This window comes from Amblyraja radiata, chromosome 29 (assembly GCF_010909765.2).
Source record: "Amblyraja radiata isolate CabotCenter1 chromosome 29, sAmbRad1.1.pri, whole genome shotgun sequence".
Classification (NCBI taxonomy): Eukaryota; Metazoa; Chordata; class Chondrichthyes; order Rajiformes; family Rajidae; genus Amblyraja; species Amblyraja radiata.
Genome location: NC_045984.1, coordinates 18,357,743 through 18,463,726, shown reverse-complemented (window position 1 = coordinate 18,463,726; position 105,984 = coordinate 18,357,743). Strand labels below are relative to the sequence as shown.

Sequence of the window (105,984 nt, the reverse complement as noted above, 5' to 3'; positions counted from 1 at the left end):
CATGTCAAGGAGTCTTTGTTTATAGATCATGCATACAATAAAACACATGCAGTTTTAACTCCTTTGCAATGAGTTATAAAACTATTTTTAATAGAAAAGAACTTTTGCAAACTATTTGGACATGCTTGTAAATTTAGTAATAGTATATGATCCATTTTGGTAATGTTTGGTGTGAAGATTGTTGGGTTATATCAGATGAGCAGAATTTGTGCAGATTGGGGGGTTTTCTGGCTGACCTCCCTTAAAAATATTTAAACAATTGTGGCATCAGAAATTAGGCTGACTGATGCATGTGTCAAATCAGAAACAAGCTGCATGGTTCTAATTATTTCCCTTGCTAGCCTTACTGTGACTAAACACAGACTGAAATCAAACCGATAATCTGGTCAATGCTCAGCCTCTAGTGCATTAATACACAGAAGCTAGACACAAAAAGCTGGAGTAACTCAGCAGGACAGGCAGCATCTCTGGAGAGAAGGAATGGGTGACGTTTCGGGTCGTGACCCTCCTTCAGACTGTTAGGGATAAGGGAAACGAGAGATATAGACGGTGATGTGGGAGAACAATGAATGAATGATATGCAAAAAAGTAATGATGATAAAGGAAACAGGCCATTCTAAGCTGTTCGGGAGAACAATGAATGAATGATATGCAAAAAAGTAATGATGATAAAGGAAACAGGCCATTCTAAGCTGTTCGGGTGAAAATGAGGAGCTAGTGCGACTTGGGTGTGGGAGGGATAGAGAGAGATGGAATGCTGGGGCTACATGAAATGAGAGAAATCAAATTCATACCACTGGGCTGTAAGCTGCCCAAGCGAAATATGAGATGCTGTTCCTCTAATTTGCGTTTATTAGACCTGCAGTTCCTTCTTGCACATTAATACACAGCTTCTTTGATACCTTTGCTATTAGAGGAAGTTTAATAAATATTTCTGCCCATTAATGATGAGCTGAATTTCAGGGAAGAATAATTTGAATTTATGTAGTCCCTTTCAGGATGCCCAAAGCCATTTGGAGCCTTAAAAATATTTGTAAAGTTTAGTTACTGCTGTTATATAGTAAAGACAATGTGGCTGATATCTGGAATTTTGTGTGATATAGCCAACACTGTTTTACCTTTTTGTATGTTTAACAGCTTTTATTTAACCACGCGAAAATAAAGATGATTTTTAGAAGAATTTCCTGATCTCTTCACCTGGAATGTCCACTGTCATCAATATTTATACGGTGTTCATTTGTTTGTGCTACATCTTCTAAAAGGAATTGTAGATAAAGGTTTAGCAAATGTATATTAGATTTTAACAGGTAACGTTTATGTAATCACAAAAGTTTTAGATACTTTATCTCTGCACAAAATAGTGTAATGAACCACTAAGTGAAATTATTTTTTTCAAACTTGTATATACTTGAGCTCAGACCAAATAAGTTAATGACTAAATCAATAGCAGGAGAAACATAAATATGGTAGATAAGTCTTTTCCCAGGGGTGAAAATATTCAATACAAAAGGGCATGGGTTTAAGAGGAAAGTTTAAAGGTGATTTGTGAGGCGTTATTTTTATACAGAGTGAAAGGTATGTGGAACATGCTGTCAGGAGAGATGATAGAAGCAGAATTAACAGCAAATTTTTAAAGAGACATTTAGACAAACTGGTGAACAAGCAGGAAATAGAGATACAGACCATGTGTTGGCAGATGGGATTTGTTTAGATTAGCATCACGGTCGGCACAGATATGGTAGGTCAAAGGGACTATTTTTGTGCTTTCCTGTTCTGTTTTAACAGCTAAAAAGTTGTCATCAGACTTCAACAGCGAGTTAACTATCAGGAACAATATCAAAGGCAGAACCGATTTAATATCCAGACATGTCTTGGATGGACAGTCATACTGTGATTACATAATTTCTAAGTGAGTGATTAGGCAATGGATGTATGCACTAATTGTAGACCATATGCTTCAGTTTTGACTACGTTTATAAGCCTGCTTTATTTGGCTGATATTTCCTAACCTCATAATTTAAATAGATAAGAGTTAAAGCTTCACCCTACAATTATAGTACATAATCCTGGCTCCATTATCATATTTATTAAATTACTTATTACATTTCCAATGAAACATTGAACCAATTTATTTTGGTAAAGTGTAGTCAGGTATGTTGAGAAAACACCTTTGTTAAACATTGTATTTTAATCTCCTGGCTAATATTTGCCCAGTTAATCCATCTGACTGCTATTTATGTCTTGTTTCATGTAGATCTAACAATGCCAGTACTATAAAATAGTATCCAGCTGTGAAACACCATATCCTAAGAACAAGGGACAGTTGTTTCTTCCGAGCCACCGGATCTAACCTTAAAAATGGATTCTGAGAACAATTGATTTGGTAGTGTCTAAAATTAAAGGATCTACGGGATTTTAGTTGAAGAGCCATGTGTGCATCGTACAGGAGATGGAGTTCAAAACTTTACATCAGAAATACAGAACCCTAAGGCTGTGACCAGGAAGAGATATAGAATAGGTGTTGAAGTGTAACGACAAATAGTTTTTCCATTGTTGGTGGTTGTGGGGTGAATGTGTGATAAATGAAGAAATAGCTGCTGGTAATTCAAGGAAAAAACAGGTAATTGAGGATCCTGGAAACACAAGTAAAATAAGTAGTACGGGCAGGAGGCAGAAAGATAAGTAACTGAAAATAAATAATGGGAGCTGTATGCAGCAGTGTCTGTGGGGAAGGTAACAGGACGAGTTTGGATTCCTGACACTATGGTCAACAAGATTAATAAACTCCAATACCCAACATCTTGTTTTTATAGTATTGGAGACAGTCCAAAGGAGATTTACCAGTCTAATTCTTGTGATAATAGGATTGCCTTCTCAAGAGAGGGTACATGATTTTTGTAATAAAGTTGTACAGCACAGAAATGGGCCTTAGGCCCATGCTGACCAAGATGACCAAGCAAGCCTAGTCCACCTGGCTGGTTTGGCCTATATCATTCTAACCTTTTCTTATCCATGTACGTCCAAGTGTCTTTTAAATGTTATAATGGTACCTGCCTCAACTACCTCTTCTGATAGATCGTTCCATATACGATCGTTCCAAAAAGTTGCCCCTCAGGTTCCTATTAAATCCTCTCTCACATTCAACCTAAATCCTCTGATTCTTGATTTCCCTACACTGAGTAGAAGACTCTGTGCATTCACCCTATCTATTTCCCTCATGATTGTATACACCCCTCAGCCTCCTACGCTAGAAATAAAGTCCTAGCCTGCATAATCTCTCCCTATAGCTCAGGTCCTCAAGTCCTGGCAACATCCTTGCCAATCTTCTTTGCACTCTTTGCAGCTTCACAACGTCCTTATTGAAGGGTGACCAAAACTGAGCACAATTCTCCAAATGCAGCCTCACCAACATCTTATACAACTATAATGTATCATCCTAACTTTTATACTCAATGCCCTGACTAAAGAAGGGCAATGCACTGAAAGCCTTCTTGATCACCCTACCAACCTGTGACGCCACTGTTGGGAACTGTGTACCTACATTCCTAAATCCCTCTGCTCAACAACACCCTCCTAAGCCCTGGTTTGATTTCTCAAAATGCAACACCTAGCACTTATGCATTCTTAAATAACCACTCCACTCTTTGAAATTTAGGAGAGGGTGCGGCTGTATTTGGATATACAATCATAAGAATTGACTGCGTAGTTGTGATGTTTTCACAAGCTGGAGCATCCTGATCAAGGGGACGTGGTTAAAACAAAAGGGGAAAGGCATTTAAAATAGAGGTGCTGTAGATGTTTGTTTTCTTAGAGGGTTGTAATTCTCTTACCCAAAAACGTGTGGACACCAGGCCATTCGAAGGTGGTGTGTGATTTTTTTTTTTTTGATAAATCATGAAATTGAGGACCATAAGTTACTGGTTGTTGAGGCCAGCATAGATCAGCCTTGACAATCATATTGAACAGCAGAGTCGGTTTGATGTGTGGCCTATTCCTACCCCTTTTGTGTTTTAGGAAGTGAAGGCAAAATGAATGGAAGAGGATTTTATGAGAATGCTTGATCATTGGAGGGGAAAGGGGGAGGGAGGGGAGAGAGTTTTTGCTCTCAATAATCATTCCGAAGCAGGGCAAATTTGGACTAATCATGCGAAATAAATAATGAGGGTGAGAATTTTATCAGAGAGAATGAGTGGGAACTAGATTGGTTTGTGTAGGAAAGAACTGCAGATGCTGGTTTAACCCGAAGATAGACAAAATGCTGGAGGAACTCAGCGGGACAGGCAGCATCTCTGGAGACCATTCCAAGGTTCTCGACCCTAAACCTCATCCATTCCTTCTCTCCAGAGATGCTGCCCGTCTCGCTGAGTTCCTCCAGCATTTTGTGTCTAACTAGATTGGTTTCCTCAGAATAAAGATATTTCCTAGAATGATTAAGCACGTTGAGTGCTGAAGTTAATGCTTGCAAATTTGAGAGCTGAGGTGCGCGCACGTACGGATAATCTATCTGACAACTCGTTACCTGACATGTCAGTAAATGAGATTTAGGGGCCTGATGCATCAAAATCGCTAACTTCAGGAAGACGTGGAGTATGAAATTGAAGTGTTCATAAAGGAAACACAGTTGAAGTCACGAAGGAGGCTAAAACATTAGTACAAAGAGATGGGAGAATATTTAATGAAGTCAGCATGTGAGGGAAGGTAATAAATAATTATTTTAAATTTATAAAAGGTAGCATAATTAATCTTTAAATAACATGTTCCACTGGCCATTCCTTGGTCACTGCGGACCCAAAAGCAAGAAATGTACTACTGTTTTTTGTGGAGGGGTTTTTGTTTCACTTTTTTTTTTGAAAGGGTCTTCCTCTTTAATCTGTTTCTGCCATCTGCGCTTTCAAGGTGATCTCTGACTGGAGTCGCAATAAATGTAATAACATCAGGTTGGTTGAGCGACCTTTAAAATAAAAATCACTTCTCGTAGCCGGTAAAGCAGGAATTAAAATGCACGATTATGTACAAAAACTGGGATAAAAACTAAAATGTTTTTACCCTATTTAATAAATAAGTTTTAAATTACTTTTGAAATACTGCGGGGGTTTTTTAATCCTAGGTACACAAAAATGCTGGAGAAACTCAGCGGGTGCAACAGCATCTATGGAGCGAAGGAAATAGGCAGACGCCATCTAGCCTTCTACAAGTTTCCACTTCACAGCAAAGATCATATTGCTCTAATATCTTTGCTTCACTGGGCAGAGACCAGAGGTTTCCAGGACGGCGGGGGCGGGGGCGGGGGGTGGGGATAGTGATTCCCAGGCATCCCCGCCTCCTCCACGCCCCGCGGTGGCGCTCTATAATCTTTGGTGGCGCTGACGTGCTGACGCGGCGGTGGTGGCGGCGGCGCGGGGCAACATGGCGGAGCGGCTGCGGGACGGGGTGCGGATATTCACCCTCTGCCTGTGCTGGTACACGGTCAGCTCCGGCGGGAATGTCATCAACAAGATGATCCTGAACAGTTTTCCGTATCCGGTCACCGTGTCTCTGTTCCACATCCTCTCCATCTGCGCCTTCATGCCGCCGCTGATCCGCGCCTGGAACATCCCGCCGGCGGCCGAGCTGCCGCCGCGCTACTTCCTCCGCCTGGTGCTGCCGCTCGCCTTCGGCAAGTACTTCGCCTCGGTGACGGCCCACATCAGCATCTGGAAAGTACCCGTGTCGTACGCGCACACAGGTATGGAGCGATTGTGCCTGCGTGTCAGCATCTGTGGGTGTGTCTGAGACGGTCCGCCTGTGTTCAGACGGCAACTGCAGTGTTCGCCCTGTCGGTGTTCAGACTCAGTTTTCAGACTGTGACCATCAGGGTTCAGACTGCGCCTGTTGGTATTCAGTCTGATGATGTTCAGACTGCCTGTCGATATACAGATGGTGTTCTGTCTGCCTTTCAGTGCTCAGGTTCAGACTCTCCATGTTCAGCCAGTGTTCATGACATGTCAGGTTCAGGTTTACACTGCCGGTGTTCAGACTGTCAGTGTTCAGACTGTGCCCATTCGTGTTAGACTGTGTGATGGAGTCTGTGCTCATGTATGCCAGTATAGTGTTTTTGAACACGTACATTGGAGTCCATGTGTGTGCAAGTGCCCATATTGGTGTGGTGTGCATGTGTCCACAAGAATAGTGAAACAGAGTGCGTGCATGTGTGCATATGCATACACAACCTGACATAATTTGTGTGCATGTTCGTGGTGAATGCTCTTGTGAGTTCACATCCGAAACTCTTTCTTAGCCTTTGATAGGGTGCCACACGCAAGGCTGCTAAGGAAGATGAGAGCCCCCGGTATCAAAGTGAAGATACCAGCAGGGATAACAAGTTGGCTGGATGGCAGAAAACAAAGAGTGGCAATAAAGGCGATTTTTTTTGGTTGGCTGCCAGTGACAAGTGGAGTTCCACACGGGTCGGTGCTGCGGTTCCTACTCTTCACGTCGATTATTACTGATTTGGATGAGGGGATTGAAGGCTGGGAAAGTGGGCAGAGAAGTGGCAGACGGAATATAGTGTAGCAAAGTGTGGAGTCATGCATTTTGGTAATAGGAATAAAGGCGTAGACTATTTTCTAAATGGGGAGAGAATCCAGAAATCGGAGGTGCAAAGGGGAGTGCTGGTGCAGGATTCCTGAAAAGTTAATCTGTAAGTCGAATCGGTAGTAAAGAAACCAAAGGCAATGCTAGCATTTATTTCGAGAGGGCTTGTATACAAAAACAGGGAAGTAATGCTGAGCCTCTGTAAGGCGCTGGTAAGGCCGCATTTGAAATATTGTGAGCAATTTTGGGCACCATATCTGAGGAAGGATGTGCTGGCTCTGGAGAGGGTACAAAGGAGGTTTACAAGAATGATCCCAGCAAAATGACTATGATGAGCGTTTGTCGGCACTGGACCTGTGCTCGCTGGAATTTAGAAGAATGAGGGGGGACCTCATTAAAACATACAGAATAGTGAAAGGCTAGGATAGTGTGGACGTGGAGAGGATGTTTCCACTAGTGGGGGAGTCTAGGACTAGAGGTCATAGCCTCAGAATTAAAGGACGTTTTTTTAGGAAGGAGATGAGGAGAAATTCTTTAGTCAGAGTGAGGTGAATCTGTGGAATTCTTTGCCACAGAAGGCTGCAGAGTCCGCCAGTGGATATTTTTAAGGCAGAGATGAAGAGATTCTTGATCAGTACAGGTGTCAGAAGTTATGGGGAGAATGCAGTAGAATGGTGTTAGGAGGGAGAGATAGATCAGCCATGATTGAATAGCGGAATAGAAGATGGGCCAAATGGCCTAATTCTACTCCTATCATATGACATTATGAACTCTGCAGTCACATTAGTCAAAGTATGTGTATGTATGATTCTGTGTCACTTGTCTGTTCATGCTCGTCTATATTGCCTGCCAATGTCAGCAAGTATTATTATATGATATTTTTCAGAATCAGTCTCGTGGTATGTCATTAATTTCTGGTCCTGTATATTATGTAGGTGTGTTCCTGCAGTGGTCCAGGTGACTTCTGTCTCCTTTCTCCATGCATAATGTGCCTTGTATTTGTAACTGTGTAGTGTATTGGAAACAGTGATGCTGTGACAGTGAAAAGCACTGTTATGCCATTTGTTTATCTTTGCTGTCCTAAGACCTGGCAGGCTGTTTGAGAGTGAAAGTGAGCTGCTTGCTTCAGCTATCTGAGGTCAGGCTGTAGGTTACCCAAAGGGATTGTGATTCAGAGTCTTCAATTCTCTCTCCCACCCATCTCGAGCTCATTGCAGGGCCTTGATTTTGTCTAGTTATGGTGATCAAAGAATCGTTGAACCAAATGGGACTGCTTTCACTCTGCTTCACAACTTTTGTGATTACCCCATCTTATTTGAACTTCTTCTCAGATTGAACGTGGGGTACCGCAAGGCTCAGTGCTGGGACCCCAGCTATTTACAATATATATTAATGATCTGGATGAGGGAATTGAAGGCAATATCTCCAAGTTTGCGGATGACACTAAGCTGGGGGGCAGTGTTAGCTGTGAGGAGGATGCTAGGAGACTGCAAGGTGACTTGGATAGGCTGGGTGAGTGGGCAAATGTTTGGCAGATGCAGTATAATGTGGATAAATGTGAGGTTATCCATTTTGGTGGCAAAAACAGGAAAGCAGACTATTATCTAAATGGTGGCCGACTAGGAAAAGGGGAGATGCAGCGAGACCTGGGTGTCATGGTACACCAGTCATTGAAAGTGGGCATGCAGGTGCAGCAGGCAGTGAAGAAAGCGAATGGTATGTTAGCTTTCATAGCAAAAGGATTTGAGTATAGGAGCAGGGAGGTTCTACTGCAGTTGTACAGGGTCTTGGTGAGACCACACCTGGAGTATTGCGTACAGTTTTGGTCTCCAAATCTGAGGAAGGACATTATTGCCATAGAGGGAGTGCAGAGAAGGTTCACCAGACTGATTCCTGGGATGTCAGGACTGTCTTATGAAGAAAGACTGGATAGACTTGGTTTATACTCTCTAGAATTTAGGAGATTGAGAGGGGATCTTATAGAAACTTACAAAATTCTTAAGGGGTTGGACAGGCTAGATGCAGGAAGATTGCTCCCGATGTTGGGGAAGTCCAGGACAAGGGGTCACAGCTTAAGGATAAGGGGGAAATCGTTTAAAACCGAGATGAGAAGAACTTTTTTCACACAGAGAGTGGTGAATCTCTGGAACTCCCTGCCACAGAGGGCTGTCGAGGCCAGTTCATTGGCTATATTTAAGAGGGAGTTAGATGTGGCCCTGGTGGCTAAGGGGATCAGAGGGTATGGAGAGAAGGCAGGTACGGGATACTGAGTTGGATGATCAGCCATGATCATATTGAATGGCGGTGCAGGCTCGAAGGGCCGAATGGCCTACTCCTGCACCTAATTTCTATGTTTCTATGTTTCTATGTTTCTTGCTGTTTTATTTCACTTTCCTTCTCTGAGTGATGACTCTTGCTAGGACAAGTTGCTGTTACGATATTTTTATGAGCCTAAGGTGGGACAAGTCCAGTTAAATCTGCGGGTAATGCAGCCATGATCATCTGGATAAGTGTCAAGAGAGGTGTTTTTCATGTCTAGGAGTTGTACCATCCAGTTACTGGCCCAAAAAACACCATCAAGTGCCAGGCCCTTCTGGCCTCTGGTGAAGCACTATTCTTGCATTGTTTCTGTTAAATAAATCGTAGAGAGAGATTCCTTTCTGTAACATTGTTTACTTTTAAAGAAACTGCATCTTCTTGCTCAGGTACATTTAAACTATCCAAAAGTAAGAATTACCGAGTTTCTTGGCCTAGAGCAGAAAGAACACTGGATGGGGATTTATTTGATAGCTGTATAAAAGAGCCAGTACAACCCCAGCCACAGTCACAAAAATAGTATTTTATCATTGCTGTTTGCAAGTCCTTCTTATGTGTAATTTGGCTGCTGTGTTTGCTTGCAAAATCATCATGACTGTAATCCAAAGGTATTTATTTGGCTCTGAAATGCATCAGGAAATGCCTGTCAGCTGCTCTACATTGGTGAGACCAAGCTCGGTTCGCAATAACCAACCTGATCTCCCGGTGGCTCAGCACTCCAACTCCGCCTCCCATTCCGAATCCAACCTTTCTGTCCTGGGCCTCCTCCATGGCCAGAGTGAGGCCCACTGAAAATTGGAGGAGCAGCACCTCATATTTCGCTTGGGTAGTTTACACCCCAGCAGTATGAACATTGACTTCTCCAATTTTAGGTAGTCCCTGCTTTCTCCTACTTTCCCCTCCCCTTCCCAGCTCTCCCAGAGCCCACTGTCTCCGCCTCTTCCTTTCTTCTTACCGCGCCCCCACCCCCACATCAGTCTGAAGAAGGGTCTCGACCCAAAACTAAATGCCGTTTGATCAGTTCTATATAAATGTAACTTTTTTAAATATGATAATTCATTTTCTAAGTATATAATTACCTGACCTGTAACACCAGGTAACTCCTCACATTTTCCCTGCAGTCTATCTGTCTAGATCTTGTATCTTTTCACTAACCCTTTAAAAGTGAATGCATTGGTGGTGTGCCATGGGCTTCTTTCCCAGAATCATGAGTGCCTAAGTATGTGCTGGGTCATGAAGCAGAATTTTATAAAAAATTAAGGAAGATCTGCGTCCAACAAAAAAACATGTTGACCCTATTTTGATCAATGTAGGTATGTTGCAAAGCCTACCTGAAGCGTCGCTGAAAATCTGTCGCTGCGGGTGTGCGCGATTTTGGCGCCGTTTAGACGGGGCGGGTTTAAAACGCGATTTTCTCTAGGCTGTTCAAATCGAAGATGTTCAGCCTAGTTAATTATTAACGAAAAATCGCTGAAAGACCCCGTCGCAAAAGCTATTATTAGTTTTAAAGGCCTCGTATAATAGTTATAGTAGTTTAAAAATCAATCTCTAAACCCGCGACCACCAGCAACCGCAGGGTCTCATAAAGCAAATAATTGAAGGTATGCTGCATATTTTTACATTAAAAGGGGCTTCTAAAGATCCCTTTATACAAAGTTTAATATTGCGAGTAGCTCATTTTGGCCCCATTATATCCCGCAGTATTTTTCTCGGCATTTGGGGCACAAATCTACCGCAATGTGAACGTTCTAAACCAGCGCGTTCCACAGGGACCCACTGGAAAGCTGATTTAAATGGGCATTTATTTACAGCAATTGAACACTAAATTCCTTCCATTTGGCCTATAAATTAATGTAAATGAGATTTAAAAATCATGTTTTATTGTGAATTATTTGTGAATATTATTTGGACATTTAGGCTATTTAAAAATGTTAATCATTTATTAAGAAATGGATAGATGTTTAGATCTAGTAATTGAAGTCTGAAATTAGCTACAATTAGGTAACTAACTAATTATATGCTTTAATTTCAGGTCATCCAAGTAAGATTATTTTATATTTGTTTCAGAATGCTTCAATCTATGATAACTGAAAATTTCATTCAGTTCTCTTAATTTTTAAGAAAGTTATGGGCTTTTGACTGTTCACGATCACAGCTTTTTTGTTATGTCCATAGAAAATCAATAGGAAACAAGATGCTCATTTCCCAGTATGAAAATGGCCATAACATTTTAAATACTTGAGATATGAAAGTGAATTAGGTGTCAAATTAAACTTATTTTTATGCTTTATCTGATGGGATAAATTACAGACTTGATTTTTAAAATCTCAAAATGTTGTAACATTGCTAATCAATGTGGTTTGTAACCTGAGTCCTAGATGATTTAAGACTGAGCAGTGCAGGTTTCCTTCAGTAAGTGTCTAAAAGTAACTTGACAAAATTAGTATTTCTAATTTCATCCATTGTTTAAAATAAAACATAAAAAATTGAAAATTTGAAGCCTTGTGTTCAGTAGGAAAGATTGAACTCTGTGCAGTGTATTTTATGCTCGTATGACACTCCAGTGCAATTCATAGTTAACAAAGCCATGCTAGCTCAAACACGTTAAAAACTCCACTTCTGAAAGTGAGATAAACTCTCATGAATGCTTTTGGAACCTTGAGATGCAATTATACCGCTGCATTCTTGAACATCCTCCTTCATCACTCCTTTGTAAACTTAAGATCATCTGAAACTCTTTTGCTCATTTCTAACAAGCAACTAAACTAAGTGGGACCCGTTGGGTCCCAGTCACATGGGAGGCCTGATCCGCCAACGCAACTCATTCCACAATGCGATATTCCATCGCTCACCCGTTCCCCCAACACAATATTTCACCACTCACCCATAGCCCCCAACTGCGCAGGCGTGGCTCATTTCCTCATATCCCCCAGCACTCCCCCTCCTCGCCATGTGTGTGCGGGTAGGAGGGGAGGGGGGGGGGAGGGAAGTGGGGTGGGAGGGGAGGGGGGGGGGGTGTGTGTGGGTGGGGAGGTGTAGGAAGGGGGGAGAGAGTGGTGTGGGGGGAAGGGTGGGTGGGGAAGGGGGTTGTGTGGTGTGGGAGGGTAGGTGTGTATGGGGGAGGGGGGTGTGGGGGAGATGGGTGTGTGTGGGCAGGGGGGGTGTGAGAGGGGGAGTTTGTGGGGGGAGGTAGGGAGAGAGCTCGGAGAAAAGACAGGGGAAGAGCCATCGGGGAGAGAAGGATATCATGGGGGAGGGGGGCAGGAGCCAGCGAGGGGGACCAGAGGGGAAGGGTCTGGAGCTGGCAGTGCGATGGAGACTCACAGCAGGCGCTGGGTGCTGGATGTCCTCCACCAGGATCAGAGTCTCCGCTTTCCATTTGGCGATATTTCCGACTTCGGGCTGTGCTGGGCCGCTTCCGGTCCCTCCGAAAATAGTGTGCGGTTGGAGAACACCGCCAGCCATCCTCAGCTCCAGTAAAGACGCGATGGTGCAGAAAGGGGCGGACCGTCCCGTGGAGTGACAGGAGAAGAGACTAATCCACGCGGCGCTGACTGGCAGGAGAAGAGATCGATCTGCGCACACGCGGTTTTTAAGATTTTTAAACCTCGCTAACTTTTACAATGCCACCGATCGGAACGAAACTTGGAGCACAGGAGAACGGTGAGTGAGCTGGTGAAAAATCGTAGCGCTATCGGGTACTGTTTTTGCGCAAATAGAAAAAACGTACAAACGGCAGATAACAAGATCAGTTTTAGTTATGTACCAGACTAAGTAGGACCCGTTGGGTCCCAGTCACATAGGAGGCCTGGTCCCCCAATGCAACCCATTCCCCAATGCGTGATGTGTAGGGGAGGGGGGTGTAAGGGAGGGTGTGTGGGCTCACCGGTTCCCGGCCCCGGCGCCAACCGCACTCCTGGCTCCAGGACTCGGCTCCGGACTCACTCAGCTGCTCCCGTCCCCAGCGCCTGTCGCGCTCACAGCCCCCTCACAGAAGGACGGACAAAAAAGATTAGAGTGGAGTGTTGCAATTGCAGGGCCTTACAACCTCTTGCCCCTCTACCAAGCTTCAAGCCAATCTGTATTTGATGCAGTATAATGGCATATTTCCTATAGCAGGGTGACCCAACATTTAACTCAATAATCTAAGATAGACACAAAATACTGGAGTAACTCAACAGGACAGGCAGCATCTCTGGAGAGAAGGAATGGGTGACTTTTCGGGTTGAGACCCTTCTTCAGACTGATGTGGGGAGTGGGCAGTACAGAGATAAAATGTAGTCAGAGACAGTAAGACCGTTGGGAGAACTGGGAAGGAGGAGGGTATGGAGAGAGAGGGAAAGCAAAGGCTACTTGAAGTTAGAGAAGTCAATGTTCATACCGCTGGGGTGTAAGCCAAGCGAAATATGAGGTGCTGTTCCTCCAATTTGTGCTGGGCCTCACTCTGACAATGGAGGAGGCCCAGTCCAGAAAGGTCAGTGTGGGAATAGGAGGGAGAGTTAAAGTGTTGAGAAACCGGGAGATCAGGTAGTTTTAGGCAGACTGAATGGAGGTGTTCAGCGAAACGATCGCCGAGCCTGTGCTTGTTCTCGCCGATATATAGGAGTCCACACCTGAAACAGCGGATACAGTAGATGAGGTTGGAGGAGGTGCAAGTGAACCTCTGCCTCACCTGAAAAGACTGTCGGGGTCCTTGGACAGACTTGAGGGGGAAGGTATAGGGACAGATGTTGCATTTCCTGCGGTTATAATCTAAGAGTCTTGATGAAGATCTTCATACTATTGCTAGAATTATAATTCTAATTAGAATTACCTTTATTGTCATTCAGACCGTAAGGTCTGAATGACAATAAAGGTAATTCTAATTCTAATTCTAATTCTTCTAATTCTAATTCTAGCCACAGGCAAGGAACGGGAGGACTGGTGAATAGCCAAATTTATTTCTTTGTTTAAGAAAAGAAGTGGAGATGATCCCAGAAATTATAGTCCTGTAAACCTTGACAATTATTGGGAAGCTATTGGAGAGGATTCTTCGGGATAGGATTTACTCTCATTAGGATTGGAATGTGCTAATCAGGGACAGTCAGTGTGGCTTTATCCATGGCAGGTCATGTCATGCAATTGTTTGAGATTTTTGAGCAGATGATGAAGGTGATCAATGAGGATAGGGCAGTGGATGTTGTCCACATGCATTTTTGGAAAAGCATTTGATATAGTCTCTCTTGGTAGGCTGATCCACATGTATGATGTATGGGATCCACAGTGCCTTGGCCATTTGGATTCAGAACTGGCTTGCTCATTGATGACAGAGGTGGAAGTATATATATGACTTGGATGTATAAATGGCTGTCACAGAGTACTCCAAATGTGGTCTCTCAGTAACATATTCAGACCATCTGAAGAAGGGTCTTGAACTGAAGCGTCACCCATTCCTTCTCTTCAGAGATGCTGCCTATCGCGCTGAGTTACTCCAGCATTTTGTGTCTATATTCGGTTTTTTAAACCAGCATCTGCAGTTCCTTCCTACCCAGTGACATATTTAGGTTTGTCAGGATATCCCATCTTTTGCACTCAATACTTCCCAAAGAAGGGAAGCATTACAAACACCATATTTACCACCTTGTCCACCTGACTCGCCATTTTGAGGGAACTATACACCTGTACTAGATAGCTATTTGCTCATCATCAAACTTAATCAGCTACCTCAAAACCCACAGAGATGTGTTACTATCACCAAAGTACTCACCTGCCGACACTCCAACCACTTGCCCACATACATTACTGAAGCTTAGGTTCCTTCTCCAGCAGAAGCTCTCCTGGCAGCACTTAAAAAATTCCACCCTCTCTAATCTTTCACACTCATGACAATCCCAGTTAATACTGGGGAATTTGGGATCCCTCGTTGCTTTTAAACGTCTCCATATCTGCCCTTCTGCTGCTGATTATTAGACCTATAGTATACCTATAGTATACCTCCAGCAATATGATCGCTCCTTTTTATTTCTAAGCTCCACATGTGGTTTCATTTGAAGAGTCATCTTGGATATTGCATCATTGCAGCAATGGACTCCTTAATTAAGTTGCAATGCCACTTCCTCTATTGTAATATCCCTCCCTGCCCACACCTCCGATATCACACTTGAAAATATATCCTAGAATGTCGTTGCCAGTCCTTTTCTGTCTCTCAACCAAGTGATAGCAATATTATCATATTCCCATAAACTAATCAATATTCAGTTCATGTTCCGTATTGGTCAAATTCTTTACATTAAAATTAGAATATGATACAGCCTTGCATCCCTATTGTTTCTTATCATGCATATACTGCCTACTGGACAAACTTAGGTCTCCTTATATATTTAATTCTACCTGCTCTTCAGATCTGATTAATTCAGAGAGAGTAAATGATTTGAAGTGGTCAAATTCGATAATGGGTCCAGAAAGCTGTAGCAGATTCAGATGAAAGATTAAGTTTTATTCCTCAAGCTTATAATAATGCCAACAGATTCTGTGGCATGGATAATTAAAATGGCAGAGAGGAGGGAGTTATAAGTTGCCGTGAAGATTGATTACAGGAGCTCCCTCAAGACATTTAACCAATCGGCACTTGGTTCTTCCAAAGTAGAGGAAAGCACGTGAACACCCATTGCAGTACACCAGATTGGAAGATGTGCAAGTGATTACTGGAAGGCTGGAATCTGTGGAGAGAAGAGGTCCCAAGGAAATGAGGGCGTCAGTGGCCTGATATTTGATGGTGGGGTCATGGTCCAGATGGGGTTATGAGGAAGTGTGTGAGAGCTGGTATTTGGCATCTGCGCAGTAAAGTTTACCTGACCACACTGGCAACGATGTTGTTGGTATGTTTGATGATATTGGTTGATTCTTATGAACATTTAGAAAGAGAGGTTGGGTGGTCAGCAGATTGATGGAGCAGGAAGTGGGTCTTGATATGAAGATGAATTTTGGGGGGGAGAAGCAGGAGAGAAATATACAAGTTCATTGCCACCATGGTAGAGGCAATGTCCAACAATACACCTCACTCAATAACGAGGAACAATGGAGTTCGCAATGCAACAGCTATGGCCCACACAAAGATATCATTTTTTACCCTCAGTGATGTACCTGGATTAAACCCTTCACGTAGTATATGAACATCCCTAAACTGAGGATGAATGGACAAGGAGTATGTGGCTTTCTTTTAGACAATTTGGGTACTTGTATCAAGTTCTGCAACTGAGAGTAAGCTCAGCACGGTGTGTTTGGGGAAGGAATGGAATCACAAAGGTGTCTGATCGGCTGTTCCACCAAGTGTGTGTAGCAGACTGGTAAACCATGCCCAGTTGAGAGGGTGAAAGCACTATAACAGCACAAGGCTCCAAAGCACAAACCAAAACAGCATCTTCTATTTTGCATTTCATAAAGCAACCCAAGCTAAATTCAGTAAGTATTGTGTTGCTGTCTGGATATCATTAGAAGTAACCTGCACGTATATCTAATATTATTAGTTTACATTTGAAGTATTTTTTACTGCTGCATTGTAGGAAATGCAGTTAATTTGTATATAGCGAGATCCCACAAACAAGACTCAAAGGGGAGTTGATGGGCATGTATGAGAGAGAATAAGTAGCAGGAGTACGTAGAAATGAAAAAGGGGGAATGGGACAAATGGGATTACTCCCCTGGGAACCAGCATGGGCATCATAGACCAAATGGAGGCCTCCTGTTTTGCAAACAGTATAAGAATTATGTAAGTGACCTGTTTTAGGTGCTGGCTGAGGGATAAATGTTGGCCATGACACTGAGAATTCTTCTTTGAATTTCTTTTGAACTTACCTGAGAGAGAAGACATCTTCAGTTTATCCTAACATTCAAAAGGTACTTGGATTTTGTGTTCAAGCCTCTTGGATTCAACTCTCAGAAGTGAGAGTACAACTACTGATTCATGGCTATTTGCCATGAACTTTTTATCTCTACTAGACTAAGTGGCACACAGGAGGCTTGGTCCCCCAACGCAATATTCCACCACTCACCCATAGCCCCCAACTGCACAGGCACAGTTCATTTCCCCTCATCCCTAGCACTCTCTCCCTCTCCTCTTCACCCTCCCTCTTCTTTCCCCTCTCCTCCTCCCCTCCCCAAATCCTCCCCTCACCTCTCTCTCCCTCTCCTTTCCCTTACCCTCCCTCCCCTTTCCCTTACCCTCCCTCCCTCCCTAACCCCTCTCCCCTCCCTACCCACCTCCTATTCTTCTATCCCCCATCTCCCCCACTCCTCACCTCCCCCTACCCCCCCCCCACTTCCCCTCCTCTACTCCCCCCCTCCTCTCCCTCTATTCCCCCACCTCCCCCACTCTCCCCCTCACCTCCTCCCTCTTCTTTTCCCTCTCCTCTTACCCTCCCCCAATCCCTCCCTCACCTCTCCTTTCCCCTACCCTCAGTCACTCACTGCCTCCCTCTATAACTCCTCTCCCCTTCCTACTCCCCTACTCTCCCTCTATCCCCTTTCCTTCCCCACTTTCCCTCCCCAGGATCTCGAGGTTGCTGCTCCTCTCCCTTCTTGCGTTCCCCGGAGGAGCATCAGCCGTCGGCACCCTCAGAGCCAGGCCTCAGATCGTCCCGAAAGCACCAGCAGATACGGCCGCGCCGGCATGTGGGTGGGGGGGGGGGGGGTAGAGCTCGGAGAAAAGACGGGGGTATCACGGGGGAGGGGGCAGGAGCCAGCAAGGGGGACCAGAGAGGAAGTGGCTGGAGCTGCGGGGCGTTATGATGGCGGTGAGTTTGAGACTCACAGCGGGCACAGGATGCTCTCCTCTGCCGGGATCAGATTCACCGCTTTCCGTTTGGCGACATCGCCTCACCGCTTCCTGTCCATCCGAAAATTGTGTCCGGTTGGAGACCCCCACCGGCCATCCTCAGCCCCAGTAAAGATGCGATGGCGCAGGAAGGGGCGGACCGTCCCAGGGAGTGACGAGAGAAGAGATCAATCCGCGCAGCGCTGACTAGCAGGAGCGGAGATCGATCTGCGCACGAGCGTTTTTTACGATTTTTAAACCTCGCTAACTTTTACAATATACCACCGATCGGAACGAAACATGCTGCACTCGCAACACAGGAGAACGGTGAGTGAGCTGGCGAAAAATAGTAGTGCTATTGCTTACCGTTTTTGCGCAAATAGAAAAACCACGCAAACCAGAAGAACACAAGATCAGAGCTTTAGTTATGTATAGATAGATTGGCAAAGCTATTTAATATACATAAGTTAAGATGCATTTGTTGGTAGCTCAGTTACTACTGACTCTTTGTTCCAATCACAAGTGACATCTGATCTCCATGCTTATGAATAAATTGAAATGTTGGATAGCACTGAATTGTTTCTAACTGCTTCCTTTGTTTATTTTCTTAGTTAAGGCCACCATGCCTATTTGGGTGGTGTTACTGTCTCGTATCATCATGAAGGAGAAGCAAACTATGAAGGTATGTGACCTTCATGTGTTTTGTAAAAAAAAACACACAGAAGTTTATTATATTAGCTTCCATATAGTTTACATATCATTTGGGGATGATGAACAACTAAAAACTGGGTAAAAATGTTGGATGTTGTGGTTCAAATCGTGAGACAGATTCTGTATAAAATAATCCAAATTCATGTGAGGTTGTCGTGATGTTTCTTTACTTAACAAAGAAGTATGTGGTATTTCTAGAGATAATCCTTTGCCCACAAGCTTGGCCTTTTCTACACTTTCCAAATCTGCGCTTCTGTTACTGAGAAGAGCTCGTCATTTCAGGCAATTCCTAAGGTATGACTGATTCAGGCAGACACCATTATTAAAGAAAGAGAGGAGCCCTGTGCCAGAATTTCCTTTGGTATCCAAGGCCATCTCAGTGACGGCAACCTATCCTTTCCCAAAGCTGTGGAGATGCCTTCAGCTTGGAAGCAAAATATATTTAGTTTCCAAAAGATCAGTTTAGTTGGTATGCCATGTGCATCTCTTGAGATAGACGATCAGCTTCACACAAAAACACAACGTCACCCACGAAGTGGCATCAGTTCTACATAATGCATCCATTCTTCATTGGTTTAAGACTTTAAATATGAGACCAATATAAATTATTTGATTATGTACCATGATATGGTCTTTAATGAACTCAGTCTAGTCAAATACACTTAAGAACTTCGATAATGTACAGTTTAAGTGCAATCATTGTTATGATGAAGGAAACATGACAGGCAGTTTACGCACATAAAAAGCAATTTGATAAATGACTGAGTTTTAAGAAGAAAACTGAATTAATGTTTGCTTAGACGCCATGTATCCTTCATACAGTTGCAGTGCATTAAATGAAGAAAAGCTGATGCATATCTTAAAGGAGACTATTTCTTAGGTCAACGAGGTTTCCCCCATCTATACAATTCAGGTGTTATGTGTTGTGCTAACTGTAATTTCCATTTCTGGCAGGTCTACATGTCACTGGTCCCTATCATATCTGGAGTTTTCTTGGCAACAGTGACTGAACTCTCCTTTGACATTTGGGGACTAATTAGTGCACTTGCTGCCACCCTCTGCTTCTCTCTTCAGAACATCTTCTCCAAGAAGGTAAAGAAATGGTCTGTAATTTTTGAGATTTGACATCTGTCCAGATAAGGTGAAGGTATGATGGCCCGAATTATTTTTGGGGCTGGTTTCCTGCTTTTTACATTTACACATTCTCCCTTTTATGATCTATGACCACGCGTTAAGGGATTGAGCTACACACAGACATTGGCTCTCTGTGGGGAAATAGATGTTAAACCTTGCTGAATACAATTATAGTTTTTGACAGGAAATGTCTGCTCTTGTTTCACTTATCATTCCCATTACAGTAGCGTTGAGATTAATAAAGTGCAGATGAAAGTGACAGCATCCTACTGACTATAGACAAAAATGCTGGAGAAACCCAGTGGGTGAGGCAGCATCTATGGAGCGAAGGAATGTTGTCATCGTGCATGGTTTGTAAAAGGCTTACATGGTGGTGCAGCAAATAATTTGGAAAGCAAACAGAATTTTATTATTTACTGTCAGGGAAACCGAATACAACAGTAGGAAGATTATGTTTCATTTATAAAGAACATAAGTGGGGTATTATGGTTGAGAGCTTCAAGTTCCTTGGTGTTAATATTACCAACAATCTATCGTGGGGGTAACCACATTGTCGCGACAGCCAAGAGACACTAATGCCTCTACTTCCTTAAGTGACAGAGAAAATTTGGCACGTCTCTTACAAACTTTCCAAAGCAAGATGCATCACAACTTGGTTTGGAAACAGCTCTGCCCACGACCGCAAGAAATTGCAAAGTGTTGTAGATGTAGACCAGTCCATCAAACAGACCAGTCTCCCCACCATTGAATGCATCTACACTTCATGATGCCTTGGAAAAGCAGCCAACATAATCAAAGACTTGTCTCACCCCAGTCATTCCTCCTTCTCCATCTCCCATCTGGCAGAAGATGTAGAAGCTTGAAAGCATACACCACCAGAACCAGGAGCATCTTCTTCCCCTCTGGTGTCAGGCTTCTAAATGGTCTTACCGTAAACTAGGATGCTATCTGATTCATCTTTAGTTTAGAGAAATGCCATGAAACACGTCCTTTGGGCCACCGAGTGCGCCGATAACGATTACCATACTGTAGTTCTATCCTACACACTAGGGACAACTTGGGGAACTAGTCTACAAACCTGCAGGTCCTTTGGAATGTGGGAAGAAACCGGAGCTCCCGGAGAAAACCCACGCAGTCACAGGGAGAATGTACAAACTCCATCCGGACAATACCCATAGTCAGGGTTGAACCCAGGTCTCTGGTGCTAGAAGGCAGCAACTCCACTGCTGTGCCACTGTACCCCATTGTGGACATTCGACTTTGTCTGAGGAACTGGTGCGCTACAATACTGTGAGCTATATTCTGCACTCTGTAGCTTTACCCTTTGCTCTACCTATTGTACTTGAGTTTCACTTGATTGTAGTTTCTGATCCCATTGGAAAATTATGCAAAACAAAGCTTTTGGTGTAAGTGACAATAATAAAAATAAACCTTATTTAAGGAAGGATGTTAAAGTCCTGGAAGCAGTTCAGAGGATAGGTAAAGGAGAATCCTAAAGGATTGTACAAGTATATTAAGAGCAAAACAGTAACTCAGGAGAGTGTAGAACCGTGGGGGATGGGCAAGATCTTAAATGAATCCTTGTATATCTGAGACTCTGACATTGCTGAACGTTGGCGTCTTTTCGAGCGTGACTGCACTCAATATATTTGCATCGTTCATCACAATGACCCTCCTGATGTGCGTGCTTCTGTATTACTCAACTTAGCTGGCCCAGAGGCAATGAATCGTGCCGACAATTTCACATTTGAGCCTGCTGTTTTAGATGCAAATGGACAGGTCCTACTGCCTGCAGAGACGATTGATGACCCTGCTGTCGTACTTGCAAAGTTCAGACAGTTGTGTGACCTGTCCTTGAACTACATTATTGGAGGTACCAAGTTTTATGCTCGTATGCAACAGATTGATGAACCGATTGAATGTTTTATCAGCGGCTTAAAACACATGGCTGCACGCTGCCTGTTTCGTGATCTGTGCGATGAACTCTTCCGTGACAAAATTGTTGGAAGTATGCTTGATAGCAAGTTAAGGGATGAGCTGCTCCGTAACACTGACCTGACCCTTAATCAAGCCGAGCCGCCTGTCGGATTGCTGAGATAACATCTTCTCACACTAAGTCTGTGACCGCCGGTCAGCGTTCGCAGTATAGTGTCAATCTTATAGACACCTCCTCTTGTAACAGCCGTTACCAGCCCTCCCCGGCCTAGCAGCAGAGATTGTCTACTGCTCGATGTCTTAATTGCAACTATCTTCATGCTATCGGTCGACAGTTCTATATTGCTTATGGTAAAACCTGTAATTTCTGCAAGAAATTAAACCACTTTGCAAGATGTTGCCGTTCCCGTGCGACTCAGTCCGCCCTAATGACAAGCCTGCACCTATTACAACATAAGCTTGCTGATAACGAATACCAAGAGCCTGACTTGCCATCCCCCGCTCAGCTCTCAAGTACAGATAACAGTTCAGCCATCCACTCTCTCCTCCCTTCATCTAACGAGCAACTTGACCCTGAGGTAACCATGTTGGTGAATAACAGACCTGTGATCGCCAAGGTTGATACGGGCGCGAAATGCAATGTCATCTCGTTATCAGAGTTTAAAAAATTTGTGATGCTGAACGTATTGAAAAGGCCTCGGCCGCACTTCAGGCCTACGGGGGAGTTGTTTTACACCCACTTGGACAGACTAATTGAAAATACACCATAGACATGCAGCCCCATACCCTAAAGTTTTATATCGTCAAGGGGGATTCAGAGACTTTGCTCGGTATCAATGCATGCCACGATCTAGGGCTGGTATACTTTGGCCGCACTGTCCATCAACTCTTTCTCGCTGAGGGACCAACTCAGCAAGTACTCTCACAATACAAAGAACTGTTTAACAACGAGCTTGGCAAGTTTCCCCTCAAATACCACATTGTCGTTGATCCCAACGTCACTCCTGTGTTCCGAGCACCACATAGTGTTCTGCATGCCATGCAGGACAGAGTACACAATGAACTCAAGCGGATGGTCTCCATGGGTGTTATTGCTGAAGTTACCAACTGGGTTTCCACCATGGTGGTTGCAACGAAAAAAAACAAGGAGGAGATCTGTATCTGCATAAACCCCAGAGATCTCAACACTGCTATCAAACGCCCGCACTACCTTATGCGAACAGTAGCGGAAGTTGCTGCTCAAATAGGCAACGCATCAGTGTTCTCCGTTCTGGATGCCAAAAGCTCGTTTTGGCAGTTTCCACTGGATCCAATTACTATGTTCGGCACCCCCTTCGGCCGCTCAAATTCCTGAGAATGCCCTTTGGCATCAACTCCGCCAGTGAAGTTTTCCAGCGCACGATGGAACAATTGTTTGCTGAGTATCCATGCGCCATCATTGTTGATGACATTCTCGTCTACGGATGCGACCTGGCTGAACATGATGCTAATCTGAAGAAAGTACTAGACCGTGCCAAAGATATTCAGCTCAAACTCAATCCCCTGAAGTGCAAGTTCCGAGTTCCGGAAGTTACCTACGTCGGACATGTTTTCACAAGTGATGGTCTCAGACCAGACCCATCAAAAACTGCAGCTATCAATGAGATGCCGGTTCCGACTGACGTTGTGAGTCTACAAAGGTTCCCTGGAATGGTCAACTACCTGGGGAAATTTATTCCCAACCTCAGTGACATATCTGCCCCCCTGCGGGAACTGATACACAAAGATGCTGCATGGTCCTGGTATCCGCAGCACCAAAGAGCTTTCAACACTTTCAAATTGCAGCTGGCTAACGCACCTACTCTCGCCTACTTTGCTTTGGAGATACCAGTGACGCTCACCTGCAATGCGTCCCAGAATGGACTTGCGCTGCAAACCACTACCGATGGCGACTGCAAGCCTGTTTCTTACGCCTCTCGCACACTAACTGACACTGACGCCCAGATCGAAAAAGAATTGCTCGCAGTGGTTTTCGCCTGCACAAAATTCAAATACTTTATTTTTGGGAAGTCTGTGACTATCGAGACTGACCACCAGTCGCTGGTCACTATTTTGAATAAACCCATTCACGCTGCCCCAGCCTGCCTACAACGGATGATGATGCAGCTGCAGCAGTTTGATTTCAACATTGTCTATAAGAAAGGCAAGGACATGCACATAGCTGACACGCTATCTAGAGCCCCACACAAAACTAACGAACAACAACTCTCTGAACAGGACCAGTTCTCAGTAGTGAAGGTATCGTATGTTCCTACTGATTGCTTGAGCAGTCTGGCAGAACACACGGCTGCTGACGTGACTTTACAATTGCTGTCCGCAGTCATCCGCCATGGCTGGCCGGATAATCAACACAACATCCCGCTCGCAATCCGCCCATACGTCTTGGTTCGCGTCGAACTGGTGTTACAGGACGGGATTATAGTTAATGGCCAGAAGGTAGTTGTCCCAGCTGTCCACCGGAACGAATACTTCGACGCCGCCCACAAGGGCCACCCCGGCATGGAAGCAACCCTACAACGGGCATAAAAGCATGTTTTACTGGCCTGGTATGGCCAAGTACATACGTGACAAAACTGAAGTCTGTGCCGTCTGCAAAAGCCTGATGCCACATCAGCAGAAGCAGCCCTTACTACCGCACCCAGTTCCTCCTCTCCCGTGGTCCACGTTAGCCACCAATATATTCGAATAGCATGGGAAACACTATTTGGTTCTTGTTGATTCTTATTCAGGCTGGTTCGACATCGATCTACTCCAAACCATTCCATCTGAAGCGGTTATCAAGAAGTTGCAGCACCACTTCTCTGTGCACGGCCCCCCTGCACGTCTTCTGTCTGACAACGGCAGACAGTTCACCAGCCAGTCTTTCAAAAACTTTGCAAAATTATGCGACTTCTGACATATTACCAGCAGCCCTGAGTCCCCGCAGTCCAACGGACTCGCCGAACGAGCCGTCCGAAGCACAAAACAACTAATGGAACGTTCATACCTTGCAAAATCGGACGTTTACCTAGACCTGCTCAACTTAAGGAACATTGCAAGGGATCCCATACTGGGTTCCCCAGCCCAGCGACTGATGTCTCTCCAAACCCGTGCTCCGCTGCCTGTCCCAGCAGCTTTTGCAGCCACAAGTTCGTTCTCCGCCTGCGGTCCAGAAACAACTACAATTCAAACACGATACACAGAAACGTTTTTTTGACAAATCCAGTAAGCCACTCACCAGTGGACAGGTGGTTCGCCTCCAGACCAACAAGGGCTATGGCCGTCTGGGTCACATCTACGGCCCTGCCAAAGAACCACACTCTTATCTGTTTAAAGCAGACGGAGCCATTTACAGACGTAACCGTCAGCATAACCTTCCAGTGAAGGAACCGCGTCCTGTGACTCCATATCCAGATGTCTCACGTTTTATATTCCCTCCCACTACCTGTCCTACTGCTCCACTATCAGAGATCGTTTCCACCGCGGCCACCCCGCGGCATTCGTCGCCTGGCTCGCCTATCTCATCACCTCCCCGTCCCGTCGGGTCCCCGGTCACATCTCCCGTTCCTTCACTGGTATCTTCTCCGGTGAAAGGAGGTGAAGCGGATTCGTACCACACACGTGCCGGACGGGTTAGCAGGCCACCCATTAGATACGGTGATTTTGTGTAACTATATAAACTTCCCCATATGCGTTATTAGCGTTCCGCTACCTATATTGTTTAGCCACCATGTTCCTATGTACCGATGCTTTCTTTTTGTTTCTACAAGGAAAGATTATTGGTTATTTTATGTTTCTACAAGGAAAGATTATTGGTTATTTCCTACGAGCCAATTGTGGTGCTTGTTAGTAGTTGCTCCGCCCAATATGCGTTTTATATTAGCCTACACCATTCAGTATGAGTAGCTGCTAGGAACTGTGATGTCCTGCAGACTGATTCTGTAAGTACATTTAATAAACATGTGTTGTATCCTGATATATGTTTGACTCGACTCATTACACAACTCACGGCATTGTCATTTCATTTCCATTTTGCATTGCAGTCTCAAGCACAGGGCAGGCCAAACAACTCATGGCATTTAGGCTGTGGACCGAGGAGCTTTATTCTGCAGTTTCGTGACCCAAGTCACCAAACTACATGAAATTTTCACATATTGTGTAAAAATATTTATATAAATCACCCCTGAAACTCGATATGAAGAAGACTTGCACATTTTTATTAAATTAGAGAAAAACCGGAAAAATGTCGGGAATTTTTAGTCGAATTAAAGCACGTTGAACATTGAGTTTTCTGCCAGTTGGCCAATCACGCGCTTTGTTTCAGGCTAGCACACAAAATGGCTGAGGGGGCTTCACAGATGCCTGTTTTACTGGAGATTCCGATGTGTTATTCTGTGGAATAAATGTCGTGGAAACTTGCAGCAGGTAATTGTATTTAGTGGGAAAAGCATTAAAAAGGCTGAAGAAAGTGCTGCGAAATGGATTAAAGTGCAAGAAAGCCTTCAAAGCCCCTGCTGATGTGCTGGAACACAAAGAAGGCCCCCATTAATCAACTCTAACTGAAAGGTAAGACTAAAATCTGAATTTATGAAAATCTATCTGTATGGACTTTAATTAATTTAATATAATGTGAATAAATTCATTCATTCATTCCTTATTCATTCACTCACTCAGTTACTCATTCATGAAATTGAGGGCCTAAACTATAACAGTAAATTAAACATTGTCACTAATGCCAGCCTGTTGTAGAGTAATAAGTCTTTAACAGCTAATCTCGGAGCTGCCTGCGAAAACTTACCGGGAAAAAGTGCTCCGATCGCGGGACCTAGGTACTCGCGGTAAATAGCGATCGATATCCCTCCGTTTGTCTCCCGTTATCGGGGTCTGAAAACGACCGCTACAGACGGCACTATGTACAGCCTCCTCCCCCCCCCCCCCCCCGTGCCCGCGGAGATGATCCGCGGCTCCGCGATCGCGATTCGGCCGCTTATTAATTGAGACCGCGACTCCACTTTACCGCGAGTACCTAGGCCCCGCGATTGGAGCACTTTTTCCCGGTAAGTTTTCGCAGGGAGCTCCGAGATTAGCTGTTAAAGACTTATTACTCTACAACACGCTGGTGTTAGTGACAATGTTTAATTGACTGTGTTATAGTTTAGGCCCTCAATTTCATGAATGAATGAATGAATGAGTGAGTGAGTGAGTGAGTGAATGAATGAATGAATAAGGAATGAATGAATGAATGAATTTATTCACATTATATTAAATTAATTAAAGTCCATACAGATAGATTTTCATAAATTCAGACTTTAGTCTTACCTTTCAGTTAGAGTTGATTCATGGGGGCCTTCTTTGTGTTCCAGCACATCAGCAGGGGCTTTGAAGGCTTTCTTGCACTTTAATCCATTTTGCAGCACTTTCTTCAGCCTTTTTAATGCTTTTCCCACTAAATACAATTAACCTGCTGCAAGTTTCCACGACATTTATTCCACAGAACAACACATCGGAATCTCCAGTAAAACAGGCATCTGTGAAGCCCCCTCAGCCATTTTGTGTGCTAGCCTGAAACAAAGCGCGTGATTGGCCAACTGGCAGACAACTCAATGTTAAACGTGCTTTGATTGGACTAAAAAATTCCCGACATTTTTCCATTTTTTCTCTAATTTAATAAAAATGTGCAAGTCTTCTTCATATCGAGTTTCAGGGGTGATTTATATAAATATTGTTACACAATATGTGAAAATTTCATGTAGTTTGGTGACTTGGGTCACAAAATCCTATTTCTAGACACATTTTTGATGCTCGGCCCACAGCCTAATTGTCATTAAGGGCTAACAAATCATTTATTGCAAGTACATTGCAGACTCACAGTTCAGTTGATTCACAGCTTAGAATCACAGTCGTGATCTCTCCCTCGTGATCTTCCAGAGTGACTGACTCACGTCCAGGCATCCGGAGTTTTATAGTCCTGTCCCCCCTGGAAGGGGCGTTACCTTTGTCACGGTGATTGGCAGGCAAGAGGACCAATCAGCTGATCTCAAGATTTTTTAAACACTCATAACTTGTTTATTTTTCATCGATCGGAAAAATCCTCGGGGCTGACAGCGGAGGAGGACTGTGACTAAGATGGCCAAAAATCATAGCGATATAGGGTAGCGTTTTTCTAAAATCAATATACAGTGCAGACAATGGTCAAGATGAGACTTAGTTATATAGATAGATGTCATTAAGTTAGGGTGCAAAAAAGATTCACCAGGATTGTAGACGAGAAAGATTTACTGGAGAGAGGACTATATAGCAGATGCGAGTGCGAGAGATGTCTGAAAAGTACTATTTGGTAGATGTAAGCATTATAACAACTCAGCAGCAAAGCTTTATACCTCTGCTAAAGTTTAATTTTGCAAGGTGCATTTTACTCTTGAGATTGAGCAGCTGAGTACTTCATAAAAGCTGTATCCTTTGCAAGGTTATATCTCCTGCCTGTTCATTTCCCCCCCACTCTGTATAGGTTTTTTCCACATTGAGAATATTATAAAACCAGGCAAGTTCCCTTTACTGACAATTTGCGAGCATTGTTATGGCGAGTTTTATTTAATTAAAATGTCCCAAAGATCTACACTTAAAGGTCATCAAAGAAAATTTGAAGCTGTATCACATGAAATTAGTCAATGAGATTACATGGACAAAGTTTACAGAGATGAAAAGGAGTTACCTGATGAGGGGGATTAAAAACAAAGATGAGGACGAATACAAAAAAAACGCAAGCCTGAACTGAAAGAAATATATGCATAGAGAGTTGGATGTTCAAATTTATGGTTTTACGAAGTGATTTCATATTTATTGCTGTGGAAATTTGGAAGATCTGTCGTTCAGGTGTTTGGGGATTTTTCTTTATTATAGAGAGAATTCCTCTGTCATCAGCTGAGGGACTTCCTTTGCCTGCAAGTCCCTTTGCGATTAGTAAGCTCACCAGTGCTCTATTTCTTCTTAATGATGTTCCAAACAGTTGATTTTGGTCAGCCTAAGGTGCTGAGAGCTCTCTTTTACCTGCATTAAGGAAGCAATTAAACACACCTGAGCGATTACAAACACCCGTGAAGTCATGTGTCCAAAACATTACGGTGCCCTGAAATGGGGAGAGACTATGTATTTTCTACATGGTGAAACCAAAATGTATAAAAATGGCCTTTATTAAAATATGACAATGTGCACTTTAACCACATGTGATTTTTCTATTATAAATCTCAAATTGTGGAGTACAGAGGCAAATAAATAAATGATGGGTCTTTGTCCCAAACATTATGGAGGGCACTGTATATGACATAATCTATTTAAGGTAGAAAGTTGGCCCAGGATATTTTGCATGTGCATTATTAACAAAATTGCCATTTTCCTACAAATGAAGACACTTGGGCAAATAATGAAAAAAAACATATTTAATTAGTTTGATGGGCAAGTTTAGCATAGAACCTTGCAGATAAAGGTGTCAATTGTGTCAATCTAAACAATAAACCATGTAGACGACCATTGTTACCTGTGCTTACAAGGATAGACAATGTCACTGAGAAAGTAAGGAGTGGTGTTGAGTGTCATGTTAAAGGAGCTAGAGTACAGTGAGGTTTCTGGAGAACTTGGAAGCAAAGGTGAGAATTTTCATGTTGATGCAATGTTTAAATGGGAGCTTTCAATTACCATGTTGATGAAGAATGGAAGGAAGAAAATTGCCTGGAAGAAAACTGAATAGTCAAGTTTAGAGGCAATAAAGGTGTGCAAATCAATAAAGGACAATTGAGTCAGTACAAAATAAACTGATGGAGAAACTACTTGTGTATGCTTTAATATTATGGTTAATTCTGTTTTGCAAACAACCTTTATCCTAATAAATATGTGCATTTGAAGGTGTTACTTATGTCTTTGATCTTTGCTTCGCCTACAGGTGCTGAGGGATACAAGGATGCATCACCTCCGACTACTCTATATCCTTGGATGTTATGCTGTCATCTTTATGGTTCCAACTTGGATCCTTGTTGATCTCTCTGCATTTTTTATTAACAGCTCGGTAGTGAGTAGTATCTTTATTGAAAACTAATGATTGCTAAGTTTCTGTGCATTTTGCCCCTTTTTTCCCCCAGGTCATTTAAAAATTCAACATTGGCCGAGCAACTGCAAAGTCTTTGTCTTTGTTGCAGTCTTTCTTTTTCCTGTAATGTTTCAATATATCAAGGCCCATGAGAGACAACTATATAAACCTGGGCTCCTCAGCTAGTTCTGACTGAAGAAACACATGCAATACATAACAAGATGACAAAATTAAATCTATTACATTACGTACCCCAGAAATAAGAGAACGAGTTTAGGGCTGGCCTCAAGATATGTTTTTTTCTTACATGGGGGATTGAAAATAAGTTAAAGGAAGACTGAGACATGACTGAGAAACAAAATCAGATTGTGCGCAGGTGAATACATCACTGATTGAAGCATGGGATCTCTTTGTATCTTTTCCATTTTTTCTATCATTGTACAGATGAAATAAAGTAAGACATTTATGTTATTTGAGCAAATTTGATGTCAGAATTGTTCGTATTAACACTCGGCTGTCTTAAGAACTGATAAACCTATTTCAGTACTAAAGCTGCAGAGTGTATCAACATGACAGAACTGACTGGGGATCCTCATTATCCATTTTTACCAGTGATAGAAGGTCATCCACAGAATATTTTCCCTGCCTCATAAACGTTATTCCCTTATCAAGTATCTACACACTGTAAATGGATCGATTGTAATCATGTATTGTCTGTCTGCTGACTGGTTAGCACACATCAAAAGCTTTTCACTGTACCTTGGTACACATGACAATAAACGAAACTGAACTGAACTGAACCCGAGTGTTAGACAGCAGCCTGGCCACTGGCTTGTGGATACCAGCCATTGGTACAAGCCAGATCTCCCATTGGAATACATTTCAATCCTTTGGGTAAGAATAGAGTTCTGAACTACTGCAATGTCAGCATCAAGCTGTAACGTTGTAACATATTTGGCTTTATACATTACTGGACATGAGCTCTTGTTAACTGGTAAACACATCCTACAGTTTAAATCTCATCTAAATAGAGCAATGGATGTAAATTGTTCAATAGATGGAGTGCAGGTAGAAGACCCTATTACAAAAAGAAGGCCGTAGGATTTTGTACAGAATTACATGGTTAAAAGCAAGAAAATTGCAATGAATTTGTTCAATGGTTAGGAAATGGCTGGAATATTTTGTGTCTTTCTGTGTGACCTATTACAGCAAACATATTAGCAGTATATAAAGGCACCAAGAAGTCAGTAGAATGAAGATTAACTGGGCAATTAGACTGAAAATAATTATCCTCTTTAAATGTGATTTTTTTCTATTACAAATCTCAAATTGTTGAGTACAGATGCAAATAAATAAATGATGGGTTTTTGTGCCAAACATTATGGAGGCCACTGTATGTCCCTTTTAAATATAATAATCACATTAACTCTTGACCAATCTGCTGTGATAATCCTCTTTTTCAATTATTTATATATTATATATATTATATTATATATATCATGTGCTTCAGTTTTGTTCTTCCTAACATTTAATATCCCTGATGCAATCCATTTAGGCCAGTGAAACAAAACTAAAATTCTGGATGCAACATCTGTGGAGGAAAAAAACAGTTAACATTTTGGACCAGGGACCCTCCCTTTGAATTGGGGTGAAAGTGGAGGGATGTCATTTTTTGAAGCAGGCTGAGTGGGGAGGAGTGAGGTGTAAGACATAAGACTATAGTTTATAAGATTATAATTTATAAGACTATAAGATTAGTAAAGATAGTTCAGCTGTGAAGGAACTTGAATATTGACTGCGAGCAAGCCATTTGAAATGAGCAAACTCTTTTTAGTTGTGTAATTTACCTTGTTATATACACAGAAATTGACCCTGTCACCAAGCTCCTGCTCTCCCCTTCCAGACAGATACCTCGCACTGGCACTGGACCCTTATATTGCTGATCATCAGTGGTTTCTGTAACTTTGCTCAGAACATGGTTGCCTTCAGTATCCTGAACCTCATCAGCCCGCTGAGCTACTCAGTGGCCAATGCTACCAAGAGGATCATGGTGATCACTGTGTCCCTCCTATTGCTGCAAAACCCAGTCACGAGTACCAACATCATGGGGATGATGACTGCTATTGTCGGAGTGTTTGCCTATAATAAGGTCAGTCTATCTCTTCATTATATTTTTACCTACAGTTGCTTATTGACACTAAGTTGAAATTTCAAGGGATTAGCTGACCTCTTCTACTTTGGTACATGTATATCCTTCAGCTGCAAGACTCGATGCTGAGTATTGCCATCTACTCAATTATAGGAGGATAGAGGGTGATCTTTATAGGAGGATATATATCAATTATAGGAGGATAGAGGGTTCCTATCTTTAACAGTCTTACATATACTTGGAGCAAGAAATACATGAGTAGATCTAATTAAGGAATCCCAGTGTGTGGATCATTGCTCTTAGAGATTCACAGTATGTGCATTGACACAGGTGAGGAGCAAAGAGTTCTCTTGTGAATCAAGTTTATTGATGAGATCTATCTTTTTGTAAATCTGAGGCTGCAACGTTGAAGCTTCTGCTTTAATTCTTTAAGTCACCTCACGTTAATAAAGAAAAAGTAATACCATCCTTCAGCTTGAGAATTCAATTGCTCACAACTATTTAACATTTTAAATCTTTAAACAATATCCATTTGTTTCCTCTTTTTCAAACAGGCTAAATATGATGCCAATCAAGAGGCCAAGAGGAAGTTGCTCCCAGTATCTTCAGGGGATCTTGTTTCCCTTAATCGACATCAAGAACTGTCTGCTGAGCAGAAGGTGCTGCTGAATGGGACTGCACTGTATCCTCAGCACACTGAGTACCAGTACGGACGGACTGGCCTGCTGGCAGAACAGTCACAGTACAATCGGCAGACCAGCATTGGAACCACCTTTGTGTCCAATCGATTTGATGTCTAGACTTATGAACAGAAACATCCGTTAACTTATTCTGTGCACTAACGGAAACTCTGTCAACTGATAGATTTTATCAAGAGACCTCACCCGAGGTACTATCATTTTAATTTTCTGGTAATGGAGGGAACTCTGTAATTTGGACTGGATGACGATCTGTTTTACATTCTGTGTTGTGTCACTGTTTATCTAGCATTCACTCTGCTTAGCATTTGTGGTGATAGAGTGTGGGATGGTAGACAAATATCAAGTGATTACTTCAAAGTGAGCAGGGTTCTGCTTCGGTCAAGTCCCGCCACAACGCCCATTTCTTAGAGGTTGATTGAGTACATGAAAGATTTATAATCCTGCTCTTCCAACCCGATACATCCCTTTGTTGTCTCTGAGTTGTGTTTCAGTTACAATGCACTTGACCAAATCATCACAAATATTAGTGTAGCATCTTATTCAATGATACAGTTTCTCACTTTTGGGGTGACTACTTATTTGTCAATCATATTCTCTTTATATGGGTATAAAGAGAGTATGATTGACAAATCGGTGGTAATATTCTGTTTATATATATATATTTAACTATCAGTGATTGGTGAATTGGAAAGTATTGATCAATTGGTTGCTGTAAATGCCATGCTGTATGTAAATATGTGCGTGTTGGCAGAAGCGAGATTTTGACATCCTGATGTTGAGGTTTACCTCTGTCCTGCATGGCACTTAATTATCCAGGCTGTCGTCTTTAACTATAGACTTCCTGGTAATCTGATTTGATAGTCCTTACAGTATGGATGATTTTGATCCTTATCGTATCAGAACTAGATCTTAATAATCCACTTTCACATCCCAAATTTCTGCTAGCAACTTAAATAAACAAACACACATGGTGATCAAACTGCAGATCACATACTGAGCCATATTACTACAATCAAATCACAACAGGTTAGCGAACCCCAGATCCAGGAAATCATGGGCTCTAGCCTACTCCAGAAAATTGAGAAGAGAATCTGAGCTGCATTTGGCTACAATACAGAGCTCAAGAACATAGAAGTCCTTTTTTTGCAAGACCTTGTAATTTTGATTGCTGAATGTGAAGAGACCAAGGGAGTTGTCCGTTATGTCAACTAAAGTTACCTGAAACAGACTTTTGTATCAACTATCTGAAGGTTGTTTGTGGGACCTTTGTGCAAGTTGATTATTGTGATTCATGCATTTTAACAGTAATACGTTTCATAAGTGATTGTGTGAAAAGTTTTTGGGGGGTTTTGAAATGGTACAAGGCACTGGATGAATGTGGGTCTTTTCTATATTCAGGCAGTCACGAATATTGTAATATTTAAAACTAGACTAGTGTGTTGAAAGTGTTTACTTGTGCGTGTCAAATAGTGAGATGTCAGTCTACAATTGCAACTGGAAGCAGGTGTCCATAAAAGGACAAGTGTGCAAGCTCCAGGATGGGAACAAATCTCTTTAAAATGATGAAAACTGAGGGGAAATTTAAGTTACTAGAAAACACAGCAACTTGAAAAAGAAAGATGAGCACTATTTTCAGTTTCTATCTTCTTGTGAATGGTGTACATTCTGCTGTTTCTCTATAGATGCAGACCTACTCACTGTTTCCAGCAGTCCCTTGTTTTAAGCCTGTTCTGTGCCATTTGTATCCTCTCAAGAATCTAGATTTTACACATGTGCAACCAAGGAACGATTCTAATATTGGTAGTCACATATTCCAAATATTCTTTCATTCTGTTTTGCTCTTTTGTATAGCAGAATTATTGCTTAGCTGCAGTCATAAAGGAAATTGGCTGCAAATCCTTTGATAACAAATATCTCAGCTGACTAAGTTGTTGACGTTGGGTTGACTTGTCACTCATTAGTGACCGAAAAAGAGACATAAATGCTTTAACAGGTGATCAATGGACATACCAGTGTTATTACTAAATAAAAGGGAAGTGTTTTCTATACGTGCTCATCATACAATCCTCTTGTGCGTGTTTCTTCTTCTATAGTTTGTATGTACTTTATATTTGAGAGGCTTCTCTTTTCATTCTGCCTTGCTTTATGTCATTATCTTTTTCTTCCGTACTGTTACAACCTTTCGCTGTCAGTAATTATATTTTTCCTGAAGAAGGGTCCCAACCTGAAATGCCGTCTGTCCATTTCCCTTCACAGATGCCTGACCTGCTGAGTTCTTCCAGCATTTTGTGTTTTGCATTAAATTTTTCTCTCTGATTGTTACTGTCCGTCTTACTTTGTCTCTGTCATGTGTTGAATGACATTATAATTGTTGCTGATAATTGATTTGTTCACAGATATTTTCCAAGTCCCCCAGTTACTGTTCTCCCCATCCCAAACAGTTTAACGCCAATACTGAATATTGGAAATTGCAATGCATGTGCAACTCATAAAGGGGAGAAGCTTGCAAGGTTGATGTGCAACACAATTTTCAACGTTATAAATTGACTTTTTCTTTTTGTAATTCATTACTAGGAAACAAATATTTGTGTTGCATTCCATTTTCTTGTGCCCTATAGTTTTTCATTGTGGTTTCAGCATTAGCAGAGATGATGAGCAGCACTACACACCATCACAATAATCACTCCAATCTCTTTAACAAGTTGCTGAATAAATCAGCCCTATGGGATGCTTTTCAAATTAAAATGTTCTGTTGTAGTCCTGTTTCACAATCCATCTGCTTTAATTCTTCTAGGTTGTAACTTAAAATCTAATTTTGCAGTACATCTAAAATGAAATCTAAGTTTTGTGATTTCAGTGAAACCTTTTTATTGATAATTAATTCCTATTTTTGATCTCCACTCCTACCCTTAGATACTCCTTGCCTGGCTCATAAGACAGTGCTCTTTGGTTGAACTATGCAGTCTATTCCTTGAAGGGGAAGAACTTATCAGAGGATACATCTCAAATTGACTTAAATCCTAACTTCATAAGTACCCAATTGATTGTAAGGTATTTTGGATCATCCTCTCATGAAAAACATGAGATGAATGAACATTTTTTTAAATAAATAGGTAGATGCATAGGGTTGACACAGGATTGCAGCTGCAGAATGCTTTTAGCTTGGAGCTGCCTTCCATTGTTTACCATGTATTTAATTTTGCTCTGAGTGATGTTCACATTATGTTCATCTGCTTGCAGTTAACTATAGTGCAGCCTGCATTGAATGCTTGAGAAACACTAATTGATCCAGTGACATGACCACTATTCCCAGTTTTAAAACAAACATATCTGAGTATTGACTCACAAAAGCTTGGCTCAGTTGCAAGCTGACCTCGACCATATCTTTAAAATAGTTTAATAATCTGCTCAGCACCCAGTGGTGAATGTTCTGAATGTAGCTAGAGTGTGTGACCATCCATAATTCATATCCTGACAGTGGTTTGGTTTGGGCCAGATTTCCACATTTTCTGCCTTCCTAAAGCACAAGAAACAGTTGTATCGGGCTTTGAAATAGCATTTTTTAAATGTGTTGTGCAATATTTCTTCTGTAAATATGGAATTAATTCTACCTCTCAGGGTTTAATTGTGGATATGCAGGTGCATTTGAATTATGTTTCTAACAGTTGTGTCACTGGGGTATGGGTAGAACTAATCTATCTCAAAGGTTGGACAGATTACTTCTCTTGGAGTGGAGCATCATGTGTAAAATGGGAATTCTGTAATAAAAAATATAGGAAATCAGGGTTTTTCTATTTGAACTTGGAAGTATTTATTTTGTGCAGTTTCATGTAATCAATCAAGTGCAAAAGCACCACGTTACCAGATATCAGGTTGACATTTTCTGAAGCTGAATAATGGAAGTTTGATAACATTTGACTGATAAAGGTACATATGGGATGGGGAATTAATAGGTGTGGAGAGTTTTGAAATTTGAGGAGTTTAATGGCTACAGTGAAGGGCACAATAGATGGTGCTTGCCACAGCAAGAAAAGGGTACCCCAAGAGGTTTACGGGTAAAAGGATTGAGGATATATAAAAAGTTTATTCCAGGAAGGTTATAAACAGATGTGGTGCCATTTCATCATTTTCTTCCTCCTATCTACAGATTCATCTTTTTATTAAATAATTGAACAATAAAACCCTCATACGTCCCGTCCTAAATTTAAGAAGAAAAACTCCTTTTTTTTTAAAGGAGGGAGTGCTGCTGTGCAATTCATTGCTGCTCAAAATTTTACATTTCTCCATTAATATAAACAACAGTAAATGTTATTGTATGTCTCCTTTGACACAATGAAAATTATGCTTCATATTCTAATGAGTATTATGGGATTAAGTAAATTTATTCTCAACCTGGTTTTGACTCGAACCATTTGGTGAATTTTTAATTATTTAAAATATGGTTTGGGGGGTAAATCGGATTTGTTCGTTTCTTCTTTTTCTGGCAGTGGTGTGGTTTTTCCATTAAAATGTTTATTCAGAACAAGAGCACATGCTTCCAATAGAAGGCCAGTACTACAGTAACAAAGCCTGAAGTCACTGCCTAAGAGTACCAGAATTTTCTGATGCAAACTTACTTCCCTGGTGGAATTTGTCATTTTTTCTCGGATTACATTGTACCCATCTTCATACCAACATTTTGGTCCTTGAATTTTGCCCTTAAGGGCAAGCACAGTAAATACAATTAGCTATGTAAATGTTGAATGTCTCATCCTGAAAGGGAGTTAGCCTGGGATTCAGTGAGATATTTGTACAATTTAAATCTTCGCTGCAAACTGATCATAGTCCCCTCATCATTGCATGTTTGGAATGCAGCCAGCCAGTACATCCAATCTGAAATAACTATTTTGGTCAGATATTCCCATTAATTTTGTTTACTTTTTGATCTTACTGTGATAGACATAGGTTGTGTTAGAATTTGTGTGCATAATATAGAAATTTCAGGTTCTATGTATTACAGGTTTCCCGACACTGGTATTGTTTCTCAAGCTCAGTGGCTGGAAGCCCTTGAAGGTGAAGGTGTATGTGTGTGTGTGTGCCAATGCTCACTGGTGTATCATGTCTACCTACAGACTATTTTTAACTTAATAACAAGTGTTAATGGAAGATAATGTGATAATAAAGTGAAAAGAGAAGCCGGTGCTGCCATGAGTCTTTTATTTGTACAAACAGCTTGAGTCTAATACAGCAGACAGTAGATGGTGAAGAGGGTACATTGGAACATCATTGGTTGGGTGCTATTGCTTGTGGGCAAAACTATCTACTTGCCTTGTTCTGACTCAAATCAATCAACCAAATCTTGTGGAGGTTTCATATCAGTTGTTTTCTTGGTTTCAAACTCCATTTTTCAATTTACCTCTGGTGAGAATTCAAACGTATATTCAAATGATTATAAATGTAAAATGGAGAAAGAAGAAACTGCAGGAGATGGAATGCTAGAGGAACTCATCAGGTCAGGCAGCATGTGCGGTGGGAAGTAGACAGATAACAATTTGGGTCAGGGGCCTTCGGACCGTCTAAATGTTAATGAACATTTTACTTTTATAAAGGTTTAAACCATATTATGGACTTTGAGACAACATACTTGGTGAATAATATACAGCGCCCTCCATAATGTTTGGGACAAAGACCCATCATTTATTTATTTGCCTCTGTACTTCACAATTTGAGAATTGTAATGGTAAAAAATCACACCCCCCACCATAATGTCTGTTTATACATACTCCCCCTGTTTCAGGCACCATAATGTTTGGGACACATGGCTTCATGGGTGTTTGTAATTGCTCAGGTGTGTTTAATTGCCTCCTTAATGCAGGTATAAGAGAGCTCTCAGCACCTAATCTTTCTATCACCTTTGGAAACTTTTATTGCTGTTTATCAACATGAGGACCAAGGTTGTGCCAATGAAAGTCAAAGAAGCCATTATGAGACTGAGAAACAAGAATAAAACTGTTAGAGACATCAGCCAAACCTTAGGTTTACCAAAATCAACCGCTTGGAACATTAAAAGGAAAGAGAGCACCGGTGAGCTTACTAATCGCAAAGGGACTGGCAGGCCAAGGAAGACCTCCACAGTTGATGACAGAAGAATTCTCTCTATAATATAGAAAAATCCCCAAACACCTGTCCGACAGATCAGAAATACTCTTCAGGAGTCAGGATTTGTCAATGACCACTGTCTGCAGAAGACTTCATGAACAGAAATACAGAGGCTACACTGCAAGATGCAAACCACTGGTTAGCCACAAAAATAGGATGGCCAGGTTACAGTTTGCCAAGAAGTACTTGGAGCAACCACAGTACTGGAAAAAGGTCTTGTGGACAGATGAGACGAAGATTAACTTATATCAGAGTGAAGGCAAGAGCAAAGTATGGAGGAGAGAAGGGACTGCCCAAGATCCAAAGCATACCACCTCATCTGTGAAACACGGTGGTGGGGGTGTTATGCCTGGGCATGTATGGTTGCTGAAGGTACTGGCTCACTTATCTTCATTGATGATACAACTGCTGATGGTAGTAGCATAATGAATTCTGAAGTGATTTGAAGCATCCTATCTGCTCAAGTTCAAACAAATGCCTCAAAACGCATTGGCCGGCAGTTCATTCTATAGCAAGACAATGATCCCAAACATACTGCTAAAGCAACAAAGCTAAAAAATGGCCGATTCTTGAGTGGCCAAGTCAATCACGCGACCTGAACCCAACTGAGCATGCCTTTTATATGCTGAAGAGGAAGTAGCCCCCAAAACAAGCATAGGCTAAAGATGGCTGCAATACAGCCCTGGCAGAGCAACACCAGAGAAGTCACCCAGCAACTGGTGATGTCCATGAATCGCAGACTTCAAACAGTCATTGCATGCAAAGGATATGCAACAAGATACTAAACATGACTACTTTCTTTTACATGACATTGCGGTGTCCCAAACATTATGGTGCCCTGAAATAGGGGAACTATGTATAAACACTGCTGTAATTTCTACATGATGAAACCAAAATGTATAAAAATGGCCTTTATTAAGATCTGATAATGTGCACTTTAACCATGTGATTTTTTTCTGTTACAAATCTTAAATTGTGGAGTACAGAGGCAAATAAATAAATGATGGGTCTTTGTGCCAAACATTATGGAGGACTATGTAAATGTATTTTGAGGGGAAACTGGACATGTAGATGAAGAAACAGAAAGTCATAAGGTAGATGAAGGCAGTACTGGTGCAGCATTAGAGTTGCTGACTTACAGCGCCAAAGACCCGGGTTCGATCCTGACTATGGGTGCTGTATGTTAGGAGTTTGTATGTTCTCCCTGTGATTGCGTGGGATTTTTCTGGGTGCTACGGTTTCCTCCCACACTCCAAAGGCGTACGGTTTTATAGGTTAATTGGCTTCGATTAAAAAAAGTACATTGTTCCTAGTGTGTAAGATAGTGCTAGTGTATGGGGTGTTCGCTGGTTGGCACGGACTTGGTGGGCCGAAGGGCCTGTTTCCACGCTGTATCTCTAAAGTCTAAAAGTAAACTCATGGGAGGCAGAAGGACACAAAGTGCTGGAGCAGCTCAGCAGGTCAGGCAGCATCTCAAGAGAACATGGATAGGAGACGTTTTGGGTCGAGAGTTGTGCAGTGTCTTAACACTGGCATAAACCAGCTGAAACAAAAAACTAATATTTGTGCTGTCATTTCTGTTGTAGCCTACACTGGGATTTCTAGATTTTAAATAATTGATACCCAAATTTTAAAGGGAATTATTGATCGTTTGACTATCATCTGCCTGACTTTTCCTTAACCTCCTGCTGGCCAAAACATGGAACAATATTGAAAGAAGCAGAATTTAAATCTTGTAACTTTTCAGGATTATCTGGAAATTATCCAACTTTAACTATCAATCAGGTCTTAAACGTCATGTTTCATTGTCACAAACCTGCTACACCCTTGCTGCCTTCCTTTCCTTTGGGTGCCGTTGAATGTTTTATTTTTAATTGTCTACTGTATATCGTGAGCAAAGCACGAAGGCAAATTCCCTGTATGTATAACATTTATTCAATTCAATGAGTACATACCACAATGCTCCAGGAGCTTGACACCACATAGAAAAGGTAATCTGTTTGTTTGGCTGCCACCCACTATCCAACTACTCCTTCACCAGGTTCAGGAATATCTACTTCCCCTCAGCCATCAGGCTATTAAACCTGGCTCGGACAAAACTCTGATTATTAACAACCAATTTCTGTTATTTGCACTTTATTTGCACTTTATTTATTCATGTGTGTATATATTTATATCATGGTATATGGACACATTTATCTACTGTAGTAAATGCCTTACTATTTTTCTGTGTGCTTAAGCAAAGCAAGAATTTCATTGTCCTATACAGGGACACATGACAATAAACTCACTTGAACTTGAACTATTACAACATGATTGCAGTGTACATCAACCACAAAACGAGCGATGAAAATGTGTGAAGAGGACATCCCAAACCATGATTTCTATTAGTTTAAAAGAGCAGTCGTCACATTGCAACACACCCGACTTCAGGCCATGCAATATCCTGACTTGAAAATGTATCAGTGTTTCTGGAATTAATTAGCCAATATGGCTTTTGGAGCATCTTTCTTCACCACATGGACAGCAACATTCCAGAAGTGGCACTCCTTAATCTCAGAAGGATAGGTCGGGATGAGCAATAAATTCAGCTTCTTGCCCACAACCTTAGAAATAAAAATGGTTGCAAAGTTTAGGATTTCTCTTTAAATGCCGTTGAATTCAGCTTTCCAACAGTAAAGACTCAAGCGTTTCATCAAAAGTTTACCACTCAGACATCAATTTGATTATACAATTATTAATATAATTTGTTTTCCTGAAGACCAATGGTAACCAGACTTTGCTTCAAAGATGTTTGACTTTCAGCCATCCTGCAAAGTCTTTCCCAAAAGACCACCACTGTGCCAAAGAATCCTTACTTTTCCTTCAGCAACAAATATGCTAACCATAGACTCGTATTATCAAGTACTATAGCTTCAATATTCTGGCCATCACCATTATACAGAAACCCAAATGAGATGTCACATAAACACTGTACTTAAAATAGCAGTTCAGAGGCTGAATACCCTGTCGTGAGTGACTTGTGTCCTGACATCCCAAAATCTTTCTAGTGTCTCATCTCCAAGGCACAGGCCAGGAGGTTGATGATTTATCGGTAGCTGCGTGTGCCATCCACAAAATGCACAACAGGTATTTGCTAATAGACAATAGGTGCAGGAGTAGGCCATTCGGCCCTTCGAGCCAGCACCGCCATTCAATGTGATCATGGCCGATCATCCCCAATCAGTACCCCGTTCCTGCCTTCTCCCGACTCCGCTATTTTTAAGAGCCCTACCTAGCTCTCTCTTGAAAGCATCCAGAGAACCTGCCTCCACTGCCCTCTGAGGCAGAGAATTCTACAGACTCACCACTCTCTGTGAGAAAAAGTGTTTCCTTATCTCCGTTCTAAATGGCTTACTCCTTATTCTTAAACTGTGGCCCCTGGTTCTGGACTCCCCCAACATCGGGAACATGTTTCCTGCCTCAAGTGTGTCCAAGCCCTTAACAATCTTATATGTTTCAATGAGATGCCCTCTCATCCTTCTAAACTCCAGAGTGTACAAGCCCAGCTGCTCCATTCTCTTAGCATATGACAGTCCCGTCATCCCGGGAATTAACCTTGTAAACCTACGCTGCACTCCCTCAATAGCAAGAATGTCCTTCCTCAAATTAGGGGACCAAAACTGCACACAATACTCCAGGTTTGGTCTCACTAGAGCTCTGTACAACTGAGAAAGACCTCTTTGCTCCTATATTCGATTCCTCTTGTTATAAAAGCCAACATGCCATTCACTTTCTTCACTGTCTGCTGTACCTGCATACTTACTGCCATAGACTGATGTTCATGGACCCCCAGACCCCATTTTACTTCCCCTTTTCCCAATTTGACGCCATTTAGATAGTAATCTGCCTTCCTGTTTTTGCTACCAAAGTGGATAACCTCACATTTATCCGCATTAAACTTCATCTGCCATGCATCTGCCCATTCCCCTAACCTGTCCAAGTCACCCTGCATTCTCATAGCATCCTCCTCACTGTTCACACTGCCACCCAGCTTTGTGTCATCTGCAAATTTGCTAATGGCTATTCTGAAGATATTAATTGTCTGGCACGTTTGTATTGTGAATGTGATATCGCTTATTAGTCCATGTCCGTTGGTGTCCCTAACGTGTAGGGAAAGATGCTGGTTTAAATTGAAGGTAGACACAAACTGCTGGAGAAATTTAGCGAGACAAGCAGCATCTCTGGAGAGGATTGGGTGACGTTTCGGGGCAAATTAAAGGAGAAGGGTCTCGACCCTAAACGTTACCCATTCCTTCTCTCCAGCGACGCTGCTTGTCCCGCTGAGTTACTCCAGCATTTGGTTAGCCATGACTCTTCAGACGGTAATGAGAAAAGTTAACGAGAGTCCTTGGATGTGAAGGCTATGGGAAGCAATCTAGTAATTCTGGAGAAACATCTTTACAGACTATTATAAAAACGACGCATAAAGTGTGGCAGAGACAGCTTGATGTATCTTTGGAATGCAGACAGATGTGGTATGGAGACAGGCCCTTCGGCCCAGAGTCCATGCTGACCCGACCCTGATCCTACATCGTCATTTTACTCTCTCCACGTTCACATCAACCACCCACGCATTAGTTACAACGGACAATTAGCCTCGCAACCCGCACATCTTCGGGATGTGGGAGGATGTGGAACTTGCGCGCAGACAGCAGCCGAGGTCCGGGACGAACACGGGTCTCCCGGGCAGCGGTTCCGCAAGAATTAGCCGGTAGGATTTGAATGAGGACACGTGCGTAGATGCCAGCACGTTGCAACACCTTCCACCTCGACGTTCTGACGCTGCAGCCCCGCCCCCGCCGGCTGTTCCCTCCGCCGCCGCCGCCCCCCTGCCCAGTGACAGCGAGCGGTCGCTACTGCGCATGTGCGGGGGGAAGGCGCCGGTGTCGCGAAGTCTCTGCCGTCAATCAGTTTCGCTTCCGGTTGGCGGCCGCTGCGGACGGTGCGCCTGAGTTACAAGTGTGACATAGTGGCTTAAACACTCTTTCTAGACGCGCCGAGTGAGAGCAGACGCCAGCCATGGATATGCCGGTGCCTCCTGAGGGTAAGTGCGGAAACGGTCCGATTTATAACTAAGCCGTTGCTAGCGAGCGTGATTGATGTTCTCGTGCAGCAGGGTCTGGGCCCCGCAAACTGGCCGCTACAGTTGGACAAGTACGTCCCGCGGTCCACAGTGCGCATGCGGCCAGGACAGACAGTCGGCCCACGGCGCACGCGCGTGGATTTGGGACCCCCCCTTGCTCATGCGCAGAGCGCCGCTGTTGGCTGTTACTCCGGCTGTTGCATGCGCACGCAGGTGGTCGGGTCGGGGCGCGGGTCGGGTTTGGGCCCCGTCGGCAGCAACTGATCTCCGGGGGCAGATTGGGAGCCCAGGTTGTGAGCCCACAACGTGGACCATTGTCCAACGTAAACCCTCAGAAGACAGAATAAACTGCATTTGCCGGAATCTGGAGGAAGACACAAAGTATTTGAGTAACTCAGTCGTTCAGGCAGAATTTAGGGAAAAGCCAGGCTGAAGAAGAGTCACAAGTTCACAAGTTAGGAGTAGAATAAGGCCATTCGACCATTCAATCATGGCTGATCCCTGCCTCATAATTCCATTTTCCTGTCTTCACCCCATACCCGTTCTAATCAGGAATTTGTCTATATCTGCGTAAAAATATCCACAGACTGGGCCTTCACAGCCCTCTGTGGCAACGAGTTCCACAGATTAACTACCCTCTGACTAAAGAAGTTCTTCCTCACCTCCTTTCTAAAAGAGCACCCTTTAATTCTGAGGCTATAACCTCTGGTCCTAGACTCCCCCACCAGTGGAAACATCCATTCCACGTCCACTCTTTGCCTTTCATTATTCCGTAAGTTTCAATGAGGGTCCCCCTCAACCTTCTGAACTCCAGCGAGTAGAGGCCCAGTGCTGTCAAACGTTCATCATATGCTAACCCACTCATTCCTGCAATCATTCTTGTAAACCTCGTCTGGACCCTCTCCAGAGCCAGCACATCCTCAGATATGGGGTCCAAATTTGCTCACGGTACTCCAAATGCTGCCTGACCAGCGCCTTATAGAGCCACAGCATGACATCAAAGGTAGACACAAAATGCTGGAGTAACTCAGCGGGACAGGCAGCATCTCTAGAGAGAAGGATCTCCAGAGATACTGCCTGTTCCGCTGAGTTACTCTAGCATTTTGTGTCAACCTTCGATTTAAACCAGCATCTGCAGTTCTTTCCTATACACTCGGCATTCCATCTCTGTTTTTGTATTCCAGTCCTCTTGATATAAATGCTACCATTGAATTTGCCTTCCTTACTACCGATTTGACTTGCAAATTAACTTTTTGGGAGTCCTGCACCTCCGATTTCTGGATTTGCTCTCCATTCAGAAAATAATCTATGCCTTTATTCTTATTAGCAAAATGCATGTCTCCACACTTTGTTAGACTCAATTTCATCTGCCACTTCTCTCCCATTCTCCTAACCTGTCCAAGTCCTTCTGCAGAGTCCTTGCTTCCTCTACACTGCCTGTCCCTCTACCTATCTTAGCATCATCTGCAAACTTGGCCACAAAGCCCATTTTGAGTCCCAACCCGAAATGTTGTCTATGTATTCCCTCCCCAGATGCTGACCCGCTGAGTACCTCTAGTACTTTGTGGTAAACCTTCAGAATCTGTTAATATGACTGGTGTACATTATTTCAGCCACATTTGTATAAACGGTTCATCTCAATCTCATATTTTTGCTTCTTTTCAAACCATTATCTCCACTCACCATATGTCTGCTGTCCATTCTAATTTTGAACTTTACAATTTGAGAATGTTGTACTGACTTGAGACTCCATGCCTCCTTGAGAATCCTTCAAATTCAGCAAATGTTGAACAAACAAATACATAATACATTTACAGTTAGTATCTTATCCATATACTGGAAAAACAATTAATAATTCACATGTAGAAGGTGAAGATGGAAAGGCTGTTCAATGTTAAGTGGATTTGGGTTTGCCAGAGAGATAATTTTGGCTGCTCAGAGGGAAACTATACTTTGCTTAATCTGGTTTTTTTTTTTGCCAGTAACAGCAACTTCCATTTATTTAGCACATCAAATGCAAAAAAAAATCTGATGAACTAAATACTACTATTATACTGCAAAATATCCTGAGCTATGTGATATCTTAAAACTTATGACCCAAAATCAAGGATAAGAGGACCTTAAAGGAAAACTAAGAGGTAAAAAGTGAGAGATATTGGAAGGAAATTGTAAAGACAGTTATCATTGATGGAACAATTAAACTTGGTAAAGCTGAGGGCCAAAATTGAAGGAGAGTATTAATTCAGAGGGGGTAGAGCTGAATCTGATAAAGGAAAAGTAGAATATGCATAAGGAGGGTATTTGGAAGAAAGACTGGGGAAGTTTCAAAGTAATGATGTTGCTTGACAGGCTGCCGATGGTGATAGCAGGCATGGAATTGTGATTGAACAAAACTTGTAGGTTAGATGCGTTTAGCTGGGCTTGGTCGACCTCTCGCTTACAGAAAGGCCAGTCAAGAGTGCTTTGGAAGTCTACTAGAAAAACTAAATGCATGAATGAGGGGAGATGAAGCAGGGATGTAGTCAGATGATATAAAGGTTGAAAATAGCAGTCTTTGTGATGAGCTTTGTGATAGAATGCATGTGATCTGAAACTAAATTTTGGATCAAGTATTAAGTGTTGCAATCAGTTTGAGGAATGCCGGTGGAGGTGGTGGTTTGAAAACGGGCTTCATGAAGAGGACCAAGGGCAATTTGATTGAAATAACTTTTTTTCCCAATATTGTAAGTCTTAGAGTTATGGATGGGTCCAGCATTTTGTGATGAGCTAAAGCTGGATATTAGAACATCACTGCACAGGAACAGGCCCTTTTGTCCACACTAATTGCGCTGACCATTGTGCCATTTGTGCCAATTTAAACTAATCACATCTGTCTGTACATGGCCTCTATCCCTCCATGCCCTGCCTATTCATGTGCTTGTTTAAATGCCTCTTATATGTTGCTATTATATCTGTTTCCACCACCTTCCCCGACAGCATATTTGAGGCATCTACCTATCACTATATAAGCTAAAATTTGCTTATCAAATAAATCTCCTTTAAACTTTCCTCCTCTCATTTTAAAACTATACCTTCTAGTATTTGACATTTCCATCCCAGGGAAAGGACTCTGACCCGTCATAATTTTTTGTACTTCTAGCCGGTTGCCCTCAACCACCAAGAGAGGGCAGAGAAAACAATTTTGTTCAACCTCTCCTTGTATGTAATACTCTCTAATCCAGACAAAATCCTGATTAAGATACAAAGTGCTGGAGTAACACAGCGGGTCAAACAGCATTTCTGGGGAACATGGATAGATGGTGTTTAGGGTCAGGACCCTTCAGACTGAATGTGATGGGGGGGGGGGGGGTAAGGGTAAGAGAGCTGGAAAATAGGAGAGGCTGGACAAAGTGTGGTGAGTGATAGGTGGATGCAAAAGATGAGAGATTAGGATAGAAGATGTGTGAATTATGAAGCCAGAGGAAGGAATGTGGGTGGAAGGAATTTGCAGAAAAGGGAGAAATAGGTGCAACTGCGTGTGGTAGTGGGGAGTGTGGGGGGGGTTAGTTTGTATGTTAGTTACATAAGTTTGGAACGTTCAATGTGGAATATGAGGTGCTGTTCCTCAAGTTTGCTTGTTGCTTGGGTAGCTTACAACCTAATTAAATGCAGCTCATGCTCTACTTGAGTAGCTTACAATCTTACCAACTGGAGGAACAGCACCTCGTATTCCGCTTGGGTCGCTTACAACCTATGAGATATAAGAGCAAATCAGAAATCTGGTGTCTATTGCTTAATGAACCTCCTGACACTCAAAAATCGTTCTACATTCTACAAGGTACAAGTCAGCAATGTGATAGAATATCCTCCACTCGCTTGGATAAAGCATGACACCATCCACAGCCGAACAGTTGGTGTTATATTAACCATCCTAAACATTAACTCCCTCCACCACAGGCACGGTCACTGCCATGTGCACCATCTACTGCGGTTATGTGCCTGGACTACTACAATAACACTCACAAAGTCTATCACCAAGAAAGACATGGGGAGCAAATGCATGAAAGCACGACCATCTGCAGGTTCTCTTCAGGTCACCAATCAGCCAGAATTTATCATCCATCCTTCATCTCACTAACTCTAATTCCTGGAACACCCCCTCCCCTCCCCTCTCCATAGCACTATTAAAACACTTCCACAAGAAAGCAAGGTTGTTTAAGATGTGAACATACCGCCACCTTCTCATGAATGATTAGGCTTGGGAAATAAATGTTGTGCCTTCAGTAACACCTAGATCCAGGAAAAAGAATAATTAATAAACAAAATTGCCTTCCAACAAATGTGTCAGTGCATCTTCAGAAAATGGGTAAAGCATTGGCAGATGACCAAAGAGGCTATCGGTAAAGGTCTTTCTCTTGCCTTGTATGTTGTAGACATTATGGAACTTTTGAAGCATGGTGTTTGTCATTAAGGGGACAATAGTGGCAGTCAATTTGTGCATACACAAGAATCTCACAATTAGGATGGCGTAGATCAGTTCGTTGCTCATTTGAACTGTGTTTAGGAGTCTTATAAGCGTTCAAATGTTCGTCATGCACTGATGATTGTAAGTCTACCACTGTGTTGGTAATTAAGATAACTGTTTGAAATGGTGTGTAAAGAGCACGACCCGCAAAATGCATTTGATATAATTATTATGCGTTGTGAGATTTCTATTTCCTTTGTGTATTCATCCCAACAGATTAATTAATTCTCCCTGCAGCAAGGCTTTGGTCATATAATAACAAAATCATATTATGATTTGAAGTCATGAATTCTGCCCTAAAACGTGGTCAGGATAATTATCTGTGGACCAGCATCAAATACTGAAATAGTATCTGATGTATAGCGTTGTAGGAAAATCTATGCTGATTCTGATCTTGTGCTAGCATTTAAATACAATTTGTGCATTGTAATATTTTTATTGTTGCAGACCAGGAATTGAGGAATGTTATTGACAAATTGGCACAGTTTGTGGCCCGGAATGGTCCAGAATTTGAGAAGATGACAATGGAGAAGCAAAAAGATAATCCCAAGTTTTCTTTTCTTTTTGGAGGAGATTACTACAATTACTACCAGTACAAGTTGGCAATTGAGCAGCAATGTAAGTAAAAAGATTATGATTGCATTCTTAAATTGGTACAAAGTAGATTATAAATATACTTGTCTTGGAAATTGTACTTGCTTCCTTAATACTCAAGGGTTGTGATTACTGTATTATATTTTTAGTGAATGGCATTGTAGTTTCCTTCAGTCTCTGATGGTGTTCTTTTTTTCTCCGCACACAACTGCTGAGTAAGTAAATATGCCCAAAATGATGTGATTAATTTACTCTTGTCAAAACTGGTTTGAAATGTTGTTGGTGTGAGCCACATTTTTGAACTGCTGCAGTAATGGAAATATATTTCCAATTCAGGATTTTGGAGGGGAACATACAAGTGGTGGTGTTCACATGCACCTATTGCCTTCCTTGTTGGAACTTAGGAAGTTCGGCATGTCCCGTACACTCCCACCAACTTCTACAGATGCACCTTAGAAAGCATTTTATCAGGATGCATCACAGTGTGGTTTGAGAACAGCTCCATCCAAGACTGCAAGAAATTGCAGTGAATTGTGGACATAACCCAGACCATCACACAAGCCAACCTCCCTTCCATTGACTCAAGGGTTGTGACATTTATACCTCCCGCTGCCTCTGCAAGGCCAGCAGCATTCTCCTCCCCTTTCCCATCAGGCAAAATGTATAGAAGTGTGAAGATGCACACCTCCAGATTCAGGGACAGTTTCTTCCCAGTTGTTATCAGGCAACTGAATCATCCTACCACAACCAGAGAGCAGTTCTGGACTACTATCTACCTCATTGGTTACCCTCGGACTATTCTTGATCAGACTTTGCTGGCTTTACCTTGCACTAAACGTTATTCCGTTGTCATGTATCTATACACTGTAAATGACTCGATTGTAATCATGCATTGTCTTTCCGCTGACTGGATAGCACGAAACAAAAGCTTTTCACTGTACCTCGGTACACTTGATAATAAACTAAACTGAAAACTGACTGGTCACAGATTTCAGAGCTGAAATGCAATGTCCTTACAGTTACAGTGTGATAGTGCTGAAGGGAATGAATTATAAATATACTAATCAATGTAAAATGTTTTATCCTGAATGATGATGATGGTGAGCATCAGCATGTCATTTTGACATCAGTTTGTACATGGAGTCTGCTGACCATTAAGCATCCATTGACACAAATCCTACTCAAAAGCTATTTTATTCTCCCAACAATTTCATTATCGGCTTGGAAATACTAAAGCTGTGTTGCCTTTGGTTTGGAAATGCTAAAGATGTGTTGCCTTTGGTTTGGAAATGCTAAAGCTGTGTTGCCTAAGGTTTGGAAATGCTAAAGCTGTGTTGCCTAATTAAAGTTGCCTTGCCTAATTAAAGTTGCCTTGCCTAATTAAATTTGCCTTGCCTAATTAAAGTTGCCTTGCCTAATTAAAGTTGCCTTGCCTAATTAAAGTTGCCTTGCCTAATTAAAGTTGCCTTGCCTAATTAAAGTTGCCTTGCCTAATTAAAGTTGCCTTGCCTAATTAAAGTTGCCTTGCCTAATTAAAGTTGCCTTGCCTAATTAAAGTTGCCATGCCAAATTAAAGTTGCCCTGCCTAATTAAAGTTGCCTTGCCTAATTAAAGTTGCCTTGCCTAATTAAAGTTGCCTTGCCTAATTAAAGTTGCCTTGCCTAATTAAAGTTGCCGTGCCTAATTAAAGTTGCCTTGCCTTCTATATAATTAAAAGGCTATTCTTGGCCACTTCCTGTTTGCGCTTGATATTGATTTTGGAAAAAACACTGCCACGTACGGCTGTGATTTTTGGCCATCTTACTCAGAGCCCCCCTCCGCTCATCAGGTGCCGAGGATTTTTCCCATCGATGAAAAATAAAAGAGTTATTAGTGTTTTTAAAATGTTGAGATTCTCTCTCCTGTCAATCATGCCATGAAGGCTACGCCCCTCTGGTGGGAGGGGGGAGGGCCTATAAAATCCAGAAGTGTGGGCGTGGCTCAGTCTCTGCAAGATGGAGGAGGGAGAGGTCACATCTCACTCAAGAAGGAACTGCAGATGCTGGAAAATCGAAGTTAGACAAAATTGCTGGAGAAACTCAGCGGGTGCGGCAGCATCTATGGAGCGAAGGAAATAGGCAATGTTTCGGGCCGAAGCCCTTCGTCAAGTCAAGTTTATTTGTCACAGACGACTCGCTGTCTTTAGTGTCCTTGCACCTTGCTTGAAATGGTATGAAACTGCACTTGAATTTGGTGGCTTTGCACCTTGTTTGAAGTGGTACGAAACTGCACTTGAATTTGGTGGCCTTGCACCCTGCTTGAAATGGAATTTCAAGGAATAGCCGTGAGTCAACTGCCAGCCCACCAGTCGTGAGTGAGCTGCCAGCACAACAGTCTTGAGTGACTGAGCCGCCAGCCCAAGAATCCATTTGTCCCACAATGTCCATACTAGCCCTCTAGAAACCAGTCCCTTCAGCCCGCAACACCCATACTAGCGCTCCAGAAAGCGCTCACCCCCCCCCCGCGCGCACTGGCCACCAATATTGTAATTGGTGGAGAGGTGGAATATTGCGTTGGGGGACCAGCCCTCCCGTGTGATGCTGGGACCCAACGGGTCCCACTTAGTCTAATCTCTAATAAATTCTACCACTCACAAGCATGAGGGTAATTTATCACAGCCAATTAACCTACAAACAAATCTTTGGCAAATCTTTAGGTACTGACTATCTATCGATACATATAATATATCAGGCCTCCCCTAAGCCACGGATAGTCCAGATAAAACAATTTATGTTTATTCAACGTCTCCTTATAGCTAATATGGCAGCACCCTAATAATACTCTTTTTCACCCTCTCATAATCCTCCACATCCTTTCTAACAGCTCCCCCCTCTGCCACTGGATACTTGACTTTCTGACACACAGAGCTCAAATTAGTGAGGATGGCGACAACACCTCCTCCACAATAATTCTCAACACTGGTGTCCCACCAGGATATGTTCTCAGTCCCCTAATATGCTCCCTATACATTCATGACTATATAGCCACATTTTGCTCTAATTCCATCTACAAGTTTGCAGACTACATTACTCTGGAGGGCTGAATCATGAACAATAATGAGAGGGGATAGATGAAGGAGATGGAGAACTTAGCAACATAGTGTCAGGAGAATAATCTCTCCCTCAATGTCGGTAAGATGTAGCGGGGACTTGCCATAAATTAGTCGGACACGAGTTGTGTGTACTAGACAGGTATAATCTCTCTAATACAGCTCCCTACTCCTTCAAGGACACGGGCGTTGCCCGGCCTTAAATTCCAAATCGTGAACCCGTGACTAGCGCCTCCCACACCAAGACGCCGCCCTCTAGAGCCGATGGTTCGTTGTGACTTTGGGTTGTCACCAGGTGCCGCCACATGACTCCCCCCCCCCCCCCCCCCCAGAACCAGGGGCACCGAACCGGGCAGGACGCCTAACAGGGCTACCCGAACGCGTAGATACAATCCCACGCCCCGGGGGCTTGCTTGGTTCGGAAGATTCTCCGTGATGCCCAGGACGGCGGACGCCCGCGACGGGGCGGTTGAGCACATGGACTATCTCGCTCGGGCCCAAATGGGCCGGTTTCAAACGAGCCATAGACACAGTTTCACGCCGGCCTCCCATGTCCAAATCGAATGTAGTAGGCCCGTGCTGCAGCACGCAAAGGGACCTTCATACGGGAGCTGCAAGGGCGACCTGTGGAAGTCATGGCGAAGAAAAACGTACGGGCAGCCCATCAGTGGCACATGGGGAGGGGCCACTCCATGACGCAATGTTGGGATGTGAGACAGGGTACCGACCCTCTCCCGCAAGCGGAACAGCACCGATGACGGGGGGTTCCTGGGACCCATCAGCAGCAGGGACAAACTCCCCGGGGACGGTGAGCGGAGCATCATATACCAATTCCGCGGAGGACGATGACATCCTCCTTGGGGGCCGTCCGAATCACCAACAGGACCCATGGCAACTCGTCCATCCACCCAGGGCCTGTGAGACGAGCCTTCAGGGCGGCCTTCAGACAGTGGTGGAACCACTCCACCAACTCATTTGACTGGGGATGGTATGCTGTCGCGTGGTGGAGCTGTGTCCCCGACAGGTGTGCCATGGCTGACCACAGTTCAGACGTGAACTGCGAGCCCCGGTCGGACGTGATATGAAGTGGAACCCCAAAGCGGGCAATCCAAGTTGCCACGAGCGCACGGCTGGGTTGAAGTGTCCGTGAGCGGGATGGCCACCGGCCACTGCGTATTAAGGTCTACCACCATAAGCAGGTGTGAAACGCCCTGGGACGGAGGCCCCACGATGTCCACGTGATCGAACCGCCGGCGTGGCACTGCGAAGTCTTGAACGGGCGCCCAGACATGTCACTGCACCTTTGATGCCTGGCATGGGATGCACGCCCGGGCCCAGCGAGCAACCTGCTTCCGAAGTCACATAAACCTTGTGGCCACCATAGCGACCGTGGCCTGGATGGATGGGTGGGCCAGCCCAAGGATCACCTCAAACACATGAAGGCGCCAGGCCGCCGGAACGATAGGCCTCGGCTGACCTGTGGATACGTCACAGAGGATGGAACCCGAAGGACCCAATGGCACGCCTCAAACACCAAGCCAGAGATTGCGGTGCAGTACGCCGGCATCTTATAGTCCGCCAGATAAGTAAATTCAAAGAGCGGGCAGGGCAGGTGGTCGCCCATGAGCGTGAGCATCTCGCTCATGAGTGCCGAGGGCATCCGGTCGCCGAGCCCGCTCATGTTAAGGACCTGACAGGTGCGTTGCATTCGGCTCGGCCCGTAGATCCGGAGCAGCAGCTCCTTGAGGCCTGTGTACTTGCCCACCGTCGGCGGATTATCCAGGTATGGAATGACCCGACCGGCCGTCTGCTGGTCAAGGGCGCTTACCACATATTGATAGCGAGTCTCGTCGGCTGTAACGCCGCAGATGTAAAATTGGGATTCGGCCTGTCGAAACCAAACCACCGGTTGTGAGGTCCAAAATGTCGGTAGCTTTAGGGAGACCGCGTTGAGGTCGGCCTCGTAGGCGGCAGCGGCAGAATGCATTGTTTCCTCAAATTTCCCTTCCAGGATTACACTCCTGGGCGTCTGGGGTCACCAGTGTAGCGGGGACTCGCAGGAGTCCAGCCAAAAACTAGTCGGACATGAGTTGTGTGCACTAGACGTGTTTAATCTCTCTAATACAGCTCCCTACTCCTTCAAGGACACGGGCATTGCCCGACCTTAAATACCAAATCAGGTACCGACCCCGTGACTAGCGCCTCCCACACCAAGACGCTGCCCTCTAGAGCCAATGGTTCGTTGTGACCTTGGGTTGTCATCAGGTGCCGCCACAAAGGAACTAATTATAGACTTCGGGATGCACGGTGGAGTACTTGCCCCAATCTTCAAGTTCCTTGGCATCAATATTACCAATGATCTGCCATGCACCAACCACGTTGGCGTGATAGATAAGAAGGCACACCAATGCCTCTATTTCCTGAGGCAACTGAGGAAATTTGCCATGTCTCCAGTAATTCTTACCAACATCTACAGATGCACCATAGGAAGTATACTGCAGGTTGCATCACCGCTTGGTTTGGGAACAGCCCTGCCCAAGACTGCAAGAAATTGCAGAAAGTTGTAGATGTAGTCCAGTCTATCACACAAATCACACTTCCTATCATTGTCTCCAACTACATTTCACGATGCCCCTGAAAAGCAGCCAATATTATCAAAGACTTGTCCCACCTTGGTCATTCCTTCTTCTCCCTTCTCCCTTCCGGCAGAAAGTACAGAAGCTTGAAAGCGTGCTCGCCAGACTTGGGGAAATCTGCTCTGTTATCAGACCTGAACAGTCCTTCCATTAGCTAGCGTACTGTCTGATGCACAACTCCCCATTTAGAACATTGAACTTTGTCTATAGAACTGATGCACGACAATGCTGAAAACTATATTCTGCACAATGTATCTCCCCCTTTATCGGTGTGCTAGAGTTTGACTTGATAGTATTTATGTATGGTATATCTGATCTGTTTGGGTAGCATGCAAAAAACGCTTTTCACAGTACATGACAATAATAAACCTAAACAACTAGAATGCACAAAGTTTTATAAAGCTGCAACATCACTTCCTAACTCTTATACGCAATGCTCCATCTGATGAAGGCAAGCATAGCTTACAAAAAATGCTGGAGTAGCTCAGCGGGACAGACAGCATCTCTGGAGAGAAGGAATGGGTGATGTCTTCTGAAGAAGGGTCTCGACCTGAAACGTCATCCATTTATTCTTTCCAGAGATGCTGCCTATCCCGCTGAGTTACTCCAGAATTTTTTTGTCTATCTTTGGTGTAAACCAGCATCTGCAGTTCCTTCATACAGCATAGCTTACATCTCCTTTACCACTCCAGGGCTCGAAATTAACGGTTGCCCGGGTGCCAATGGCCACCTAAAGATCCGCCGGGAAACCTAAAAGCCCAGTCATTTTGCCCGGCTTGACAATGCAGATACTGGTTTATACCGAAGATGGACACCAAAAACTGGTGTGACTCAGCGGATCAGGCAGCATCTCTGGAGAAAAGGAATAAGTGACATTTCGGGTCGGCGACGGCTGTAGTGCGGGGTGACGGAGGGTCGGAGCGAATGACGGGCCCGCACAGCAGCAGTGGCGACGGCGGCTCAACCTCCTCCTACACCCGCACCCCGCCTGCCCTCATAGCGGCTGCTGCATGCTACTCCGCCAACAGTGATAACCACTTTCAAAACAAACCCTCCCGCACGCCAAGGCCGGGGGGAGGGAGGAAGTGGGAGGCCCCTTCTGCCGTCTGACGCACCTGCACCGCTCGGCCCTGCACCTTCCTGTTGGCTGACGGAGGAGCGGAGGCGGTGGCGAGGAGATCCCAACTGCCTCCTCCTATGGCGGCGGCACTCGGCGGTGGACAGGGACAGCCAAGGCGGGCGATAATGCCGGTGTTGTCCGAGGAGCGCTGACCATCCTTCCTCCCCACCTCCTCTGCCCCTTATTTACCCCCCCCCCCCCCTCTCTCTCTCTCCATCTCTCTTGTACGCCCCCCTCCACCCCCTTACACCGGGACCCCTCCTCTCCATCCGGCACTGATCCCCATTGCAGCCTCTTCCGTCCTCACTGACATCCCATGTACTCCCCTCCCCATCTACCCCCCCGATCTATTCATCCTGCAATGATCACCCTATCCACCTCGCATTGATTCTCCGCATCCATCCTACACTGGTCCCCCAATTCATCCTATACTGACTCCCTTTCCCATCCATCCTGCACTGCTCCGCCCATTCATCCTGTACTGATGCCCCCCCAGTCATCCTGTACTGATCCCCCCACATTCATCCTGCACTGATCTCCCGATTCATCCTGTACTGACCCCCCCCTCCATTTATCCTGCACCGATCCCCCCCCCATTCATCCTGCACTGATCTCCCGATTCATCCTGTACTGACCCCCCCCTCCATTTATCGTGCACCGATTCCCCCCACCATTCATCCTGCACTGATCCCCCCCCTATCCATCCTGTAGTGAACCCCCCATTCATCCTGTACTGATCCCCCCCATCCACCCTGCACTGATCCGCCCATCCACCCTGCACTGATCCGCCCATCCATCCTGCACTGATCCGCCCATCCATCCTGCACTGAGCCCCCCATCCATCCTGTAGTGATGCCACCCATCCATCCCGTAGTGATCCCACCCATCCATCCCGTAGTGATCCCTCCATTCATCCTGTAGTACCCCCCATTCATCCTGTAGTGATCACCATTCATCCTGTAGTGATCACCATTCATCCTGTAATGAACCCCCATTCATCCTGTAATGAACCCCCATTCATCCTGTAGTGATCCCTCCATTCATCCTGTAGTGATCCCCCCCATTCATCCTGTAGTGAACCCCCCCATCCATCCTGTAGTGATCCCCCCATTCATCCTGTAGCGATCCCCCCATTCATCCTGTAGTGATCCCCCCATTCATCCTGTAGTGATCCACCCATTCATCCTGTAGTGATCCTCCATTCATCCTGTAATGATCACCATTCATCCTGTAGTGATCCACCCATTCATCCTGTAGTGAACCCCCTCATCCATCCTGTAGTGATCCCACCCATCTATCCCGTATTGATCCCACCCATCCATCCCATAGTGATCCCACCCATCCATCCCGTAGTGATCCCTCCATTCATCCTGTAGTGATCTCCCCCCCCCCCCCATTCATCCTGTAGTGATCCCCCATTCATCCTGTAATGATCCCCCATTCATCCTGTAGTGACCCCCCCATTCATCCTGTAGTGATCCCCCCCATTCATCCTGTAGTGATCCCCCCATCCATCCTGTAGTGATCCCCCCCATTCATCCTGTACTGATCCCCCCTCCCATTCATCCTGTACTGATCCCCCCCATCCACCCTGCACTGATCCGCCCATCCATCCTGCACTGATCCGCCCATCCATCCTGCACTGAGCCCCCCATCCATCCTGTAGTGATCCCACCCATCCATCCCGTAGTGATCCCACCCATCCATCCCGTAGTGATCCCACCCATCCATCCCGTAGTGATCCCTCCATTCATCCTGTAGTGATCTACCCATTCATCCTGTAGTGATCACCATTCATCCTGTAGTGATCACCATTCATCCTGTAATGAACCCCCATTCATCCTGTAGTGATCCCCCCCATTCATCCTGTAGTGAACCCCCCCATCCATCCTGTAGTGATCCCCCCCATCCATCCTGTAGTGATCCCCCCCATTCATCCTGTAGTGATCCCCCCATTCATCCTGTAGTGATCCCCCCATTCATCCTGTAGTGATCCTCCATTCATCCTGTAATGATCCCCCATTCATCCTGTAGTGATCCACCCATTCATCCTGTAGTGATCCCCCTCATCCATCCTGTAGTGATCCTACCCATCCATCCCGTATTGATCCCACCCATCCATCCCATAGTGATTCCACCCATCCATCCCGTAGTGATCCCTCCATTCATCCCGTAGTGATCTCCCCCCCCCATTCATCCTGTAGTGATCCCCCATTCATCCTGTAATGATCCCCCATTCATCCTGTAGTGACCCCCCCATTCATCCTGTAGTGATTCCCCCCATCCATCCTGTAGTGATTCCCCCCATCCATCCTGTAGTGATCCCCCCCATTCATCCTGTACTGATCCCCCCCCCATTCATCCTGCACTGATCCCCCCCATCCGCGCTCTCCCCTCACAATTTTACCTACTTCAACCAACACGCACTAATTCCCCTGCCTCAATCAATCCATCCATCCCGCACCGATTGCCTTCTCAACTCAACCCCCCCCCCCCCCCCCCCCCCATCTATCCATCCCGCACTGATTCACCCCCCCACCGACCCTACTACGCTGGAAATGTTTCCAGAGCGAACATTGACCATGTTTGATAATGGAATGCAATCAAATGTGTTTTAATTCCCAATGTTATTATTTGTTTTAATCCATAAAGATGGATTAATTAAATTGTGAACACGTGAAACATTAAAACCTCATTGGTACACAAAATTGCTGGAGAAACTCAGCGGGTGCAGCAGCATCTATGGAGCGAAGGAAATAGGCGACGTTTCGGGCCGAAACCCTTCTTCAGACTCTCATTGTTCGATTGTCACTGCTGCCGTTGACACGTTATTACAGAATTCATTTTAATGGCAAATTAATGCTCTTAATATGGAGTATCAGTACTGTACTTATTTAATGAACAACATTCACAATTATTCGTTGGATTTATCCAGGTTTTACTTCTACAGTCGGTCATATATATCACTAATTTGGTCAGTAGTTATTTCAGTTGAAATGTTAACGTTAATTCTGAAGTGGGAATGGCGGAAACAGCGTTTATCAATAAAAAAATTTAAATCTGGTGCGTACAAACTGGGTATCTTCATTGCTGTTCACAACACACACATCTAATCTGAATGTCCGGTAATGTGGCGTTTGACACCTTTAAACATATTGCCAAAAGAACATTTAGTGCAGTTATGTCCTTTGGCCATCTCTTGTCAGTTAGTGTAATGTCAGATGGTTATAGTCGGTTTTAACAGCTATTATCATAAAATGCCTTTAGAAATGTCCTTGCAACCTGTATATTTTGTGGATAAATTATGTGGGAAGCGAAAGTGTTTATGTACCAATAGCCATAACGACCCATGCTATGGCCATGTCATGATAATTTTCGGTCCTTCACGGAAAACATGCTTGCATCAATCTGTGGTGCATGGTTAACATATGTTACCAGGATATATTAACACAGGTTGATCATACGCTGAATAATCTAACCACATTTTTGTTTGGAAGAGGAAAGGAATAATAGAAATTGCTTTCATTGCAACGTGTAAAAAGAGTTGAGATACTGTATTATAATTTTGCTGCATGTCATTGTGGTAAATATGTCTTGATTGGTGAATATGTTTAATTTGTGACTTTATTTGAAGCAGAAATAATATGTGAATGCTTCATTGAGCATAATTCCGACTGGTAACTACGCACTTCGGCCGAGCACATTATCGCACGCTTCATGCAAGCCGTCTTAAATGACCACTTAAACCGTCATTTGGCAACCTAAAAAGCTGCCTAGGTTGCCCGGCTGACAACAGAGAAAAAAAGTTAGGTGAGAGCTCTGCACTCTATATACTGGTGTTACTACTTTCACGTATCCTATGGACTCAGACTCCAAGATCAGACATCAGTGCTGTTAAGGGTCCTGTCATTAATTGTATACTTTCCTCTTACGTTTGACTTCCTAAAGTTTAATACCTCAGATCAAACTCCTTTTGCCATTTATGTCGATATTTATAACTGATCTGTATCCTGCTGTGTGTTTTGACAGCCTTATTTACTGTCTGTAACTTCAATCAACCTTTCTGCGTCCTTCCCTACCCTCATTAATCACCTTTGTCACCTCAAAAAATGTAATCAAATTGGTAAAACATCACCTATGCTAGACAAAGCCATGCTGACTGGCCCTACGTAGCCCATTCTCTTCCAAATGTGAGGAAATCTTATCAATCGGAATCGTCTCCAAAAGCTTCTGCACTGTGCCTCTCATTCAGTAACTGAGGACTACCCTACTCACTATTAACAATACTGCAAACATTTTTATCAGATCTACATTCACATTCAGGTTGTTCGAATGTAAAGTAAACAGCAAGAGTTCCACTACTGATTCCTGTAGTACACCACTGGTCATAGGGCTCCAATCACAAATGCAAGCCTCTACCATCGGCCTCTATCTCCAATCACTTACACAATTGCACATTCAATTTGCTAAATTTATCTGAATCCCATGAATTTGTACCTTTTGGATCAATCTCCTCTGTGGAACAGTGTCAAGTTCATTGTTACCTTACAAGGATGAATATCCTGTCAGTTTGTACCTTCTCAAGATCCTGCCACCTCCCACCTCGCATTATATATTTCAACAAACAAGGTTTTGTTCCAAAGTTTTAAATTCCACTGAATGTAAGCTCACCACTTCTGCATAAATAACCCCTCGGAATCAAGCTTGTGAAACTCCTCTGAACTGCTTTCACTAAAAATATGCCTCTCAGTTTAAATTAAAAAACTATATTTTGAAGGCTTTTGTGTCATGAGATCTTTAACCTGCATCACTACATAACTGGCACTTTTCAGTATAGTGAAGGGTAAGCAAAATATTATTTTTGAATGCTGTCCTCTTATTTAGACAGCAGAATATTTGGCAGTCTGCATTCTCGCACACATGATCATCTTTCTTTGGGATTAGTTGTCAGAACTATTTTCAAGTGCTACATGAGTCATCAGCCTCATTTAGCACACTGGCTCAAGGTTCTCTTTGTTTGATGTTTTGGATACTGGTAATTTGTGATTTATTACAAAAAATACACTGTTCTACTTTTGGGAATTTAAGTACATTTGATTGTTCTAAACACACTGCAGCCAAGGGTTATCTCAGTCAAGGTAGAAGTGGATCTTCAGAAATAAGAAAAAATAAAATTTGAATTTTCAAATTGTAACTATTGGGAAGCTAATGTCTTTTTGACAGGAACTTGAAATTGACTCACTCCGTCAATGAAGATGAGTTTGTGGATCCTCTGCTTTCCTCTTCTAAAGTCAACAATAAGTTCCTTGGTTTTAATAATGTTAAGAGCAAGGTTTTTGTAATGGCACTATTCAATCAGATGAACTCCCTCTTCAAGAGTTGTGGACGTAGCCCAGTTCATCGCACAAACCAACCTCCCTTCCATTGACTCCATTTACACTTCACTCTACCTTGGCATTGCTGCCAACATAATCAAGAGGCAGTCTCACCCTGGCCAATCCCTGTTCCCCACCCATCAGGCAAAGAAGTACAGAAGTGTGAAAACGTATACAGTGCCCTCCATAATGTTTGGGACAAAGACCCATCATTTATTTATTTGCCTCTGCTCCACAATTTGAGATTTGTAATAGAAAAAAAAATCACATGTGGTTAAAGTGCACATTGTCAGATTTAAATAAAGGCCATTTCTATACATTTTGGTTTCACCATGTAGCAATTACAGCTGTGTATATACATAGTCCCCCATTTCAGGGCACCATAATTTTTGGGACGCATGGCTTCACAGGTGTTTGTAATTGATCAGGTGTGTTTAATTGCCTCCTTAATGCAGGTCTAAAAGACCTCTCAGCACGTAGTCTTTACCTGCAGTCTTTCCATCCCATTTGGAAACTTTCATTGTTGTTTATCAACATGTGGACCAAAGTTGTGCCAATGAAAGTCAAAGAAGCCATTATGAGACTGAGAAACAAGAATAAAACTGTTAGAGACATCAGTCAAACCTTGGGTTTACCAAAATCAACTGTTTGGAACATCATTAAGAAGAAAGAGAGCACCGGTGAGCTTACTAATCGCAAAGGGACTAGCAGGCCAAGGAGGACATCCACAGCTGTTGACAGAAGAATTCTCTCTATTATATAGAAAAATCCCCAAACACCTGTCCGACAGATCAGAAACACTCTTCAGGAGTCAGGTGTGGATTTGTCAATGACCACTGTCAGAAGATTTCATGAACAGAAATATAGAGGCTACAGTGCAAGATGCAAACCACTGGTTAGCCACAAAAATAGGATGGCCAGGTTACAGTTTGCCAAGAAGTACTTATAGCAACCACAGTTCTGGAAAAAGGTCTTGTGGACAGATGAGACGAAGATTAACTTATATCGTAGTGATGGCAAGATCAAAGTATGGAGGAGAGAAGGAACTGCCCAAGATCCAAAGCATGCCACCTCATCTGTGAAACACGGTGGTGGGGGTGTTATGCCTCGGCATGTATGGCTGCTGAAGGTACTGGCTCACTTATCTTCATTGATGATACAACTGCTGATGGTAGTAGCATAATGAATTCTGAAGTGTTTTGACGCATCCTATCTGCTCAAGTTCAAACAAATGCCTCATAGGCCGGAGGTTCATTCTGCAGCAAGACCATGATCCCAAACATACTGCTAAAGCAACAAAGGAGTTTTTCAAAGCTAAAAAATTGTTAATTCTTGAGTGGCCAAGTCAATCACCCGATCTGAACCCAATTGAGCATGCCTTTAATATGCTGAAGAGAAAACTGAAGGGGACTAGCCCCCAAAACAAGCATAAGTTAAAGATGGCTGCAATGCAGGCCTGGCAGAGCATCACCAGAGAAGACAACCAACAACTGGTGATGTCCATGAATCGCAGACTTCAAGCAGTCATTGCATGCAAAGGATATGCTACAAAATACTAAACATGATTACTTTCATTTACATGACATTGCTGTATCCCAAAAATTAAGATGCCCTGAAATGGGGGGAACTGTGTATAAACACTGCTGTAATTTCTACATGGTTAAACTAAAATGTATAAAAATGGCCTTTATTAAAATCTGACCATGTGCACTTCAACCACAAGCGATTTCTTTGTATTACAAATCTCCAATTGTGGAGTACAGAGGCAAATAAATAAATGATGGGTCTTTGTCGCAAACATTATGGAGGGCACTGTACCTCCAGATTCAGGGACAGTTTCTTCCCAGCTGTTATCGGGCAACTGAACCATCCTCTCATCGACTAGAGTGTGGTTCTGGCCTCCCATCCTCCTCATTGGAGATCTATGAACTATCTTTTATTGGACATCACTGTTATATCTAGCACTAAATGCTATATCCTTTCTATTTTATCTATATGCTCTGGACGGCTTGATGGTATTCGCATATAGTTTTTTCTTTGATTGGATAGCAGGCAAACAAAAGCTTTTCACTGTACATGACAATAATAACTAAACTATACTATGACTCGTCATTATCTGTAATTTGTCCAACAATGATGGTGTCATCATCAAATTTAAAGATGGAGTTGTGGAACTGTCAAGTTACACAGTCATGGGTATGGAGGGAGCGGATTAGGGGCTGAGCACACTGCCTTGAAGTCTAGTGTCCACTTACAAAGGGATGCTCAGCAACCCAGTTCCCTGAGGTTGGTAAAAAGTTTGGAGAGGATGATGGTGTTGAACGTTGAGCTCTAGTCTATGAACAGCCTGATGAGTGTGCTTTTATTGTCTAAGTGATCCAATGCAGAGTGTAGAGCCAGCGAGATCACATCCTCTGTTGATCTCTTGTCAGTAGGTAAATTGTAGTGGGTCCATATTCTTGCTGAGGTAATCGTTGATGTGTGCCATAGCCAACCTCTCAAAGCACTTCATCACCACGGATATTATTGAGGCATGTCAGCTAACTCTTCTTGAGCATCGGTATGATTGATGCTCTTTTAAATGTGATGGGAATCTCAGACCTCAGTAATGAGAGGTTGAAGATGTCCACAAAAGCTCCAGCCAGTTGGTACGCACAGGTTTTGAGAAAGTCACCAGTTACACCATCAGGTCCAGACTTTTTCCGAGGGTTCACCCTCCTGAAGGATCTTGTGATGTCAGCTTCGGAAACTGAGATTATAATACCATCAGGTATTATATGTCGATCCCTGTAAGAATGGAGATACCTCTCATTCGTTTAAAATAATTTTGTGAATATCTCCTCGTATGACAAACCTCCTTCCCAGTAATTAATATGGTGAAACTTTGTTAACACTTCCTATATCATAAATAAATCCTCTTTGGGGGAGGAAGATCAGATGTATTCACAATATATCAAATGTAGACTCATGAAGACTCTATATAATTGAATAATTATATATAATTTCTTATCTTGTACTTGTATCCATTTGCAATTAAGGCCAATATTCAGTGATTACTGCACAATAATCCTTCTGAACAAAACCACTGTTCAATTTCATATTATCTAAAGAATACTCCATTCTAGTGCTTTTGATACATAGCCAGTGCTTTTGATACATAGACAATTACTTTATAATAGGTATTAGTCATTTTTTTTTAAACTGAGTAGTATTTGGTTTTCAACTGATATAACCTGCTCTTCTGCAAAACTTATCAAACGTCTTTGTACAGTTGGACTTCCTTATCCAACCCTATTTCATTGAGTCTTTATTCTCTCTCTCTTTCTCCTTTTTCCATCTGACTTTCTCCGTTCATTTGCTGCTGCTTTAACCTTAGTATATTTGAATAAGTAGTCTCTAACCCCATTTGACTGATCTTTTTTCCCTTCAATCACAATTCCAACTCGCATTGATAATTATTTTCTATCCCTCCTCCCCATCAGAAGCATTGCCACAGGCATTTTTTTAAACTTTGATTTTGTTATCTGTTTTCTCCTATTTATTTATTTATTTGCCTCTATCTTCCACGTTCCTGCATCACATTCAAAATGGAAATGGTTCTGAGCTGCTTTTGAAGTGTGAAAAGGAAAGCAGCGGTAGGATTTGATTTCAGCAACAGCAGAACGTTGAAAAAACGGGAAGGAAACAAGGACAGTTGGTGATGTTTATGTAATGGATGACGTTATCTTGTGATAGAAGATATACAGAGCATAATAGTATTTTGCATTAAAACATAATAGACGGTTGTGAAACATCTGTGGAGTATGAAATTGTTACCTTTTTCTTGTTGATGAACTCCCATTTGCCTTTTCTGTGCTTGCCCGTATCTTTCAATTTCCTTGATATTCAAAAATCTACTCAATGACTGAGACTACACTCAAATTGGGTAGAAACATTGCCGACCCTCAATATAAAAAAACTGTCTCCTTGTGGTCCTGCGTGGCCAACCCCTCATTTTGAGATGAGCCCTGGTTGTGGACATTCAGACCAGAGGAAACATCATCTCTGCATCTATCCTGTCGGGCCCCATAACAATTTTCATAGAGTGATACAGTGTGGAAACAGGCGCTTCGACCCAACGTGAAGTTGTAAAGGTATGAAATTTTGTATGGTTCAATATGATTACAACATCTAACCTTTGGTAAGTATAAGCCCAGTGTGCTCCTAGTGTAGAGTATCTATGTATGAGATAACTGGTATGATATTACAGTGTAGCTGAGACATGAGCATTCACGTCCATACTATAGGGAGTTGAGTCTTTTATTATTTATGTTCAGAATTATCTGAGAGACACCTGTCTCTGCCACATATGACAATGCACTGCCATGTATCATTGTAGGACCTTACTGGTTGGGGCTCCTTTTGTCCAATCTAAAGTACAGTCCCAGAGATTAGCTATTGGATTGTGGAGTATGTGAGGACGAGTAGAAATGAAAGATTATTCATTTCAATAGGAAGTATCGAAAAGTAAGGACATTATATAAATTGCGTGGAGCTATTGAATATTCGCTTCAGAAAGGACTGAATGTTCTTGCACAACAAACATAAAGTCAACAAGTAGGCATAACAAGTAATTTAGAAGTCAAATAAGTGTTAGCCATTTTTGCAAGGGGCATGGAGTACTAAAGGAAGGAAGTCTTGTAATAATACTGCAGAGTTTGGGTGAGACCACGTCTGAAGATAGGCAATCTCTGATTTACGGCTGCTGGGGTTAGAGATATTCGCCCTTACGGAATACCCAACCAAGTCACCATCCAAAAATCCAAGATATGGAATAAAATTCGATTTTACTGAATTTATGTGAAGGGAAATTAAATAAACAAAAAAATGTGTCAATTTTTATATTTCTCAACTTGCATTCCTTGATGCTTGTGCAGATAAAACATCCCTGAGACGTGCATCTCCTGTTATAACTTGGGTATTTAAAGAGAAATAGTCTTAAGTTGTGGAAAATCATAATATGGATGGTTTCTATGAATGTAAACCCTCTGTAGCATGTATTCCTTAATTAACAAACCATGCAATGATAAGAATAAATGACTCCTTTTCCAAATTACAAAGTGTGCTTTGTTTGGTAATGCAGGATGCTGTGCTTGGTCGGCATGTATTTGCCATTTATATATATTAGTACTTTATATGAGAGATTTACATATATTCTGTCCAAGTCGGTGATTGATTGGGTGTATGAGCCATGATAAGGATGCAGTGATTTGGACAGGTTGAGTGGGTGGGCATGGCAGAAGTAGTATAAATGCAAGGTTATTCACTTTGGCAAACCAGAGAGTCAGATATTTTCTGAGTGACAAGGGATTCAGCTAGGGGGAGATGAGATTCAGGTGACCTCTTGCACTAGTAAGTTAAAGTAAGCATGCAGGTAAGTGCATTAGCAGTTAAGAAATGTAAGGGTATTTTGGTCTTCAAGGCAAGAGGACTTGACTATAGCAATACAGATTTCCCCAGATTAAAGCAGGATTCCATTCCTGAGAACTATTTGTAACCCAAATAATTTGCTAATGGAAATGCGTCCATAAACAAGTTCCCACATGGCAGAAGGTGTCTGTAGCCCTGAAGTAGCTGGAACATCAATCCTGCTGGTGCCGAAAATATTCGATCGCACATACTTCATGGGTTAGTGGGCTGGGTTATAGGTGAGACCACAACATGGGTATTATGTGCAGTAACAATCTCCTTATCTGAGAAAAGATGCTTTGACTCCGCAGGCTCAGCAAAGGCTCACTAGAATGATTTCTGGGTAGGCAGCGCTGACAGATAAATAAACTTTGCATGATGGGACTTACATTTGACAGAGTTTCGAAGATGTGAGAGATGACCTCTGAAACTTTTAATATCCTGATGGGACTGGGCAACTAGATGCAGAAACTAGATTCAGCCGAACAATAAGGGATAGGCCATTTGGGACTGAGATGAGGAAAAAATCTTCACCCTCAGAGTGGCAAACCCCTGAAGTGTTGTCAGTGCAATAACTGTATAGCTGTTTGGTAACAAGCTAGAAAAGTTGTTTGCTCTTAGTCAAACTAAAAGATAGGACAGTATAAATATTATAGTTAATTACATTTGATGTTAGTGAAAAGGTAAACTGAGGCTGCAAGACAAGTTTGTCTGAAATTTTATCCATTTACAATGCACGTACCCATTACCGTTTTGTCCATATTGCTAAAATTTCTGTATAATTTCACTTAAAGCAGTTTAGTCAAAGCTGAACAAATTCCCTTCTGGGTATGAAAAATGTGATTAATTCAGTCATGATTTATCATCAAATCTTGAATTGTTTGAAAGCAATAAGACTTTAATTGTGTAAACGTATATAATGTTTGTAACGTCTCGAGATAACACAAAATAAGTTACGCTAACCTTAAAAAAAATACATTATTGAAAACCATACAACTCAAACATCTACACTTTAATGGCAAGTTAATTGTTTCTCAATGAAACATAATTATTTTAGATTAATGGTTATTGTGCAAAACAGTACACAGTGTTCTCGGTTCACATTGGAAAAAGTATGTTTCTTACTTCATGTTGGCAGGAATGAATATATTTCATAGGGCACCCACCTTCTAAACATTTGAAACACGGATATCACAAGTGATAGATGATTGATTGATTGGTTGGTTGAATTGATTGATTGAAAGATGCAGCATGGAAACGAGCCCTTCGGCCATACAAGTCCATGCTGATCATCAATCACCCATTCAGACTAATTCTGTTATCCAACTTTTGCATCCATTCCCTATATACTAGGGGCCAATTACCCTACAAATCCATACGTCTTTGGCAAATGGGAGGAAACCAGTGCACCTGGATGAAATCTGTTCGGTTACAGAGAGAATATGGAAATTTCACACAGATAGCACCTGAGGCCAGGGATCAATCCGGGTCTCTGGCGCTGTGCTCTTATCAACTGTGCCACATTGCCGCAAAATTCTATTGGCCTCTCTCCCATATTCAGACCCAGTGACCTAATTTAGCTGTAATCCTGAGTGACCACTGTCTCGGGTTGATGGCCTTTTTTCTCACAGGTTTAATAGAAAAGGCTAGTGATATCAAAGCCTGACGACGATACAGGCTGAATGAAAAAAATACAAAATTCTGCATAACTGTAATCTCTGTTATATGTAAGTTAATTTTAAAAGTTTCTTTGGATGTGGTTTTAACATTAATCAGTTGCCCATTGTTTGCTGCTAACCTGTGTATAAAAAAATATGGCTAAACAATATTATCCATTTTGTAGCATTGCCCAAAGTTGTTTTGATTTTTTTCGTTTTAAGTGGAGGCATTTGTTTAGTAAATGCAGTATGAACCAGAATACAATTATTTCAAGATGTGTTTTTGAAGTTCCCTTAATTTGTGAGAAATAATAAACTTCCAGCCAGCTCAGTTGATACGGGCTGATTGTCGTGAGATCACTGTAGCATTACAGAATTAGCAAATATGACAGCGAAGAACTAAAACCCATTTTTTAAGTTCATAATACTAGGAAACATCACCAGTTTTTCCTCCCTCTACAGATGCCACCTGACCTGCTGTGAATTTCAAGCATTTCACAGTTACATTTCCGAGTTAACTAATCTCTGGAGAAAATAGTGCCCTTAGCGTATTTAGAAATTTGTAGAGATTCCTGTTGAGATCATGTCAGGCATAAACTTTGATGTTACTGAGATTAAAATTATTCAAGTGTGATCACAGTTCCCACTCATGTTGTTTGGAGCTTGAGAAGCCACGCAGTGTCCTGCAAGTTGGATTTGAAAAAGCTTTTGGAGAACAAATGTCAAACAAATACAGTGATAGAAAGTATAGTTGAGTGTATAATGTTGTCATGAATGCCAGAATGTGTGAATAATTTATGTTAACGTTCTGTTTTGTTTGCAGAAGAAATGTAGAACAAATACAGTTATAGAACGTATAATTGAATGTTTGTTTAATGTAGTAAATGAATGAATGTGTGAATATCTGATGTCAACGTTCTATTTTTTGTTTGCAGTGTTGTGCAATCCGTCAGGACAAGAAAACGAGCCACCAACTCAGGTCCCCGTGCCAGCCCCAATCCCAGGCCCACTCCCTGCCCCACCTTCCACCACTATGTCAGGCCCAGCTACTGCTCCAGCCCTATCCCAGCCTCCCACACCTCCAGGTCCAGGCCAGCCACAGTTGGAGGAGTTGATACAGCAGAGCCTATGGAATCTGCAACAACAGGAGCAGCATCTCCTCATGCAAAGACAGGTGAGTTACCACAGTTGCAGTGATCTCGGCTTCACACAAGTCTCGGCTTCACACAAGAGAGTAAGTCAGTTGAATGGAACAAGCCCTTTGTGTTATCAGCCACATTCAACGGTGTACCAATTAGAAACTCAGGCAATAGTTCTACACATGTTCTAAACAATCTGGGTGAAGGATAATCTGAATGTGTAGGAAGGAACTGCAGATGCTGGTTTAAACCAAAGATAGACACAAAAATCTGGAGTAACTCATCGGGACAGGTCGCATCTCTGGAGAGAAGGAATGGGTGACGTTTTGGGTCAAGACCCATTCCTTCTCTCCAGAGAGGCTGCCTGTCCCGCTGAGTTACTCCACCTTTTTGTGCTATCTTAGGATGATCTGATTGACAGGACAAAATCATAACTTGATTTGATAGAGAAAACATTTCCTCCCATGGGGGCATCCGAAACAAAAAGGCACATTTTGATCTTAAAGCTAAAAATCACATTTTACATGCATTGTAGCAAGAATTTAAAGTTATTTTCCCCAAAAGGGTTGTGCATACATGAAAACCTTCAAACCGCAATAGTGTTGAGAGATTTGAATCAACAAACCACATGTCTGTAACACCTTGATGAAATCCAGTGTCCTAGGGCCCTTCACAAAACTCTGCATTCAACGTATATAACAAAGCTCATGGGCGAGTCACAGACCAGTAGAATGTCCAAGTTCCGCTCTTTTATGTCATTATTGTCCTGTTTTGCTCACCACAAGATTTGAAAGGTTAGGACACGATAGCAATTATTTGTTGAGGGTAGGAGTATGGTGCAGAGCGGTTAACAATGCGAGTTGCAGAGAAACAGAACAGCAGGGATGTCAAAATTCCAGATATTTAAAATTAGGAAGCGAGCAGATCCCAACATCAGAAATGCCCTTTTTTTTTTCACTATTTCTTTTCCATCTCTAATGAAACTGTTTATTTTTCCCCAGGAGCAGATAACAGCAGCGATCGCCTTGGCAATGGAGCAACAAATTCAGAAACTTCTATCCGAGACACAACTGGATATGACTGAATTTGACAATCTCTTGCAGCCAATTATTGACACCTGTACCAAAGATGCTATTTCTGTATGGTGCCTCTTGTTACCTTTTTGAAACATGCATTTGTATTGTAGAAACAACATCAATATTTATGTTAGCTATGAAATGAAAATTACAACTTGGCTAAACACTGCATTTTTAGGTATTCAAGTTGATGGGCTGTATCCCAGTGAGCGATTTAAAGTTGCTTCCATCATATCTTGTAATGATACTAAGGCAAACGGGCTGTAAAAGTTCAATCCCTGGCCTGTTTCTGGCAGTAATTGGGGGCTGGAATTCCATCATTGATCAGCAGTGCCAGAATATGCATGTTTATGTGGATGTTCAAAGTTAGCAGTAATTACATGTCTACAGTTACATAATGGGTTCTCATATGAACAATTATGGTAATTTGCCAAATGTTCTAACCATGTTCCAGTCTGTGATGGCACAGAACAGATCAGAATAGAAAATATAATGTAATTACCTCCACTGTAGCCATTTTGATAGTCATGATTACTTGACTTTTCTTGAAGATTGCCACTATTTCAACATTACTCAAGCAAATGAGTGAGTTTGTTGTATTGTATTTATTTTTCTTATCTCCCTCCTCATTTTGGGGAAAGAAGCTTGTGAAAAAGGTTAGAAAACATAGAATGCTCTGCTCCCTCGCCCTGATTTTACTCACCACGAAAAATGTGTAAAAAGCAAAAGGATACTTGGATTGATTCCGTTATACTACAGCAATGGCCCCCACCACTCCTCATTCCTAAAAGTAATTTAAACAATAGCAAACACAGGGCATGTACACGAGTGCATTCAATTGGTCTAATTATAAAAAGTTCTCTAATGTTATATTGTTTTATTTCATATCGGCTTCGACTACTATCACAACTAAAAACTGGCCATTGTGTCAAATAATTCAAAGTGACTTCTCTCATTCTCCCAAAATGAGACAACATCCAAAATGCTGAAACTGTATATTTTTCAGTTTAGGTAAATGTAATGGGCAAATGTACTGAACACATATAGTCCTTTAACCAGATTATTAATGATAATAATGCAGTGCTTGAAATTCAAATACTGCTCTGAATATTGTCTTGCCTGCAACTTACTTCTATTTGGACTAAAATCAGTAATGTCCTCCACCAATCTGATCCCTCACTTTTCTCTCATTATACCAAAAAAAATGTCAATGCTAAAATAGGTTGATCAAATCAAAACATCTGTTGATTCTCATGATGTTGTCTGGGAATGTGGCTGTTGTTTACGTATCTTAATTATCACAATAAAACTCTGTCTTCAGTTTGGAATAGAGTCAAATCAAAATAACTGACACAAAGAACATTAGTGCAACCTCCTTCCCCCACCCTCCCTGGGAATCATCACAATGTTGCAGCTCTTGTTTATGCAGCATCACTCAGCTCCATGCTTATTACATTCACTTCCTGAGTTAAAATAAAACAAAAGCTAGTGTAAAAAAAAACATATGGATATTGACAATCTCATTTTTTTTCAAGCATGATGTTGAAGGTGGTCCTTTAAGTTGGTTCTCACAGTTGCACAGACAGCCTCTCTATAATTTGTTATTTTATTCCTTATTTTATTAGGCTGGTAAGAACTGGATGTTTAACAATGCAAAAACCTCACAGCATTGTGAGCTGATGTCCGGTCATTTGAGGAACCGAATCACAGCTGAAGGAGCCCATTTTGAACTGCGGCTCCATCTGATCTACCTGATAAATGATGTACTTCATCATTGGTTAGTGTCTTAAGTACATTACGGAAGATATCCAAAATTGGAGATATAGGTGGGGATGGAAATTGAGTTGGGGGCAATCCAAAAATGTGTCTGCATTCAGGTATGAGTATGAGTGTCTGCATTCAGGTATAACAGGACCTTGGACCCACCGAGTCGGCGCCGACCAGCGATCCCCGCCAATTAACTTACAAACCTGTAAGTCTGGAATGTGGAAGGAAACCGAAGATCATGAATTATCTTTGGTTCATACAGTGCCCTCCATAATGTTTGGGACAAAGACCCGTCATTTATTTATTTGCCTGTGTACTCCACAATTTGAGATTTGTAATAGGAAAAAAATCACATGTGGTTAAAGTGCACATCATCAGATTTTAATAAAGGCCATTTTTATACATTTTAGTTTCACCATGTAGAAATTACAGCAGTGTTTATACAGTCTCCCCATTTCAGGGCACCATAATGTTTGGGATCATTGTCTTGCTGTAGAATGAACCGCCAGCCAATGGGTTTTGAGGCACTTGTTTGAATTTGAGCAGATAGGATGTGTCTATACACTTCAGAATTCATTATGCTATTACCATCAGCAGTTGTATCATCAATGAAGATAAGTGAGCCAGTACCTTCAGCAGCCATACATGCCCAGGCCATAACTCCCCCAACACCGTGTTTCACAGAGAAGTGGTATGCTTTGGATCTTGGGCAGTTCCTTCTCTCCTCGACATTTTGCTCTTGCCATCACTCTGATATAAGTTAATCTTCGTCTCATCTGTCCACAAGACCTTTCTCCAGAACTGTGGTTCTTTTAAGTACTTCTTGGCAAACTGTAATCTGGCCATCCTATTTTTGCGTCTACCCAGTGGTTTGCATCTTGCAGTATAGCCTCTGTATTTCTGTTCATGAAGTCTTCTGCGGACAGTGGTCATTGACAAATCCACACCTGATTCCTGATCTGTTGGACAGGTGTTTGGGGATTTTTCTTTTTTATAGAGAGAATTCTTCTGTCATCAGCTGTGGAGGTCTTCCTTGGCCTGTCAGTCCCTTTGCGATTAGTAAGCTCACCAGTGCTCTCTTTCTTAATGATGTTCAAAACAGTTGCTTTTGGTAAGCCTAATGTTTGGCTGATGTCTCCAACAGTTTTATTCTTGTTGTTCAGCCTCATAATGGCTTATTTGACTTTTATTGACACAACTTTGGTCCTCATGTTGATAAACAGCAATAAACATTTCCAAAGGTGATGGAAAGACTGGTGGAAAGACGGGGTGCTGAGAGCTCTCTTGTACCTGCATTAAGTAGGCAATTAAACACACCTGAGCAATTACAAACATCTGTGAAGCCATGTGTCCCAAACATTATGGTGCCCTGAAATGGGGGACTATGTATAAACACAGCTGTAATTTCTACATGATGAAACCAAAATGTATAGAAATAACCTTTAATAAAATCTGACAATGTGCACTTTAACCACATGTGATTTTTGTTTTCTATTACAAATCTCAAATTGTAGAGTACAGAGGCAAATAAATGCATGATGGGTCTTTGTCACAAACATTATGGAAGGCATTGTATATAAAGAAGTGTAGATATAGGTAGCAGTCATACGGATCCTTTGTGTACATATATGGGATCTGGATGTCACTAGTAAGGCCAGCGTTTATATTCCATTCCAGTTCCCTTAAGACTTTATTGATTACTTATTATGACACAGATGGTAACCATTTGAGCCAGAAGTTCATGTTTGCTCCCAACAGAGCAATCCTATACCTTTTTTCATTTGCCTGCAGTTTTTGACATTCTGCCCTTGAGTTGGTGGTAATGCCCTTGATACACGCACTTTATTCACAATATTAAACGTATAAGAAGCATTCTAGTCATCAAATTAAGCTTTGCTCTATCGGTACCTCGGAGCTCAAAATTGCATTACAGTCATCAGATAGTGACCTTGGGTATTGACAGTGTTTTATTATTGTCCTATGTACTGAGATTCACCTTCCTTTTGATTGTTTTCCCACTTACTCTTAAGTGACAATTTACCATAGCCAGTTATCTATCAGCATGTCTTTGGGATGTGGAAACCAGAGCCTCAGCAAAGGTCTGGGCAGTCACAGGATGTGCATGCAAGCTCCGCATCGATGACACCGAGGTCAGGATTAAACCTGGAGCTGTGAGACAGCAGCGCTAATTTTTGCATTGTCAGGCTGCCTTCATCAATTTGGATTTTCTAGTTAAACACAATTGCAATTGTTTTAGCCTTTTCTGTAGCACTCAAACGCATTACCCTCAAATAGAGGATTGGGGCGTACTTGGAGTCCATGACCTTTAATTAGCTGTTTATATGTCCACCGTTGTTCACAGTTATGTGATGACTGCAACAGTAGCTTTGATCTGATCCATTCGTAGTATCATCACTTTGGTGCATCTATTGTGCATTGTTTAATGAACACGTGGTGGTATATTGCAGCCTCACTGGGCATATTTTTAAGGATGCCTAGTCCTGCTGCCAGCATGTATTTCTGGACTTACATACTTAAGAAGGTATAAATGTTATGTAAAAAGTTTAAGGACTACATTAATACAGGCTGACATTTTATTGAGTAATTAGTTCTGGGTGAGTATTTATTCTGAAGTTCTTATGTGAGTTATGGTAGAAACAAACACTTCATGTGCTGCTTCTCCTACTTTGCCAGTAAATACTGGCTGTTACTCACCACCCGATGACTGCAACGCTGCTTTGAGCTCCCAGATGACGATAGAGCAAAGCTTAGTGTGACGCTTCTTACATATTTAATATTGTTAATAATGTGTATGTATCAACAGAAACTTTCCAATTCTATTGTAAATAACAGAATTGTTTCCTCGGGCTTCAATGACTTACCTTTCCTATCTGTTTTGTGTACACAGTCAACGGAAACAAGCACGAGACCTGCTCGCAGCTCTGCAGAAAGTTGTGGTTCCCATTTACTGCACCAGTTTTCTTGCTGTGGAAGAGGACAAACAACAGAAGATTGCAAGGGTAATTTTCCCAACATATGCTTGAGTTAATTTCTTCCTAGTAGGAATTTATGTTGTTTTTTATTTTTTAAATTCCAGCAAACGACTGGAAATTAAATTTGAGTATAGCTATTAATGACAGTCAAATTCATTGGTATTGGAGGCAAGGAACTAGTTTGGATAGAAGATTAGCCGACTGGCAGAAGACAAAGAGTGGAAATAAAGGGGGCCTTTTCTGGTTGGCTGACGATTACTAGTGGTGTTCCACAGGGCTTGGTGTTAGGTTTGCTCCTTTTCACGGTACATGTTAATGATCTGGATGATGAAATTGATGGCTTTGTGGCCAAGTTTGCAAATGATATGAACATAGATGGAGGAGCAAGTAATGTTGAGGAAGTAGGGAGTCTGCAGAAGGACGGACAGGTTAGTGGGCAAAGAAGTGGCAAATGGAATACAGCACTGCAAAGTGTACAGTCATGCACTTTGATAGAAGGAATAAAGGTGTAGACTACTTTCTAAGTGGGGAGAGGAATCAGAAATCGGAGGTGCAAAGGGTGTTAGGAGTGCTGGTACACGATTCCCGAAAGGTTAATTTACAGGTTGATTCGGCAATAAGAAAGGCAAATGAAACGCTTGCATTCATTTTGAGCAGACTGGAATATAAAAGCAAGCATGTAATGTTACGGCTTTATAAAATATATATCTGATGATGGATATGCTAGCTTGTGAGAGAGTCCAGAGGAGGTTTACGAGAATGATTCTGGGGTTGATTGTGTTAATGCATGATGAGCGTTTGATGTCTCTGATCCTGGCCTTACGAGTTTAGAAGGATGAGGGGGTTACTCATTGAAACCTACTGGATAATGAAAGGCTTAGATAGTGGATATGAAAACGATGTTTCCAGTAATGGGAGAGTCTAGAACCAAACAGCAGACCCTTGGAATAAAAGGACGAATGGAGATGTGGAATTTCTTCAACTAGAGGGTGGCTAATCTGTGGAATTCATTGTCACAGACGGTTGTGGAAGCTGTCATTGGGTATTTTTAAAGCGGAGATTGATAGTAAGGGTATCCAGGCTTATGGAGAGAAGACAGGAGAACTTTTTAATATACATTTATATTATCCAGTACCTTGCATCTCAACCTAATACAACCTCTACTGCTTTAGGTTCAGATGCAAGGTACTGGATAATATAAATGGGAACAATATGAGAAACTGAAATTCTGTGTTAACATGAGATAATGTGTAATTTGAAGGGGCAGTGAAGTTATAAAAGGATGGACCAAGATAGATATCCAGTTTACCCAGATATTGATTACTTCAGATACAAAATGAAGCTATTATGCAGAGCAGGAGGAAAGTTCTCACAGGAGCTGAAAGCATGTGGAATGCAATACTAGAATTAGAGATGAATGCAGAGAAAATGGATATGCCTGGATTAGAAAAACAATTAAAGGAAAGAAAAATAAAGAGAGCAGAAAAGGCAGAATCGGACAATCGATGTCAAGGAAAAACTTAGTTGCATTGTTTTCATATTGTACTTTTGTATAAATAACATGATTCCTGTTGCCTCGGATTGTGTGTAACTTTGAGCACTCTGAGGTGACACTATTAAGTGAAAGGTGACGAGGGAATATTATCTTCAATAGGGTGATGGTAAAGGCAAACAAAAAAATCACATGCAAGTCTTTCTTGAGTGTACTTACCTCCACCCTGTGTCTGTTTGTCAAGCCCACAGACTTGTTGGGAAGCAGATTGTCCTGTTTGTCTTTTTCCTACAAAACGATTCTTTATATGAGGAAAACATTCCATGATGCTGTAGTGCTGGTATGAAGTGTCATAATATCAAAGTATCACCCTACAGGTTGATATTATGTGGGTTTGAAAATGCAGCTGCTCACAGTGGACAATCTGTCTTTAAGTTGTTGTTTTTTGTTGTTACCCTCAGAAATGGGAGGAATGCATTTCGTTGTGTCTGTACTGTACACTGACAATGACAATTAAAATTGAATCTGAATCTGAATCTGAATGCAAGCAAGACACGGCTTTTACATCCTGTTAGGCAGCAGCCATGAAGCACATATCAAAATGCATTTGACCATTCTGTTCCTTTTACTGTAGAAGGCCATGGTTTTCAGTGAGCAAAGTAGAAGGAGATTAAATTGTTTTATGTTTTAAGTATTTAAATGATCTGACAAAAGCAAACTGTCTTGGAACTGACAAGATACTATCTCAGTTTTTGGCTAAGTGTAAAAGACTAGTTTAGGAAGTATGAGGCTAAATTGGAATATGCTACAAAATGCACAACTAGTGGTCAGAATTTGAGGATAAAGGAGAAAATGTAAACAGTGCCCATACAAGTGTCAACCATTTTCTTTTCCCCCCACTGTGAATGCTGACAAGCTTGCTGTATTTTTGCAGCATGTTTTGCTTGCATTATATGTGCAAAGTAATGCTGATGACCTTCAATGAAAGGCCTGCACCAATATCCAGTGAAATGGCACCACCTGCACTGGGTAAATGCTGCAGAGTCCATGGTCTCTAAAAACAGTCATAAAACGGGCATTTACTTTGATGTGATGTGCATGTTATGTCACAAAATATATTGCATTTTCTTTCTCCACTGAACTCCTAACAGTATTGCTTTTGTTGTTTTTTTGCAGCTGTTACAACTGTGGGAGAAGAACGGTTATTTCGATGAATCCATTATTCAACAGTTACAGAGCCCTGCTCTTGGACTTGGGCAATACCAAGTTAGTAACCAATGGCATTCCTGAAAACCAGAAGTTGTGGTGTTAGAGACCGAATATTCGAGCAAGAATAGGCCCTTCGTGCCTGCTCAAAACGTTCAACATGATCATGCCTGATATCTAGTTAAGCAGATGTTTCTGCCTTCTCCACATGTCTCTTGAGCTCTTCACATAGAACATAGAACAGTACAGTACAAGAACTGGCTCTTTAGCCCATAGTGTCTATGTCAAACATGATGCCAAGACCATTTCTTATCTATCTACGCATAATCCATATCCCTCCATTCCTTGTATATCCATATGCCAATGCAAAAGCTTCTTAAATGCCAGTCTCATGTCTGCTTCAACCTCCAACCCTGGCAGCAATGCAGATTCGAGCAGGGAATTTGAGATTGCAGATCAGACACATTTCATTTAATAAGGTTTTTCTGGGGGGAAAATGTCTGAGGCCAATTTCCAACTGCGGTAATTGCTAAAAATAAATTGGAACAATAGTGCTGTCATAGAATGAAACAAGATTGCACTACATATAAATGGAATCTACAGGTTGACATTTTTTTTTAAATTGTGCATGTAAGGAAGGCTGGAATTGTGCTGTTCCTGTCGTGATCTCTGATTGCCTCTCACAATTTTCATCCAAGGGGGAGCAAGTCATTGTTGTAACATAAGCAAATGGCGCTGCCAATTTGTAAATGGCAAAGGTACACAAAAATGCTGGAGAAACTCAGCGGGTGCAGCAGCATCTATGGAGCGAAGGAGATAGGCAACGTTTCGGGTCAAAACCTTTCTTCCGACTGATGGGGGTGGGGGGAGGCGGGGAGAAGAAAAGAAAAAGGAGGAGGAGGAGCCCGAGGGTCGAGGTAGGAAGGGGAGGAAACAGCAAGGGTTAACAGAATTGTGAGAAATCAATGTTCATGCCACCAGGATGCAGACTCCCCAAGCGGAATATGAGGTGCTGTTGCACATGGCAAAGTCCTATTCAATTGAAATAAATGAACAGGGACTCACAGCAGCCTCCATAATGTTTGGGATAAAGACGCATAATTTATTAATTTGCCTCTACACCACAATTTGAGATATGTAATAGAAAAAATCACATGTGGTTAAAGTACACATTGTCAGATTTTATTCAAGGGTATACATTTTGATTTCATCGTGTAGAAATTGCAGTTGTGTTTATACATGGTTTCCCCCCCCCCCCCATTTCAGGGCACCATCATGTTTGGGACACATGGCTTCACAGGTGTTTGTAATTGCTCGGGTGTCTTTAATCACCTCCTTAATGCAGGTATAAGAGAGCTCACAGCACCTAGTCTTTCCTCCAGTCTTTCCATCACATTTGGAAACTTTTATTGCTGTTTATCAACATGAGCACCAAAGTTGTGCCAGTGAAAGTCAAAGAAGCCATTATGAGACTGAGAAACAAGAATCAAACTTAGAGACATCAGCCAAACATGCTTACCAAAATCAACTATTTGGAACATCATTAAGAAGAAAGAGAGCACTGGTGAGCTTACTAATCGCAAAGGGACTGGCAGGCCCAGGAAGACCTCCACAGCTGCTTCTTCCAATCCCCAAACACCTGTCCGACAGATCAGAAACACTCTTCAGGTGTGTATTTGTCAATGACCACTATCCACAGAAGACTTCATGAACAGAAATACAGAGGCTACACTGCAAGATGCAAACCACTGGTTAGCTGCAAAAATAGGATGGGCAGGTTACAGTTTGCCAAGAAGTACTTAAAAGAGCAACCATAGGTCTGGAAAAAGTTGTGGATAGATGAGACAAATAACTAATGAGATGATAACTAATATCAGAGTGATGGCAAGAGCAAAGTATGGAGGAGAGAAGGAACTGCCCAAGATCCAAAGCATACCACCTCATCCGTGAAGCACGGTGCTGGGGGTGTTTTGGTCTGGGCATGTATGGGTGTTGAAGGTACTGGCTCACTTATCTTCATTGATGAAACAACTGCTGATGGTAGTAGCATAATGAATTCTGAAGTGTATAGACACATGACATTGCTGTGTCCCAAACATTATGGTACCCTAAAATGGGGGACTATGTATTATAGTCCCCCATGTAAAATAATTTCTACACAGTGAAACCAAAATGTATAAAATTGGCCTTTATTAAAATCTGATAATGTACACTTAAACCACATGTGATTTTTTTTCTATTACAAATCTCTAATTGTGGAGTACAGAGGCAAATAAATTATGGGTCTTAGTCCCAAAAATTATGGAGGGCACTGTATCTAGCACTAAATGCTATAGCCTTTATTTTATCTGTGCTCTGGACGGCTTGATGGTATTCACGTATAGTTTTTTCTTTGATTGGATAGCAGGCAAACAAAAGCTTTTCACTGTACATGACAATAATAACTAAACTAAACTATAGTCTGACTCATCATTTGTAATTTGTCCAACAACTAATCTGTCAGCAGCAAATTTAAAGATTGAGTTGTGAAACTGTGTCAGTTAGGCTACACAGTCATGGGTATGGAGCAGATCAGGGGCTGGACACACTGCCTTGAAGCACCCCTGTGCTGATGGTTATCGAGGAGGAAGTGGTGTTGCCAATTTATACCTATTATGTTCTATTGATGAGGAAGTCTGGGATCCACTTACAAAGGGATACTTAGCGACCCAGTTCCCTGAGCTTGGTAAAAAGTTTGGAGGGGATTATAGCGTTGAACGCTGAGCTGTAGCCGATGAACAGCCTGATGAGTGTGTTTTTATTGCCTAAGTGGTCCAATGCAGAGTGTAGAGCCAGCAAGATCACATCCTCTGTTGATCTCTTGTTGGTAGGTAAATTGTAGTGGGTCCATATTCTTGCTGAGGTAATAGTTGATGTATGCCAGAGCCAACCTCTCAAAGCACTTCATCACCACGGAAGTTATTGAGGCATGTCAGCTAATTCTTCTTGAGCACTGTTATTATTCATGCCCTTTTAAATAAGATGGGAATCTCAGACCTCAGTAATCAGAGGTTGAAGATGTCCACAAACGCTCCAGCCGGTTGGTCCACACAGGTTTTGAGAAAGTCACCAGTTACACCATCAGGTCCAGACTTTTTCCAAGGGTTCGCCTTCCTGAAGCATCTTCTGATGTTGGCTTCGGAAACTGAGATTATAATACCATCAGGGGCTATGATTGTCTGAGAAGATACATTAGTAATTCCCCAACGAAGCGTGCGCAGAATGCTTTGAGCCTGTCCAGAAGTGATGCCTCACTGTTGCTTGGGCTGCCTCATGGTTTTGCCTTGTGGGAAGTGACGGAGTGCAAGCCCTCCCATGGCTGCTGAACCTCGGTTTCATACTCCAGTTTAGAGCAAAAGTCCCGTTTAGCCTTTTTGATTGCCTTATCAAGGTCATATCTGATCTTCTAATATGAATCCACATCGCCAGACTTGAATGCTTGAGATCAACATCAGAGATCTGGTCCTCAGAAGATTGCAGATCTCTAGGACCCTTATTTGTTTACACAGGTTTACTGAGCTACTGGTCAATTGTGGGATCATAAAGTAAAGGGTTTAAGTCTTTGCTCTATAGAGGTTACATCGTGGGGTAACTAAACACTATTCAATTGAATAGTGTTACTGAGATGTTGCCTGTCCTGAGTTACTCCAGCAATTTGTGTCTCACTATTCAATTGAAAATGACTCTTGCCTAAACCTTCCTTTCAAGTGGCAAGCAAGAATAAAACCTTGAAATTAGTTTATAGTGCAGTGTTCTCGAAAGCCTTGAGGTTTTGGTGATAACACCCCAGTTCACGCAATTTCAGGAAAAAAACATTGAAATTGCTGGCCATAAAATAATCCAGCTAACACCTCAGAACAACTTGGTAGTTGCTAGCAGGTGAGCTAGTTATGTAACAACAATGATAATGGAATTCTTGACTCATTATTTTATTCTACTGGGACTACAAACCCCAGAGTGACAGAGTACTATGGGAACCATGAGTCCAAGGTCCTGTTTTCCTCCTAAGCCTGCTACAGCTGCTGCATGCGATGACATAAATTTCTCATATGCTATATCCTGATTAAAATACATTAATCTGGAAAAATAAGCGACAATGAAAAGAATGCTTTCCATATGTATTACTGCCAGCCTGCTGATGGTACAGAGAGTAACATTAGCCTTTAAAGTAGAAGAGCTTTCTCAAATGTCAAAATATCTGTCACATTAACCTTCATTGGCTACATGTGTCCTCGTGGTTATGGTTTCTGCAAAAATATCAAGGGTATAGCCAACAACCATTTCAAATAACCTGGCATGTTGCCACATTTGAGAATGCCTGTAACGTGAGATCACTCCATCTATTGGGTTGGAACTAAAGGTCTAGACGTATTGAAGATTCACTTGTAACTTAAGAAGAGGCAATGTTAGAGCAGGAAATTCTAAATGTTGAACGTACTGAATGGGCTTATTTCCAAAAAGGATTGTGGATCATATTATGTTTCTCGTTAAAGTATCAGAAAATAAACAGGAGCAGGATAGACCATTTTGCTTCTCAGGCTTGCTTCACCATTCAGTAAGATCATAGTTGATATTTTACGTTGGTGCCACTTTCCTGTAGTAATCCCCTATCTCTTGGTTCCCTTAATATTAAAAAATATTTAAATCTGTCTGGATATACTCAATAACTTTGCACCGCCCACTCGGATAGATAATTCAAATGAATTTGTACCCTCAATTCACTCATGAATGGCCAACTATATGTCTCGACCCGAAACTTCACCTATTTCTTTTCTCCTGAGATGCTGCCTAAACTACTAAGCTACTCCAGCTTTTTGTGTCTATCTTCCTTATCTTGATATACTTACCCAGCATTAACATAATTACCACACCCAATATGTCGATCCCTGGAAGAATGGAGATACTTCTCACTCTTCTAAAATCCTTTTGTGAATATCTCCTCGTATGACAAACCTTCCCAGTAATTAATATGGTGAAACTTTGTTAACACTTCCTATATCATAAATAAATCCTCTTTGGGGGAGGAAGATCAGATGTATTCACAATATATCAAATGTAGACTCATGAAGTCCCTATATAATTGAATAATTATATATCTCTTGTACTTATATCCATTTGCAATAAAAGCCAATATTCAGTGATTAGTGCACGTCCTTCTGAACAAAACCACTGTTCAATTTCATATTATCTAAAGAATACTCCATATAATAAATATTAGTCTTTTTTTTTAAACTAAGCAGTATTTGGTTTTCAACTGACCAACCAAACCTGCTCTTCTGCAAAACTTATCAAACGTCTTTGTACAGTTAGACATCCTTATCCAGCCCTACCTCATTGAGTCTTTATTCTCTCTATCTTTCTCCTTTTTCTATCAGACTTTCTCCATTCATTTGTTGCTCCCTTAACCTGTTTAGTATATTTGTATAAGTAGTCTCTAACCCCATTTGACTCCATATTCCTGTCTCTCAGTCTCATAATGGCTTTTTTGACTTTCATTGGCACAACTTTGGTCCCCGTGTTGATAAACAGCAATAAAAGTTTCCAAAGGTGATGGAAAGACCGGAGGAAAGACAAGGTGCTGAGAGCTCTCTTATACCTGCATTAAGGAGGCAATTAAACACACCTGAGCAATTACAAACGCCCATGAATCCGTGTCCCAAACAATATGGTGTCCTGAAATGGGGGGGGACTATGCATAAACACAACTGTAATTTCTACATGGTAAAACCAAAATGTATAAAAATACCCTTTAATAAAATCTGACAATGTGCACTTTAACCACGTGTGATTTAAAAAAAAATCACAAATCTCAAATTGTGGAGTAAATAAATGATGGGTCTTTGTCCCAAACATTATGGAGGGCACTGTATCTGTTTTAAAGATATAAATTGAGAGATGCTTCAATAGATCAAAAACTGCATCGTGCTGAACTCCTTTATTAAAGCCTTTGTCAGATTTGGGAAGGGATTTGTATTTTTGATTTGTATTTTTAACTGTGAATCTGTTATTTAAAATGACCTGAGTGTTTCCGAAATTGGACTAAAACTAAACTTTATTCTGAGAATGTATCACAGGGCCTCTCTCATCTCCGTGATGAGAGAGGCCCTTACTCTGGTTTGATCTCATCTAATGTCAACAAGAATCTAAAGACATCTTGTTTGTCTTTGTGCAATTGCTTCCTACAGGCCTCTCTCATTACGGAGTTTGCAGCCGTGGTGCAGCCTATTCAAATGGCATTCCAGCAGCAGATCCAGACCCTGAAGGCTCAACATCAGGAATTTGTTGACAGTCTCACCAAACATCAACAGGCCCAGCCTCCTCCACAGCCACCGCCCCAGCCACAATCACAGCCGCAACCACAGCCATTATTGGAACCTGATGAACCACACATCCCAATGCCCCAAAATCAGGATCTGCCGGACCTCTCACCAACAGACTCACCAGGTGCGGTAACAGTCGGAATTTGGAGGAAATTTGTGGACAGAATGTTCTTTCTTTGTTATATTGAAAACGTATGAGAACCGAATGAAAAATGAAGTTTAGATGTATATCCTTTCTATTGTAGCTTCTAAGTGCATTTCGTCAGTCCATATCTTCCAATGACCATTCAAAAACTTAAATTTGAAACGAGTGAGAACCAGTTGAGTTCATTTTAATCTGCGAGCACCTGTACTCTGCATTCCGACGTGGGGCTTTTAATTTTCTGCTTCTGAGTAAGACAATAGATGGAATAAATTTGCAGTTGTCGCAAATGGAAGTTGTGTTAGAACAAAACAGCATTTTGCTTTTGTGGCAGTGAAATGTTTTTAAGATATACTCAGGGTGAAACAGATATAGATCGGCAGGCTTAGACTTTATTACTTGGAGTGCAGGAGGATGAGGGGTATTAAGGTCAAGAGGGGAATGATAGGGTGAAGAGTTTTTTGCCCAGAGTAGGGGAATCAGGGAACATAGCATTATAGTGAGAGGGGAAAGATTTAACATGAACCTGAGGGGCAAATCTTTCACGTAAAGGGTGGTAGGTATGTGGACGAGCTGCCGGAGGAGGTAGTTGAGGCATGTATTATAACAACAATTAATAGGCAGGGACATCTATAGGAAAGGTTTAGACGGATATGAGCCAAATGCAAGCAGGAAGGACTTGTGTAGATGGGGCATTTTGGGCTGAAAACTCATCAGATTGAAGGACCCACATTTATCCCCTCACAGGATGAGTAATTCTCCTGAAAATTTTTGTTTAAAATCATGGACTTTGTGATCTCAGCTGACCCTGAAGTGTTTTCATTCCAGTTGTGATTTTATTTTCATTGGGCAGGAGTGTTTATAGCATGTAAACTGGTCTTGGTAGGTTTTGGTTGAATATAGAATCTCTTGCTGCTAGCTTTTCATGTTTTGTGGCAAGGAATGTAAGCTCACAAGAGCATTCGGAGGTGTGTTTATATAAGTTTGTGGGGAAACCATTTTTAACAGCTACTGAATGCATTACAGAGGAGGCCAAGCCGCCCCATCCCCTTCCTGACAATGTGCCAAGTGGAGGGCAGGAGCCCCCTCCAGTGGGACAGCGAGGACCAGGGCAACATGAACACTCTTCTTCCAAGCCACCTTGGTTTGAACGGCCTGCAATGCCTCTCTGGGGGCAACAGCAACAACAACAGGTATTGACTGAAGGAATATCTCCAGCAGCCTTAGAAGCCTAACCTCCTTACTCAAACCTCACGTCAAAAACTATTTAACTCCGCATTGAAGTTTGACAAACAAGTCAATGCTGTGGTAAAAGCTAGCTTCTTCCAGCTTCGCACGATAGCTAAAATCAAACCATTCCTCTAATTCGTCGACCTTGAAAAGATCATCCACGCATTTATCTCCTACCGCCTTGATTACTGCAACTTCCTTTACACTGGCAACAGCCAATCATCCCTGTCCCGCCTACAATTGGTCTAAAACACCGCAGCGAGACCTGACGGACACCCGGAAAAGGGACCACATCACCCCGATTCTGGCCTCTCTCCACTGGTTCCCAGTGCGGTTCAGAATCAATTTCAAGCTCCTCCTTTATGTATACAAAGGCCTTAACGGGCTTGCCCCAACCTACAACCAAAATCTGCTAACCCACCATTCTACCTCCAGTTGCCTCAGGTTGGCCGACGTGGGGCTACTGACTATCCCGCGGTCCAGGTATAAGCTCTGGGGCGACCGAGCTTTTGCGGTTGCAGCACCTAGACTGTGGGACAGCATCCGTTTTCTCATCAGAACTGCCCCCTCCACCGACTCCTTTAAGTCTAGACTTAAAACTTATTTCTACTCACAAGCGTTTCTTGAGGTCCTGTGAGGGAGCGCTGTATGTATGTATGTATGTATGTATGTATTGTTAGATCTATATACCACTGTATGTAGCACGTTAGTACCTGCACGGATGTAAAGCACTTTGGTCAACGAGAGTTGTTTTTAAATGTGCTATAGAAATAAAATTGACTTGACTTGACTGTGCACATATGGAAATATGGAACCAGTGGGGGAGCCTTGTATGACCTTTATTGCAAGATAGCAAGCAGTGGGGAGATGCATTGCTATCAGTGGTTTAAGAAGAGCGTGATAGAATAGGAGTAATTACTGCAGAAATAGATTAATAAAGCATAAGTTGGCTGGAGCACTTCTTTCACTCCCAGGGTCTCTTGAATTGATAAAATCTACAATGCAAAATATTAATTATATTTTTAATTATATAGATATTCAAATCATTTACAGTTATTGTAGAGATACAAAAACATTTTAAAATGCATGAACTGTATTTTTTCCTATCTTTATTCATTTTCATGTCTTTATTCACACCATCCTATCATCTTAGAGCCCCTGCAGGTGTTCCTCTTCACTGTCTCATATCACATTTCCACAATTCCTTATTGAAATGTGACCAACAACCAGAACTCAGCAAGATCTTCTTAAATTTGCCTGCTTCTACTCTGATTTTGCAGTATTTTATAGTTGGATACAGGTGAGGCTCATCTGGCACATATCACTTGCCAAGATTTGTCCCACCCCAATCAGGATCTAGAAGGGAAGGAGACAAATGACTAGATTTCTTATCTTGCACACCATCCAGCAAAGCAGTGCTCCAATCAAGTTTGTTTGATGTCCTTTGTTGCCAAACTTTATTCCAACGTTCTGCCCATATGAGATGAAGCTTTAGGAAAAGCATATTTCTGGAATTGGTGGTGGGGCCCAATGGTAATGGTTTCCTCACTGGTCTATTTGGCAATGTTTGTAACATTTGGCAATGTTTGGCAACTGCCGATGATTTTGTTTCCTTTACTCATTTCAACAATGAATTTATTTTGGTCTATTTGACTTTTTTCAATATATTGTGTAATTTGTCTTTAACGACTACCATATTTCTGATGCTTCCAAAAAGTTCAGCATGTAATGTCAACCACTGATGAGTTACTTCCAATTCATCAACTTTCCCTGACGACTGTTTAGACAGCAAGCTATGTGAGCACATCGATGTATTTAACTCGTAATTTGTTAACAACAAAGCATTCTGTGCCAATGCAACCAGTTTCCAGGGTTCATAACTGTTAAAGTCAATTAAAGATATGAATAGAAAGATCTTGCATTTTTAACAGTAAGTGATAGTTGGAGGAGAGGGGTTTCAACCTACCACATGCCAGGCGTTGTCCCAACTCCACCCCCCCCCCCAGTCTGAAGAAGGGTTCCAACATTGTCAATTGATTAACTTTTCATTACATGGCCACTGGTTCCGGCCCTAATTATGTTTTAGGACCCCAGCTGTAATGGTGTAGCAGTCATTAATCGCAGCATAAAATTTGGCAAGAATATAAATTGGGTGTTCAACACAAATATGTCCACTCTTGTTAGCTGTATTAGACCAAAATGTTCTCAGTGAATGCAGCCATGATATTAATTATCATCACCATGATGTTTCCTGCTAATTGTCATCTAGTTCTATAGTTAAAAGAAATGCAGAACAGTCGATAATTGCATTTAAACCCATGTAAGTTTAATGTTCAGTTAATAATTGGAGTGTGTATTTTCTTTTCCACTGCCAGTTTGACCAGGGTTTTAATGCTCCACACCAGGGCCCACCTCACTGCCAGCCTTGGAATAACAACCATGAAGGAATGTGGAATGACCAGCGGGAACCAAATTGGAACAACCAGCGGGATGCTCCATGGAACAATCAACATGAGCCATCCTGGAATAACCAGTATGAGCCCCCCTGGAACAACCAGCATGAGCCCTCCTGGGGAGGTCAGCGGGATCCACCATTTAGAATGCAACGGCCCCCCCATTTCCGCCAGCAGCCGCCCTTCCAGCAACACCAACAGCACCCACCGTTTAACCAGCCACCACATCCCCACAACTTCAACCGCATCCCACCGCGGTTCATGCAGGATGACTTCCCTCCCAGGCACCACTTTGATCGTCCCCCCTATCCTCCCCACCATTTCGACTATCAGCAGGGAGACTTTCCACCAGGTAAGCAATCCTTATTAAAATCTGACAATGTGCACTTTAACCACATGTGATTTTTTTTTCTATTGCAAATCTCAAATTGTGGAGTACAGAGGCAAATAAATAAATGATGGGTCTTTGTATCAAACATTATGGAGGGCACTGTACATTGCAGCACATCACTACAGAATTGGAGGAAATTCTGGGCGAGGCTGATGTCTACCTTCCAGTTTTACTTGTGCAATACAGACGGCGGGCAGCAGCAGGGCGATGCAACTGGTAGAACTGCTGCCTCACAGCTCCAGTGGTTCAAAGTTGGCCTCCCTGTTGTCTTTGAGGAGTTTGCATATTCTTCCAGTGGCAGCATGGGTTTCCACTGGGTGATATGGTATCCTCCCACATCTCCATAGGTTGAGAGGTAAATTGGCTGCTGGAGAATTCCTCCAGAGTACAAGTGATTGGTAAAACCTGAGAGAAGTTGGGAATGTAGAAATAATAATTTTTGGAGGAAATTAGTGTGGAATAGGAGTCCTCTATGAGCTGGCATCGATTGGTTGAAATGGCCATGGACAGTCCTGAATAAGGGAGGAGTTCAAATTAGATACAGAAGAAAGCAGAGCTGGGTTCTAAGGGGAGAATATTGCCTTGGTATGGTTCATATTTGCTTTGTGAACTATATGTGTGCTTCAAAAACAAATCTTTTTTAAGGTGCTGACAATATTATAATGTGGATATGAGATCTGTTTTGTAGCAATACGACCTTGTTGTTTACTATCAACCGAATTCTTAGTGATTTTTGCCAATCTACGTTAGAAAATGCGAACATTCCTTTGCAACATTTGACTTAAACACCTTCTTGCATATATTTCTAGACATGGGCCCCCCGCACCATCCTCCACACAGATTGCCTCCACCTGGCATGGGAGAACCACCTCCATGGGGTGGACCGCAGCATCAGGATTTTGGTGGTCCTCCCCCAGGTTTTAATGGACAGCCGCCACATATCCGACGTCAAGGGCCACCTCCACCTCAGATCACTCCTGATGACCCTAGTTTGGTGCCCAATGTGCCATATTTTGATCTCCCAGCTGGATTAATGGCACCTCTGGTGAAGGTAAGCCATTTGTTCTTCCATCTTTAGAATGATCTAACTGCACAAAATAATAATCACAAAATGCCTCACAGGAAGTATTTCAGTCAAACGTTAATGTAGATCTAAGGAGATTGTAAGGTTGTTTTTGTGCATGGTCTTAAAGGTAGGGTGAGGGAAAGGCAGAGAGTCTTTGAGCAAGAATTTAAAGGTTTAAGGCATTGTTGACTGAAACCATGTCGATCAGTGGTGGCATAAGTGAAGATATGTAAGTGGTCTGAGTTAGAGGAACACCAATTTCTTGTATGCTCATAGGGTTAAAAGATGCTTCAGTAGGGAGAGGTAAAACCAGGTAGGGATTTAAACATGGATCAAAATTTTAAATCGGAGATGTTGGTAGACCAGGAATTAAACCAGGTCAACATGAACAGTATTAATTTGTAATGGAATAAGAGAAGGGCTGCAGAATTGTGAGTAAACTTTAAGTAGATAGAGAACAGAAGATATTACTCCAATGATTCTATAGATTGGGGGAAAAAAGGCTTGTGTGAGAGTTTCAACAGCAGATGAATTGAGAGAAGGGCGGAATTGATTGATGTAGATAGAAATGACCGACATGGGCAAGGACTGGCTGTGGTATGCATAGGATCACCAATTGCTTAACTAATTTAACCTTTAGACTATATCTTAGATTTCAGTATCACTCTAATTTTTCTTCTAAAATTGCATTTAAGATCCTTAGCAACCACACAATGTTCCAAAGTGGTTTTCAAACAATGCAGTAACCTGCAATATTACCACTGATGAAGTGTAGATGGCTAATCAGTGAAACAGCAAGTTCCACAAACAGCAGTAAAATAAATAAGGGCGGCACGGTGGCGTAGCGGTAGAGCTACTGCCTTACAGCCCCAGAGACCCGGGTTCGATCCTGACTATGGGTGCTGTCTGTATGGAGTTTGTACGTTTTCCCTGCGTGGGTTTTCTCCGAGTTATTTGGTTTCTTTCCACTCTCCAAAGGCATATAGGTTTGTAGGTTAATTGGCTTCAATTTGTAAATGATCCCTTGTGTGTGCAGGATAGTGTCAATGTGTGGGGATTGCTGGTCGGCGCGGACTTGGTGGGCTGAAGGGCCTGTTTCCGTTCTGAATCTGTAGATGCTGGAAAATCGAAGGTAGACAAAAATGCTGGAGAAACTCAGCGGGTGAGGCAGCATCTATGGAGCGAAGGAACTAGGCAACGTTTCGCTTCGAGACCCTTCAGTCATGTTGGAATGGCAGTATTGGTCGAGATGTCTTGATCTCTTACATGATGTTGGAGATCTCTCCAAATGGTAACATGTACATTTTATATCAGGACAAACTAGGACTTCATTTGATCTCTCTTTAAAACACTTAGTACTTTCTTTACTGCATTCATGCTCGCCTGAATTATGTGTTCACTTCCCACAAATTAACCATGGACTGCTGGGCAAGTGATGAGGTTATAGATATTATTGTGTACTGAAATGTTGTTTAAATTCTGGGTTCAAATTATTATAATAAATCACACTAGACTCATTTTTGGTTTTGTGACACAGTGCAAAGTGTAAAATAATTCCTGCTCATGGCTGACTTTATAGTCAGAGTTGTATAGTATAGGAACAAGCCCTCAACCCACTGTGTCTATACCAACCATCACACCAATTTATACTAACCCAATTTCCTTGCATTAATTCCATATCCCTTTATGCCTTGCTCATTCAAATGTTTGTCATGATGTTTCCTAAATGTTTCCTGTTCCTGCCTCCATCACATCCTCAGGCAGCTCATTCCAGGTACCAACTACTCTTTTGTAAAATATAATGCCCTTCAGATCCTCAGTAAACATTCTCCCTCTCATCTTAAACATATGGTCTCTTATTTTACCTCCTATGGAAAATAGACACTAGCTTTCCAACCCTCTCATAATTGTATATACGTCAATCATGTCACCTCTCGGCCTCCTTCACTCCACTGCAAACAGTCCTAGTTTATATAATCTCGCCTGATAACCCAAGCCATCCAATCCAGGCAATGTCTGCGCGAATCTTTCTGTACTTTGTCAAAATAGCTTTCCCATAGTTCCCTGTCCTGAACTGCACACATTATTAAAAGAATTATGTCTGAAGAAGGGTTTCGGCCTGAAACGTTGCCTATTTCCTTCGCTCCATAGATGCTGCTGCACCCGCTAAGTTTCTCCAGCTTTTTTTTGTGTACCTTCGATTTTCAAGCATCTGCAGTTCCTTCTTAAACACATTATTAAAAGATGGATTATGATTTCCTCATTAAAAATTTGTTAGTGAGCTCCCATTTGTTTTTCTTTTGCTTTCTTTATTTAAAACAAAAATCATTCACGTGTGAAGCTGAGAAGCAACCTCATATATATATATATAATGTATATTATGTGTATATATATATATATATATATATATAATGAGAAAGAGAGAGAGATATATATATAAACACACACACACACACACACACACACATGCAATGACTAAACTGACTACAAGCGTGCAATTAACTTTGGATTGTCGATTACTTATCATTTGTTTTATAATAGTTAGAAGACTATGACTACAAGGCTCTGGAGCCTAAAGATATGCGCCTTCCACCTCCAATGCCACCTAATGAGAGGCTGCTTGCTGCAGTTGAGGCATTTTATAGTCCGCCATCTCATGACAGACCAAGAAATAGGTAGGCGTCTTGTAAAGCTTACATATCGTCATTGCCCTTCCGGCTCAGACTGGTAAGAAATGTTTACTATTATCGGTGATCATGCACTGGGTTCAGTAGAAGGGAAAACGCTATTAAAGCAGACCATTCTTCTCAAATGCGCCATATCAGTATTTATGATGTAAAGTAACTACCTCTTCACTGTCTTCATTCAGCATAACCTCTGTGCCTTTCTTGGCCAATTACTCTCATGCCATCATGTAAATATATCTTTTTTGATTTAACCTAATTTACTCTTTCCTCAGAGGTTTACAAATAAATCCTTGTATCTTAATATGCGTGAGTGTATTTCTGCAGAGAGTTTATTCTGTCTGTTTGGTTAGTTTATTCATCCTCACCCTCAGATGATGCATATTAATTTCCATCTTAAATGTCGTTTTTATCTTTTTTTTTGATAAATCACCCCAATTTCATTAACTACAGCCTGTTCCAATGTTACCCATAATTTACTCTGCTTCACATAATAATGTGCAAAAGTAGTATATGCCACAGTCTCTCAAAAATTCAGGACTTCAAGTGTCTTTCTAGCATTGTAGAAATTCAGTCACAGAAAGAGACCATTCTATCAATACTATTGCCACCTGCTCATTGTGTCATACTTTTTTTCTGAGCTCTGTTCCTCCCTTGATTAATTTTATTCCTCTTCATGTATATATTGTTTTTGTAAAGGGTGTGGATGATTCTCCTTCAAAAACTGTTTGTGACAATATTTTGCGTACTCTACTACAATTTATAAATCGGAATACCTTTTTACTAATTGCACAGTAGTTACTCAGATAGTAAGCACTTAGTAAATCCTCACATTTGCTCGTGCACAAAATCCTGTTTTTCTTGTACCAATTTTTTCCTTTCTGTGTAATGTCTTTTTTGGCTCCAACCAGTGTTTTACACTCATGCTCTAGTCTTTACTATACCTATTCAATACCATTGTATTATACTTGTTTTAGTGCTTCTCTACATAGGCGACCGCCGCTTTACATCTGCTCAGGTAGTGGAATTTAATGCGGAAGTTAATGTTGTAGCAAATGCGAACGTGGATATTTTCTTACATTTCTTTAAATTGCAGTAGAAAGGAAATGACCAAAGGAGTGAGATTAAATGGCTATATCTGAAAAAGAACTTCCACAGTGATAATGAGTCAAATGGATTCCTTTGTGCGACACAATTCTTTGAGCTACCTCATTAACTTTTCAGTACCTCCATCCAACAGAGAACTTTATTTGCACTGTTAAGAGTCTATTTCCATTCAGTTTTTATTTCTACAAATCATGCTTCACAATTAGGCTCATTACTCTGCTTTTGCAATTTGTTCACCCAGCCTTGTTCTGTGTCCATTCTCCTGCAGTTCATAGAGTCATACAGCGTAGAAACAGGCCCTTCGGCCCAACTTGCCCACGGTGACGAAACATGCCCATCTATATAGCGTGACAGAGGCCCTTTGGCTCTTGATTCTCTTACTCTGGACAAAAGACAGCGCGTTTACCCAATCTATTCCTCTCGTGCTTTTGAACACCTCTATAAGTTCACCCCCTCATCCTGCTGCGCCCCATGGAATAAAGTCCTAGCCTGCTCAACCTCTCCATATAGTTCAGACCCTTGAGTCCTGGCAACATTCTCGTAAATCTTCTCTGCACCCTTTCCAGCTTGACAACATCTTTCTATAACAGGGTGACCAAACCTGAACACAATTATCTAACTGTGGCCTCACCAACATCTTATATAACTGACTGATGAAGGCCAATGTGCCAAAAGCCTTTTTGTCCACCCTATCTACCTGTTTTAATTTCAAGGAACTATGCACGTGCACATAGATCCCTCTGCTCCACAACACTCCCTGGAGCCCTACCATTCATGGTGTAAGTCCTGCCCATGTTAAACTTCCCAAAATGCAACACCTCACATTTCCCTGTATTAAATTTCATCAACCATTCCCTCAGCCCAACTGATCAAGTTCCTGCTGCAATTGTTGACAACCATCTTCAGTATCTACAACACCACCCACTTTTGTGTAATCTGCAAACTTCCTAATCATGCCATGTAAGTTTTCATCCAAATCATTGATATAGAATGCAAAAGCAATGGGCAGCAGTGAACCCAAAGAGATACATTAGTCACAGGCCTCATCACAGTTTGCAGTATGTATCCCTCTGTGCCTTTTACAACTTGTTTACATGCAAGAAATGCAAAACTCCATTCTGTTGATTTCTGGATGGATGGTCGTTCAGTTGCCTGGACTGTGCTAAATTCTGGTTTCCATTGCAGTGAAGGCTGGGAGCAAAATGGACTCTATGAATTCTTCCGAGCCAAAATGCGAGCACGGAGAAAAAAGGGGCAAGATAAGAGAAACAGGCAAGTACTTGGAAGCAATAGGAGTGAAAGTGGAGATTGCTTTGAAAACCATTCGAAATATCAAATGTAAACAATTTTTTATATCTTGTAATTGCTAATAGTTGCATTATGTCAGTTGTATTGTGAGATGTTTTGGCTCTAATTGTAGCTGTTCCTGAACCTGGTGGTGTGGGATTTCAGGCTTCTATACCTCCACCCTGGGGGTAGCAGCATGACCCGGGTGGTGAGGATCTTTGATGATACTTGCTATCTTCTTGAGGCCCATACTTCACCTTTCTGCTCACCTTTTGTGATTGATGCATAAGATTACTTAGATTACTCTGTACTCACCTTTGGTAACCTCTCTCCATACAGGTAACAGTCTATCCTTTGTTTCCTATTACCAAACTGCACAATCTCCCCTTTTGACACTAACCTTAATTTGCCATGAGTTTGCCCACTCACTCAATCTATTTATATTGAGTCTAGATGCCCTCGTCACATCATGCCCTGTCATCTATTTTAGTGTCATTATCAAACTTTGATACCTTCATTGTTGAGAACAAGATATGACCATTTAATACCTCAGGACTGTTCCACTATTCAATAAAGTTATAGTTAATTTATGACTTAATTCTACATAGCTGCTGGTTTCTCGTTTCTCAACATATCTTTGATGAACAAAAATCTGCAAATCTCACATTTTAAATGAATGATTATCACATGTGATAGTGTTCCAAATTTTTGTTACCATTTGTATTTGAAACTGTTTCCTAACTTCTGAAAGGCTTACTGATTGTGGATTTCTCCACCAACAAAAATCATTTCTATCTACACTTAGTTCTCCCTTTTATCTGAAACTTCAATCGAGTCACTGCGTCTTTCTCCAAGGAATCCAAAACATGTCTTTGATATCTCTTCTTGAAGTTTAACCCTTGAAGTCAACATTCTTTGCTCCACTTTATCCAAGATCTAGAATTGCTCTTGGTGATCTAAATGTCGAACTACAGCTTTATAAACTGTGGCATAACATCTACTTGCTATAATAATGTCTGTAAAACAAAATCCAGTAACACTCTCAATATTTTTCTGTACCAGTCTGACATTGTAAGGATGTTCATGGTCCAAAGGTTCTGACCTCGCATTAGCTAATGTTATGAAATTCATTTGACCAATCACTTATTAATGTCTTGTGATTTAATGTTGATGTCTGTACAATGAATGTCACCTCTCGTGAAGTCAATGTGTTAAATATAAGGATTTCTATATCATGTGACTCACTTAAAATATGGTGAAGAATTTCATCCCTAACAAGTCCTTAAAGTATCCCATGTGTCTCATCCTTCCTAATTCCTTCCCATCAGCCCTACTCTATTGCTAGCTGCTCAGCCAATATTAGTCATGTCAACAAATTGCCACCAATTACATCAACTTCAGCTTTATTGAACGTGGTCATCAAATGTCTACCAGAAATTCATAAAAGTAATATCCTGAGATATTCCTCCTTTATTGTGCCTTGAAAAAGTCTAGAATTCCTGCAATATTTGTAATTAGTTCTTCTTCTTCCTGGCAGTTGTTGGCACAATCCTTAACTGATAATTAATTTTAAAGAAAGTCAGTTGTGGGAGCTCATGAAACAGATAGTAGAAAGATTTCTGAATTTGTGTAGCTGAGAGATATTCTAATTGACAAAATATGATTCTAATATCCCATATCTTCCGTGATGCAGAGGTCCGAACACAGCTACACCTGGAACGTTAAAACCAGGAGCCCGTTCAGAACCTCATGAACCTAGTGGACCTAAAGTGGAGAAACGGTTAGTGGAAACATGTTTATCTGAATATTTGCAACTACCACCAATATCTGCACCTGCGGCTGCAGTCTGCGTTTATCAAAGTCTGGACAAGACATTTATGACTGGGAACATTGTACACACAGTAATGAGGCTTTGGAATGCATGGCTCGACCTAATGAGTGAGATAGAAATCACATCAGGAATTGATTAGTAACTAGTTGAAAGGAAGCAGTCTAAAGAAACAAAAATGAATACATTCACTGTAAGACCATTGCAATTATGAAGGAAATACGGGCATGGGCAGATTGTGTCAATCAGCATGTTGAAGTTCACCTGTAATGATGTGTGATGGTGCAATGCCTCATAGCTGGCTGTGTATGCTTAAGCAGTTTTATTTTTATTTCTCCATAATTTTTCGCACCTTCTGTCCTGTTCCCACAACACCTATGGTTCTTTGACTGAAATCATGGTGCTATATTCCTGTCTGTATCTCACCCAATTTGCATTTCTTTATACATACGCCAGTGCAGTGTTGCTAGAATCTGACTGTTCATTGTCCATGCACACTAAACAGGGGTTAATGGGATGTTGTCTGGAGCTGAGTGTTTTTGTTGCTTCCCATCTCCCTCATCTTTACATTGAGGACAAATATCAACCTCCACAAAAATGGAAATGGGAGATAGATTTATGTGACTCCAGTAGTTAATACGTTGTGAATTCATTTGTCTCCTCCGATTAGAGGGAAATTCCATTGCTCACGTGGATATGATGTTAACAGTGCTGATGTGCATATTTGGGTTTTTTTCAGATATTTTAAATCATCTTTCAAATAAAGCACAGGAACTTGTGTTGAGGAAATAATGGGCCGACTGGGCTTGGATTCACTGGAATTTAGATGGATGAAAGAGGATCTTATAGAAACATAACATTCTTAAAGAATTGGACAGGCTAGATGCAGGAAAAATGTTTCTGATGTTGGGGGAGTCCAGAACCAGGGGTCACAGTTTAAGAATAAGAGGTAGGCCATTTAGGACTGAGATGAGGAAAAACGTCTTCACCTAGAGAGTTGTGAATCTGGAATTCTCTGCCACAGAAGGCAGTGGAGGCCAATTCACTGGATGTTTTCAAGAGAGAGTTAGATTTAGCTCTTAGGGCTAAAGGGATATGGGGGGTAAAACAGGAATGGGGTACTGATTTTAGATGATCAGCCATGATCATATTGAATGGTGGTGCTGGTTCGAAGGGCCAATTGGCCTATTTCTGCACCTATTTTTCTATGTTTCTATGCATGCACTTTCTGGTGGTTGTTTCTTATGAATTGTGGCCTGAATATCTAAGATGTTGACCAGAAACTTATTCATGTTTGAAATCCTTGCCAGAATCAGCAAGGTCTCTATAGAATTACCTGATGTGGTTTTAGTGAGATGTTGAAAAATGACAGCAGACAACTTGAAGGTACACAAAAATGCTGGAGAAACTCAGCGGGTGCAGCAGCATCTATGGAGCGAAGGAAATAGGCGACGTTTCGGGCCGAACCCCTTCTTCAGACTGATGGGGGGTGGGGGGGAGAAGGAAGGAAAAAGGGAGGAGGAGGAGCCCGAGGGCAGGGGGATGGGAGGAGACAACTCGAGGGTTAAGGAAGGGGAGGAGACAGCAAGGGCTAGCTAGATGTTTCGGGTCAGGACCCTTCTTAATCTGATAATGGGTCCTGACCCCGAAACATCACCTATCCATGTTCTCCAGAAATGCTGCCTGACCCGTGAGTTACTCCAGCGCTTTGTGTCTTACCCAGTTGTCTTGCTAGGTAGGGAATACAATCTCTGAGCTGTAATTCCATTTATATCACTAATTGAGACCTAAATTGGGTAATGTTTTTCATCCAGTGGACGATCGAAGTCCCGCAGTCGGTCACGGAGCAGACGTTCTTCCTCTGGCTCCAGTTCAAGATCTTCACGGTCTTCTGGCTCTTATTCCAGATCGAGATCGCAGTCTCGATCCCGCACGCGTTCTCATTCATATTCTGCTTCACGTTCCAGGTAAGAGCAAAGAAATTGCTTTCTAATTAAGGTGCCTTTTTCTTCCCTATTCTCATACAGGGTATTTAGCCACTATTGCTAATGTGTGTGTGGAAAACCTGCAGAAAAGCTCCAATAATCTTGCACCCTTGGGATAATGCAGGACTGGCGAAGTTTCTGGACAGTGGATAGGATTCCAATTAATATTTTGACTCACTTTTAATTTACTTTTTTTAATGTATTATCCAGTAGTGTAATACATTTTCAGTGAACCAGTCGAGTTTAAAGGGAAGGTGGGAAACAAAACCCAATGAGTTTAAATAGAGCGTGGGAATGCGGTCCCTGTGACTTTAAAGGGAGCATGGTAAATGGAGTTCCAGTCAGTTTAAAAGAAGCAAAAGCATGGTTTTCTGGAATTGTATAGGAAAGATGGGAATAGTATTCCAATGAGTTTAAAGGGAGGGTGGGGAAGGGTGCTGACTGAGTTTAATGGATGTGGAAAACATCACCCAGTAAGCCTGGTGCTGCACTAATCCCAATACATTGCTGTGAAGTATCATAAACTATGTTCAAATTTTAAATCTTAAATAATGGTGTCTACAGTCTCAATGCTTTCCTCTTTAAGTCGTAGCAGATCAGGCTCGTCTCGCAGTCAGTCGGGTTCAAGATCTCGCTCACGGTCACGATCGTTCTCACCGGGGAAGAGGCGGGTATCAAGGTCACGTAGCCAGACTCCACCGTAAGTATGTGTAATGATGTATGTTGTTTGACGCAAGACTTCTCGGTGATTAGCAATAAACCATGGAGAATGTAGGATATTCAGAACATTCTTTGAGTGATTAAGAAAGAGTGCGTTATTACAGCGGTCTGCATCTATGCTCGTGTTTCCTGTTCTGCACACGTGCTTTTGTGCAGTAACAAAATCATAGGCACAAACCATAGTAACAAGCATTTCCATGTAATCTGTGGCCTGTGATCACAAACATTTTGAACAAGGCTTTAATTTGTGAGAAAAATAAAGCTATTTGTTATTAAAATATTGGACAATGTGAGAATGGAGACTTCAAATGATCAAAATATTTTGTTTAAAAAAAACGAGTTTGCAACTGGTAAAGTCATCCCTCAAGTCCGGGCCAATATTTATCTCTCATCTATCATCCCCAGGGGACAGGTAGAGTCATTGTTTCATTGACTCCCATGGCTATCTGACTCCCATGGCTATCTGGACTACACTTCTTCCCACCCTACTCCCAATTCCTCCGTCTGCGCCGCATCTGCACCCACGATGAGGTGTTCCACACCAGGACATCAGAGATGTCCTCATTCTTCAAGGAATGGGGGTTCTCCTCTTCTACTATAGATGAGGATCTCACCAGGGTCTCTTCTATACCCCGTAACTCTGCTCTCACTCCCCACTCGTAACAAGGGCAGAGTCCCCCTTGTCCTCACCTTCCACCCTACCAGCCTTCACATACAACAAATAATCCTCCTACATTTTCGCCACCTCCAATGGGATCCCACCACCGGCCACATCTTCCCATCTCCTCCTCTGTCTGCTTTCCGAAGAGACCGCTCCCTCCGTAACTTTTCCCACACAAACCACCCCATCTCCTGGCATTTTCCTTTGCAACCGCAGGAAATGCTACACTTAGCGCTTTACCTCCCCCCTTGACTCCATTCAAGGACCCAAGTAGTCTTTCCAGATGCGGCAGAGGTTCACCTGCACCTCCTCCAACCTCATCTATTGCAACCGCTGCTCTGGGTGTCAGCTGCTCTACATCGGTGAGACCAATCGAAGGTTTGGCGATTGCATCGCCCAACATCTCTGCTCGGTTCGCATTAACCTACCTGATCTCCCGGTGGCTCAAGCACTTCAACTCCCCCTTCCATTCCGATTCCGACCTTTCTGTCCTGGGCTTCCTCCATGGCCAGAGTGAGGACCACCGTAAATTGGAGGAGCACCACCTCATATTTCGCAAAACTTGGACTTTAATTAATTTCTTAGTAGGGATATCTTGTGAAAGAGCACGAGGTTACGTGTTGATCTTCATGCTGATCACATTGCAATAAAGATAGCTGATTGCCCCTGTAGATCTTCAGTCCAAGATGTACGCTCCTTGTCACATCTGTAACCTTGAGTTATCGCCCGGGTATTATCATCCCCAGGTAGTCTGTCCAGTAGTGAAATCACGTGACACAGTTTGATCACAAGTACTTCACACTTGGGAGAAAATTATTGTGTTCAGTTGGTGTGTTCTTCTGTGTGGTTTCCTTTGCTTCTCATGATTCAAGATAATTCACTGTTCATAATCTATCGTCGACACATTGTCAAAAAATTCTTCCTGTTCCCTATTTCTACTTTTACAGGAAATGTTACTGTTTATTTAATACGCCAGTGACTTGTGTGGAGTGAGGCACCCATCTTATGTAGAAACATTGAAAAATAGGTGCAGGAGTAGGCCATTTGACCCTTCGAGCCAGCACCGCCATTCAATATGATCATGGCTGATCATCTAAAATCAGTACCCCGTTCCTGCTTTTTCCCCCATATCCTTTGATTTCTTTAGCCCTAAGAGCCAAATCTAACTCTCTCTTGAAACCATCCAGTGAATGGCCTCCACTGTCTTCTGTGGCAGAGAATTCTACCGATTCACAACTCTCTAGGTGAAAAAAAAAAAGTCCTAATCTCAGTCTTAAATGTCCTACCCCTTATTCTTAAACTGTGACCCCTGGTTCTAGACTACCCTGACATCAGGAACATTTTTCCTGCATCTAGCCTGTCCAATTCCTTAAGAATTTTATATGTTTCTATAAAATACCCTCTCATCCTTCTAAATTCCAGTGAATACAAGCCCAGTCGACCCATGCTTTCAGCATATGTCAGTCCCGCCATCCCTGGAATTAACCTGGTGAACCTACGCTGCACTCCCTCAATAGCAATAATGTCCTTCCTTAACTTAGGAGACCAAAATTGCACACAATACTCCAGGTGCGGACTCACCAGGGCCCTGTACAACTGCAGTAGGACCTCCTTGTTTCTAAACTCAAATCCTCTCGCAGTGAAGGCCATTAGCTTTCTTCACTGCCTGCTGTACCCGCATGCTTACTTTCCGTGACTGATGTACAAGCACACCCAGGTCTCATTGCACCTCCCCTTTTCCTGATCTGACACCATTCAAATAATAATCTGCCTTCCTGTTCTTGCCACCAAAGTGTATAACTAAAGTGCTGGCTTAAAATACTGCACTGTTCATCAGTTATGTGAGGTACTCTGTTACTTGAATTTACACTTCCCATTCACTCGAAATCAATACATTTTTAGGTAGAAATCTGTCCAAACATGTCCCATCACATATCTTGTGCATTGTGCTTTCATCCAAAATTCTCTGATATCTACTTCTGGTGTGATTCTTGGTGACTTGGTCTCAGATTATTCGGGGAACCAGCCATGTGCCTTTGTTCACAAGTAAAAAGTGCTTTAGCATCTTTCTAGCTCTTGTCGTATACGAGTTGTAAACTGTGCATTTGGATTAATTTATTGATGTGTTCTCTTGTAGAACCACCACTGGACTTGGCAGTGATTCTGCCTCTCTCACGCCTGATTACAGACTGGGAGAGGAAAACAAAGGCCATCAGCTGTTAATGAAGATGGGTATGGTTGACTCTGCTTTCAATTATGAATTCCCCAGTAATTCTATTTAGGGGCCAGAGGTTCCCATGTTATTACTTCTGAACTGGAAAGTTAATTTCTGGTAAGCTAAACTAGGGTGCTCCAAAAAGTCGGATAACAATGTAAGTCAGCAATTAGACACTGTAAAGTTTTTTTTTAAAATACATTTTTGAGTATTTAGACCTTGAATCACCCACTTTAAATTTGCTTTGAGATTTATATGATAAATTAAAATGGCAAACTGTGCTTGATGAGAAATACAATGCAAAATAAACCACCAGATAATTGAAGTCACTAGAACTAAAATGCATGTGAACGTACAAGTGCTCCATACTTGAGAGTCATTAGATTATGTTTGGTCTTTTCCAGGTTGGAGTGGATCAGGAGGACTTGGAGCAAAGGAGCAAGGTATCCAGGACCCAATTAAAGGAGGAGAAATCCGTGATAAGTGGGACCAGTATAAAGGAGTAGGGGTCCCACTCGACGATCCGTATGAGAATTATCGAAGAAATAAGAGCTACTCCTTCATAGCTCGGATGAAAGCAAGAGATGAAAGTAAGTGGGATCAGTGAATTGAGTCCCACGTTTGTGACTGAGCTGCCGCTTGTGCTACTGTCAACTTTGGGGGATATTGTATCCAAAACTCTGCTGCTCTTGCCTGAACCATCCACGAATATCGTTCATTGACACCTCTGAACATTCATTGGCTCTAAATTAAGCAATGCCTTTATTTTATAATTTCCACCTTTGTTTTCAAAGATATGTCAATGGCCTCACAACTCCCTGATTTTGTAATCGCCTGCAGCCTACAATCTATCTGTGCTTCTCATTTTTTGGCCTATTTATTGTCCATAATTTAATAACATCACCATTGGAAACCATGTCTCAACTGCTACAGCCAGGGATCCTTTGTCTACTCTCTGTCTTCCTTCATGCTACATTTTTGTCCAAGCTTTTGTTTATCTTCTTAGTTCTCTGTTAAATTTTGATGAATACACCAATGTTGGATATTAATTTGTTTAGAGACACAACATGCAAAATATAAATACAGGCTGATGCTTTGTTTAGTGCATCATTTGTAAATTTTGATGAATCTTTGTTTCAAGTGACATGTCCTCATATCTCTTAATATCCTCTACAGCACGAGCTGTCCGATGTGATGCTTTCTTTACCTAGCAAGCCCCCATATTCAAAGAGTCTGGTAGAAACAAGGAACTGCAGATGCGAGTTTACAAAAGACGCAAAGTGCTGAAATAACTCAGCGGGTCTGCAGCATCTCCGGAGAACATAAATCCTGACCTAAAACCTCACCTATCCATATTCTACAGAAATGCTGCCTGACCTGCTGAGTTCGTCCAGCCCTTTGTGTCTTCAAACAGTATGATGTTTGATTAGAAGCTGCGCTTTATGGTCCTGATGTTTGAGTCTGGTCTTCTCTGGTCCTGAATGAGCAGAAGAAAACTGATGACTTAGCTATCCACTCTCGAATGCCTTCATCATCATCATCATCCACTCTTGAATGCCTTCATCATCATCATACTAAGTTCCTGCAGTAAGAATGGGACTTGTAAGAAATATGACTGTTTCCTACTCTTGGGAATTCATCCGGTTTGATGTCCAATTTGAATTGGGGTGCCTACTGTTGTAGACAAATTGGGGTTGGCCAATGGTTTCACTTGAACTTTACCAGTTACTTTTCAACATAATTCTCATTTTATCCACTCTCACTTATTTACTGATGTGTTTAGTGATAATATTGTGGAGATTCTTTGTTATTAATTACATTACATATTGTGTTTCCTGTCAACAGAAACTAATGTAATTTGACCCATCTAGTTGATGGCGGCTCTGAATGCTCATTTCCCTGCATCCTACTCACACACGTTGCCATTGATATTCCCAATTTCCCCAATCACTTGCGTCAAGGGTAGTTTACCTCTTTGGGAAGTGGGAGGAATCCGGAGCACCCAGAGGAACCACATTTGGTCACAGGGAGAAGGTACAAACTCCCCAAAGACAGCACCAGGGGGTAAAGATCAAACTTGGTTCACTGGAACTGTGGTACTAACTACAGTGCTTCTGTGCCACTCTGTTACATGTTTATAAAATTAGCTTATGGGTTATGAGCTAATTCAAAAAAAACGTATTGGGAGTATTCTTTTGCCTTTTGTGACAGCATAAGATTTTTAACCTATTTTCAAATAAGAATTTATCACATACCATTTATAAAGCCATTGTTGGGAATTTAATATTTGCATTATTTTTCCATGTCACTGCAGTGAAGAAGGAGATTCAGGAGCAGCCGCCGCCGGAGTGAAGTCTGCAAGAGAAGACAAAGCTGTTCTGCTTTAGATGGTGGCATCACACCTATAAACTCAATAAGGACATAAACACCCAAGCTGGACTGATTGATCACAGGGCTGGGGTTTAGGGGTGGGGACGGGGTAGGGCCTTTCATGCTTGATGGGCTGAGACAGGAGCAAAGGACTAGATTCCTAAAGAATCTCATTGTAGATCTGAATATACTCCCTTTCAATTGCATTACCTGCTTAACAATGATGTGTTTTTCCCTGTTTTTTTTTTTAAGTGAAGCAGTGTGAAATTGTGAGCATCAGTGATAGGATGAGAATTTTTATACTGACGAATTGTAATGTTTATGTTGGCCTAAAATGGGACACCTTGATAGTGTCCTCTGTGATGTTCAAAGGAAAGACTCTGAACTCTTGAAGTGTTTTCACATGCCCTTTTGTGTTCAGTTACAGGGAGTTGTATCTGAATTGTTAATAGTCTCTTGTTTGATCATCATCTAGATTAGACATGATGTAATAACTTCTGTGGATCATTTTAATATTTTCACCGGAACTGCAGAAGTTTCTCGATTGGTAATTTCTTCGTAATTAAACACATTCTGTTTATTGTGCACACTTGCATTTTGCGTTTGATGCTGAGGAATATTTTATCCAAACTGATAACGCAGCTTATAGTGAAGCCCACCTCAAACAAACTAATTTGTATGACAGGAGGATGATGAATTTACAGAACTTGCCTTTATGTAACGGAACAATGCAGCACAGCAACAGGCCCTTTGAAGGATGCCAGCGTCAAACTCGATGCTGTATTAAACTAATTCCTTCTGCCTGCACATGATCCTATTCCTTGCATATTCATGGGCTTATATAAAAGCCTCTTCAACACCACTGGAGTATCCACCACCACCCAGGAAAAGCATTCCAGGCATCCACCACTCTCCGTGTGCAAAACCTGCCTTACACAGGACCTTTAAACTTTCACGACCTTAAGGCTATACCTTCTTGTCTTTCCACCCTGGGTGAAAAAGGTTCTGACTGTCTATGCTTTTCATAATTGTATAATCTTCTATCAGGTCTCCCCTCAGCTTCACCCAGAGAAAATAATCCAAGTCAGTGCAACCTCCCCTTAAAGCAAATACCCTCTAATCCAGGCAGCATCCTGGGAAACCAATTCTATATCCTCCCCAAAGCCTCCACATCCTTTTTTTAATGGGGCAACCAGAAAGCACACAATATTCAAAATGCGGCTTAATCAGGTTTAATAAATCTGCAACGTGATTTCCTGACTCGTATACTCAATGCCCCGACTGATGAACGTAAGCAAGCCATAAGGCTTCTTTACAAATCTATCTGTTTGTGCTGCTTTCAGGGAGCTATAGACTTCACCACTAACCGCAACTTCACCAATGTTCATGTTTTCCTGCAGTAAATTCATTTCTAAAATCTTTCAACGTCCAATTTTTGAATGTTTTGAAGAGGTGGCTTGTTTGTGGATGTGTGGGCTACACATTAATTCCAGTACATTGTGTTATACAAATGTATAAATATTAGCTAGTTTAGTATGCAGTTGAGATCCTGTTTAGAACATTAGGGATGTCATAAGACCCTTGAACAGTTGAAGAGCCTAATTACAACAGAACTAAATATTGACCAGGACAAGTGATGGGTGTGTTCAGCTGCCCTTGTCTGGGAATCAATACTGTAGAATTGAGTAGTTCAGTCCACCTGGTTCTTGTAGCCTCTTC

General features: G+C 42.1%; 2 protein-coding genes and 1 long non-coding RNA gene across 6 annotated transcripts; 2 read left to right on the top strand and 1 right to left on the bottom strand.

Moving 5' to 3' along the window:
- Window positions 1-5,382: 5,382 nt before the first annotated feature.
- slc35e1 (solute carrier family 35 member E1) lies at window positions 5,383-37,582 on the top strand. 2 transcript variants are annotated; one of them, XM_033046738.1, is made up of 6 exons: window positions 5,383-5,725; window positions 18,292-18,362; window positions 19,346-19,483; window positions 29,415-29,537; window positions 31,462-31,707; window positions 32,262-37,582. In XM_033046738.1, the coding sequence occupies exons 1-6, from the start codon at window positions 5,407-5,409 to the stop codon at window positions 32,505-32,507; spliced, it is 1,143 nt and encodes a 380-aa protein (XP_032902629.1). In that variant the 5' UTR covers window positions 5,383-5,406; the 3' UTR covers window positions 32,508-37,582. The 2 variants fall into 2 exon arrangements, with proteins under 2 accessions (XP_032902629.1, XP_032902628.1); XM_033046737.1 differs by having other exon boundaries at window positions 29,415-29,540.
- Window positions 37,583-43,470: 5,888 nt separating this feature from the next.
- LOC116989395 (calcium homeostasis endoplasmic reticulum protein) lies at window positions 43,471-105,072 on the top strand. Of its 3 annotated transcripts, none has more exons than XM_033046735.1 (19): window positions 43,471-43,632; window positions 48,623-48,793; window positions 69,030-69,268; window positions 70,235-70,372; window positions 71,935-72,086; window positions 74,985-75,096; window positions 77,738-77,827; window positions 83,992-84,250; window positions 85,295-85,461; window positions 87,874-88,303; window positions 89,152-89,393; window positions 91,950-92,083; window positions 94,385-94,471; window positions 96,180-96,266; window positions 98,129-98,281; window positions 98,886-98,999; window positions 101,818-101,912; window positions 102,300-102,485; window positions 104,210-105,072. In XM_033046735.1, the coding sequence occupies exons 1-19, from the start codon at window positions 43,608-43,610 to the stop codon at window positions 104,245-104,247; spliced, it is 2,919 nt and encodes a 972-aa protein (XP_032902626.1). In that variant the 5' UTR covers window positions 43,471-43,607; the 3' UTR covers window positions 104,248-105,072. The 3 variants fall into 3 exon arrangements, with proteins under 3 accessions (XP_032902626.1, XP_032902624.1, XP_032902627.1); XM_033046733.1 differs by having other exon boundaries at window positions 43,476-43,632; window positions 104,200-105,072; XM_033046736.1 differs by lacking the exon at window positions 48,623-48,793 and having other exon boundaries at window positions 43,487-43,632; window positions 104,200-105,072.
- Window positions 53,853-54,177, bottom strand: LOC116989396. Its single transcript, XR_004416235.1, has 2 exons — window positions 54,021-54,177; window positions 53,853-53,910 (listed from the first exon to the last, which is right to left on the bottom strand). It is a non-coding gene; the product is annotated as an uncharacterized LOC116989396 (long non-coding RNA).
- Window positions 105,073-105,984: the final 912 nt, after the last annotated feature.

Bases quoted from the DNA above. Each gene is read 5' to 3' on its own strand.
- slc35e1 (XM_033046737.1), top strand. From the start codon at position 5,407: ATGGCGGAGCGGCTGCGGGACGGGGTGCGGATATTCACCCTCTGCCTG. The intron at 29,541-31,461 runs GTGAGTAGTATC...CTCCCCTTCCAG, and splicing joins TTTTTATTAACAGCTCGGTA to ACAGATACCTCGCACTGGCA. The intron at 31,708-32,261 runs GTCAGTCTATCT...TTTTTCAAACAG, and splicing joins GAGTGTTTGCCTATAATAAG to GCTAAATATGATGCCAATCA.
- LOC116989395 (XM_033046733.1), top strand. From the start codon at position 43,608: ATGGATATGCCGGTGCCTCCTGAGG. The intron at 94,472-96,179 runs GCAAGTACTTGG...TCCGTGATGCAG, and splicing joins GGGCAAGATAAGAGAAACAG to AGGTCCGAACACAGCTACAC. The intron at 99,000-101,817 runs GTAAGTATGTGT...GTTCTCTTGTAG, and splicing joins TCACGTAGCCAGACTCCACC to AACCACCACTGGACTTGGCA.